The sequence below is a fragment of the Cydia strobilella genome, chromosome 8 (genome assembly GCF_947568885.1).
Source record: "Cydia strobilella chromosome 8, ilCydStro3.1, whole genome shotgun sequence".
NCBI lineage: Eukaryota > Metazoa > Arthropoda > Insecta > Lepidoptera > Tortricidae > Cydia > Cydia strobilella.
Genome location: NC_086048.1, coordinates 6,890,203 through 7,034,381, shown reverse-complemented (window position 1 = coordinate 7,034,381; position 144,179 = coordinate 6,890,203). Strand labels below are relative to the sequence as shown.

The 144,179-nt window shown below is 38.6% G+C and overlaps 5 protein-coding genes across 6 annotated transcripts; 2 read left to right on the top strand and 3 right to left on the bottom strand.

The window, feature by feature from the left end:
- The first annotated feature begins 55,142 nt into the window (after positions 1-55,142).
- On the top strand, positions 55,143-60,852 carry LOC134743387 (uncharacterized). Its single transcript, XM_063676778.1, has 2 exons — positions 55,143-57,683; positions 57,772-60,852. Exons 1-2 carry the CDS (start codon positions 55,143-55,145, stop codon positions 60,850-60,852), a joined length of 5,622 nt encoding a protein of 1,873 aa, XP_063532848.1.
- Positions 60,853-75,909: 15,057 nt separating this feature from the next.
- On the bottom strand, positions 75,910-96,570 carry LOC134743543 (PHD finger protein 14). The gene is made up of 22 exons (XM_063677039.1): positions 96,431-96,570; positions 96,175-96,333; positions 95,439-95,566; positions 94,553-94,664; positions 93,665-93,793; positions 93,217-93,299; positions 92,503-92,657; positions 89,144-89,296; positions 87,820-87,935; positions 87,333-87,451; positions 86,728-86,913; positions 86,230-86,420; positions 84,100-84,206; positions 82,795-82,930; positions 81,537-82,323; positions 80,798-80,905; positions 79,950-80,000; positions 79,400-79,489; positions 78,350-78,471; positions 77,719-77,827; positions 77,175-77,326; positions 75,910-76,005 (listed from the first exon to the last, which is right to left on the bottom strand). The coding sequence occupies exons 1-21, from the start codon at positions 96,438-96,440 to the stop codon at positions 77,306-77,308; spliced, it is 3,072 nt and encodes a 1,023-aa protein (XP_063533109.1). The 5' UTR covers positions 96,441-96,570; the 3' UTR covers positions 75,910-76,005; positions 77,175-77,305.
- Positions 96,571-98,500: 1,930 nt separating this feature from the next.
- Positions 98,501-120,687, top strand: LOC134743564 (tubulin-specific chaperone D). The gene is made up of 19 exons (XM_063677080.1): positions 98,501-99,073; positions 100,323-100,482; positions 101,382-101,505; positions 102,402-102,652; positions 104,138-104,289; positions 104,818-105,025; positions 105,477-105,712; positions 106,000-106,146; positions 108,022-108,144; positions 110,122-110,260; positions 111,181-111,363; positions 111,924-112,160; positions 112,259-112,534; positions 115,180-115,339; positions 115,847-116,093; positions 116,463-116,631; positions 117,525-117,664; positions 118,666-118,821; positions 119,684-120,687. The coding sequence occupies exons 1-19, from the start codon at positions 98,714-98,716 to the stop codon at positions 119,804-119,806; spliced, it is 3,591 nt and encodes a 1,196-aa protein (XP_063533150.1). The 5' UTR covers positions 98,501-98,713; the 3' UTR covers positions 119,807-120,687.
- A 1,906-nt stretch (positions 120,688-122,593) lies between these two features.
- LOC134743542 (putative defense protein 3) lies at positions 122,594-128,093 on the bottom strand. Its single transcript, XM_063677038.1, has 3 exons — positions 127,876-128,093; positions 125,130-125,340; positions 122,594-122,735 (listed from the first exon to the last, which is right to left on the bottom strand). Exons 1-3 carry the CDS (start codon positions 128,072-128,074, stop codon positions 122,645-122,647), a joined length of 501 nt encoding a protein of 166 aa, XP_063533108.1. The 5' UTR covers positions 128,075-128,093; the 3' UTR covers positions 122,594-122,644.
- LOC134743541 (uncharacterized) lies at positions 128,060-137,065 on the bottom strand. Of its 2 annotated transcripts, none has more exons than XM_063677036.1 (10): positions 136,934-137,065; positions 135,558-135,677; positions 134,719-134,922; positions 133,096-133,279; positions 132,289-132,447; positions 131,450-131,709; positions 130,651-130,855; positions 129,858-130,065; positions 129,595-129,775; positions 128,060-129,074 (listed from the first exon to the last, which is right to left on the bottom strand). In XM_063677036.1, exons 1-10 carry the CDS (start codon positions 136,991-136,993, stop codon positions 128,382-128,384), a joined length of 2,274 nt encoding a protein of 757 aa, XP_063533106.1. In that variant the 5' UTR covers positions 136,994-137,065; the 3' UTR covers positions 128,060-128,381. The 2 variants fall into 2 exon arrangements, with proteins under 2 accessions (XP_063533106.1, XP_063533107.1); XM_063677037.1 differs by having other exon boundaries at positions 132,289-132,438.
- Between the last annotated feature and the right edge of the window lie 7,114 nt (positions 137,066-144,179).

Below are 144,179 nucleotides of genomic sequence, written 5' to 3'. Positions count from 1 at the left end.
CTCTCGCATTTTACAGCGCATTTTTATATATACTCGTAATTGGATCCACCAGGCCGGATTGGTCCACTTGGTAAGAAAATTTTAGTATGCCTTATTTACTTGACTTGCTTTTTACCCAGGTTCCGTACCCAAAGGGTAAAAACGGGACCCTATTACTAAGACTCCACTGTCCGTCTGCCTGTCCGTCTGTCTGTCACCAGGCTATATCTCATGAACCATGATAGCTAGACAGTTAAAATTTTCACAGATGATATATTCCTGTTGCCGCTATGACAACAAATACTAAAAAGTACGGAACCCTCGGTGGGCGAGTCCGACTCGCACTTGTCCGGTTTTTTTATTACATGGAAACCGACGCAGTTTCATAAACAAATTATGAATGCTTCAAGAGCTTCAATACTTTATTTATTTAATCTCATGGCAGTCATGGCAAACAAGATGCTGAAAATATTAGTAATCATCAATATGCAGGGTGCCTAAAAAATAAGCTCCCGTTGCCAGGGACAGGGACTATGGGACCAACCACGAAATCGCGAAAAAAAAATACCCTCCGATAGAAAATGGACGAGCCAAAATGTATGAAACAGCCAAAAAATTTTTTGCGATTTCGGTGTTGGTCCCATAGTAAAAGTTGCTCAATATAATCCCAAAACCTCCCAAAACCAACGGGAATGCAATTATTCTTTAGCCACCACGTATATTGTAAAATAATGTGTACAATATGCGTGCCGCTAAAACTCAGAAATGAGTCCCGGTACGATCAAGGGAGTTATATGGTGTAGTAACCCGCTATCTCCCGTCCATGAAGAAGGTTCCCGTTTTTACCTGAAGGGTGTGCTTTTGAAGATATAAGAGCTCTTTCCCACTGACGTCCAGTTTTTTGCGGGATACGGTTTTCTGCAGGATCCCGTTTTAGTGGTGTACGTGCTAATATAGTAACGTTCACACGAGCATTCTGTTTGCGGGATACTGCACGTAGACTTACTACAGAAAACTGGATTCTGCAGAAAACCGTACCCGCAAAAAACTGGACCTCGGTGGGAAACAGATCTAAGGGCTGAAAGTTTCACCATCTAGCCTCCTGAGACCCAGAAGCAGTTGTTTTGTTTTAGAACATGGAAACCCCTCTACTTTACATGGTCCGAGACGCACTTGGCATTATTTTTTTCATCGTGCCAATTAATAATATATTTTCATCATTATCAAGCAATCGACCAGACACAGTAATCTTTACTGATAATAGTACAATGAAAAACCGTCCATCGTAATGAAACCCATTATTATCCGTCTACGTCTTCTACAGTAGAAGTACAGTTCTAATTATTGAATAAAAAGGGAAAGTGATGCATGTCTAATCCCGGCCATTTGCTATGATCCTGGCTGAAGCGCCGTCAGACTGATTAATTGCGAGCCGGGGTACAACCGAGGCTCATAGATTCTCCAAAAAGCCTTATAATCATTGGCAAAAAGGCTAACGTTGCTCGGTTGAACTGCTTCATGTTCCTGGCCTTTCTGCGCGTCGGGAACCCCGCCATTAATATCTATTGCCCGTATCTAGTTTGACGGAACACTCATTGAATTGGAAAAAGTCAGGAGTTTCTCGTGGGCTACAATTTAATAAAATCCGTACTAATCCGTGTCTGTGAATATGCAAGTGACAAAGATGTTAGATACCGAAATTTCGATTTTCTTGTTTCGCGTTAGATTGTGATAGCGCAACCCTACGCAGTTTCGCGTAATATTCCCTATCTATTATGTAGGTTGTATATACCATTCATCTTTTCATTATTATTTTTTACAATTTTTCCATATAAAAAAATATATAATAATATGTTGATGAACAAGTTTGGGAACAAATCAAATTATTTTATTAAATATTTTGATTTGTGTTTTTTTTTAAGTAGTCACACTACTATATATAAATTAAAAACTGTAATAGATGTCATATATTAAAGAAAAAGTGACGAAGCCCTCCAGTGGTTTTTAATATGTTGATGGTTTATCATTTTTTGAACAACAAAAGTTCAAAATTTTAGCTACTTTTTTCAAGCTTTTATTTAACTTGCCTGTTAGTATGAAGTGGTTACACTTATGATAGTGTGGGTCAAATCTTGGAAGCTAAATTTAACCCACTTCCCGATTTCCGATTGAGCTAAAATTTTGCATACACATGTAAATTAGATGATAATGCAATATTATGACAACATGGAGCTGATCTGATGATGGAGATAGGAGGTGGCCATGGGAACTATGTGATAAAACAACGCAAACTAGTTGTGTTTGGAGTTGTTAGAATTTTTTGAGTATTCGTTGCCTGTGGAAAGAAAAGTACAGTCAGCGAAAAAAAATTGTACTAAAAATGTTTTTTTTTTGCTAAAAACTTATTCATTTAAATCTCAAGTTGTCACGACTCGTACTCGTATTATTCTTGCACTTTAGACTTACATAGTTGCGTACCTTATGCTGGTTTGCGTATTAAGCCCAGACATGCCAAGTTGCTAACGTATCGGTCGGGTCGGCCTGCGAAATTAATGACCTTAAAACCAAAGGGTTAATGGAAGCCCCAGATAAAATTACCCTTCTACACTCAAAGGCATAAAAATAAATTCATCCTAAAATAGAATCAAAATTTACGTTGCAATTACGAGTACAGTTGTTACAGTTGCATGCATCTTCAATTCAAAGGAGAATTGGACAGGGAAATATTTTATTTCTTGATGAAAGCAATCCATTTGGAATGCACGGTGCACGCACGCTATGTTGCGAACTAAATGCAAGTGCAACCTCACTTTATGAGCTTCCGCTAGTAGCAAGTAGCTACCGGGTAGCTACTTGGTAAAGGGTAGTAAGTACCCTTTCACTGATCCCTCTTACATTTTCAATTTTTACCGAATCACTGACTAAATTAAAACATCCTTACCTACGGAGCACAGACTTGGTCATTTATTTAATCTTTATTGCACAAAATAAAATACAATCGTACAAAAGGCGGACTTAATGCTATGAGGCATTCTCTACCAGTCAACCTTCGGGCAAAGCAGAGAATTTGTAGGCGGTGCAACATAGTGATTACATATATACAAGTATAGTTAAATAATGCATAGGCATAGACATACATACATATATCTGTATATATAATATTCATATAAATACATACAATATACATACATACAAATACATAAGATATCAGATGAAACTTTCAAAACAGAAACACTAAGAATTCATCGTTCTGCCAGCAAAGTACTCACGTAAGGATTTTTTAAATGCAAATCTATTCGGACACTGTCTAATTTTAACAGGGAGACTATTCCAAAGGCGAGCTGCCTGAATAGAGAAAGAATAGGACATGACACCTGTTCGGTGAGATGGTATGGACAAAGAAAGGTTACCAGTAGAGCGAAGTTGACGGACACGAGAAACACCATAGTAGTTGAAGAAAGATTTGAGATATTCGGGAGATTGGGGATCATTAATAACAGAAAAGAGGGTGCAAAGCATGCGAATATTTCGACGAACACGTATAGGAAACCAGCCGAGTTTAGAACGGAAAGAGGAGACATGGTCGTATTTACGAAGACAGAAAATGAAACGAATGCAGTTATTTAGTAAACGATCTAACTTGTTCAAGAGCTCTTCATTTAAGTCATTGACACAAGTTCAAAAATCCAAACTCAAGGTTTGTCAGCGAGCCATAGAGCATAGTATTTTGAACGTGAAATCAACCGATCGCTTTAAAAATACAATAGGTACAAAATACAATACTGCGCGCCAAAACGCGAATAGCTGACTTTGCTGAAACTGCCGCCAAGCTTAAATGGAACTGAGCAGGACACGTATGCCTTATGACGGATGCTCTGTGGACCAAAACAGCCTATTGGATCCCACAAATTGTAAGGCGTCACGGTAGACCTCGTCGGAGATGGCGGGACGAGCTTGCCGCCTTTAATAGAGACTGGTGGGAGACTTCAGGGGATAGGTATACGTGGAGGAATAGGAGGGAGGCCTTTGCCCAGCAGGGGGACAATATGGGCTCGTAATAATAATAATAATTGTTCCAGCGAACGGTCTCATAGCGAAGAGTCTCGACCGACACCTTGAGAGACTCTCGCTAGGTGGTTGGATCAAGGGTCAGATGCAGAAAGCGGTGATCTTGGACACGGCGCGGATAGTCCGCCGGTTCCTCTCTCTGCGGCCCTGACCACCGGCAGCTTGGGCCTTGCCCCGCTGCTGGCGGCACCCTAGGTTAGGTTTTTTATAATATATTTATATGTATTTTGTATTGTTTTTGTACGTGTTTTTGTATTATATTTTTATATCCATATTATAAAATAACCTAACCTAAGACCCAAAATAAATAAAGACAATAATAATTGCAACGAGATAAGGTCTACGTACCTAAGAAGTACACAAGCTGCCAACTTTTTTCCTTAAACCTTTAAACGGGCTTATTTACCATCAAAACGCAAAGACGTGTAAATTAAAACATAATTGATGGCATTTTTTGCCAAACTTGAGGCGTCTGTGACAAAAAAAATTATGAGCAATCTTCCCTATTGACATTACCTTTTTTCTGAATACTAGTTGTGCGAGATGGTATTTTTAGATTAAATCAGTGCCTGCGAAAGCGCGGATTAGACGATGCTACATACAGTCTCTGGGCCCCACGTAAATTTTCACATGCAACTAATCCCAAGATTGTCGTACGTACTAGTTTTTATTGATTGTAACTGACTGTCCCTATGTATCTTAAGAGGATAGTGGACGAACGCTTCTCCATACAAAAGTAGTCCCCATTTTCCTCTCTGGATATCGACTTGGAAAATGTTTTTACATAATTTAATGTAACTTTATTTGAATATTTCTTATTTTTTGATTATTGTTAGTTATTATATATTATTGTAGGAGCTAAAAACAAATTGTTAAAAATAAAAATAAAATCAAACGACAGGTCATAGCTGTGGTTAATAAAAAATAAAAATGGAAATAAGCCCTTTTGAAAAGACATTCCTCAAATAGTGAAAAATTATTTTATTTTATAATATACCCAGAGATGAAAATGGGGACTACGTTTAATATGGAAAGGCGGTTTCTCGCGGTCATTCATCTTTCGTCTTAATTCATTTTATAACTATTAGAGCAAAAATTATATAAATGTAATTTGTAGGTAAACTGACGTGGGCGCCTATTTATTACTAGGTAAGTATACAATTTACGGCAAACCTATTAGCGCCAGATGTTTACAATTTAATGAAGTATTCTGACTCAGCTGAGTGTAAAAGCAGATATGATTTGTTTATTTTCCTCTCTCGCCGAGCAGTAGGTACTTGGGAAGAAAATTCCCGTTCTAATTGAACAAAACAGCTTCAAGTATAATTCACACCTGAAGGAGCGCTTTTCTCAATTCAAAGCACTTTCTTAGGTGCGTGCAGACAGCAGACGGTAAAGAAAACGATTAAAAGTAAGTACCTTTATATTTTTGCAATGCAAAAGTAGGGTAATGAAATTTATTTTAACGAAATTACTTATGCAGGAATAGGCATAAGTCTTTTTAAGGGTTCCGTACCCAAAGGGTAAAAACGGGTCCCTATTACTCAGACTCATATGTCCATCTGTATGTCTGTCTGTAAGTCTGTCCGTCTGTCCGTCTGTCTGTCTGTCACCAGCCTGTATCTCATGTACCGTGATCGCTAGTTGAAATTTTCACAGATGATGTATTTCTGTTGCCGCTATATAACAACAAATACTAAAAACAGAATAAAATAAAATAAATAATAAAGTAGGGCTCCCACACAACAAACGTGATTTCGTTGCCGTTTTTTTGCGTAATGGTACAGAACCCTTCGTGCGCGAGTCCGACTCGCACTTTGCCGGTTTTTTTATTATATTATGCTTAGTTACGTTAGTTTTTAGGGTTCCGTACCTCAAAAGGAAAAAACGGAACCCTTATAAGATCACTCGTGCGTCTGTCTGTCTGTCTGTCTGTCTGTATGTCTGTCTGTCTGTCTGTCTGTCACCGCCTATTTTCTCCGAAACTACTGGACCAATTAAGTTGAAATTTGGTACACATATGTAAGTTTGTGACCCAAAGATGGACATGTAACGTAAACATATTAATTTTAAACACAGGGGCCAGTTTTGGGGGGTAAATGAGAAAATTAAAAAATAAAGTTTGTCAAACTATATCGCGTTACATATCAAATGAAAGAGCTCATTATAAGAATCTCAAATATATTTTTTTTATAATTTTGAAATAAATAGTTTATACGTTATTCAAGAAAATAGGCAAAAAATGACCATTCCCCCCTTTATCTCCAAAACTACTTGGTCAAAAATTTTGAAAAAATACACAAAATAGATCTTTACCTATAGATCACCGGAAAACCTATTAGAAATGTGCAGTCAAGCGTGAGTCGGACTTAATTACTTAGTTTTTGATCCGACCCCTACGGGTTTTTTAAAGACATTTCACATAAAATATACATTGTTTAAATTGTGTAATGTACGGAACCCTTGGAACGCGAGTCCGACTCGCACTTGGCCGGTTTTTTTTTTAATCCGCCGTCTAAACTATTGTGTCAGTCTTTTTCGCGCATAATTCAATCTAGCCGTAAAGTAACAGCGCCACTATTTGGAATCAAAAACTTACTTTGTAACTGTAAGTTCTACCTAATTCGTGCATGTGCTTAAGTTAATCAAATATTTGGATAATCTAATCGTTAGATATAAATCAACACCTAGGTAGCCGTTGTTGGTTGACAAGATAAGTGATAACGTTAACGTCGCACAATATCTATTGATTGCCTTTATACTGTAGATTAGTTATCTTGCTTTTATTTTTACAGACTCACATACAAAAATGTCGAGTGTATACTTTAAGATGAGCATTTTATATAAAAAGGCAAAAATAGTTGTTATTACCCCGCCGAGGGGCAATAACAACTATTGATAATAAGTTTCGAGTGAACTTGGACAGCTAAACCTGAGCTCCTGTGGTTAGTAAACCTGTTTATTTATTTTGTAAAAAAAGACTTCATAGATTTAAGCGGGGTATTTCAACTAGTCTCCATAGTAAGTAGTGATGGGACTAGGTCTATTAGAATCAATCGATAAAGTGTCTACAGTTTCACACATCTTTTTTTATGTTTTTTAGGGTTCCGTACCCAAAGGGTAAAAACGGGACCCTATTACTAAGACTTCGCTGTCCGTCTGTCCGTCCGTCTGTCCATCTGTCCGTCTATCTGTCTGTCACCAGGCTGTATCTCATGAACCGTGATAGCTAGACAGTTGAAATTTTCACATATGATGTATTTCTGTTGCCGCTATAACAACATAATTTGTTCTATTCTATATATTCTGTTTTAAGTATTTAATACTAAAAACAGAATAATATAAATATTTAAATGGGGCTCCCATGCAACAAACGTGATTTTTTTGCTGTTTTTTCCGTAATGGTACGGAACCCTTCGAGCGCGAGTCCGACTCGCACTTGGCCGGATTATTTTTTTTGTTTGAATCCATAATATAAATAAAACGTAGACTGTATGTCACAAAAATTTAATATTTAAAAATTAATACATTTGTTAGGTACTTTCTTCCTAAAAAACTAAAATATCAATATTTATTAGTATTTTAATTCCATACATTTAGCCGATATCATTGAAAACCGTGATAATCATTTAAAAAAGATTAGAAATAACAAATGATCTTTCATTTTGCCGAATATATTAAATTGAACCAATTCCACACTCTTTTTAATTCCCTATCATTATTTACGTAACCATGGCGATCGGCCTTTAAAAGACATTTTATTTAAAAACTAAATAATTAACCTTTAATAATATAGGCGCATACCTACCCTTCTAAATGTAAAAATAAAATAGTTACAGGCGGTTAAACAAAGTGTTTCAATCGTCCCCAATCTACCCTACGACTATCATGCTACTTTTATTAAACAAAACGCATCCATATTTTTTTCAATTTGTCAAATATTTGAAAGGAACGCTAACCTTAAATAAAAAAAGCAATTTTGCAGAACAGTATGAAAAACACTTGTGTATACATAAACATTTTTTCCTGTCAAGTTCAAGTTTTTATTGCAGGATTTCTCAAAATTTCCGTTATATTTAATGATTCTGTTTTCACCATCATAATCTAACAATAACAACGATTAATTTCATATGTATATTGCAGTATATATACATTCAATTGACGAGGGGGGCCAAACTCGACAATCTCCTTTGATGCATACTAAAATTAATAAAATAAAAATATAGTCCTTTACAGGGTCGGTATTTTAAATGAGGTATTTGCATCGATAAAAATCTTGAACCGTGTACATCACTAGTGTTTGTTCGATTTCATATAAAATATGGAGGGGTAGTTTCAACTACCAAATAGTTGAAATTAGCCGCTATCTCAATTTTAACGGGGTTATTTAAACTATCGCCAAATTATAATTAAAACATAAACTACATTAGTTTCAGTGACATACAAACATAGAATATATAGGCTATTAATATGGGACTCCTTTGAGAAACCTGTCAAGACCCATTAAAAAACTATTTTTATAGAATATTTCAAGAGCCATCTCGCACTAGCCACGTAATTCAGAAAGCATTCGGTCTATTAACACAGTCTGTGGTGGAATTATGAACAATCTTTTTCGCTATCTGGACACATATATTATATGGCACTCTAGTTAATAATGTAAAACATGGAAGATATTTCGATTACTTGAAATTTCCCACAGTCGAAATTGCCCCCTGCACCTTAAACTTGACTTGATGTGCTGTCGAAATTTATACATATAGTAGACAAAGATAAGATAAAGATAAAGAAGATAAAGATATTAATAGTACATCTTCGAGATTGACAAGATATTACCTATACACTTGAACCCAATGAAACTTGGTCACTTTGTATAGACATATCCATACCTAGTGACCTGATAACATTGCTCTTGAGTGTTGTTTACATCTACAACATATTGCTAGTAGATTAGATACTACTATTTTAAAAAGTATTATAACTTAGACGTTATCTTAATACGATTATTTAATCCATTGCTATAACCGCGAAAATCGAAGTTCGCAAATTGCGGGCATCTCTCTCTGTCACTCTAATTACGCCTTCAGTGGAGTAAAGAAGAAAAATCCCCGCAATTTGCGAATTTCGGTTTTCGAGGTAGGCCCTCAGAATCTTATCTTGGTCCTTTTGCCACAGTTATAGTTTTATAATATACTGGTATGTAGGCGAAAAATACAGTGAGCCGATAAATACTATCTCTAATGGCTCTTTTATTTACAATAGGGCAATAAAACAATTAACTTCCGGTATTGCTTACCTACCTACTTGGACTAAACAATTTTGATCCCACTTACTTTTCTAAATGTTAATATCTATATTTTACAAGTATTCCAACATGTCAATTCGAAGTCTGTAGGTAAAAAAAAACTTTTATGTAAAGAGACATTAATTTCCAAGTAAATACTATTTGTGTCGAAAAAAAGTTTAATCGTGTCGATATTATCCCAGAAACTCAAAGTATCATAACTTGTTATTCCCGCTATATGGACGAGACGTGCGACGTGCGGCAAAGCACTTCACACTTCTTTTGTCCTTTCGTATTCGTAAAGATAAAGTTTTATGACCAATCGGCCCAATTTATATTTCGTCTGCCGTAAGTAGGTAAGAGGCTCGAATGTATACAATGACTGCTACTTGTAACCAAAAGAAATGACAAAAAGAATAATTTTTATGTGTCGTCCTCTTAACATCTACCTCGCGGGAAACTGCCAGTTCCCGAGCCACTTCAAAATAAAATTACAAAAGAATCTAATTTATTCTCTTCGTTAACTCAGGCTAGACAAAGTAAGCTCCCTAATTAATATCAGGCGTTCAAAAGGTGCACCTGAACAATATCTCGGGACAATAGAAAACCCAGCATACGTCGGCCCGTGAAACTTACCCGGCTATCACGGGCGCGTTTTGTCTCCGGCTTAAACGTAAACTTCTTTAGTTTAACATTTTGTGTAAGGAGTTTGGCGCTTACTGAGTCTGCGAACATCGAAAATAGAAAATTTGTTTTCTTCATATCTAATGCTCTTGCGTTAGAGCAAAGATGTTACATACTTCTGCAATTGTTTTTGAAAAAGTGCGTGAAGTGTTGTTTGTTGATTTCGATTTAAGAGAGGTACAATATGTATAACCATGGGATTTATACAAACTTACACTATTGCCTTTTATATGAAGACGAGTTAAATTTTTTAACTATTTGCCATTTCATTTTACCTAAATTTGACTTTCTCATTAAGTATGTACATATCTATAAATAAGTCCATGTCATCATATTAATAATATATTTTTTATTTACTTAATTAGGTACTTATACGAAACTACCAAATTCGCACAATAAAACACGTTTATAGATATTAAAATTACCTTTTATAATACAAACTTATTTTAGTTAACGTGGCTTCTTACATGCCGGGCAGTTAGGATCCATATCGCATCGGCATATTATCAACGGTAGCGCCCCATCAAAAGCCTTGCTATGTTCCCATAGGACGGACACACCAGCATCTGCGTATGGGCGGGAATAACTGTACAAAACCACAGGCTCGCAAAACACTTCATCAGCAATAAGCGTCGCGTTTATGATCGTTTCTTTCCCATTCTGAGAAATCTTGCACTTCCAAGGGGTAAATGCCATGTACATATAAATTTGCGTTATTCTCACAACTATCCTTTCTTCCTTCCCACTTTGAACGATCACTTTGTTTTCTGGCGACACAACTCTAGGGCAGAACTGTGAGCCCGCCATGAGGGCTCTGATGTGGGATGGATATATAATATTATCGTTCCCACATGAATCCGTAGTACATATGGCCTTGTTAACACACCATACACACGATCCTTTTGATAGACATGAATTACAAGATTTAAAATCTTGACAATCGGGTTCATCTGTTAAAATTTCGGCGAAGCTAGACAGTATTACAGCCAGGAGTATCGCAAATGTCCTTATGATCCTAGTGTCCATCTGTAAGTAATAAAATTTATCAAAGTAATGATTCACTATAGAGTCGTAAGAACCCGCCGCCAAAAACCAGCCCCCGTACAATCGAAATTAATATCTCATAAAACGACACGTCGGGTAGGCCATGTTATTTCAGCACGTTGTTTTAAAATTACAGCATAGCTTCCATAGAATGGCGGCGGCTATGTTCTTGTGACTTAAGGGGGGGGGGATGTTAAAAGTTATCAATGTTACAAAATATGTGTCATAATATATTAATCATTTACCTTTGGTGAACTCCCTCTTCTAGTTTAATCTGGAATGAGTCTGAATTGAAACAGTTGCGTATTATATAGGCAGGAAATGGCCGGCTATCTAACAGTAAGAGTATCTTGCATTGATAACAGGTCACAAGTCGCATAAACATCAATTAGTCGTGCATTTGCACTTGATAATTATTTATTTAACTATTATGATTATTATTGTACATATATACACAGTGTAAACCGTAATCGCTAATAAATTGGGCTACAATATACTCTGACGTAAATTAATCACTATAAGTTTCTAAATTTCCGGCTCATTTTCAAATATTTCACAGCAAAAATACAACTATTATGTTTAGTCAGCAAAACTATTAGCTTTGCTGACAGCTAAGTTATATTATATTAGTAACTTAAGTAAATAAGATACAACAATTCTAATACTGAATTGCAATTTAATAGTTCAGTTAGTCTACAGTCTTTATCGTAATACATGTTAGAAAAGTTAAAAAGGTTTGGATAAAATGTAATAAAAATGTTGGAAAAACACAATCAGTCTGTAGCATCTTTCCTTTGAAGTACTAAGAAACGTGACTCGATTGTAGTAGATACATAAACCACGTGTTTACAATCACAAAAACTTGGTTATCGGAGTTAAATACATAGTTACTTGAAGTATACATGACCTGTAGATAACTGCTGCTATAATACCCTCTATTATAATGCATGAAGTGATTTCGTATACCTAACCTATCACAAATAATACTATAGTTGGTCAAGAAAATCTTGTCAGTAGAAAAAGGCGGCAAATTTAAAAAAAATGGTAGGCGTGAAGGAGTATCGTCCCATAGAAAATTTGAATTTCGCTCTTTTTTCTACTGACAAGATTTGCTTGACCAACTATAGTATGATTTGTGATAGGTTAGGTATACGAAATCACTTAATGCATTATGATAGAGGGTATTAAAGCGTTGAAGCTATCTCTCCTTCTATGCAAAACAAGTCTACTGCGGCACAGTTTTTCACTTTTAACAGAAATAAAGAAAAGGGGTAGCGTAATTTTTGAAACCTATATATTCGGTACAAAAGGTGGCTTGATGTTTTTTTTTATTTAATTAAAGCGTGAAGTTTAATCCTATAGGATTATCTTGCATGTTTGAGAGAAACAAAATTATGATAGGAAAAATTACTAACTACACACATTACACAAATAATAACAACTGGCGGATTCACCAATTAAAACTACATTTATCTGCTGAATGATATGTAGTTTAATGTTATTTTTACAAAACGTTCTAAATGTTCTCATTTATATTATATATCCCTTTTTTTGACACTTGCGTTTCGTTCTTCCTCATATAAATGGCGTTTTGTTTTAATCAACAGTTTTAGGTATGCTAATATATAATACTAGACATTTACTGGTATTATTCAACTATTAAATATTAACAATATTTATATCAATGTTGATAATGTTTTATAAAAGATTCAATTACAATAATACCATAAACTCTTTAGATACACTCAACGTCAGAGAGCTATATATGTCTATCTCACTTTACTACTTTAGGCTCAGTGTAGGCTGTCAAGCCTACAACTGAACCAGTCTATATTACTAATAGGAACAGTCTTAGAAAATATCTAACAGTCGGCCTTCCTGATAAACATTTGTTTGTCCCTAAACAAAATACTAACAATGAACTAAAAAAAAAACTTAATAATTTTAGTTACACAAATGTGAAACAATTTTCATATTCATTAACATGTGAAATATGCCAACCCATTGCAGTCAGTCATATTTCCCATACTATGAATTCATTAAGATGTGAAATATGCCAACCCACTGCAGTCAGTCATATTTCCCATCCCATGCGTAAAGTTAATAATACTAATTCATTAAGATGTGAAATATGCCAACCCATTGCAGTCAGTCATATTTCCCATACTATGAATTCATTAAGATGTGAAATACGCCAACCCATTGCAGTCAGTCATATTTCCCATACTATGAATTCATTAAGATGTGAAATATGCCAACCCATTGCAGTCAGTCATATTTCCCATCCTATGCGTAAATTTAACAATACTAATTCATTAAGATGTGAAATATGCCAACCCATTGCAGTCAGTCATATTTCCCATACTATGAATTCATTAAGATGTGAAATATGCCAACCCATTGCAGTCAGTCATATTTCCCATCCTATGCGTAAATTTAATAATACTAATTCATTAAGATGCGAAATATGCCAACCCATTGCAGTCAGTCATATTTCCCATACTATGAATTCATTAAGATGTGAAATATGCCAACCCATTGCAATCAGTCATATTTCCCATCCTATGCGTAAATTTAATAATACTAATTCATTAAGATGTGAAATATGCCAACCCATTGCAGTCAGTCATATTTCCCATACTATGAATTCATTAAGATGTGAAATATGCCAACCCATTGCAGTCAGTCATATTTCCTATCCTATGCGTAAATTTAATAATACTAATTCATTAAGATGTGAAATATGCCAACCCATTGCAGTCAGTCATATTTCCCATACCATGAATTCATTAAGATGTGAAATATGCCAACCCATTGCAGTCAGTCATATTTCCCATCCTATGCGTAAAGTTAATAATACTAATACCGCACTATGAGCTTCTCAACTGGTTCTAGCCACCCACGACTTCCAGCCCCAGCTGCACCGTGGACTTCACCAGTTCACAATTGATCCGGTCACCCAACGCTTACAGCCTTAACTGCTCCGTGGACTTCACCAGAAACCATTAGCCATCTATTAACTTTAAGCATTAACAGAACTTTGCAATTACATCTGATCACCCAACGACTTCCAGCTCCAGCTGCACCGTGGACTTCACCAGTTCACAATTGATCTGGCCACCCAACGCTTACAGCCTTAACTGCACCGTGGTCTTCACCAGAATGTTATAAGTAGCACACAGTTGTCACAGTCATAACACTTTTTATACTAATAATATTACCTTTTACAATTAAAAGATATATCTAAGTATAACATTTGATAATAAATGCTAATAATTTGCAATGTTTCAATTGAATTAACTCTAGCAACTAAAGCCGATCTCAGACAATATGTTAATTAATTTAATCACAATTACTTCTTATCATTCTCACTGTCTGTTTCCGAACTAGCATTTTGTAACATTTTACTTAACAAACATTAGTCTCTAGTGTATCATCAAGAATTTTGTTTCATTAACCTCATTTACATTATGTGACATTTCAACCTTCGCTACATTAGCCTCTACTGTTGCAAATATTCACCTAATGTGACATTTCACTCCGTACCACACCAGTCACCAGTACAGCCATGCGAACCTCATCACTCAGAACCAAGTCAAACATATTTATCAACAAATAACAGCAAAATTGGCATTACTTTCTTTTAACAAATAAACATGACACTTTGATAAACAACAATCATTTTCATTGACCTCCATTTTTTTTTGTACTAATTACATGAATTACTTCGGTGGAATAATATCTCGTTCAAACAAATAGTTATATTTTACTTACTATATTATGCACCATAAAGTTGAAAAGAAGTGAAATATAAGGCGAAGACTAGATAACAACAGGCTGCCACTGTTCTCGCTATCTGTTACTTTGTTTGAGATAATTCAACATATAATAAGAAGAAGAAATCTAGAAATCAAAAATATTTAAATTAATCTGTTGAACCTGAATCATTTACATATCATTTATCATAACCTTATACTTTAGGTATGCATGACTGTATACAATCAATAACCTAGACACTTTTGCATTTCCCTTGTTTTATCACCACATAGGTGACATCGAACATCGGGCTTCATAATCGGTTATCAGTTTTGCCAGTACATTCTGTAAACATAAGTCAGGGCAATAATTGTGTTCGTCATAACATAGCATTTTTCGATTCGACATTTCAAATTACGGTTGAACTATCCTTGCTTACTATTTTTTTTTTTTTTTATAATTTATTAAAATGTTTGATCACAATGAATTGAACATGATCTAACGGGGGTGGCTTGTGCCGAGCAGTGGGACGTCATCTGATAAAACTGATGATGATGATCAAATACACCGACAACATCAACATATATCAAAATACAATACACACTTATATAACAAGTCACATATGTATATATCTATCGAGATTCTCATATTCAAAATTGGTTTTATGAGAATTAAATAATGTCAATACTGCTGTATGAGCTATTATTTTCAAAGACATATGGGATAGAATAAATGACAATTAATTATTGTGTGTAGCCTTAATTATCGATATGTCCAAGGCTTTCAACTGTCTCATTCACAAAGTTTTACTCAGGCAATTACAAAACACAGGCGTAAGAGGTCATGCTTTAAATCTGATTGAAAACTATCTTTCTAATAGACAACAATGTACAGTTGTTTAAAAATATTGTAATAATTCCAAAACAATTGAAAAATATCAATCGGAACATGAGACAGCAACTACAGGCGTGCCCCAGGGTAGCGTTCTAAGACTTCTTTTGTTCTCGGTTTACGTGAATGAACTCCCGAAGGTTGTCTACAAACTCTGTGTACTATTCGCCGATGACGTAACGATTTTTCTTTTCAATGCAAAGTCAAATGTCTCAATTTGGAGAACAACATAAATTGTACATTAATAAAAATAAATAAATCGAATGGCTAGGAAAACTAACCCTAAATTTAACCAAAACATATGTTATACATTTCAGAAGTTTCAATTCAATCCCGATGACATTAAATATTAGTGAAGCAAGGGTTGCTATTGAACTACAGACAGCATAAAATTTTTGGGAGCAAAATTTATCCCACATGTAACTGGAAATCCCATATAGATAAAATTAATAAAAGCATATCTAGTCAATGTTACACTTTATCTATACTATCTGAATCATGCTCAGAAGAAATCACTAGAAATGCATGGGAACATCTATCGGTTGCTTACCTATGGAATTATCTACTGGGGAAATTCTACGGCTGTCCTGTGTCATCTTCTGTACACAGTTTGTCAGTGTTTTTATTCTATTCTGTTCCATTTATAGTAAGCCACCTTTCTATGTTAATTCTTCCCATAAGCACAAGTTTATTACCTTCATGTCAATACATCAATAATCTATTATATTTTATCTTTCATAACACATATGTAGTGCCATTATAAATTACCACCATCATTCCATGATATGCCAAAAATGGAATGTAACAGTATAAGATTTGCTTGCATAAAAAAAACCAAATACTTCAATTTGTTAAAACAAAGATCTTGTGTTGAGAATACTTAACTTCTCTCCTAGTGGTACATACAGCATTCAACTCAGTAACACTTGACATACTACCTGCAGTCATCTCTCACCGCAGATTTCCTTCACTGCAAGGAACTTCCTGCACCATCCAGCTCGGTGAGGACTCCCATCCCAGCTGCAGTAGCCATTTGTGAAGACATTTGAGCATTTCTAACAACACACAACATGCAACATTTAACAAACAGCAACATGTGATCTTCTCACTTTTTTTTTTTTTTTTTCAATATGCCTCATAAAATTATTGCACTGTAAGAATTAACTTTTGTAATATGAAGCTTAACTTAGGAACAAACTCATTCAGAAATATTATTATCCTTTAACAAGGCATTCAGTTATTATTCTAATCATTCTTGTATTATAAAAGTAATATTGACTAAGTTTTCCATGTCCATGACTAACCAAGACTTCATTGATAGTCCTATTTAGATGGACACAATTTTTATTCGACAACAAAATATGATCATGAATAGTAAATAATTAAAATTAGCACATATACAAGTACCATAATTTAAAACCATATCTATTGTCCTTATTTTATTAATTCACTTCTGAACAAACTGTCTGTTATCATATGGTTAACGTCAAGAGTATGTCCTTGTTCATGGCACATATCACTTCAACCATCACATGCCTTTAGTGTTCATGCTGGCTATTTTATTTGCAACATGTTAACAAATATAACAAATTTTAATCATATCATGTGTACAATTTCAATCCCTCGGGAACATACGTCACAAATGGCTAAGCATTTGTATAATTCAATTTTATCTGATCAATACCTAATACTCACTTGTCAATTGTCCAATTTTTACCATGCTATATTATTACTTACAAATTATGTGAACGTCGCTCACATAACAGTAAAAACTTGTGTAATTTGGTCTTACCTTGTTCAATATTGTATTTGTCAATCAATCAAAACCTTTCACACAGGACAGTATTACTTACTCATTTGTATATAATCATTATGCATGGCCTGTGTGGGTATGCAGACATAAAGCATGATCTGTTAAACAATATGGTACCTCCAGCAGAAAACACATTTATTCTGTGAAAATATAAATGAAGCAACAACTTTATCTGAAATGACAATTATTACCATGACATCAATTGCATAAACATACATAATTAGCACAGGTGCTCTATCACATTCACGACAATAATATTCAAAGTGTAATCATAATCACACACCACATACTCTCAAACTATATTACTTTTCATCTTAGAATGCTTAAAATATTATTAACAAGAAAAAAATCTCTCACTTTTAAAAGTTATTAATAACCAAACTTTTATATTGATAACATGTAAAATACTTAATCAAATTATTTTTATTGTTAATACTAGAACTTACCAATAACAACCATAGCCTTTAGTGTTTAACATAAACTCAACAATAAATCAGAAGACAAACTACCATATAATAAACATATAACATCTAACATATAGATATACCATATAACATCTCGACACAGTATTTCTATACTTGTCACCGATGTGTGATTTTTATAAAATTAGATTCCAGGATAAATATTATATCTAGTTTAGATGGCAGTCATAATCATTATGTTTTTTTATTTATTTATTAGTTATTTGCAATTGCCTTTCTTTGCATGTTTTAAGATTAATACATATATGTCCATTGTTATCGACATGAATATTCTTGTATATGCCATTAAAACTAAGATTTTAGGCTGTAAAGTGTTTGCATATGTGAAATATTAACCTACAACACAACCTTAACAGGTTTTCCTTGATTGTGCAATAATATTCAAGATTTGACACTATGGCACTTGGTTCTTGAACTGCTTACAGAAAATATTAAATTATAACTTACATGGCTTGAACATCATTTCATCATACCTAGCTTACCATACGTCGTATACCAAATAATTTTTCGTATTTAGCAAGAGTGACGCCATTAACCAAGGTTATGTACACCTTCATAACCCTTCGTGTGCCAAACTCCATTTTGCACATATCTGGACATATGCCATTCTCCGGCTGCTGCTAGGAAGGAATATCGGCTCGTCTGCCACTGTCCCGCTGCGGAACAGTTCTTAGGTTCTCTCTCTTGACGAAAAGTTGAGTGCCAAGAATAGATTCCTTACTGCTGGCGTCCATTTGGATGAGCGGGTAAACTACGGCTTTTTCGCGAATCAGAATATCTTGTGGACGTAAATTTTTTATGCCGCTTCTGATAATAACAACTGGCGGATTCACCAATTAAAACTACATTTATCTGCTGAATGATATGTAGTTTAATGTTATTTTTACAAAACGTTCTAAATGTTCTCATTTATATTATATATCCCTTTTTTTGACACTTGCGTTTCGTTCTTCCTCATATAAATGGCGTTTTGTTTTAATCAACAGTTTTAGGTATGCTAATATATAATACTAGACATTTACTGGTATTATTCAACTATTAAATATTAACAATATTTATATCAATGTTGATAATGTTTTATAAAAGATTCAATTACAATAATACCATAAACTCTTTAGATACACTCAACGTCAGAGAGCTATATATGTCTATCTCACTTTACTACTTTAGGCTCAGTGTAGGCTGTCAAGCCTACAACTGAACCAGTCTATATTACTAATAGGAACAGTCTTAGAAAATATCTAACACAAACTTGCATAGATTCTATCCGTTATAATATTAGTTCAGTAAACAGTAAAAATTTGTATTTACTTGGTCAAATATTTGTAAATTAGGCAGGCATAATATTGAATAATATTAAATGCCTATAAATAACGTTATTTTTAAATATCTAGTTATACAAATTTTGCTCCCTTTTTTCAGTGCACTTGATTGTATGTAGATTTATAATCTAAATAAACAAGAAGTGAATTTTATTGTTCTCAATAGTAATTGTTCCGATATATATATATATATATATATATACCTACCATAGTTTTATAGTTAGCCTTATAAAACTGGCAGTATTTCTTAGCTACTCAAGTACCTCGTAATTACCTCACAAATTGCCTTTACAATGGCTAGTGAGAACGTATCCTCCACAGTAAATCTGCACAATTACCGGTGTTATTTTAAAGAACGCAAACATAGGAGAATTGGCTGCTATCATGGGCTGGTTGCCAAGACGAGTCAACTTAAATTAGGCGAGTAGATATCGTGCTCGATAAGGTGGCAGTAAATTACCACATCCATTTGTTTGAGTAACATTTAAGTAACTAACAAATCTTCCTTTTCATAGGCCTTTTCCATAAATTGTATGATGATTTAAACAGCGTTAGTAAAAGTGCGGCACTTACAAAGGTGACTTGTAACTAAGTAAGTAATATGTGCTAAATATTTGAAGCACTCCATCGGTAGTGGTATATCTAACACAAGTAACACAACAAGGTGCACAAAAACACATGACGCAACCATGACGCATGATGATTATAAAAAACCGGCCAAGTGCGAGTCGGACTCGCGCACCGAGGGTTCCGTACTTTTTAATATTTGTTGTTATAGCGGCAACAGAAACACATCATCTGTGAAAATTTCAACTGTCTAGCTATCACGGTTCATGAGATAAAGCCTGGTGACAGACAGACAGACGGACAGCGGAGTCTTAGTAATAGGCTCCCGGGTTTACCCTTTAGGTACGGAACACTAAAATTAAGACTGCCAGATATTTTTGCGCGTTTCATCGTGCCCGATACAATTGAAGGACTGCAGACTACTATACCTCTGTGTTTCAGACGATATTACCGATACCATTGATCATCATGCAGAGAATCCGGTGTGATGGCATAAAAGAAAAATTCCTTTTGCTTGCAAATTGTTCATAGATATTTAAAAAAAAGTCATTCATTGTCGCAAACAGCACTCAATTCTTCGTATACCTTTTTGCAAAGAGTAGTTTTAGTTTAGTTACTATAGTTAGAACCTACATAGGTATGTACCAGATTATAACATGAAGATTTAGTTTCGGTTGCACCAAACCGTCTGTCACCGTTAAAGCGTTAGCTAAATTTTACATTATAAAAACCTATCATGTTGCTTTAACATATTATACGATCCAAACTACATTTATGTATGAAAGGTTTCCCGCTTATCCGCTATTTTGTAACAAAAGCTTACGATAAAAGCAATCTTTTTTTGTGACGAGTATTCAACTCGCCACGTTTCAGTGCGTTAACGCCTTTCACTGCGTGAAAATGTTTTCCACATTTTTAAAAGGCTAATATGCATACCACCTCATATAAGTATGTCACACAGTATTACCTAAAATACCTATAATATGGATTAAACTTACAATAGGTACGGTATTTGATTGTATTTAAAATAAATTATATCACACCATGCATGAAATAAAGCACCAGATTATTAGCAAAACATAGATAGCAGTTATTTTTAAACACAAGTTCTATTTAATAAATCGAATAGAAATATGAAAATTAGGTGAGTTGACCGTGACGTCATTGTATAATGTTTCATATAAACTCCATAGGTATTAGCAAATCGACTTGACAGTTCTAAAAAAGAAACTGATTTGACTAGTAGGAGAATACCCTATTTTTGGCGTATTTAATGAACGGTAAAAATGTGAATACCTAGCAATCACTAAAACGCTTGTGCAGTGCTTACTTCGGGCAACAACGCTTTAATGAATAAGAATAAGAGTAATGAAAATTCGCGATTAAAATATTTGTGCGTCGTACATGTTTCAAAACAAAATGAGTCTTCTCTATAAAGGATTCGAATTACCACTGAAGAGACAAGTCCTTAACAAGTTTAACAGAATATACTTAAGTAATAACATGTAAAATCCTAAATATGACGACTTCAAATAGCATTTAAAACTTTCGCGTTTTGAACACATATTAAATCACATTAAAATCGGGTCTATCGCGAATTTACGACGTCGGTAAATAAAGGTAACAAAATGAATTCGCGATAGACCCGATTGTAAATGTGATTTAATATGACTTCAAATAGTTCAAAAACTCGATAGCTTAACAACCCTTTCTTTGCCTTTGACTCGCCTCTACTCGGTAATCATTCTGACTCCTCTGACTTTGGATTCCGAACTAACTTTATTTGGAGTAAGGCGAGGCGACAAATTCATCGTTTTGCTTCGTCCCTGATTGGTACGAGCATTGCTCTAACGCATTGCCTAAATTGTTTTTCGTTTTAATTTAAAAAAAAACCTTATGATACCTATGAGGCCGTTTTGAAATTACAAGGTTGCATCAAACTTGCTTTTATCTTACGTTTTTATGTGTAATCAGTAAATTAAAATAAATAGGCAATTCCTAAATTAAATAGGAGTAAGATTGAATCACAAAGTTTACACGGACTTTAAAAGACTGTTCTCTATTCGTAGGATTTTTTTTCTTTTTTTTATGTATCAAAGTTATATTCTTCTTTTTAATGAACCAGATTCCGAAAGACCAGTAATCTGTAATAACGTCTAAGCACTATCTATACCTCGTTTTTTTTGCGTTAGAAAAATGGTAAACAATCTTGACGAGTCTTTTTTATTGAAGAACGCGTAAAAGAATGTAAATGATCATATATGCCATATAATTGTTACATATTGATGTGATTTATTTTTCAAAAGCGTTTTTTCAATAAAAAGACACGTCAAGATCGCTTACCTTCTTTCTAAAGCTAAAGAAACGAAGTATAGTCCACGCTCTATTTATTTGCATATTAGATTTGGGCAGGGTGGAGATTGCTCCACTATCCATTAGCTAGGCTCTTGCATACCCGACTTAATAGCACATAGCACTGATGGAGAGCATTAAGCACATACCTACTCGTAGTAATAGGCGCGGTTAAGATTTATTTACCCATATCAAATACATATTGGGCCGAACAATACACAGATAAAACTGCTTCTGGATAGTATTTTATTACTTATTGTTCCATAACACTGGTCAGGACTGTTACCCGTACATATACTGTCTGCGCGCGAATTCCGTGCACGGCTGAGGAATGTTAGGAATGTTGGGCGTCATGACAGAGTGGTGTCATCCTGTCATTTTGTACGTACGGGCGCGGCGCACCCCCCCATTTCCTCGACCTCCGAATGCACGGAATTGGCCCGCGGACAGTACTTACATATATGTAACACAATTTTGCGTAATTTCCTGTCTTGTAGGTATCTATTCTATCTAATGCATACAGAGTGGTTTTAAGGTTCCTTGGCCATAAATGAAAAAACGGAACCCTGCGTTCCATAACTTTATGAATATACATATAACTCGTTTTACCGAGCGATCTCAATAGCAGCCCCGAGAGTAAAGATACCTATTAAAGATCAGTTGCACTTAACCGCGTGTAACCGATAGAATTTTTGCTAAATTTTATGGCATAAGAAGTAAGTGCCCTGTGGTATGAAGGTTTACCCTTATGCGGTCGAAGTACGTTCAGTGTTCTGGGCCAAAATGCGAGAAAAAGCAACTAAAAACCTAACAGTTCAATCAAGTTTAAATAACTAGTCCGTTACAGCCGTTCTAAAATCTATTGCCAAAGTTTTGATTTGCGGCGCGGCGTTCGCCGATGTTATCAGGTTATTTATTATCAAGAACGTGAGAACACAACGTGTTTACAGAAAAATATATTCTACTCCAGGTACACATCGTTTGTATACAGTAAGTAGCTGTATATTCCCACATAAAATGCAAAGAAAATGCAAGCACGTGAGTGTACCATCAGGCAGCACTAAATAAAATAAAATAAAATAAAATTCATTTATTTCAAGCTATTTAGCTCATACAATTACAATTACAATTTAAAAATACAATTAACATTACAATTTAAAATAATAATAATAATAATACAATTTACATTAAAATAATAAATACCACATTAAGATAATAACAATACAATCAGATGAAATAAATAAATTACTTACTAACTAGCCCACGCCTGTCCTTACATGCCTGTTGCAACAATGCGTGATGTAAGGACAGTCAAAACGATCTGCGATCATCACCAGGACAGTGTTGGCGCTGGCCCGCACGCGCCGCACCAGCGCGGCGGCGCGCACGCGCATGGTGGCGTAGAAACAGGCCGTGTGGGCCCCCGCGAACATGCCGGACGCGCTGCAGTAGCGAGGCAGCCCCAACACCGCCCTGAATGCGTTATTGTACTGGACGCGGAGCGCGTTGTACGCTCTCTGCGTGTAGTCCGCCCACAGGCTGCACGTGTACAGCGACGTGCAGTACGCTTTGAAAAGGGTTATCTTCACGTCGCTACTACAACGAGCAAACCTGCGAGCCAACATGTTCGCCCTTACGCACAACGCCCTCCGCTCCCGCTCCATGTCCACATCATCCTTGAGGTCTGCAGTAACAATATGCCCTAAATACTTAAAACTCTGCACTCTATCTAAGAGAGCTCCGTTCAGCATGACAGGTGGCACATTCGATAATTTGTTATTGCGGGCCTCAAAGACCATGTATTGGCTCTTCGTAACATTGTACGTTAAACCGTGACTCACGGCGTACCCCTCACATATTTTTAGCAAACGCCTGAGACCACAGACTGACGCGCTCAGCAACACCATGTCGTCTGCGTAACTAAGATTATTCACGCAAACTCCGCCAACCTGACATCCGACATGCTGCTTGCTGAGCGCCTCGATCAGGTCGTTCATGTAAAGGTTGAACAGTGCGGGGGAAGTCAGGCCCCCCTGCCTCACCCCGCACCCCAACCCATACACATCAGACATTGCCCCCGCCCACCTGACCGTGTTGATCTGATGTCCATACCAGTACTTAAGGATATTAATTAGTTCTAGCGGCAAGTTACTAACCTTTGTCGTAAAACGCATCTCTTTTAACTTAACTAGCTACACTTCTGGGAATCTGACACAATATTCTCCATTGTGACATCTAAGATGGGAATGAGTAAAACGAAGTTTCTTGAATTATTATTTTTTGCTTTACTAGTTTTTATCACAGTCTGAACTGTTTTTAGACATTGTATTACTGCCGCATCAGAGCGATTGAGCCCAAACCCAATGTCGTCATTGTTTAATCACAGAATTTCTAGAGGTTCCCAATCTATGGCCTCCTGCAATGGTAATGGTACTACATAATATAACATTGCATTGCAGCAGAAGTTACGCGGACAAAGTATACGAAATTTCAATTTAATTTTATATCGAGAATAGGTTGGTACTGCATACTGGTGATAAATTAAGGGTGAACCCTTACGCGGCTTAAGATAAAATAAAAATATCGCCTTTTTCTACTCCACCCGCACTGTACTCTTTTTATGTCATCGCGTCTGAACCGAGGAATAAACCCCTTAGTGCTCCCCACAGCAAGCACGTAAACCTAGCTAAATAAGATTACTCCGCAAGGCTTGAAATTTCTCATCGCTCCCTGACACTCGCCTTAACTCAAACCAGTATTCGACTAAGGATCGCGTGTAACAAGATGACGGTTGTTTATCAACCGATGGTGATGATAATGTTGTTGTTGTTCGTTGGTCTTTTTAGTTACCTAAAAGAAAAAAAAAACAGAATGGCAGAAGTATTTTTATTTCTAGGTAATGTCTTACGGTTCATGAGATACAGCCTGGTGACAGATAGACGGACAGTGGAGTCTTAGTAATAGGGTCCCGTTTTTACCCTTTGGTAACGGAACCCTAAAAAGGAAGATGTTAGATAGGCCGATGTATTCTGTGAAGTAGCCAATGACTTAGACAGTGACATATCTAAATGTGAAAGTACTAATTTATTTATTTTATTTATTTAGAACACATGTAGTCATATATGATACGTATATATGTCAAAAGTGCATAGTACGCACATAGATTTTACTACTAAAAGAACATGGAGGTACATACAATATATATGTAACAGAAAATTGGTATAAATACAACAAGCATAAGCCTAAGGTATTATTAGGATACATACAATATGATATGAAGCAATAGTACTTCATTAGCTTAACACTATACAATAAAAGTTTGTAATAAAAATAATAATTACAGCGACGGTCAAGAAGGAAATATAGAATTCTTAAATGAAATTTATGATTTTAATACGCCTGCAATGTGCGTCCGCGGTACTATCAAGAAAGAAGCATAACAATGAGAGTTAAAGTGTAATTATGAAAAAAAAAAAGATTTTTTTGTGGAAATTTCAATGATTTCAAAATAGGAGATAGGTAACTTCTTTAGCCTAATCAGAGATCACCAACATACTAGTTACCTAGAGGCGAGTGTTTTGCTGTGATGGAAATGGCTCAGGCTCGCGCTATAAAACAGCACATGATTTAACGTCTTAAAGAGAAGACCAATGGATCTTTCTATTTTAATGGATGCCTTTAATATCCGTGACAAGTCTGCTGAAACAATGGTTTATTTGTTGGCGTTTATTGTTATATCATCGTCTCATCCTGAACATATTATTTCCGTCCATTATTAAACATTGTAGGGAAAGTAGGGGAGCATTGGGCTCTTTTTGACTTAAGTCGTGATAAAAACGTAACATTTTAACATCATCCACTTTTTATTGCATATATTAGTAGCACATCTATCTGGCTTCTATAAGTACTAAGAACACTCCGTACCGTATCTATAAGCAGTCCTAAAATTGCAAGAGATTTTTTAAACCGTGCCAAAAGTGTACAAACCGCCCTGTGGTCGGATGGTTTGGGCACCCCAATGGGAGGTTTTGGGACTTTTGGGCACTGTGTTAAATGCGTCTTTTTATATTCTCTCTCTGCTGTCGCTCCCTCATGACTAAGGACCGTGGTCATCAGTGGATGTGGATGGTCCACACCTGGTTTTTGTGATCTGGCTCCATCGGTGCCTGTCCATCGCATCTCTGACGACCGAGCAACGGTTGAGAATGGGGCCTCTTTTACTTGATCGCTCCATCTAGTTGGAGACCGTCCCCGGCCTCGTTTGCCCTCCGTGTTTCCAACAATGATCAGCTTTTGTCTATATTGCCACCTATATTGTCTATATTACATTACATTTGAAGACAAACGCTGTTAATAATAATGTTCTCAAAATGTTAAAACTCCAGGAAACTATTATCACTTTTCTGTTCGCCCTAATTGAGTAAAGCACCACACTGCATTCATAATGAGTCGTTACGGCTGCAACTTAAATTCAACTTTCAACTAGCTGTTTAAAACTTTCAGGACTGTGCCTGACAGACGGACAACTAAATTATGCTAAGTAGGTAATAGCTACGTGATGTCTGAACTTGTACCGAGGAGTTTCGTACGTGGTATTGTTATTGTATGTAGTTTAGTTTCTGAACGTGTCATACAGGCACGACCACGGATTTTGATGTTGCTCTTGCGGTAAAAAATCATGAAAAAGGTATATTTACGTACTTGTACTTGTCATACGACATCGTCGACATCCCTAGGCTGAAGTGGTCGTGCTCCCGGCCGATATATCCCTACTTATAAATAAATGCGAAAGAATATGAATCATAAGCAGAAGCTATTATTAAATAGGTAGGTTATAGGTACCTATATTAAATTGAGCAAAACGTGTCGAGCAATTTTCAAATTAAAAAACGTGAGTGAACCGATTAGCTAAAATTAATCATAGTGTTAAATTATCGTGTTTTAAAAACGTATTAAATATGTCTTTATTATTTCTTAATTGTAAACGAAGCTTTAAGTGCAACTAACTTTAGTTTTTAAGAACTGCTCATTTTTTTATGAATAAATAACATTTTTATATATTATACTTAAATAAAAATATTTCGGTCGCAATTGTAAGCTTATATTTTTATTACAATATTTTACATTATGGACATGAGAAATAATTGGCAACGTAACGTCACTAACAAACCGACCAAGCGCGCGAACACGCTACGTGATCGTGCACTGGCACTAGTGGCACTGCTGTGAGGCCACGTGAGGCACACATACGCGGGATATTGGAACAATATTCCTGAAGCATTTTCACTCTATTTAAACCACCATAACGCTCTACAGGGCACACATAGATATTATATTATACGACAAAAATAACCAATGTAAAATAATATTTTTGTATTTTTTCTTAGTAGCAGATCTGCTCCATATATATTCAACTTAAACATGAATAATTTTTTTCACGATTGCTATTTATATGGCAATTTTTTGACAGCGCATACGAAAGGTTAAAGAAGCGATGAGGCTTGAATCGTCTATGTTTTTAAATCTGGTCCGTTAAAGGGTTCACATAGAGAAGAAAATAAATAATTAAGACTTTAAATTACCATACCATGTCACGTTTTTCGTTATTGTTGTAGATTTCACTAAGTGTAAGGCCTGAGTGGACGCTCGAACCGGAGCGTTCGGCGGGGCGTGCAGCGTGGCGTCGGGCTCACAAGGCTAAGGCCGCTCCTATACTTTTGCATTTGTTTAACATGCACGCCGCACGCCCCGCCCCGCTGCACGCCCAACTCGAGCGTCCACTCAGGCCTTACACTATAAGTTCGCCTACTTATTAATAACGCCATCTAGTAAGATGTCAAAACGAGAAAGACAGCGAGAAAAAAGATGCCTACGATTCAGTTTTCAAGCAGACCTCAAAGGGCCTTGGAATATAAATATGGAACTGGAATCTCACTACTTTGTCGCTTTTTACAATAACGCACAACATTGTATGGAGACTACGAGTCTTTGAACTAATCTCTGCTCAAACCAGCATGAAATACGTTTAAAATTATTATATATCATCGTGACTGTTCCGAACTTAAACAAACAGCTGGGGTAAACAAGAGATTCCCGGAAACGGCGCCATCTTAGCTCCGCCATTGCATCCGCTGTCCTAAACTACTTCCGCTGACAACTTCCTTCCCGCAGCTTCGCGCTCATTTCATTACAATAACTTAAACAGACAAGATTATACGTATAAACGCCCCATTGGGGTAAATAGTTTCATTCCTGAGAAAACTCATTTCAATAAAGTTTTCGTTTAATTTTCCTTTCGCTAAAAAATAAACAGAAATGTTTCGCTGAAATTAGCATTTGTTTAAATATACTTTAAGATGAAATAAACCATTAGTAGATTGGTTGTTTCATCCATTTTGATCCTGAGGATTTGACAGCTGTTTATTCAATTGTTATAAATGTTCTGAATAAATTCTAACCATAAAATGAAATTCATAATGACGATGAGATGTCAATAAATAAATATAACCGCGTAAGTACCTTGACCAATACCATTCAATCAAACTAAAATACAACATGTGTTACATAATTAATTATTTTATTAAGTGTTATCAAAGACCTAACTCCGTATAAGATACATATAGTCTGAGGAAAAAACGTGCCTCGGAATTCAATAAAAAAATATTCTCGGACAGATGGCGCCTACACCTTTAGCCTATTCTCGGCTAGATGGCGTTGACGGTTTCGTTTGTTATTTAACAATTTTAACACATATCAGTATAACAACATGCGTCAAAATCATATAAAAATAATAAATACAAATAAAATAAAAAATTATTCACATGTATATATTTTTTTTGGTATATTTATGCATTTTTATTTTTAGTTTTAATCGTATGTCAATAGATGGCAGTAAATTTACTGTGGCTATAAAATTTACTATGACAGTAACCCTCTATCCTATATATTATCTTTGGTGTTATTGATATAATGTGCAATACAATCATACCAATAATATAATATCACATCATTAATAAATCGAGATGGAAATTGTTTAATTGATATTGGCTTCCCGATATTTTATCTAGACGCCAACTCAGTTCGAAAGGTTAGTTTTAACTAGGATAAACGCATTATAAGAAACACGGGTTTAAAATCTCATAAATAAAAAAACGGTTTAGTTAGTTACATAAATACTGACAGACAAGGCTCTGCCTAAAGTCCTAAACTGAAGTTACAACCATAATATTCCAGAGATCCACTAAGAAAGGATTTTATGAAATTCAACCCTTAAGGCACAAAAATGTGGTTGATTGATAGTTACGAGTATCATCGCCTTTTACGCGGAAACATCGCAGGCAGAGGCTAGTCGAATATAAAATGAAAGTAGGACCCTAGAGCTGTTTGCGGGGTCAAGAAGGGCATCGACAGGAGCGAGGTCCCTGGGAGGTCGTTAATTAGAAGACACGGTACCTACACCCGATAACAGGGACCGGGCGTCCCGAGAATCCCGAGATCGACCAGAGAAAACATACGCGTGGTAACTTAAATTATACATACTTACATAGAAAAATTATAATAAAAAACAGACAAAATTACTTTCACGTTTATAATGTCCGATGTATGGTGATTTTTAGACATACATAAAGCTAGTAAAGTAATAAACAAATAACTCGTAAACGGTGTGGCCTATAGCAGAAAACTCCAGACATATGTATGTAATGTACATATTTTACCTAAGGTGTAGAGTTTGTGAAGTTAGGGCCTGTAGAGTTAGAAGCTTGGCTCTACAAAAGATCTGATAACTTTTCGACAGTGCGAGCGAGCCCTATGGTTTCGTCTTGGCAACATTTTACATGAAATGTTTTTGGTGGGATTTCACTTCTTTTTGTAAGTTGCTTATGACAATCTTCCATCCCCTAATATAAATTTACTATTTAAGAAATTTCGTATCTGGGGGTATCTTTTATACAATCTGCGTTTTACTGATTCCCTTACAAACTTCAACCCCCTTTTCCCCCCTAACGCCCTTTTCCACCCCCTTTTCACCCTTACAGGGTGATTTTGGGGTTGAAAACTATTCTATATCATTCCCCATAACAAAAACTATCTACAAACTAAATATTAACTAAATCGGTACAGCGGTTATTGATTCCCCATACAAAATTTCACCCCCCTTTTCACCCTCTTAGGGGATAAAATTTCAAGTTTTTGAATATTTTTGTTGTTTGTGTACTAAGACTATCTTATGTACCAAATGTCAGCTTCCTAGGACTTCAGGAAGTACCCTAAAGGTTTTGATGATCATCAGTGAGTGAGTGAGTGAGTGACGAAATCTGGGTTTTTTAGATATGAATAAAGTCTAAAGTATAAGAGCTATGCAATTGAAAATTTTTATGCTTAACAAGTCCACTATTGGCATCATATCCCGAGAATTTTGTTTATCTGGTGTAATCCAAACCCAAGTTAAAAAAAACGACGAAGCGCTTCGAGAAAAGGTAGGTAGTGCCCTTGCTCATCGCTTTGCTCGTCTTGGCGGGGGCACTACCGTGCCCCCAGATACAAATAATATGGGTGCTTATTAACTTATTTACTACATATTACCTACGCTACGTAGATATAGCGAGTGCAGATAGATCTCTGAACATGAGGAGTAAATAAACTTCATAAACAAAAAACAAAACGTCGCTTTTTACAGAAATATTGTGTTTTTGGATAAAAATGAGGAACCTTGCAATTTATATTATTATGATATGATTTGAGACAGCTTTGTATTATCCCTGAATGCCATTTCTAGCTCGGGATTCCCAGGAGGACGCGAACGGGAACGGTTCTGAACGAATATTTCGTGATTTTCTGTAGCTGGGAGTCTCAGGGGCAATAAACCTTTAAATTAAAACTACATCTTTTATATACTTATGTTTAGGTTAGACGCCCGAACGACTACTGACTGATGCATTAAAAAAAATGTAAAGTAAACAGGATAATGTAACGAATTGCACAAAGAATGCCAGAGTAAAAAGGTAGTACTCTAGTAAATTAAATTCAGCATTATTTTTTCATAATATTAAATGAAGCCGTAATGGGGAGCACGAATCTCATTTTAATTTGGGTAAAAAATTTGTAGATTTCCATTCGCTTTGCAGTTTCATTCATTACTTTTTCATTAACATTATAGAAAAACCGAATGATGCAATGCTTTCAATTTATTTATATGATTATAATATAAATTATAATATACATTACTGGCTGTAATGTATATTTTATAATTTTGTTGCAAAACATGACATGATTGTTATTTATAACGCTTATTTTTTTGGAGTTGTCATCATTGTCTTAAATTTTTAAGCTGATAAGCTACTTAAAGCTAACGAAAACGAAGCTAGTGTTACCAAAGATCACGGTTAGGGTAATCAGGGTACTCACAAGAGTCAGGAAGAATACAAAGGATTTCATACATCCTGCAAAACAAACTTCTTTTTTTAAATTTTCTTCATGATTTGATACATTTTAAATGTATTTTTTTTAAATGTAAAACTATATTTCACTTAAAATAAATAGATTTTATTATTAAATTACCAGACCACATCATAGCAACAGTTGCTAGTTTATCATAGCAAGCTACTTCTTAATCTGAAAGGTGTTTTGCTTTGAATAAAAGTCACGACGAAAAAGTGCTTTAAAAAGAAATTTCTTCTAATTTTAATAACAAAACTTCCGTGAGACACAGACATATTAAATATATTAATAACGGGTCACTCACGTGTTTTAAGTCGAAAACGCTCGACATGTTTCACTCCGTACCGAGGAGCATCATCAGGAGCTTGCGTCGACGGTGACGAACCGGCGCAGACTGCGGGCCGCAGCCCTCCGCGCCCGATGACTCGGCGCGGGCGCCGGTGGCGGCAGGGGGGGCGAGAAATTACCCTCGTTTACGGCATTAATGTCAAATGATGGGTTTCGTTTTCGACTTAAAACACGTGAGTGACCCGTTATTAATATATTTAAATTTCTTCTATAGTTTGAATCCAGTTAACCATATAACATTTTAGTTTCTTAATATGAACAACATTACACCATCAAAATTCTTCGAGTTCCTCCCCGAAAACTAGTACTAACAGAAATACACTAAACTAACCATTGATGGACCTTAATATCTGTGTAATAAGGTTTACAAACTGTGACTTGACAATGTGGACGATGGTATGCTGGTTCATTTCAGGTGAACGTTCGCCTTTGACTGGCTAGTGATTGAATAGACCCCAGAAGTAAGTATTCGCCAGCCAGTTAGCCCGCAAGTTAGATAACGGCTAATGCTGATCGGGGGCTCGCGGTTCGCGGGGCTCCTGGGGGTTTACCGACAAAATCGACATTTCGTTACGTGCGTCTCTGATCACTATCACTCTTGCATATTCGTACGATAGAGAGGCAGATAACGAAATTTCGATTTCTTATTTTCGTGGTAGACCCTCTAAATCCAATCCATCAGACAGACTTCGACACTATCTAAATGTTCGACCAACTATAAAGTTTTTTCTAACATTAGAAGCGATCCAATGTCAAGTGAGGCTTGTTAATTGAACTAATATTCGAATTTCAGAAGTGTTCATGCTAATTTAAATAGAAAATTGTCTGTATGAGTTGAGGATTTCAATAGATATTGATCAGTATGAGCAGGAAATGCACGTAAGAAATACATGCGTGACCAAATGGGTATGTTAGTTTAGTTAGATATGAAGTCATTTGAGCCCCCATTTGAAGATCTCGTTTCGACCCATTTTTGAGAGTCTCGGTGTGTTTCATAAAATAAAGATGTTTCATTTCATTTCACTTACACTCATGTTGAATTCAATTCGAGTTGAAAACAGATGAGAATCTTTATGCACTTTGTCACTACTAGCACTTTAATAGTAATTAGTGTACCTTCGCAAGAGCACTGTATTTATCAGTACGAGGACGCCGTAGGTATGGCATTAAATAAACCGACCTGTGTACGAGTTCAAATGCATCTCAAATAGTTGAAAATTTAAATTCTTAATGTATTTAGTCTGCACTATACTAGGTCCTATTTATATAATATACATTTTCCCCGATATCGAAGAGCATTTACCATTTTTATAGAACCCTCGTCGATTCCTTTGCTAACATTAGAAATTAGAAGTTAAGTAAGACTAAACAAAGTTAGGTTAGTTAAGATCAAATGAAGTTTAGTTTACCTTCCTTCCTTCCTCCTCTATGGGCAATCTATGGGTGAATCGAATCGACCTTTTAGTGTCACTCGCTACTACCCATGCCATGCAATGCCTTGCCATGGTTACGGACGGTTCGTTGCTCAGGGGAAAAACAACCCTTAAAATCCCTTTTTTTGTAAGTACTTTAACTGACCAAACATGCATATAATTTCCATAAGGGTCTATCTACTAATCATGTTAGAACTGTTAGAACATGATACAACATCTTTTCTAACAAACTGTCACCTTAGACAGCGACACAGATTACACAGAATAAATAAAAAGGTTGATCCACTCCTAAGATACGAAAGACTGCATAAAACAAAACAATGTCTGTGTAAGTGCAAATTGACACCTTCCCGGGCCACATTCATTATTCAAATCGTATTACCTCGTCCGATGCGACTCGGGTCAAACATTTCGCTTAAATCGTGTCACCAATCATGAAAGGCCATAATTTATGCGGATGTCCATTTCGTAGCTTTATTGTCTCTCATATTCTGCCTGGAAATAATTGAAAGACCGTTTATAGTTTTTTTATGACTATTTCTGTTACGATGTATATTCAATTTAGTCTGAACTATTTCTGCTTACAAAGTGATTTCCGACAATTTCAACTCAACTAGTTGTATGTCGTATCTTTAAAAATGAAATAAACAAGAAATAAAATATTAAACAGCTACATCTATTACAAATAAAATATACACTTTCTTCAAACAAGTATATGTCGTCGATAACACGGGACATGCGGAAGATTGGTTAAAAAATGTTTAAAAAAAATGTTCGATTTCGAAAATTTAAACAAAAATTTTGCGTAGGTACTTGTGGTAGATGCAATCCGTGTTTTGAATTAAAACTCAGTTACATTTTCCATTTTGACTTGATGATATTTCGTTTTTCCAGATATCTATATGAAACGATATTTCCAATTAGTATATTATATTACTTATCACGGCGATATACTGTTAACTGTTAACCATCTCGCTATGTAACCCACCACCTCAATCACGACACACAAGGGTCGAAAATGAGGTCCGCAGATTGGCCACAGGATGCGGAAGTTATACATCCCACTCGCGCCACCGCATCCTGCCCTGCCGGCTTCCGGCAACCATCATGTATGGTAGGAACAGACTACCACCGAAAGACTCCAAATAACTCGGTTGCATGTTGCATCCTTCATCATTTTATAGGTACTAAAGCGCCCATGACGACGGCGGTCAACGACACTGTGCGAGCGGGACAGCAATATAATTACGCGCGTTCGATAGAGACAGGAACAGGCGGGTCTATGTACGAAATTATTCGCGCTTAGTGTCCTTAAGTACTTAAACTATAACTATCATTTTCGTCGATATTAGGGATCTACAGTAGCGGCAAATAATCTATCATATTTTTCAGATACATTTCCATACATTTTTTAATAATTTCTGAAACACGGCTCCAGCGATTAGGGGGGTATGAAAACGACAATTCGATTAAGCTAGGGTCCATCTTGAAAATAATTAGTTTCCCCGAGTTTTCGCGGTAGTCCGGTGGAAACTAAATTGTAAAGTTAGTGATGATGCGATTTCATTTTTAAACCAGAGGCTATTAACGAGGCAGAAAAATCGATCTAGGTTTTATTGTTGGTAAGATTCGATTTTGAGTGTTTTTAAATAAGAAATACAATATTTATAAGTTTTATAACATAATTGGTATGTGTAAAGTCCCCAATTATGCAGATTATGCTTAAGTGGTTGCCCACGTTGCCACGTGCAGTGGGACGTAGGTATATGGTCGTGATGATGATACAATCATTGTTTACATGATATAGTCAAATTTCATAAATTTTCGAGTGAATGCCTGCAAAAAATTTCAGTATGATTTTTTGCCGCTACTGTACAGTCAAGGGCATAAATATATATACATTCCCAAAGTTTCAAAAATATGTGTACCTACGCTCTTAGACAATAAAGTCGTGTTCACATATTTTTGAGCCATTAGTCTGGATCGATATTTTTGCCTTCGACTTCACATGAATACTTTTACCATTAGTTTACCGCGACCGTTTAGATACGCTAGTGACTGCGTTACTCACTCAGTGGCAACCTAATACGGCCACGGTTGTCGACGTTACAGAAATTCCGCATCGTATATGCTTAATCTAGCAAGAAATTGATCTGTGACTCGGAATTTCAAACGTTAACATTTTACTGTGAATCGAGCAACAGTTTCCCAATAACAGGTATGCGATTTGCGAAGTCTCTGCTCGTGTTATGACTCGATCCTGTGATCGTCTATCATGACCCCGGGACCCGAGACCTTTAGTCTGAGGTTATAGACACTCAATTAGGGCCCGATTTGACAGAAGACAATGAGAGAAGCTGACTTGTTTACCATATATGGCTATGTGTATGTGACAGAAAACGACAAAATACTTAAGTATATAACCAAAATAGCGTCATGATAATGAGCGAATAGAAATTATGAACAAAGGCTTAATAAATTATACATTTATTAAGCCAAAGGTAGGTACCAAAAACTTGAATTTCTCTGACAAATGAAAGCAATGGGTAATATTCTAGAAATAAAATGAAGGGATACCTAATCATATGTCAGAAAAGCAATTTGTAGGTATCAGTTACCTAAAACGTAAGTGCTGTGTAAGTGCTCGATCAAAAAGTTTTGTCGATTCCAGAAAATGTTAACGGGGTGTGTGATCTATTACGCTTCGCGACTGATAGCAACCAAATTGATCACTTTTATCATTATCAATTTAAACGAGTCATGACGACAATGGACGATATACCTAGTGTGTTTGAAACAAAAGTATGTTAATCTATATAAATGTTTCACACACGGTGTTTTCATATATTTGTGGATTGAGATCAATAACGGTTTGGGCCCGTTTTTGCTCTTTTAAATTCCAAATAAGTCGCATACAGTGTTTTAAAAATTTTTAGGATTGTCACTTTTGAAAAAAAAAAATTCAATCGGTTTACAGCCATAAATATGATTTTTGCCGTACTTTTTATATGTTAAAGGCCTTAAACATAAACAAAGTATTAGCATAATGTGAAATGAAACCTTCACGCCTACATTGTGCCGAAATACGACCCAGAAACCAATAATAAGTATAATAACATTAATAACCTCAAAGTTCAATGTACAGCGCAGCACGTGGTTCGAGGCTCAAGAAAATACGAGGATTTTATAATAATATAATAATATTGTAGGTGCGAAATTGCATTGCAGTCCCCTTAAATTACCACTACCGACACGTGATGCTTGCGAGTCTCATTGTAAAAAAATGTAAAACTAAAAATTCTAATGCGATTTTTGCAAGATAATACCTAGCATGTGCTTCGGTAACCAACATATTGTATTTAATTTCAGCCTAGTCATATAGGCAACGGCAAAGTTCTCTTATAAAATCAGTGAACAATTTAAATTTTCTCATTTAGGAATTCTCGGCGTCCGCATCCACTTTAACTAGCTTTTTACATACTTTAAAAGTTATATGGAGTTGGAGTACTAAAACATTAGTTGGTGGATGACAGGCGAATAATTTTACACAACAAATTTCCAGACATTTTAAATTCTAAATATTCCGTGAAGTGAGCGTTATAAGTATAACATTTTGCAACGCTGAAATGTTTAAACGGTATTCTATTGGCCAGAAACAACTTCGTTTGAATATACATACATTTTAAGGTACGAATGCAGTTTTATTTATAACGTAACATATGTCATACCAAAACTTCCAATTTTTTATCAATATTTTGCTAGAAAAGTTTTAATATTGTATGTTATGTCCGACTTTTGTTTTGGTTATAAAACCCAAATAACCATACTTTTTTACATCGTTTTCATTTCATTGTAAATAGCCTTTAAACTATAGTATAATTTGGATCACAGTATATTAACGAAATGTAGTTATATTTATATCACAGCCAAATAAAAGATAGCTTCTGTCGTGTCGTAAGTACGAGGGAGTTAAAAGGCCCACCAAAGAGAAGAGTGGCGATTACTCCACCGACAAGAGCATAGCTCTTAAATATTGATGATGATGAGTTATATTTAATCTGCTCTCATTTGATACCCCACACGCGTATGTGCATTGCGCAATGCATAGTTTGGGTGCAGTATGCAGTAGGTATTCGCAAGGAGGCAGGAGCCATTTTGATGACGACATCGTCATTACGAAGTTCATAAGATAAAACAATACGAAGTAGATGGCCTGCGCCACTGTCCCAATACCACGCCTAACAACATTCTGAAAATTGGTAGCGGTTACCGGCTCTGGGGGCCGATTTTTGAATTTCGACCCCTCGATTTCGTTTTATATTTTTCTAATAGAATTGAAAACGAGTGGTAATACAACTAGATTCATAATTTCTATCGCTAGTATTTCAAAAATTAGCATTTCGCTGTTTTTCACCGATTTTCGAGTAGCGAAAGTAAAAAAAAATATATATATATATATAGATATAAGTGGGTGGGATTAAGTAAAATATATATATACTTATATTAAGTAATTGTTATTCACTGGTATTTCCTTTTAAATTTAACACATTGTAAAAATGTTGTGCTCGGCAGTTATTGATTATTGAACTGTAAATTCAGTATAATTTTAATGAACTACGGTGACAAAAAATGTTAAAAATAACTTACATATATTCTACCTTGCCTGATATTAAATAAACACTCCAAAGAAAGTCGAGCGAGTACCTAGTAAATTATAATATCCGTAAGCCACGCGCATATCGTGTGCTTGACGTTAGATAGGTAAGATATTATTATCCGCCCGTCCAACACATCATGCATGATGCTCATATTACATAAATGAGGATTTATGAAGAAGAAACCATCTAGTTTACGTGAATAACTATATTTCTCGCGTAACGCACCACACAGATTAGATAGGTATGTAGGTATACAGTATATATTGTTTAATCGTATGGCATTATATTATACAGATACAGAGAAATCATAAATCTAACTCCAGAGAACCCGTCGCATGGACAGGACTGACTCAAAGAAACAAAATAACGTACACTAGTCACATTCAGTACTGATCAAACGGAAACCAATTATAAAGAACTACCATTATCATAATTCATAAGCTACCAATTTGATCCCCATGTACCATGTTTGTTCAGCGAAAATTAATGGTTTCGGAGAAATCATCGATTTTGTGTGGGTGAACCATGCTACTTAACTTTTGCAACTGTTTATTTAAAAAATAAATAAAATAATAAATGTACTAAGTCAAGTATGCCGTTACAAAATAATGGATAAGACATCAAACTATACTACATACCTATTTAATAAGAATTTACTGAAAACTGACTTGATGTTTATCAATGAATGGAGCGAAATGATATATCCAAAACTGTTCTTTTTTTTTAATGGAGGACACATCGATCGTATTTTATGGTCCTCTATAATTGGCCTTCGTTTGACCCGTATTAAACACGGCATTGTATATTCTAATGCCAAGGAAGGAGAATACATATAGAGATTACAGAATTAATGAATTAATATACAATTCTCTTCACACTGCAGAATCAATAATACATATTAACTACAAAGGTAAATTATACTTACCTACTTATATTATAAAATATTGTGTTAGGTTTGATCGCGGAAATAAACTTTCAAAGGAACTTAATAATACGGCCGTCTGAACCTGTCTAACATTGTAGTTCCTAGACGTAGACAAATTATAACACGAGAATGATTTATTAACTTGACACGTGTTTGGATTTATTTTTTATTTGTTTTATAGAAAGCGTGAATGGTTTATATATTTTTTTTCTTTTGACTCATTGAGATACTTTGTACCTGTTTTGTATTAACCCTTGACGCAAACAGAGGGGTGTTATTAGTTTGACCGCTATATGTTTGTCTGTCCATAGCATTGGGTAAACCGATTTTGATGCGTTTTTTATTTGAAAGCCGGTTTATGTAGCACTGACTCTTAGAATTGTTTTATCAAAATTGGTTCATCCGTTTCAATTGAATTGTTTTTTTTTGAACATCGGTTATACAATCTTAAAATTTCCCGATCGAAACATGCGTGGCCAAAACCAGAAACTGTAACTTAATCATCGACTTATGGCTCCTCTACACGATGGGCCATCATAGTAGCCCACTAAGATAGGCCAGCGTGTAGAGAGGGTAGTGGTGTCGGATGGCTTATGGCGCGTCGGGATGGCGATGGGATGACCGCGGTGTCGGTTTTCCGTCCGCACATAAAAGGTAGTGAGCCAGCGATGGCGCGTACGTGGCCCATTTCATAGTGCGTGCTCTCAACGATCGCATGACCATCTCCCTGATCCAGCACTGGACCATCGTGTAGAGGAGCTATAACCATCACATGGTCATCTCGCTGGTCCAGCGCTGGGCCATCGTGTAGACGAGCCATAACACTTATGAATCCCCAAGAAATGAGTCCGATAAGTTTCTTAGCGCCGGTAACTTCTCGGGGCTGTGATGTAGGTGAGGTTAATGAATCGGTGGTAGTTTTTGGGATTCATAAGTGCATTGTAACTATGCCTAAATCCATCCGGGAGTAAAGATATAGATATATATATATATATATATATATATATATATAATAGGAGTTTATTATAATAAGAGAGAGTTTAATAATGTTTTCTCCGTTTGAAAGAGTGCAACAATAATGAAGCATTCTGGGATTTCTAGGAATGTTAGCTAAATATCTAAATATATACGTAAGGAAGATTAGATTATTTCCAATAGATATGTTTAGAGGTAGATTTTTTATATATAAGTATATATTCACAAAATGAAAAAGATGACACTGAATTGCTTTAATGTTGTTTATTGTTGATTGTATAGGTATGTTGTTTATTCATTTTCTATGAGACGATAACCCTTCGAACCTATTTTTTTTAAATTTGCCGCTCTTTTCTACTGACGGAAATTGCTTGATAGACTATACCTTCATTATTAACAAAACCGAAAGAATTAAGTACACATAAACAAAAAAAAACATTTTACAAATGATGAACTGAATGACAAAGAGGACGAAGAGGTTTATTGATTATTTAAATTTATTTGGCTGTTAATCATTCTAAAGCTCCGACCGCTTCGTTTAAAGTCAATAATAATTTAAATACAAATTGACAAAATCAAAATCAATGAAATATTTCATTCCTCATAGTGTAAATTAAATGTAAATATGTGTAAACTGTGTAACAACGATTATCGTTTATCCAATTCTTGAATATATGGAATTATTTGCACGGTCTTTTTACGAGTATCATTCTGCAGCCACAAAAGGCTTTTAAATATCTGTGGTAAATGTAATATCTGTGTTAAATTACTTTATCTCACTAACTTTTAGGCTAAGCGGGATTTTGGAGTGGCCATTCAATTTTCCGTTAACATGCGCTTGATATTCCATACATGAAAAAGGTTTAACACAGAGATTCTCAAAGTGTGCTTAGAATTTTACTATGAAGCCAATTACAATGATGACAGTCGCGCGTACATTTCACATAATTAAGATATCATTTTGATGTAGCAATTTAAGTTTGAATTGCCCTCTATATCAAAGGATTAGCTAACTAAGACATCTATCAGCCAAACTGTCAGTCTGGTCACATTGGCATAATAATATTACATTGTGAAGTCTTAAAATAAGTAATTAGAAGCCCCATGATACATGTGTTACTTCAACTGAGTTTTTTTTTTTTTTTCAATTTTTAGTTTTTGTCTGAAATCGTTTTCCTGAAAGGTATTAGCTCAGCACACATGCATACCTATTTGTATGCAGAGATGCTAAGCTGATAACTTTGCTAACTGTACATAAGAGGCCGTAGTCGATTTTGGAGCAAAAATGTAAAATTGATAGTTTTAGTCGTTGAAATTATACACGTTTTGTTACGTAATATCTAAATAACAAGTATTGATTTCTATTAGCACGTCTTCTCATCTTGCCTTTTAATAATGAGGTCGCGAGCGTGCGTCACCGGTAATGCATGAAGAGAAGGGGCAGTTTTTAAAAAATCATGGTGGTAAATTATACAAATTGATGTATAAGAATAGGTTCAGCAAATGTTGTAGTTTGTTTAAGTATCGAAATTACGTTGAAATTAAGTCGATTTTCAGAGAAATTGTCACTTGTTTTGAAGTAATTTCTGGAGAAAATTGATTTCGTCTAACTTTCATTTACACTACTTCAAAGTCATAATAATAAAAATGTAGTCTGATAAACGTCAAGTACAGGATATGTGTAATACAAAATTACCATGTTTAGCAGTCCAAACTTTACGAAATTTACAAATAAGAGCGACAAAACCAGTGCTTTACGCGAATTTACCTAAACGTCCATCAGAAAAGCAAACATTACTAATTTAGTGAGTCTGTTTTCAAAAAATTGATCTGATAAAAGGTAAGATAAGAAGACGTTCTAATAGAAACCAGTACTTGTTATTTCAATTAGGTAATAAAAGATGTAAAATTTCACGGACTAAATCTATCAATTTTACATTTTTGCGACTAAAATCGACACCGGCCTCTTAAGAGCCCTTATTCCCTGGAGCGTTCATCGATTTCACGAAATAACTCTCAATAGATGGCGTTGACGCGCGGTACGCGAGCGCCGGCAACTATAACGCGTTTTGAACGCAGAGAAGAATAATCTTGATCTTTGTCGATTTCAATAGCAAGTAACATTATTTTTATTGTTATAGCCACTCTTTTATTTTATTTTATATGCATGGTAGTAGTAATTTCAATTTATTATGTTAAGAACATACCCAGAGATGACCAGGGTGCCTAGCCAAGATGCCAACCGTTTAGGTACTTATAGTTTACATTAAAACCAAATCTGCAGCTGGCCTCTGAAAAGGGTAATAGAAACGCGATCCGTATTTCTTTCATTTTCCAAATGACCAGGGTGCCTAGCCAAGATGCCAACCGTTTATGGCGTAGCAAACGAAACGTAACTGTCTCTGTCGCACTAATATTGAAGAGTGATAGAGAGAGATTACGCTATTGTTCGCTTCGGAACGAACGACTGGAATCTTGGCTAGGCACTCGGGTTTAGTACCTACAGTTTACGTTAAAACCACTTAAAACCAAATCTGTAGGTGGCCACTGAAATGGGTAATAGAACTGCGTTCCGCATGTGTTTTGCTTTCCAGATAATCAGAGTACCTAGCCAAGATGCCAGTCGTTCGTTCCGTAGCGAACGATAGGGTAATTTCTCTCTATCACTCTTCCATATTAGTGCGACAGAGACGGTTGCGTTTCGTTCGCTATGGAGCGTAAACGGTTGGCATCTTGGCTAGGCACCCTGGTCATCTGCAAAGCGAAACACATACGGAACGCGTTTCGATTACCCATTACAGTGGCCAGCTATAGATTTGGTTTAAATGTAAACTATAGGTACCTAAACCTGGGTGCCTAGCCAAAATGCCAGTCGTTCGTTCCGCAGCGAACGATAGGGTAATCTCTCTCTATCACTCTTCCATATTAGTGCGACAGAGACGGTTGCGTTTCGTTCGCTACGGAGCGTAAACAGTTGGCATCTTGGTTAGGCACCCTGGTCATCTGCAAAGCGTAACACATACGGAACGCGTTTCTATTACCCATTACAGTGGCCAGCTATAGATTTGGTTTTAATGTAAACTATAGGTACCTAAACCTGGGTGCCTAGCCAAGATGCCAGTCGTTCGTTCCGCAGCGAACGATAGGGTAATCGCTCTCTATCACTCTTCCATATTAGTGCGACAGAGACGGTTGCGTTTCGTTCGCTACGGAGCGTAAACAGTTGGCATCTTGGCTAGGCACCTTGGTCATCTGGAAAGGGAAAGACATACGGAACCCGTTTCTACTACCCATTCAGAGGCCAGCTACAGATTTGGTTTTAATGTAAACTATAGGTACCTAAACGGTTGGCATCTTGGCTAGGCACCCTGGTCATCTAGAAAGGGAAAGACATACGGAACCCGTTTCTACTACCCATCCAGAGGCCAGCTACAGATTTGGTTTTAATGTAAACTATAGGTACCTAAACGGTTGGCATCTTGGCTAGGCACCTTAGTCATCTGGAAAGGGAAAGACATACGGAACCCGTTTCTACTACCCATCCAGAGGCCAGCTACAGATTTGGTTTTAATGTAAACTATATTCTAGGTACCTAAACGGTTGGCATATTGGCTAGGCACCTTGGTCATCTGGAAAGGGAAAGACATACGGAACCCGTTTCTACTACCCATCCAGAGGCCAGCTACAGATTTGGTTTTAATGTAAACTATAGGTACCTAAACGGTTGGCATATTGGCTAGGCACCTTAGTCATCTGGAAAGGGAAAGACATACGGAACCCGTTTCTACTACCCATCCAGAGGCCAGCTACAGATTTGGTTTTAATGTAAACTATAGGTACCTAAACGGTTGGCATCTTGGCTAGGCACCCTGGTCATCTAGAAAGCGAAAGATACAAGGAACGCGTTTCTACTACCCATTTTAGAGACCAGCTACAGATTTGGTTTTAATGTAAATTATATTCTAGGTACCTAAACGGTTGGCATCTTGGCTAGGCACCTTGGTCATCTGGAAAGGGAAAGACATACGGAACCCGTTTCTACTACCCATTCAGAGGCCAGCTACAGATTTGGTTTTAATGTAAACTATAGGTACCTAAACGGTTGGCATCTTGGCTAGGCACCCTGAACAGATCGCACCTAGGCGAAAAAATGTAATATTTGTGCTATAAAATGTACCTATGATTACATTGATCACCTAAGGATCAAGATTTTCTAATCGCAGTATACACCACTTCTCGGAACTAGTTCGTTGATTACGAACGAAACAAACGCCTGACGATCGAGCGCAGGTCCGTCCCCTAAGCGCGCCCGGCGGAGACTGAGCGCGCAGTGTCGGTGCAGCGTGATTTATACGTCTTTTAAAAATATTTAAATTTACGGTAAAATAGGTCCTATAGTTATGATTATTTTTTTATGGGTTCACATAAAGTTAGTTTGCTATAATATTATTTTGAGGGCAAAATATAAGTACAATTTGCGATAAAAAAATATAATGCGACCCTGTTTTCACCGAAAAAATTAAGAAAACGCGGAAGGTTATTTATCAATTTTTTTACATGAATCTTTGATTTTCAATAATTTTAGCCCCTCGTACAAGATATGGTGAATTGAATTGTAATCATTCATATACCAAATGATTCTTGTTTACTGCAAAATTGGCAACCGAAATGACACCTTTCACTGCAAATTTTGAAAAATACTCCCAGGAAAACTCATTTATTTTAGGTTTAAAAAGAGAAAATGCAAACTTTAATTATTTCAGCCGCTAGTTTAGGAAATGATTATTTAAGAACGTTAACAGTTTTTGAATAAATACTAATAGTTACGTCGTAATGTTGAATGAAAAAGGAAGCATTTTGCAAAATACGCTCGTTTGTAGGAATAAGGCCTCTTAATAATCCTAACAAGCGTGAATAAAATAACAATTTTAGAAAAAATGCAACGTGGTAAGTGAAATAATTCCTATGTTATTCTTCCATGTAATTTACCACCTAGGAGAAGAAGATATGCCAACCGCTATTAACCAAATGAAAATTCAAAGGTGTTCGACATCAAAAAGTTTTATGAGCCAGCTAACACAATATTAAAGATTTTGATACCATAAAGGGGCCCATTGACTATCAGTCCGTCGGACGATATCGGCCTGTCAGTTAGAACAAAAATTTGACAGTTCCGAACAACTGACAGGCCGATATCGTCCGGCGGACTGATAGTCAGTGGGCCCCTTTATACCTATTTAAGAACGAAACGTTTAGATAGTATATATATAAATAACCACCATTAAGTTTAATCATGCCGCCCCCGCTTTTTACAGTTTGAGAAACTCAGGTCTAGCATAATACGCTCTCGACCCTACAATTGCGTGTCCCAAACTTGTCAAAAGTTTGCGGTGCCCCAAACACCAGCTCTGTCGTGACATACGTGACTACGAACAAACATCTGTTAGTTCGCGGCGTCAATTTAGACTAACCCTTTTAACTGAAGATTCTGCTTTCCTAATCTATGAACTCTTTATTTTATTTTGGGAGAATCAATTGTTTCTTGATGTTATTTTGTACCGTCAGGCAGGGGCCAAAGTAGCACAGTTTTATTAGAAGAAATGATGAACCATGTTTCTATGTAGGTACCCAAATTCCAAATCCTTACTTACTAACAAGCAGATTATGCGCATTCTGCCGCAGTTGTGAATGTTGTGATATTTAAAAGCCCCTATGAAAAAAAGAGGTAAAACTAATTAAAACCGCCCTTGGATGGAACCCTTGAGGCAGCCCGCTTCAAGTCCAAATATTTGATATAATATGTATATCGTAATTAGTGGGTCAAATTTAATAATCCAATATTAAGAGAGCATAAGCATATTAACTGCGCGCAAATTTGAAGTACCCCGGGTATTTTGGTAATAGAACTCTAAGCAAAAGACTCGTATTTCCTAATATAAAGAGTCTACCCGAGAATATTCGGCATGACCCATGTAAGAAAAAGTTTAAAAGCGCCTTAAAACTGTACCTACTGCAAACACTTAAGTTAAGTGACAATTGCACACGAGCCAGTGTCGCTAAGTGTTTAGATTAAATATAATATACGTACTTAAAATCGATTTGTGTATGTAGTCTTACCTGCTGGCAACCGTTTTGCAGGCATCTGTTTAGACTTAAGTTCTGTCCTGTGTGCTATTAACCAATAAAAGCCAAATGCAAATTTATATCGGTTCTTAAAGCTTATGGTTTCGATAGTTCCGGTTTCCTTTCAAGTAACTCCGCGAGACGTAAACTAAAACACCTAACACATTGCAACAAGATCGAGTTAAGACGTTAAAAAACAATAGAATATCCGTTAAGATTGAGCTTGTTGGAGTGAAGTAGAGGTACACTTGGAACTGCAAACTCTTAACTCAATCGAAACTAGTCAAATGTTTGAAACAACTCGACGCGCCGTGGCAGGCGTTTTAAGTTTGTGTTTATGGGTTACGGGACTTACGGGTGAGCGGGCGAGTCGAGTTGTTGTTGGGCCAGTGTGAAGGCACCTCAACCTAAGGGTGTAATAATGCGGTTATTGTTGTCATAGCAAGATGTTAGAGCAAAAGTTTCGACAGTGTCGAAAGAAGAAGCTGTCAATTTATCCTTTATCCTGCCATTCACACGTCGTGCTATCGACGTCCTATGAAAACACGCCTTTATATACTCGTATTCGAAAATAAACTAGAAGAACAAATGAACATATATCTACAGTGACTTTCCTTTTATTTGTTTTTATGCTGTTTCTTTGTATCTCAAATTCCCGATGTTTGATTAAGTTGTAATTGTGTGCTCTGCCATAATTTCGGTGATAATGCAATAATAAATTTGCGAACATTGAACAAACCGGAAGGTAACCAAATGAATTCCTTAACAAAAAACGCGTCTAGTTTGGGCTCGTTACAAAAGTCTCGAAAGTAATCAAAACAAATGTATGACAGCAACTTGTTTGTTTTTCTAATTGTTAATATCTATTCATTCATGCATTGCATATATTATGCTTGAATAATGTGTACCTACTTATTATAGATATCGAAAAAAAAAAGGTGTAAGTATGCAAGTAGGTATGTATTAGTATGTACCTATATTTGAATTGACACAATCCACATAAATTGCACCACCAGTTTAGCAGCCAGCAAGCAGTTGCAAGTCTACAACATCAGCGTCGCCTAGACCTTAATAGTTATTTGTTATACAAGGGTGCAAAGTTGTATTTTACCCGCGAGTGTGGAATTGAAACACGAGCAAGCGAAAGGATTCTATAGTTAAACCACGAGCGAAGCGAGTGGTTCTAAAATAGAATCCTGAGAGTAGCGAGTGTTTCAACACACGAGAAGTAAAATACATTTGCACCCGTGTGTAACACAAAACTTTTCCCCTCACTATAGCGAGGAAAGTGCAACATCCACAGGCGTTAGATCATCTTCATCACTGAATTCACTCATTTTTTTACGATAATAAGATATTATAACAGAAAACTGGAAGTTGTGTATTTTTACGTGTCGGAGTCAGTGAGAAATTTTTTGTTGACAATGTTGACATTTCTGACGATGCGTTTTGAAATTGCATCGACTCAACTTGTGCGTTCAGAATTACATTCAACATCATTTATAAAAACAAATGTTTCTTATAGAATTTAAGGTTTATGACTTAAAATCATTAAATAAAGCTTAATTTGGTATTTTTTATTAAATTCTCAAACCATTTATTTACTTAATGATAATTAATATCGTACGAACCATTATTATGAGCGTTTTACGTTTTGTTATTTGTCAAAAGCTACTTAAACACGCTCCATCCAAGGTCAAATTACTTTCCCCAGTTTCCCCACACAAAATGCGTTTTTCCCCGCTTGTTTTAAAGGATAAAAGACTGCTGTCCGAGCTAGTGAGGGGAAAAGTATTTAAATTGATGTAATTTCGTAGGCTGCTGGTTCCCCGGGGCGTTCAACTCGCCCACGTACAGAAACAGCCTGGAATAGCATCCAAATTCGCCCAACGTTGTCGGACAATACGGAATGTACATTACATTTGCGTCGAGCTAATCCTCTTATTGCGTTTTAATAGATCCAGCGGCACCGTTAAAAACAACACGGCCAACAACAAACTTTTTTACGTGGTTCCCACAATTTTGTTATAGCGACCGGAAAAATGAGCATTAACTACTTTTTTGACGCTTAAGCAAGGTGTTTTTAACACGAATAAAATAAGTCTAAGGTAAGTCGAATTTGTAAAAATTTTGATTACCATCGGATTTTTGGCAAAGGAAAATAAATACTTTTCCCCTCACTAGCTCGGAAAGTTGTCTTTTATCCTTTAAAACAAGCGGGGAAAAACGCATTTTATCCACTAGTGGGGAAAGTAATTTGACCTTCGATGGAGCGTGTTTAAGTAGCTTGACAGATAACAAAACGTAAAACGCTCATAACAATGATTCGTTTGATATTAATTATCATTAAACAAATGGTTTGAGAATCTAATAAAAAATACCAAATTTAGTTTTATTTAATGATTTTATGTCATAAACCTTAAAGTTCCATAAGAAACGTTTGTTTTTTAATAATGATGTTAAATATAAGTTGAGTCGATGCAATTTCAAAACGCATCATTGACATTTCATACGTCAGAAATGTCAACATTGTCAACAAAATTTTTACTTAAAAACTTCTCACGTAAAAATACAGAATTTCCAGTTTTTTGTTATAATATCGTACAAAAATGAGTGATTCCAGTTGATGAAGATGATCTAACGCCTGTGGATGTTGCACTTTCCTCGCTATAGTGAGGTGAAAAGTTTTGTGTTACACACGGGTGCAAATGTATTTTACTTCTCGTGTGTTGAAACACTTGCTACGCTCAGGATTCTATTTTAGAACCACTCGCTTTGCTCGTGGTTCAACTATAGAATCCTTTCGCTTGCTCGTGTTTCAATTCCACACTCGCGGGTAAAATACAACTTTGCACCCTTGTATAACAAATAACTATTTAAACATCGAAGTTAATCAACTGCAATGCACCTATTTTAAAAGTGAAAGAAAGGGTTAAATACAATGCACTTTCCCTATTTGAACTGTGAGAGTGAGCTTGAACCAGCGCCTCTGCTGGTCGAATTTACCTTATTATCTTATTAATATAAAACTAGTATTTCTATCCGTTATCCGTCAATTCAGTTGAACAATTGAATTTCGTACTTTTGTATTTCTCTAATGCAGTTGGTCCCATATAGTCAATTAAATTGTAATTTTGAATTTATTTGATAATGTAATGTATATTATGTAATTAAATACAGAATATATTATATGTAATACAAAATTACCATTTTTGAAATCAAGTAATAATCAATTAAATTGTATAAATAAAGATACATTTTATCCTCATAAAAATACAGGATATATTGACACGAAAAGAAGATAGCAAACATGCGTATTAGAGAAATGGAGAGATTTATTTTGTTTCTGGTGAATCTAGAACTCGCCTGTAGACAACATGTTATAGGTATAGGTATCGCGATTAATGCGAAGCTATGAGAAACCGCTTCGGAATAAATTCATAGAGAATTTAGACGGTTTCAGAAAGCCTTCATAGAGAATTGCAATGACTACGCTTCTAAGGTAAAGATCCTATCAGCCGATAAAATGGATATTGAATTTTTTAAAGGCCGTTATTGATCACCCTTTTGTGAAAACGCGTTCATACGTAAAATTGCTCTTTCAACTATAACGACGATTTTCAAGGTAATAACATTGTTAAAAGGTATTTTCAATACGTTCATGTTTGGGAAGAATCATCATACATGTTTAACATCGAGCTGTGAGAGATCCAAGAAACGAGGAAGCGGAATATTAAAGATTAGAAACTTGAGCGTTAAGATTTTTTTAAGAAACGAGAGGGGTAAACAAACTTCTCCGAAAAAAAACACCTCACCACCACGAGGTGCGTACCTAGTTGCGTACTAACCAATGATATTATATAACTATAGATAGGTTAGTTATTACTCGTACATAAGGAGCACAACTTGTACATTTTGTCACGAGGTAATTTTGGAACGCCTACAACATATCTTGAGTTATAATAAATAATTGGTACTAACTGTAAAACGTTACAAATTTAATGTTATTAAGAGTTTATTGTTCAAAATCATCGCTTTTTTAATTAAATTCCATAATTATACATGTATTCCATCAACTAACATGAAGTAACAATACGTTTCATCCAATTACGTTGCACACTGATATATGAGTCACACCTTATATAAGAGTCCACTTATGCGGTGTAGTGTACTTATGTAGTCAGTTGTCATGTTATTGTAAGTTAAAATTATGTTACCCGGGAACTAGTCATAAAACCTTCCAAACTGTGGAATTTGAGGCCGCCAGAAACAAGTTTAGTCATTGACAAAAAGACGCATCTGGGACCGCGCTCGGTTCCGAAACTTTACAACATTCGTTAATGAAATATTTGCTTCCCTGCGTACAAATACACTTTGATTGCAACTTTACCCGGAATAAACTTATTTACAGAGGTCCAATATCTATATGGGAACTAAATATAATAATGACCTTAATGATGACCTAGACAGAGAACGGGAGCTCAGGGCATTGGCTGTAAGGTCTAACATGCTCGCCCGCAGGTTTACTCGATGCTCAAGAGAGGTTAAAATTGTGGTTTTCAAAGCTTTCAATCAATCATTTTACACAAGCAGTCTGTGGGTAAAGTATACGAAAAAAGCCTTTAATGCCCTGCGCGTGCAATATAATAATGCACTCAGAATGTTGTTGGGGCTGCCCACATGGTGCAGTGCAACGCTCATGTTCGCCGAGGCCCAATACAGACGATTTTCACGCGGTTATGCGAAAGAAAATCGTCTCGATGATGGGCAGGCTTAGGGGCAGTACCAACAGCATTCTGGAGGTCATTATAGAGAGGGTTGAGAATCCTATACTGGCGAATTGGATTCGCCAAGTTAACATTAGTTCTTAAGTTATACTAACAAAATATGGATGTAAATCTGAAATAAATGTATTCAATTCAAATATACCTATATGTCTGTATATGGCTTAGAAATGTTGTGACATGTCAAATAATTGGACTCGATTTGTAGATACGCCATACTCAAAGTAAACAAATTTAATACCTTTCAATGCATTATTGTATTATTGTATAAAATTATAATGTATATTCATCCGAACGGATCAAGAATATTTGTTTTAAAACAATTTTATGTTTCGTTTGACCATACGATGCTATTATGAAATAAAGAAATCTAAACCATGCTGACCCGAATAAACGTATTTTTAAATAATAAACGCAATAATAGAAGAAAGTAATAACACATTTTAGTGTCTACTTGCTGTACGGTGTACGATAATCTCCAGAGAAATCAAAGAAGTGTTACACGTAGGTTAGTACCTGCTTACTTAAATACCTATACATATATATATTTTAGATTGATGCCAGTACGAAGAATATATTGCTCTTTGAATATAGACAATGTCGGGACATTGAGAAAGCTTTTAAGTCAATACAAATTTTCTCATTATGTACTAAGTTAGTAGGGTGATTAACTATGAATGTAGTGCGTAAATCGTCACATATTCCAGACTACGATACATATTTTCAGTAGTATTTAGTTATAAATTAGTTTTTTCGGTAGTTAATTAGATAGTTACGATTCCTATAAGCTCGCGCACGGACTGAAAATATGTACAGCGGGTACAAGACGGTGACGGTTCATCCTCTAAAAGGGTTAAAAAATTGTATCTATTACAAATACCTACTTTTAAACTTCTTAGAAAGGCATGATATAAGATTACAAAAAAAAAGTTAATTGAACGTTATTAAAAATTCAACCCCTAAGAGGGTTAAAAAGAGGATAAAAGTTTGTCTTGGGATTCAAATTTTATTTTAAGCTAGGAACTTGAAACTTTGTCAAAAGGTATTCTATTAAACAACAAGAAAACTAATTTCAGCGTTTTTGATAATTCATCTCCCAAGGTGGTGAAAAAGGGGTTAAAAGTTTGTATGGAGATCACACATTTTTTTAAGTGCGGGACTTGAATTTTTGTATAAAGGCATATTACGAGAATACAAGAAACTGTTCCATTTTTTTTTATTCATCCTTTAAAAAGGTTAAAACGGGGTTGAAAGTTTGTATGGGGTTCAAATTTTTTTTTAAGCTAGGAACTTGAAACTTCGTAAAAAGGTATTTTATTAAAAGGGAAGAAAACTGATTACAGCGTTTTTGAAAATTAATACCCCAAGGTGGTGAAAAAGGGGTTGATAGTTTGTATGGAGATCAAACATTTTTTCCCTTCACTAGCTCGGAAAGCCGTCTTTTATCCTTTAAAACAAGCGGGGAAAAACGCATTTTATCCACTAGTGGGGAAAGTAAATTGACCTTGGATGGAACGTGTTTAAGTAGCTTGACAGATAACAAAACGTAATACGCTCATAATAATGGTTCGTTCGATATTAATTATCATTAAATAAATGGTTTGAGAATCTAATAAAAAATACCAGATTTAACTTTATTTAATGATTTTAAGTCATAAACCTTAAAATTCCATAATAAACGTTTGTTTTTTAATAATTATGTTAAATATAATTCTGAACGCACAAGTTAAGTCGATGCAATTTCAAAACGTATCATTGACATTTCATACGTCAGAAATGTCAACATTGTCAACAAAAATTTTACTTAAAAACTTCTCACGTAAAAGTACAGAATTTCCAGAGTTTTTTGTTATAATATCGTACAAAAATGAGTGATTACAGTTGATGAAGATGATCTAACGCCTGTGGATGTTGCACTTTCCTCGCTATAGTGAGGGGAAAAGTTTTGTGTTGCACACGGGTGCAAATGTATTTTACTTCTCGTGTGTTAAAACACTCGCTACGCTCAGGATTCTATTTTATTAACTATAGATCCTTTCGCTTGCTTGTGTTTCAATTCCACACTCGCGGGTAAAATACAACTTTGCACCCTTGTATAACAAATGCGGGACTTGAATATTTGTATAAAGGCAAATTATTAGAATACAAGAAAGTCATTTCAGCTCTTTTAATCATTCATTCCCTAAAAGGGTTAAAAAGTGTTGATAGTTTGTATGAGGTTCAAATTTTATTTTAAGCTAGGAACTTGAGACTTGATAAAAAGCATTATATTAAAAAAATATCAGAAAACTGATATCACCGTTTTTGAAAATTCATTCCCTAAGTTGTTGAAAAAAAATTGAAAGCATCGGGAACGAAGTTTTGTAAATAGTAAACTTGAAATGTTGTAAAAAGACACAATAATAGAAAACAAGAGAAGTGGTTTCAGCGTTTTTAGAATTTTATTCCCAAAGGGAGTTGAAATGTGAAAAAAGGGTTAAATTGAAAGTTTGCATCGGGAGCGAACATTTTTTTAAATAGTGGACTTGAAAATCGTCTTAGGGGGTTGAGAGGGATTATATCGAGAACAATTTTTTTTCAGTTAAGGGCTTGAAACTTCGTAAGTTGTGACAGACTAAATCTCATGCGTTGTATAATTATTAACAAATGATTAACCATCCCTACTGCTATATTTTACTGCATAATGTTCTATGTCATTTAAGAAAAAAATCGACTAAACCTTTTCTCCTTTGATCATGACTATACTCATTTAACGTAACCATTGCTCATACGTACCGGTGTAAAATTTGCAACAGTAAATGGCATACCCACCCAAATTCGTATTCGCTAAAAATGTTTGCTTTTCCAACGTTCGTTGATGACGCGTTTTTTGCGACTTGCGCGTATCTCTGTGAATTATGTCGACTGTAAATATTTTGAATACATCCTGTATTCCTGTGGCTGTGTTGACAGGCAACAATTGATCACTGCGCTGTGTACAAATTTTCAGTTTTTAAATGAAATTCAATTTGCTCTGAGCTGAATTTAAATTTCAACTGTGTCGTTTTTAGGAACTGCTCAGACTGATGTTTATTATTTTAATACGAGTTAGTTTTTAACAACTACATACATATATCTGAGCTGATTATTAACGCTTGTTTGTAATGTAGGTATCGTTCGAAGAGATCTTGCTACACTGCGACAGCGACAATTACACAATTTATTCAGAAAATTGATAGTGACATCATAAAATTCCCACTACTCATACGCTGCAGCGGTAACCCTGTAGCAATCACAGTCCGGTACAGTGCAGAACGGAGGCCGAGGAGGAAGGCGCGTCGAACCATCTGGCGCGCATAGCGTGAAGGGCCTTCGGGCGTTCGCGGAGGAGCCGCTCGTGGGCGGCTGCCGCCGACGGGGTCGCGGATGAGTACGCAAGCGTTCCTGTAACGCCACCAATAGGGCGGCGAGCGGATCCCTTTATTTTACCGAATTTTTTTTGACCAAATTTCATTTCCCAATAACACTTTACCAACTGCACGTTTGTCAACTCAATCTTTCGCATATAATTACTTCGCAATCATTTCATTTCCCAACCCCATAGTTGGGAAATGAAAATGACGAACTAGGTTGGGTTAGGTTAGGTTGGATTAGGGGTGCAGGGCTGGTAGACCTCCTTGTGGTGCACCCTGGGAGGGGGAGGATAGCCGCTCAGTTGCGCGTAAGCTATTCTCTCTCTGCGAACTACCAGTCACAGTCGTGGCAATGGCAGTCGAGTTTTCTCCTGCGTTGGCTTTAATGCCGTGTTTGTGTGCTCCAATGATCCTCAGGGCTATGCCGGACAGGGCCTCCCAAACCGGACAGGCCTGAGGAGAGGGGTCCCGATGTGCGGCTCCGCGTGTCCCTCTGAAACCAGCAGAGGGCACAGTGCGAGACGCCAGGTCCCCCTGGGACGGAGTCGGAGCTCAGCTTCACGAGCTACCCTAGGGTGGTAGGGTGGCTTAGACCACCTGGCGCGATGTTGTGGCTACAGCCACCGACGGGCAACCCGTAACCCGCATTGAGCGGACCGGGGACCTCCCTCACTGAGAGGAGGGTCACGTGGAGTTAACCACTATAAAAAATCCTCAATCCCAAGGTGTGACTGGCGTGCCGATGGGATGCGTGGCTGGGGGGAGCCCAGTCACGAACGTCAGGGGGGGGGGCATACCTCCTTTAAAAAAAAAATAGCAAAATCATGAGTGGCCAAAATAGTAAATCACTACCCCAGGAGGTCCCAATCCTCTGTGATACCACAGAACGGGCAAGTGCCCGCGCTGTGGTGTCATGCTGCCCACCGTATTCTGGGGGGGCACACCGCTCAAGGACGAAAACCGACGACCATGGCAAACGTTTACTGGACAATGATGCATGCGGATTAGTTTTAAGGTTGCGCGGAGGAGGGGACGAGGAAGGTGCGAAAGCGGCTGCTACGACACCCTCTCCAAACCCCCCAACCATGGAGTTCCGACCAGTCCGGGACAATCAGGGGCGTTACATACATCATGCCGTCCCCGGTAGCGAGGACGGAGAGGAGGAGGCGCCCGTGGCACCGCAGGAGTTCGTGCGGTCGCCCACACCAATCCCTACGAGGGTGTTTTGTGGGAGGAGGGCTCGAGGCGCGCTGGAGAGGCTTTCGCCAGGAAGGGAGGAGTTCTTTTCCCCCGCAAAGGTCGACACGCGTGATCTTCCCAGTGAAAAGTTTTTCAGGTCGCCGTTGCAGACGGACGCCGACACTGAGACAGCCGATTCGGATGGTTCGCTGCCTATTCCCCCCTCAAACCAATCCGGGGAAGGACGGAAGCGGCTGTTAAGCGAGGATAATGGATCGGAAGTATCCAGTGATGATGCTTCCGACCCCGGAGCAAGGCGTAGCTTCGGGTCTAATAAGAGAGGACGTGGCCACCCTACAACAGCACATGGCGTGGGGCTGGCCCGGGCCAAAGCCCAATTCTTAAAGCGGAATCAAGAGGAACTTAAGCTGCAAGCTGCGAAGGAGGTGGCGGAGGCAACCCGTAAGGCGATGAGCAAGCGCCTTACCCGCCTGCCACAGTCCCCCCGGACACCAAGCGGGGACGAAGGCGAGGACGCCCGTTCAGCCCTGGCCCTAACCCAGCAGGTGCTGGACGGCTTGGGCGTCATCAACCACGTCGCCACTAAATCAAAAAACTTAAAAGGGACGTTTGTGCGTGATCTAAAGCAAGCCATGGTAACGATCCGCGAGGCGGTCACGGAGTTAGGGGGGCGCTCGGTCTCGGACGAGACCGAGAAATTGGCTGCGGAAAATACGCGCCTAAAGGCAGATATTGCCGAACTCCGCAAGGAGATGGGTGAGCTTCGCGCCAGTCTCGCGGAACTGAGGGCAGGCACAGATGGCCAGGGGCAGAGCTCCCTTCGGGGCAGCCCAACACCCCTACCTTCGGCACCGAGCGATCCTTCGGTCTGGGATATAGAAAGCATTGCTCGCTCCGTCACGATTCAAGTGAGCCAGATAATCAACGCTCGATTTGACGGATTGGAAAAGGAGGGCCGGCTCTTGCCAGCGCAACGTCTTGGCCCACCACTGGCTGGTGACAAGACGAAGGACACGGATCCTAACATGACACAGAAGCCGTCAACATCAGGGGCACCTGATGCTCCAAAGAAGGGACCTCCTAACTACACACAGGAGCCCCAAAAGAGTAGCGGTAAGGGTAAGGCGAAGGGCAAGAAGAGTGTTGCTGTTGCCCCCCAAACACAAAAAACCCTTGCTCGCGAACTGAACTTAGCGGCCCCCCTGCCCCAGCCAACGCCTCCAGATCCTGTGCAGGTGAAAAATAAATGGCAGGTAGCAGGTCGCAATAAAAAAAAGGGAAAAAAAGATAAACCGGTTAACACCCAGCCACAGCAGAGCCGGCAAAAGGCTCAGCGGCCCAAAAAGGCGAAGAAGTTAACACCTCCACGCTCTTCAGCTGTGGTTCTGACATTGTTGCCAGAGGCGAAAGAGTTAGGAGTGACGTATGCGAACGTGCTCTCCGAGGCAAAAAAGGTGGACCTGACCAGTATCGGCATCACAAAGATGAGAATAAAGCGTGCTGTCACTGGTGGTCAAGTACTGGAGGTACCAGGGACAGCCAGCGACGAAAAAGCTGATCAGCTGGCCAAGGCCCTGGCGGAGAAATTAGGCGAGCAGAATGTCCGTATCTCAAGGCCAATTAAATGCGCGGAACTTCGCTTATCGGAGTTGGATGACTCAGTGTCACCGGAGTCAGTGGCAGCCGCGATCGCTATTAACGGTGGTTGTCCCACTGAGAAAGTGAAAACTGGCGAGATCCGTCGAGGCATCCGCACCCTCGGCACACTATGGGTGCGCTGCCCTGTTACGGCTGCCAAGAAGGTGGTTCAGGATGGGCGCCTTGACCTTGGCTGGGGGCTCTCGGCCAGAGTTAGCCTACTAAAAGAGAGGCCAATGAGATGCTTCAGATGTCTCCAAATGGGGCACACCAGTGCCCAGTGCACAGCGACGGAGGACCACAGTGCCCTTTGTTTTAGATGTGGCCAGCCAGGGCATAAGAGGGCAGCTTGCTCAGGGCCACCTTCTTGTGTCCTGTGTTCCGCTGCGGGTAAGCCCGCGGACCATAAAATGGGGTCCAAGGCCTGCAAGAATCCCCGCTCTAAGAAAGATATGCGCGCTGGCGATGGCTCCCCCTCCCACGCTGCTCTCCCCGCCACTGGCTTGGTGGCAGAGGACGAAATAGAGGTAGTGGAATCTGAAAATTTAAATGGCCCTTAAAGTTCTGCAGACTAACCTTAACCACTGTGCCAGGGCCCAGGAGCTTTTATTCCAGTCTCTGGCCCAATGGGGGATACATGTGGCGGTCTTGGCTGAGCCATACTCGGTTTCGCTCCGTGACGACTGGGCCGCAGACCTCGACGGGACTGTTGCTATTGTGTCGAGAGTGGGCGCAGGTTCTTCTGCGTTTGAAGGTGTGCTGAAGGGGAAAGGCTTCGTCTCAGCGAGATGCGGGTGTGCCACATTCGTCGGCATATACTTCTCCCCGAACCGATGTCGGGCGGAGTTCGAGCGCTACCTAACAGAGGTGGGCGCTCACGTCGCACAACTTTCTGGCCCGCTAATTGTCGCAGGGGACTTTAACGCAAAATCCACTGCATGGGGTTCACCGGTGACCGATGTGCGCGGCGAGGTGCTGGAAGAGTGGGCGGTTGCGACAGGGCTCACTCTTGCTAACACGGGAGCAATTCACACGTGCGTGCGGCAACAGGGCGGCTCCATTGTGGACCTGACTTTCACGAATGCTTCTCTGGCGGGCCGTGTAAATGGTTGGAAGGTAATGGCGGACGTGGAGACGCTGTCGGATCATCGCTATATCCGATATGACGTCTTCACGTCTCCATCAGGCTCCGTCCCAAGTCGAGATCCTCCTGCCGGCAGCGGTGGGCGCCCGAGATGGGCTCTAAGCAAGCTTGACCGAGACCGGCTTACAGAAGCAGCAACAGTTCAGGCGTGGCTGCCAGCGCCAGAAGGTGAGGTTGTGGTGGAGGCGGAAGCATCCTGGTTCCGGGAAGCCATGACGCAAATATGCGACGCGGCGATGCCCCGGGCAAAGTCTCCATCACAAAAGACTCAAGTGTACTGGTGGACAGCTGAGCTTGCACTCCTGCGGAAGGGCTGCTCAGATGCGCGGCGCCGGTACCAAAGACAGAGGAGACGTCGGCGGCCAGATGAAGAGGCGGAAAGGACCCTGTATGCTCTATACAAGGCAGCGAAGGAGTCTCTCAAGACTGCCATGGGCCGAGCCATGGATGCTGCGAGAGAGGAATTTCTCGAAACACTAAATGCGGATCCCTGGGGCAGGCCCTATAAACTTGTGAGAAACAAGCTGCGCCCATGGGCCCCACCCCTCACGCAAACCCTTGAAATTGAGTTCCTCGAGGAAGTGGTCACGGTACTGTTTCCTGCCAGAGGCAATGTCAATCCTCCAGCAATGGCGCCACCGCGTGCTGAAGAGACCGAAGAAGTGCCGGCGGTTTCTGCCGAGGAATTGAGAGCAGCAGTCCGGCGAATGCGTATCAAAAACACGGCCCCGGGCCCAGACGGTCTTCCTGGCCGCGCATGGGCCCTCGCAATAGCGGAGCTGGAGCCGCGTCTTACTCGCTTATTTTCGGCGTGCCTGGATCAGGGACGCTTTCCTGTAGCGTGGAAAACAGGGAAACTAGTCCTGCTGAAAAAAGAGGGTCGCCCGGCAGAATCGCCCTCGGCTTATCGGCCAATCGTGCTGCTTGATGAGGTAGGGAAGCTATTCGAGCGCATCATAGCGTCCCGCCTCATCAAGCATATGCAGACAGCGGGGCCAGACTTAGCCGACAACCAATTTGGGTTCAGGAGCGGCCATTCCACAGTGGATGCCATCCTGTGTGTCAAAACCCTGGCCCAAGAATCTGTTTCCCGAGGTGAGGTCGTTCTGGCAGTGTCATTAGACATTCGCAACGCCTTTAACACCATGCCTTGGGAAACAATAAACGAGGCAATGCGCTACCACTGCGTTCCTCCTCATTTGGCCCGTATAATCCGGGCGTATCTGAGTGATCGGTTTGTGGAGTGGCCTGGGCAGCGCACTTGGGGTCGGAAACAGATGGAGTGCGGCGTTCCTCAGGGGTCAGTGCTAGGGCCACTTCTTTGGAATGTCGGTTATGACTGGGTCTTGCGGGGAGAAAACCAACGTGGAATAAGTGTATTTTGTTACGCTGATGACACGTTGGTGATGGCCAAGGGACCAAGCTATCGTGACGCGGCCATTCTGGCTACGGCGGGTGTTGCCCAAGTCGTAAGCCGCATAAGACGGTTAGGGCTGGAGGTCGCTCTCCAAAAATCAGAAGCCATCTGCTTCTACGGGCCTCGGAAAGCACCTCCAATGGATGCCCAAATTACTGTCGGCGGGGTCCCAATCGCTGTCAAGCCAACTCTGCGTTATCTGGGAGTTGTGCTCGACAGCAAATGGAACTTCAAGGCTCATTTCGAGCGTCTGGCCCCAAAATTGATAAGCGCTGCGGCGGCCCTCGGGCGTCTACTTAAAAACTTGGGAGGGCCCAAGGCCTCGTGCCGCCGTTTATACACGGGAGTTGTGCGCTCCATAGCCCTTTATGGCGCACCCGTGTGGGCTGATGCCATTGGCAGACAGTGCACAGCTCATCTGCGGAGATCGCAGAGGGCGATGGCGCTGCGAACGGTGCGTGGGTACCGCACTGTATCCACTGATGCTGCGTGCGTTTTGGCCGGATCCCTACCCTGGGACTTGGAAGCCAAAGTTCTGGCGGAACTTTACTTCTGGCGAGTGGCGGCTTGGGAGCGAGATCATTGGCCTACTCCCTCTGAGATTGAGGCTCGACGCGCTGATTTTCTCAATGACGCGATGGGAGCCTGGGAGTGCCGTCTAGAGCGGCCAATAGCTGGCTCCCGTACGATAGAAGCCATCCGCCCGGTCCTAAAAGATTGGGTGGAAAGGCGGCATGGGGTCCTGACCTTCCGTCTGACCCAGATCCTGTCGGGGCACGGCTGCTTTGGTCGGTTCCTGTGGAAAATTGTGGGTCGGGAACCAACCCCTGAATGCCACGAATGCGGAGCGGAACAAGATACGGCCCAGCACACGCTGGAAGTGTGTCCAGCATGGGGCTCGCAGCGATCCGTACTCATTCCTGTAGTAGGGTCGGACTTGTCCTTGCCGGCAGTGATTGCTGCCATGGTGAGGCAAGACACGGCGTGGCAGGCGATGCTCTCCTTCTGCGAGGAAGTGGTGGCGCAGAAAGAGAAAAATGAGCGCGAAAGGGAGATTGCGGCGGAAGCAGACTCCACTCGCCGTCGAAGAGTAGGGAGGAGGCGCGCTGCGCACGACCGAAATCTCCCACCCTAAATAAGGGTAGCGGGCGGCGGAGATGGAGGGTTTCCGTCGCTCCAAGCTGATCCCCTCGAGCGGGAAGCGCGTGGAAGCTCGGCAAAGCGCGTTTCTGCTAGGTCAGCCCGGGGGGAAGTGTGATTTCTCCCCCCTTTATTGTTCTAGTCATTACTAGTCAGCTGCTGGTGGGTCCGCGGAGAATACGCAAGTGGACCCGTGTTCCCACCTAAACCCAGCGAAGCGGCCAACGTCAGTTTTTAGCAGGTATTACGGGCAACATACACCCGTCGAGTCCTGCATAACCCGGGCTCCCTCTACAAGCCCGGGTATGCGTAAAAGCATTTTCTGACGAAAAAAAAAAAAAAAAAAAAAAGGTTAGGTTGGATTATGTATAGTTGGGAAATGATTAGTTGGGTTTTAAATTTTTGGGAAAGATAGTTTGGGATATGAAAATTTGGCAAAAAAATTCGGTAATGCATCAGTAACCCACTATTAATATTTCAATTTAGGGTTTTATTAGTGTCATTTAATTTTGTTGAATACAAGTTCAATTTCAATGGCTAAGCCCGATGAAAGCTTTATAAATTTGAAACCCGCTCAAAGCTAATTGTAGAGGTCGAATCAAGCGCACCGAAAATAGACAGATTTTACGTTGGGAATTCGACAATGCCAAGGCAAAGTTATTCACTCCCACACAAGTCACTGACAGTTGCTTTCCTTATCCTGAAATTGTTACGAGTATTTGTGGAACAAGGAAGTAAAGGTGTTTTTTTGCTGTTCGTACTAATTGAGTCCCAAGTAAGCGGAAGATATTTTAATATCTCGCAATGATGCAAAACAAGAATCTTTAGAGATTGAAAAGCCACGAGATGCAAATATATTTCATCGAGATTGACACATCCAACTTTTCACCTCAACTTGCGTTCACTTTTTTGTCACTAAAATATGCTTGTATGAGCTACTCAGATGAAAAACCAATTTTGTTCCTGTTACAAATATGTATAAAGTACAATCTTCTGGGTGGAATATGAAGTCCGTTTTCCTTGGCAAGTTAAATAATAGAACTGAACCCGAAGCGTAAACGTGAAACGTCGAAACTAGTTTAATTTCCCCGACTCGTTAGGTTTGCTTTTATAAAATAACCATTTGCCATTGCAAATGCTTCATTACATGCTTCGGTGCACACCTGAAAGTTTGAATTTATTCTCGTACTGCATCTTATATTCTTCAACGGTATACGAAAGAAAACATACATATCTGGGTAATATGATAGATAATAACTGGAGAAGTATAAAAACTGATGGTAGCTGACGTCGTATGGACGCTGGCAACTTAAAATTTTACAACGTTGCACTTAATAGGGTGTACAAAATTTCTCATAGATTTAAAAGTAACAGTTAAAAGCAGTAGAAGAAATATAAAGTACGCACTTAAACAAATCGTGGTTCGAAATCGACAGCCGATGTTGACGTTTGAGAATTTAGTCACCATAAAAGTTCAGTGTCGGTCATCTACTTAATTAGTTCGGCCACAGTTCGGCTGCCAAACTCGAAGGCAGGATTTTTTCTTAGAATTTTCACCTCTTCGTCCTCTTCTACCTGTTTGGTGTCTCTGCCACTCGGATATAATTTTGTTGATATCGCTTTCTGACCATAAAAGAAGTGTTCAGCGGCAATGTTATAAGTAATTATTGTGAATGAGCAACAGAGAGTGTACATAAATTTCTCCTTTCTTCATAACCGCTTTTTAAAACTGCTTAAATTGATATTATACAATGTTCAAATTATTCGTTGACAGTATATGTTTGTTCTCTGTATTTCAGTCTCCATCAAGTTTATGAATGCGAAATTTTCAGAAGAAAAATATCGTTTCTGTCCGTAATGTTCAGGGCCCGCCCGCTCTTTACCATCAGTCGTTTTGATTTACAAATATGAACCTTAATTGACAAGAAGTAACGTTGTTTTTTCTAATTCATTGTTACGAACGAAGATACGAGCTTGGGTAATAACAATCGCTACCTTGGACCCACTTTATGCAACTCGAGTTACTCGAGTCAAGAACGCGAACGAGAACTTTTGCTTGAGAGCATCATATTGGAGCAAATGCACCGTGATTTCTTATAACTAAAAATGCACTCTACTGTATGCTTAGAGAAAGCTTAGGGAATATTGAAGTATCATTTCTGATAAAGCAGATTTGCAGACAAGAATGTTTTAAACTTTACCCGGAAAGGTTGTTTCATCGTAAAATACAAAATTACCCTATAACTTGAAAGATGGAGAAATACAACTTTGTTGTTTGCTTTGAGTTTACGTTCAGGTAAACCAATTTTATAGCCTTCATATCTAAATGCATTGTTTACCTATGTTAGCATTTTATATTCTGTACTATTTTTATATTATAAGCTTAACAACGTAACGGCTTAATAAAACAATATGGCTAATACTGTACCAACATAAGGTGATTGTAATATTATTTCTAATGACAGTTATTGAGCGTGTAGGGCTGATATATGTTATCTGTGACAACTTAGCCTTGCCTGTCAACTTGTAAAGAATTACGGCTTAAATGAGGAAACCAGATTTGTAAAACTAATATTAATTAAAAACCTGTCAAGAAGAACATCGTCTTTATATTTGTAGGCAGCATACGAATCCCCAGAACGAGGCTCACAAGGTGGGCTATCACCTATTTATTGACAGCAATACCAGTTGAAACTGTATTAGGTGTAGGTAACAAAAGAGCCCAAATCTAAGTTAAGACATACATTGTTTCTTTCCTAGGAGCATGGAATCAGCTCATGATTCTGGGCACAAATAACATTAAATTTAAACCAAAAAAAAAACAAAAAATGTCCGGAAGCTTTACAGTCGACTTGAATTGGAGTGAATCAAGTCGGGCAGTGAGATTGCCGAGGCGTGCCAACTCGTTCCCGGCGACTGGTCTGACCCACTGTCACCTGCTGTGTCTACCTTAAGGGGATCCCATGCCCCAGTGACCTTCGATATGAATCCCTTAGTTTTCTAATGTTTTTTTAGCTTATCATATTAACAACAACGGCCTTAAGCAGTATCCCATATTTACTTCAAAGTTCATTGTCTTCGAGATAATTGGCATCAAAGTTGAACTGACCTGATCCACTGTCACCTGCTGTGTCTACCTTAATATACATTACACCTTACATGTATCGTGGATTCTAGGTTCATCAAGAATAAGACAGGGAATTAAGCTCAGAAATAAATTAAAAGTGGAAAAATTCGGGTGAATTGATAGTGAATTAACCAACGTATCACTTACGGATTCGCCAGGATAGGTAATCAAATTTCCTACTAGGTTTTGTCTCATTTTATACACCAGTCTATTTTTCCCCCGTTTGACGGTAGCTGATTGGACTCCTTAGGAGCCCAACATATCGTTACAATGTCTAACGACACAATTAGCTCCTATAATGAATATATTCGTGTCAAACCCGGACCCTGTCCATCCCTGCCCGCTCCGTGAGGCAGATTCCGTTTTATCAATTTAATATGATTTTCATATTTTGTTTTGATACGACCTCGGGTTGTCTCACCATCCGCGCACCATCCCAATAGGTTTGGGCGAGATGTCTGATGGTCGTATTAAAATTAGATGAATACCTTATTCTTCTAGTTTCTAGTTTTTAAGGCAATCATTGTAATATGATGTTTATAAATAAATAAAATTATTATTATTCGATTGTTAAAGTTGTTAAAACACAATTGGCCTCCGTATGATAAATCATGCCATTTCCCTGAAGCCAAACTGATTCTGGTTGCGGTTAGGGCGGGAAATGTAGCTGTGATTTCGGGATGAGTAATTTGATAACTTGTTGATTGTAACGGATGCTGTTTTAGACTGGGCATGGGCATCGCGCGTGTGGCCGAAATGTTACAGAGCACTGAGTTGGGGAAGGCTATAAAGGTCGAAATACAGTTGCAATCAAAAATATCTGTACTATAAATTTTAAGGCTGGTTTACATGCAATATCGGTTCATAAGGCTAGTTATAATCCGTTTTCATCGTTTTATTTTACGAGTATCACGGTAACCAAAGACAATATTATAGACTTAGATTTATTAGATAAAGTTTACCTTATAAGCTGTATTTTCGAACTATACTTTAAACTACAGTAGCCAGTAAATAGCTTTAAATTTATCGTACAGTATAAAATAATTGCCACTAAATCCGACTCGACTGACTGACATCCCCGAAAACCAGCTGACTGAAATCATACGAAACCAAAATCCTAATATCGCCGCCCATATGAAACAAGACCGTGACTTTAAGTTTCAGTTCAAAAGGGGGAACAGGAACGAACGGCTTTACAATGCCGTTTTCCTGACAGCACCCCAGACCTTTTTTTTTATACCACGACGGTGGCAAACAAGCATACGGCCCGCCTGATGGTAAGCAGTTACCGTAGCCTATGGACGCCTGCAACACCAGAAATATTACACGCGCGTTGAAGAACCCCATACTATAGCCCCTCGGGAAAACCTCGGCAGGGAGCTCATCCTTCAGAGCTGTCCTGAACGAAACTAAGGTCAATCTTGACCATCAGCAGGTTCACGCTTGCGAGTATTTGCCCCTGCTGCAGTGCTATAAATGCTTGCAGTATGGGCACACGCGCAAGCACTGCAGCTCCACTGATACCACCTGCTCACACTGTGCCGCCGCTGGGCACGAATATAGAGATTGCCCAGACAAAAAGATTAGGCAAAAAACTAAATGCCATAATTGCTGTACATACCTCACTAAATTCTTTCTGTCGAGGTAGTTTGGTCCGAGTTTAATCCGAGACTGAAATGGTGCCTTTCACCCTAGTTAAACATACTACTTTTCATTTCGAATACGAGGAAAGTAAAATACTTACATAATTATGTATTTAGAAAAACATGACTAAGTATAAACTTATACAGTATTTCTTGAGGGTAATTTCAATTAACAATTTAGGTAAAAGTATCGTGTTTTATGGAATAGGGAGTTAAATATCAGAATGGAAATTGTACAACAAATCCATTTAATATCAAATTTTAATTGCTTATCGTAACATAAAAGAAAAAAACGTACTGGGAAAGTAAAATGCTCTAGTGCAGAAACGTATAATTTTCTGCACACTTCTTAGAACAACAACGACCCACTTTCAGAGCATGAGAAATGAAAAGAATTTTTATTAAACTTTCCGTGAGAAACGAATGGGGTGGCATTCCAACAATCTGATGGTAAACTGTCATTAAACTCATTTGGAACTAATTATAAGTCCGTGGCGCGATTAGGCGAGGCCATTTGATCGCTATTAACGATGCTCCGTTGGCTTCTAACTTTTGGTAATTACACCTAAGATCTTAAAATACCATCTAATTCCTGATAATAATATTAAGGTTACGCCTTCGTCAATTTCCGCTTGAAACTGAATAAAGTTATGGTTATAAGCGTAGGTTTATTCGATTTTATTATTGTTACCTAATACGCATAAAGCGATACTGCCCGATTCGAACTTTAAGATACGTCAAATACGTCTAGATACGATATGGATTAGATATGTCAGTGTCAAAAGTGACGTTTTTGTTTAAAGAAATTTCACTTTTGACACTTAAGTTTGTTAAGTATACCTAAGTATGTATTTCGCTTAAGCCAATAAGTCAGTTGTTTAAGTATGTATTTCGCTCGTACTCTCAGGTCTCGATTTCAACTCAATCAAATCAGTGATACATAATATATTAATATTTTATATCCCTCTTAAAACAGCCAGTTTTCAGCGTACCCACCACAATTGACCTGTAAGATAACAGTCTAACTACCCTACCTATATACAGTCACCATACGGGATAGTTATGCCATTTAGGGTTCTTGCTAAATTGGAAATTCTATAGCGTAAGTATTGAACAACCAATTTAGCCCGGACCCTAAATGGCGCAACAATCGCGGAGCGTGATGGTACGTCCTACACTATGGACACGGATACTTTCATGTGCAAACGAGATGACCAAGTATAGCAAGACCCCTCACAAATAGCTTTTGGGCCTTTAGGCTCTTCCAGCTCCATAAACCCTTGATCGAGCCTGCTCATAACTTAATGAATAAAATATAATGCCCTCGACTACACATTTACCTAATTTCATTTAAATTAGAACAAATTTACTTAATATTGTCTTCGGTTACCGCGATAGTTACTCATGAAATAAAACTGAAAACGGATTATATCGCGTATATTGAATTTATAATACATCCCGACGTTTCAACGACGACGACGTGTCAACGGGTGACGGGGGTTTGATTATGTGTCACCCGTTGACCACGAACGCTGTAAAGAGTTCGAAACGTCGGGATGTATTATAAATTCAATATACGCGATATAATCCGTTTTCATAGTTTTATTTCAAATTTACTGAAGTTATTGCGTAACAAACTATCCTCTGAAGTTCAGTTTAAAAACATCGAAATGCCGGGACGTGGCCCTGGCCAGCCGGGTATTCCAAGTTGAATGTATAAGAACTTCGCTTCCCTTTTGCTCGTTCGTTCGAATATGTTTCAACCACTGACGATATTGAAGTGCAGGTAAAAAATACGAATTCAACGATCAAGGAGAATAAGTAAAACTTAATAAAATAACACTCTACTGCATAAGTACCTACTGGTTAAAATTACAGTGCTTTAAAGCCGCAAGCCCCCTAATACAAAGCTTACACGCTGCACTTGTTACACTAATACCGATAAGAATAAAGCATTCTCCTTCGTCATGATGCGATTACTCGCTGTTAGCGTTGCAGTTTGTAATCGGGAAATTCCGGAATAGCAGTGTGCTGCCATAAATTTAATATCGGAAATCGCAGTCGGTGTAACGAGGCGCGTAGCCAAGTCAAGTGTCGGCGACTGGTGTTCGCTGCCAACACACATTATAAGTATTAAAATATGTCCGAAAATCTGGGCACCGTCCCTGGTTATAGGTAATCGCGCTTACGGCACTGCATAATTGTACAAAATGGCGAACTGTAACGTCCGTGGTACAATCCTACATCTATCTTGGAGCTTTAATATCAAACACGAGCGACTGTGAAGATTAGCTGAAAACCGCAATGGATAAGTTGATGAGAATATAAAAGAATCCAAAAGTCAAAAACACCAACCAACTGCTTAACATCAGGCGGGCCGTATGCTTGTTTGCCATCGACGTAGTATATAAAAAACCGGCCAAATGCGAGTCGGACTCGCGCACCGAGGGTTCCGTACTTTTTAGTATTTGTTGTTATAGCGGCAACAGAAATACATCATCTGTGAAAATTTCAGCTATCTAGCTATCACGGCTCATGAGATACAGCCTAGTGAGAGACGACGGACAGCGGAGTCTTAGTAATAGGGTCCCGTTTTTACCCTTTGGGTACGGAACCCTAAAAACACCACGAAGGTACGGCTTGTACGGGCTTTCCTTTTTCCCATACTCTTATATGCTGCGGAGACGTGGAATATCCGAAAGACTGGGGAGAAAAAGATAGACGATCCTAGAGATGTGGTGCTGGAGGAAAATGCTGGGGATATCCTGGACCGACTTCCGGACTAATGTTTCCATCCTTAAAGAATTCCGTATCAAGCGGTCGACTCTCGTAAAGACCTGACCTGCATGCTCGGTTTCTTCGGTCACGTCTCGAGGCAAAACAATGACTCCATAGAGCGTCTAGTGGTGCAGGGTAGAGCAAACGGAACAAGACCGCGTAAGAGGTCACCTATGCGATGGACTGACCAAATCAAATCTGCCATGGAAGGACCCCTGAACGCATTTGCCAGAATGACCTCCAACCGCAGAAAATGGCGAGAATTCGTACGGCAAACAACATATGTGCCTGATGTCACTATCAGCAGTTGACCACGACACTGCAAAGAGTATAACGACAAAGAAAAAGAAATGTGCCTAAATTGAAAAATAATACCTTCACTTTCAAAGTAATTTTGACTATTCTCGTGTCTTATTACGTAACTACAAATATAGCCACGGAATCGTAATAAATGTATGTACATTTACCTACCTATTTGAAATAGCAACTGAACGTCGCTAAGCTATTATTTAATTCACGGGCACGAAAATGCACATTAAAGGAGGAAATACTCTAAGAGAAAATTTTAATTTGCTTAAATCCTTTTCATCCTCTAAATATTAAATATATTAATGACGGGTCACTCACGTGTACTTAAAACACGTGAGTGACCCGTCATTAATATATTTAATATGTCTATGTCTCACGGAAGTTTTGTTATTAAAATCCTCTAAATAATCTTAAATTTCCTAAATGATTCCCGAAATGCAGCTGAAAATGCCGGCGACAGTTGAACGTTTAAAATAGTGGATTAATTTGACGGTTCGCTCCCCGTATCGCGTGTGGAAAGGAGGCTCTTTTATTCCCGGGACGGAATCGATTATTAATTTAACGGGCAGGAAGAGAACTCTTACTGCACGTAGTCCGAGAGACAGGCGCAACTTTATGAACGTAACAAATGAAAATACTTACCACTACCATATTAAATTGCCCTTGCCTTTACTTTAGGTAGTGTTGTGGTAAGGTTGTTAGGTTGTTAGAGCTGCCGAGGATGAACTATGTGTTAGCTGTACAGAGATCCTTTGAAGTCTCAAATATCCCATTATCACTAGTTTTAGACAAATTTGCGCTGAATAACATTACTTACGCCATGCCAATTTATCTGGATTATCAGCGAATAAGTAACTATAGTCGATAAATCTGCGTTTGCATCACAGCCTAACCGGCTTTAGCTCGTTACGTTACCTAATCACCTACGAACATCCCCCGTCCATTAAACGAGCAAAAAATTGACCATTATTGAAAATGCATGAGCATCGAATGAATTAAATTGAGATCGCTCGGTTAAGCAGACCAGCTCATAAAGTTTTGTTCAGTTAACAGCCTTATTCTGTATTATAAAAATGATGCAAGAGTATTTAACGTGAAAACTATTGAACACTAATGTGGATATTTTTGTGACTGATTGTTGTACTTATAGGTAGATTTATAAAAGCTGGCGCAAGATTTGTACTGAACTGTCGAAATTTAGGTACATACAAACATATTAGTAATAAATTTTGCGCTAGCTTTCGTGAATCATCCTTTAGGTAATATCTACTTACTTAGATAATTAGTAATTACCTATAGACCGCGAACCAGGCGCAAATTTCGTCAGTCATCGCCTCCCGGGCGAAAACTCGTATAGAGGTTAACGGCTATGTACGATGAACCCTCGTGAACGTCAGCTGCCGCTCCGTTAGTGGGTTGAGGAATGGCAGCCACCGAAACGCGTAACACGGTCTTTCCACAGCGATACAATCGGTTGACGATTTGTTTATTCACAATAGCATCTAAACTATCATCTGACAAAGTATCAAGCGGGAGGCGATGACTAAACTTTTTTTATAGACTTTATTTGCTGCCATTCCTCAACCCACCCTACGGAGCGGCAGCTGACGTTCAGGAGGGTTCATCATACATCATACATAGCCGTTAACCACTATACGAGTTTTCGCCCGGGAGGCGATTGGTCATGGAAATCTGTTCCCGGCCCGCGGTCTACTATATAACTGTAAATTCCTTGTTTATGGAAGCTTAGTTATGTACCTAATGAACGTTGGGGTAGGTATATTTGTCCTGCTCCGGAAAAGTCTATGCTCGTACCACATTTTATACACACAACGCTGCCACAACGTAGCACAACTCACGCACACGACACACATCAAGTTACATCACATGCGTCGGTCACACACGGATTTTTATAATAAACTCGTGCTAATAATTTTAATATATAACTATATACTGATTAAAATATTCAATAATAATTTTAGCGCTGCAATTGACAGCGCTTACCGCGTTACACTGACACATTTAACATGACATTTTTTTTCTTTTTAAGAGACGGTAGTAAGCCTCCAGTAATACTCCAATAAAAAGGGTAAACATTTATACCTATACATTGGGCTTAAAATGCCTAGATACATTGGGCCAACGATGGCAATAAGTAAAGAGGGAGAAACTCGAGAAAGTCGCTGTCGTCAAAGCATTAATGGGGTTGGCAACTGTCCAAGGTTTGCAGAGATGGCGCCATCATAGCTAGGGATTGACAGGAAAAGCTATGCTGGCGCCATCTGCTAATTATTTCGACCGGCAAACCCCATTACAATTGTGTTTAATCATTACAAACAGAATTTGAGTCGCTTAACTTCAAACTCGGGTAAAACTGTCAGATTATGCGATTTTGGCATTAAGAAAAGGTAATAGGGTAGATATTTGCTGAGAGGGTCGAATGGATTTACCACAGAGTTTGAAGTTAAGCGACACATTTCATTTAGCCTCTATACTAAATGAAATGTGTCGCTTAACTTCAAACTCGTATTCTCCATGCTCGTATTGTTAAAGTAATTTTTTTGTAGTCACAGTAAATTTACTGCCATCTTTCGACACAGGATTAGAACTTTTAGAAAGCCATTAAATTTGATCCTTGTTCTTTCACTGATAGCAAAGAGGATATAATAGGATAAAGCGGTACTGTCATAGTTGTAGCCACAGTAAATTCACTGCTATCTATCGACACACGATCAAAACTAAAAATAAAAATATCAAAAAATGTATTTATATATGGATAAATGATTTTTTTATTTGCAATATTTGCATTAATTATTTTTATATTATTTTGACCCATGTTCTTTTACTGATATGCGTTAAAATTGTTAAATAACAAAGGAAACCGTCAACACCATCTGTACGAGAGTAGGCCAAAGGTAGTAGCGCCATCTGATCGAGAATAAAATTTTCTTGATTTTGGAGGCACGTTTTTTCCTTAGACTGTATCCATCTATTACTGAGTTATAATATATATCTTTGCTGATAGGTATGTGTTAAATTTGTTAAATATCAAAGGTGTCGCCATCTACACGAGTATAGGCCAAAGGTATTATGGCGCCATCGCTCGAAAAGATTCTCTTTGATCATTATAATATTATTTTGTTAATATGTAAGTGCTATGTCGTTTCCACAATTATATAGGAGGTATACATTCAAAGTCTATTAATGAAATGAAATACTTTATGTTCAGGCAACTATTGGCCCAAAATAAAATAAACTAAAACTAAAAAGACACAATTATGGCTGCGATGAAGTCCGCAACCCCGCAGTGTCAGGGAGCCGCCCGCGGAACCGCCGGTACTTCACACTCTTCGGCCAGAACTCCTCCTTGGTGAAGGTCGCTTCTAGATGTTCTGTCGGAACGCTCACCACCAAAGAATGAAAATTCACACTGTGACGAGATTCCAACTTCACGACCCTCAGGATGAATCCAGACTTGATTCGTACATACTTTACGATCTCCTCGACCTTCGTAAGGTAGTGTAATCGGGACACATACAGCAGCGTCGTTGGTGTTGTAGGACGCAGCAAATGGTTGGGTCCAGTCGGTGCGGTACCGCACTGATTCTGACGAGCTGGCTTCTTTCTCTTCTCCACCTTTTTGAAACCATTTCTGTCGCATCCTGACTCTTTTAGACTCGGCTGTGATCGATCCTTGTGAACAGGTTCACGAAGGCTCTGCACCCCTGCATTAAAACTATAATGAACTGCAGATGTGCCAAAGAAATAGTTATACCGACGTACACTACACACTCGAAAAAGGGGCGGCAAAACGTTGTTCTTGCGAGTTAAAACTTTGTCGTACATTTAGGAGAATTAGCCATAATCACAGACAACAGCAGGGAACTATGAGAAAACACAAGTTTTCCATATGAAGAAATTATGCAGTTTGGCCGAACTTCGTACGGAGATGAACAAACTTTGGCCGAGAATGTGGCGTCGCAGCGATAAGTTGTCCTGGCCAAGTATTCTGATCGTTACACGGGAGCGGGCAAAGTCGACTTTCCAAACGAACCTGTCTAGCTACGACCTTGTGATTCGTTACAACTATTTATGCGAAAAAGCAAAGAACGCACTTTTGCACTGGTTCACTTGCCAATGCGACTCGACTGCAATTGGAATGAAAACCTTTGCCTAGCCTAATAATGCTTAGAATTGTAAAGCAGGACTATTCCTGTAGTGATGACCGTTTTGTTTACTATCATTTCAGTATGTTTGCAGTAATAACCTCATAACTTACTTTGCTTTTAATGTTTTACTGCCCCTTGGCTAAATTGTTTGTGATGTTCCTAGAGGCACCTGCACAGTTTATATAGTAGGTATATATAGGTAGTATATATTTAACCCTTAAATGCATGATTTTTTGTATAACTTTTTAATAAATTGAAATAGATGTGTCATGCTGTATAAAAGTAATAAATGTGATTTTGGATAGCTGCATATTGAGCCACGGACCATCAAATATACGATGCATATATACATCATTATGCATTTAAGGGTTAAAGGCATAAGGAACAATTGTGGATTCTACAGTTACCTTGTACACTTAACGGCCAACAAGTTTTGAACTGTGAAATTCCTATAAATATGGACTAACCAAATTAAAAGCAATAGATGTCACATACTAAAATAGGTAATTAAAACCTGATTTATGGTAGCATTATGGTGTTACTGTCAGACGTAAATACCGGAGAGGAGACCATGGGATGAGACCAAAACCACCAGTTCTACACCTACCAGCCTACGAGATTCAGAAGTCACTGTAAAAAAATATATATATTCTAGCGAAATAAACCCTATTTTACATTTAATTATTCTGCCAAACTGCAAGACAGTTAAGGTACAGCACAGTGATTTATTGAGTATAGCTATGCACACCGCAGTAAATAGTGTAATAACTTCTCTTCCTTCCTCAAGTGGTAGATTAGATCTACAGGTATTGTTGAACCGGTTTTTTTTCTTCAAAAAGTATAAAGACAAAAACCTGTTAATTATAATACTAGAAACTTCATAAGTCCCTAGGGAAAACGCTTTTTCTATAGTTCCCGCTAAGCCTGCGTGCAATTCCACATTTACTGAGCGAGTGTGATGAAAAGTATTTTATGCCCTTTACGTATAAATATATCTCAATCATATATTTAGGTAACAACTTGGTATTATTAGATTGTCCCATTAAAAATGAAATAATAAACCAAAGAACGAAAAAGAACGTAATAATACCGGTATTTTTTGTATGAAGAAAAAACCGGTTCCGAGCCTTGGTTGACAGTTCAATAAAATTCTAAATGCCATTGCCATCGTCGCAGTTCAAAATTGTATAGTTCCAGTAAAAGCCCCACCCCAAGTGGCGTACGTCTTTGTTCGAAATTCGAAGTTTGCCGGAGAACAATAACTTCGGAGTGACGTAGTACGTAGGTACCTATTGTCGTGGAGGTGCCATCTGGAAAACTGTGTTGTTGTTACAATCACTTGCCGAACGCGGGTAAGTTTGAAGGTGAACCAGTATAAAAGCATTCTAATTTGAATGTATAAATGTTCAAATATTACTTATACTTACCTAGGTGTACTATGGAACCAACCAAATGAAAAAACGTAGTGATCATATATTATTCTCTTTGGAACCAACAGCAATAAGTAGTAGTAGATATAGTGGCATAGATCGATTATTTACTTTCATCAATAGCTGGTCACTTGCCATTCTTGCCAATAGGAAGTAAAGTAGGCAATCGTTATATTATTTAAAAATCACAGTACCTACTAGATAAGTCCAGAAGGGGTAATACCACAGATTAATAAATAGTTACTGTAATACATAGGTATATTATTTTGAAATTCAATAGGTAATCTAGATAAGTCCAGAAGGGGTAATACCTACATAGGTATATTAATTTGAAATTCAATAGGTATTGGCGATCGTGAAAATGAGTGCATCGTAGCGGCTAATCGATTTTAACGTTTCCGTGTAACCGATTGAGAACAATGATATCCATTTGAATTCAAAGTGTTTTTTAAGTTTTCGCTAAACCAAAAAACCCTAGGCCTAGCCAAGATGACGATCGTTGTCAGAAAACGCCAATCGAATCTTAAATAATGTACGTATGAAAAATCACGCGACTTTTCGTAGCATGTGTCATCGCGATACAGTTTTTATTTTCGTTTGGCGTTTGTCGATGTACGATTGCTGCTTGGGATCACGTTACGGTGGTCCGCGATCTAAATTCGTCGTCTCCCAAGCAATGGCAACGAGGACGCGACTTGCGCCACGCGAGGCGACTGGCTGAGGATTAATTGTTATGAATGCTGATATTAGACGAACTTATGCTCCTTATGTATAGCTCGGTATGAACGATGTCCAATTAAACGGGTTAGTGCTAGAGGGAAATGCAACGGAGATCTTATTTTATGATGAGTTACCGTGTATGGCCAGTATCTATGCACCTGGGTCCCATATAAGAAGTTTCGTTATACGAGTAACAAAAGGAGTTAAGCAAAAGCTGGTGCTTACAAGCTTTAACAGAACATTTCATGTCTAGCAGGTACGTTACATTAGGAAGTCGTATTAAATAAGTGTAGCATCATTGGCATTAAATCATTGCAACTAACAATAGTCAGTAAATTGTGGTTAGTGGGTAATAAAAGCGAGTTATCAATATGTATTTATGCAGCGCTCATTTAAAATTGTACAAACAAGTTGTAATACAACAAGGTCATAAAGCGATCCGTTTTTATCCGAGGCAATTTATTGATCTGAGCGCAGCGAGGACCAATATATAGTCGAGGATAAAAATGGACATTTAAGCCTGAGTTATACACTGCTTTTCACTTCGATTGCGAGTAAAATATACATACAAAAATATCCAATATTTTAGGTCATTTTACCGTATTTATTCGAGGCTAAAGAAAATTGTACTCGGGCCGGTCGGGGGCGCGGGGCGCGGGGCACGCCGGGCGGGAGCGCGCCGGTCGGGGGCGCGCCGGCTGGGCTGGCAGTTTGTATGGCAGATTTTGGATTTTATTGCTAAGTCAATAAGGGTTTACTTTATGTTCTAGAACATAATAAGCAACTTTATGTCGTCAACGCACGACTTAAAGTCGAACTTTACGAGCATGAGAAGTGAAAAGGTTATTTTTCAACAAAATGAAAGACAACTATCCTTAGTAGTTAAGTTTTTATTATAAAGTTTGACGTTAACCTTAATCCTAATGCATTACACGTCGATACTTAAAATACGATCTTAATAAATATATTTTTCTCAAACATGCTATGTAATATTGATATTACGTTCTTTATATTAGGCTGGGAAGTATCACGACTCCGGCGCGGCTAGACGAGGGGCCTGTAATGAAATTTCATACAAAGTTGCAGGCCTAGGCCGGGAAGTGGCTCTTTTTTAATTTCCATTTCACATATATTTGTGACACAGCATCATGGCATTCAGCCAAAAAAAAAACTATAACCAATATTTGCTTATGGTTCGGAATGACATTCTGCCAATACCCCTTAAAAAAAAACAATAAACGATAATTAATATATTTTGCAGTTTTATTTGTATCGAATTTACAAAAAATATATAAATAAAATATTATTAACAAATTCCAATAATATTGAATTGCAAATTTACCTACAAATACAGATTTAAAATATAGTTGGTCAAACCAGTTTGTCAGTAAATAAGAACAAAAAAAACTATACTCATCCTTTTCTTTTGGGTGCTAGTACCAGTGTAAGACAAAGATAGTATGATTATCTCTGTCTATGTTTGAAATGAGACAGTCCTTTGACAAACTATATTTCATTTAAATATTAGCGGTAAAAATGTCTACTCAAACACGCGTTGGTGTTTTTTTAATCGTTTTGGAGGTAAAGTTGAACATTTTTCATTGTGTATCTGTAATTCTATTTTATTGGATTTATTGTGCGTTGTTTATTGTGTTATTTAATATGAGTTCCGACGAAAATATTAAATGAATACCTGTTAATTATACTCCATGTTTAAGGCAACGATGTATGTGAAGCATAATATCAACATAAAAAACGATGTAATCTTAGTTATGTGGCTAAAACTACAGTCAGAAGGATGCAAGGCGAAAAATCAAAGATACATAAATATACCTTTGAACATTTGTGTAATAAATTGATTAACTACATGTGTAAAATATACGACACGTGTGATAAAGATAGGTACAGGTGGTAGTTATATTTTGTGCCTAGTTTACTTTTAGTTTCTTTAGAATTAAAACTTTGATTTCGTGGAGATTTCTTTTTTTTTTTCATTGCATGTTTGAGAAAAGCACTATACATACATCGGCGTGAAAAGGGGTTGTCGGCCTCATAACTATCCGGCCTCACTACGTTCGGCCGTATATATGCATTCGGCCGGCAACCCCTTACTTCCCGGCCTCTGTAGTAATGTACTATACTTATATCACATAAAATGTCAAAACCATAGATAAAGTTACAAAAAACTTTCAGGAAAACACTGAACTGATTTATTTTCTTCCATTACTACTCGTTCATGATGCACAATTGCACACACAAAATTTGACAACCATTAGTTGTTTTCTTCTACATCCTGTAATGTAACAAATAAAACAATTCTTTAGCATGTGGTCGGGAGGAAGGTTGGTGAAAAGTTAATAAAGTTTAAATGAAGAAATAAAAAAGCTCTGATTCAAAGTACTTACATCCATTGTTTGACATGTGAATGCATTTTAAAAGGAATCTGATACTTGTGGATAATTTTTGTTTAAACAGTTAAAGACATTTTAATATAATTAAACCTGATTTATAGAGTATATAAATATTACAGTCAACTAACGCACTCGATAAAAAGTACAGAAAAATAAAAATCAACAGCTTAGGACCTAAAATCTGGTCATTGGAGCATGAAATAGAAGAAAAAAGAGGTAAATATAAGTAAAATTTACTAAAAAGACAAAATTCAATGGTTTTTTTTTTACTTACAGTAGGATCGCAATCAGCACAGTGCCACGAGTAGCCTCGTTTTTTAGGGTTTTTGTTGAGCGGCGGCTCCAGGCATGTGAAATGGTATCTCTTGTTGCATTCGTCACATCTGGAAAAACCACAAACATTAGTCATTCATAGGAGCATCTTGTAGGTAGAGGTCGAGAGAGGCCATGTATTGTGGTCACTTTTTTAACCAAATACATCTTAAGGGGTAATTTCCGTAAAGTGGTTAAGAGAAATGTATAATAAAACCTCGGGTTAAATTTATTTCAAAATACTTATTTCTGCGTATCTGGATGTTTACCGTACCAACAGAGCAACCGCGGACGTTCAGGAAGCTTCACAACACAATACATGCCATGGGAGTTTTTACCCAGAGTATGGCAAAAAGTAAAACAGAGGGACTAACGTGACAGTAATCTCTTAATATAGAATATTTGGCGATTATATTATATATGGCGACTGAAGCAACTCTTAGTTTAAGTCAGATAATAATATTATAGCATAATTTTTTATATGGACTATTGTCTCAAATAAAGTGATTTTATTTATTTATTTAAAAAAATCCCAATGATTTTCTTGCAGCAATAAGGCACAGTAGGTATATCGTTGTACCACTCGGACTCACCGGACGAGGTTGGCAGGCCCGCCGGGCTGCTGGCACACGTCGCAGTGCGTCATGGGCGACAGCGGCGCGGGCGCCGGCGCCGCGCCGCCCGCCTCCAAGCGAGCCCGTCCCAAGCGCGCCACCTAACACACCAAGGCTAATTTTGAATGCGTCTTTGAATGTGCATTGCGTCTCACTCTCTCATTAAGCAAAATGTGAGACGCAAATACACATTGGACAACGAAATTGGACAGCAGAATACCACCCTACAGATTAAGGTCTGGCAAACCATTAGCGTTGTCTAGAAAAAAAAGCGGCAATTTCGAAAACTGTAGCATCTTATCTTATTACATATTTCCTATTTAGATACGCTGTTAGTAGAGCAGAAGCGTTCGATCTCCCATACAAGTACATCAAGTGCGGGTAGTTCGCAAAACCCGCGCAGCAAGATGCTGAAACAATTCTTCGCCAGTCTGCCAGTGACCACGAATGTAACGTCACGTTCGAAACGTCAGGCCATAAATAAACGTAAGTTTTTACGCGAAGTCCCGTGTTATTTTAAAATTATGACTGAAAATCGTGTTAGTTTAAATCAAAATATAAATATCACGTTTTCGTTTCGTAGTAATTTTATTACCATTTTTTCACCGCATTTCTTCTGACACGACTCGCTGATCCGAGTCTAAGTCGTTAAAACTTTGAACCCAATTTTCTGTGTCTGGTCGATCCTGTAACGGTATTGTAGCACGCATAACGCCCGACACTGACGGGTTAAGTTCGGAACACGAGCCTATAACTACACTACACGCCTTTCTTATACTGTGCTTTGTGCTATAACCATGTCTCGCCTTTTATTTTATGAAAAGGCAAATGGACATAAGAAATAAATAGAATCACACACACAGAGATAAGAAAGTCAGGGATCCTTGCAAATTTATTTTGAGGTGGTGCAATAAAGAGGATTTGTATTGTATTGTAGGGAGATATGCGTCCTATAGAAATGGCACTGACTATACACCACTATTTGTGTAAGTAAAGTATGACATACATACACACAACATAGAAACTTACCTTCTGCGCAGGTTTAACTTGCTCAAGCACTACTTGAGGCATTGACTTTTCGGGCTCAATCTGATTTTGATTGAGTTCCTTTTTCGGAGGCTTGCGTAAGAGATGTCAGTATGAGATATAATTTGGAAAAGGTAGGCATATTTTACACAAATGTTGGAATAAAAAGGCTTATGATTTATGATACTTAGTCTATTGACAATTTTAGTCAAAGTTTATGGCCAAGAACGTTACTTTTGTGACGATTATGTATTTCAAACTATTTTCCAAGTAACACTTCGTAACTTAACCCTTCATTTAATATAACCTACGTGCTTCCAATTAAGGTCAAATTTTTTAACGTTAAGTGACCAATCCGGAACGTTATTACAACGGGACAAAGACTACCAATAGTCAATTAGTCAGTTTAGTGTGCAGGGGCCCATTTCTCGAACGATATTAGGCTAATATTATTAGTGCGTTGCTATGGAAACTCATACGATTTGACAGTTCGTGGACTAATAATATTAGTATAATACCTTTCGAGAAATGGGCCCCTGGTGTTAGTACTTACGGCTATGGCTTCGGGTGTCTCCGCGGTGGGAACTGCTTCATGCTCGGCATGCTGTACAAACATAATTTGAATAAGATTTTTATGAACAAGTTTAGGAACAAATCAAATTATTTTAATAAATATTTTGATTTGTGTTTTTTAAGTAGTCACACTACTATATATAAATTAAAACCTGTAATAGATATCATATATTAAAGAAAAAGTGACGAAGCCCTCCAGTGGTGAAGGCCGGATTCGAACCGGCGTCTTTAGCTATCGCGGCTAACGCCATGAACCCCTAGGCCACCCCGCCACGGCAGTGCCCGTCCGAATTTCTCGACTATATGCCATCTTAGTAAGACTAGGCGTCTTTGACCAGCTCTAAGGGCAAGCAGTGCGCGCTTGCACCTCCTAAACGAACTAAAAGGAGTTCGTTCTATTACAGTTTTTAAGATTTTTATGTTTTCTGATGAATCTCGGTATTATACATTAGTACAGGTCGATTCACAAGAGCTGGCACGAATGAGAGAATGAAAATATCTGTGTATATTACAAAATGATGGCTCTGACTGTATACCGATACAGGTGTCACTAATACAATGAAAGTCTCGTTCATACCGTTCGTACCGTACTAGCTTTCGTGAATCAACCTGTAACAAATCCAAAATTAAAAACAGTCATTCACACAGTATTCAAGAGTTTCCGAAGTATTAAGCAGTTACCGTAGCCTATGGATGCCTGTGACGTCAGTAACAGTGATGTCGACAATTGTCGCACCTGTCACCGTGGTGAAATCGGGGCCAGGTGGGTCAATGTTATTCGCACTTAGCGTCTTTATTTTAATTTGAACTTGAAGTAGAGTTATTTACCTTAGAGAATTTTCTCATGACGGCAGGCGGGGGGCCATCGTTGCTGTCTGTGGGCACGTAGAACATCTGCGTATCCAGGGAGCCATCTGGCTTTGGGATCGGCTTTATCTACAATACAATTTATATAGCATATCAGAACTCTCAAGAATAAAGATTAATCCTTGGAAAGCCCTATGGTTTTCCAAGGATTAATCTTCATTCTTATCCTTATTCTTAATCACGCTTGAAGGAATTATCACTGATTCCTATTGAGAATAATTTTAAACGTGATAACGATATTCTATATCAACCCCTAAGATTTTATTTCAAATCTACAGTCAGCATCAAATTGATAGCCACATTGATTGCAACAGACCTTTTTTATAACAGACATAAGGATGTGTTCCGATATGTATAGGGGCACTTTGACTGTCACTATATACTTCATGATGAACATACTAACCGACACACTTTTGGTGACAAGGCACATCATTTCAGGTCAATGTCTGATACTTTAATGTTGAAAGCAACCAGGGGTTAACAGATTATTAGGCCTTAGGCTGCAGAAATAATGACATATGTTAGAACATAATGTATAATACGTATAGATAGATAGATAGATAAATCATTTATTTGACAGGTGCAATGACACACAATATAAATTTACGAACACCATAACAGAAAAAAAATTACACTAGCAAAGAAAATTAAATTACAAAGAAAATACCATAATACAAATGAGATGACGTATATATCTTACCTTAATAGTAATTCTTGGATGAGGCATATCTGGATTCTCCATATCCTGCGTTTTCTTCTTCCTCTTGTGCTTATGAGACTTGGACGGCGACCGCAGGAAATCGGGCGAATACCGCGACCGATGCTTTTCTTTCCTGCGTTTCCTATTCGCTTTATACGTAGCTATATCCGAAGATAAGTTAGCTAGAGTATTCTCAATAGAGCTTTCGATAGTTTTGCTGTCCCGTTCTTTCGGTTCTGTGAGAAGAGAGGAAAATGACGAATTATGGGACAGGAAGCTAGAATCCTCTCGTTTAGTTGGAGTCGCGGTTGCGGAGGCGTTTGAATTTTCGTTATGAGAATCGTTAGGGCTGTCCGCGACTATGGGGGTTATCGACATGAGAGGGGTGTTTGTCAAAGTAGGGGAGGTGAATGCACGTTTGTGCATCTTCTTTGAGAGAGACTCTTCTCCGCCGGAAGCGCCATGTTCCTTCTTTTTCTTGATTCTTTTATCTTTCTTCTTCGATTCAGTTTCGACGTCATCGCTGATGAAATCGAAGGGTTTTATAGTTACTTTGATAGGTGATACATTTTCTGAGGTGGTTACTTTGACAAGTTTCCCCTTTTCAGCCTTGGGAGTTCTTTCCTGCTTATGTTTAGCGGGTGGCGAGTTGGGTACGGAACCAGGGCTCAGTGGGTCGGTGATGATGGCGCCATCCTTGCTGTATCTGATTCGAGAGCGGCGCGGTACTTTCTTTTCGAGTACTTCTGGTTCTGAATCTGACGTTTTGTCGCACTCCGAGCATTGCCTGTAGAAGCAAATAAGGCATGTCATAAGTCTTGTAAATTCTATTATACGTAAAAAGGGAAAGATAATCAAAAATCCTACAATAATACTAAAGTTATAGTTTAACTAAGTTGGTTGATAAAAAGTTACTATGATCGGCTTCGGAATGGTTGGTGGTTGTGGCCTTGGCTCTGTGTAAAAATGTAATATACAAACTAATTTTAGTCCCAAAACTCAGCTACCTTCTTCTAGAAATTCACCGAGCAACTTCTTTTCCAACTGCTTTTTAGGTAGTGCAAGTTATCGTTGGAGGCAGGGTCGCCATGATAGCTCGCTGTCCTGTAGTCTACAACACTAGTACGTTACCAGCCGTAGAGCTTGATCTTCTTGGACGGGTGCAGCGGCGAATTGAGGCAGTGATAGGTGTTGTAGGCAGGGTCGCCATGATAGTTGATAGTTCGCTGTTATGTGATCTACAATACTAGTACGTTACCAGCCGTAGAGCTTGGTCTTCTTGGGCGGGCGCTGCAGCGGCGGGTTGAGGCAGTGCAGGTGGTAGTGTTGGCGGCACGTGTCGCACGCCGCCATGAGGTGCCGCTCGCTGTGTCGGCCGCATACCGCGCATGCGCCTGTTTCCACATCATTATATTAGGTAGACACTAGTAATGGGGTTTGCCGGTCGAAGTATTTTACAGATGGCGCCAGCATAGGCTTTCCTGACAATCCCTAGAACTGTGTCAAATTCTTGTTTTTTTTTTTGAAATTTTATGGCCTGGATACAAAAATAGAGACAGGAAAAACTTATTTATTTATTTAAAAATTTAAATCAGGCAACAAGGCCCATATTACAAATACCTTACAGACTAACATATATATGCATTTTATAAACTTAAAAACTAAACACTATTTAGGCGACAAAACGTCGTGGCTCCGTTGAATCGTCTGGTCTTGTGTCGGATTCGGCAGTTTGCCCCGGAACCTCCGAAACACGACACCCTTCGGCCAGAAGTCGGCGCATTCGATGGTCCCCTGCAGCGGTCGCCGCGGCTATGCCGGCACAATCTATGCAAACCTTTGACAGTTGCCAACCCCATTGAGAAAGACTTATATTTCCAAGAGTGTTAGGATCCTTCCGTTTACTTGAAGCTTATCAAGATATAATAGGTATAGGCCTTCTTTATATTACGATACCATGTAGTGAAATATTCGGTAGATACTCTCAGTGAATTCAATAGTTTACGTAAGATGTACTATTCATTATTTTCAGAATTGCTTCGGAAAACAAAAAAGAAAGGCGTGCAATTAAATTTAATTAAGTTAAAACACATTAAATGCTCTATTTTTCACAATTGTAAGCAAGGTAGTAGCTGTTTGTAAGGCTATATTAAGTTATCACATAAAACTAGACTTTTTATTACATAGAGAAATAAATAAGCTTATAGTGCTCATTCGATATATTGATAAAAACTCGTTTTAAATGAGCTTTGAGAAAACTTACTTGTAATAAAATTCAAGTATGTCTATTATTACGGCATGACTCCGTTGTCTTTGATATTTCAAAGAAACGTTTGATGTTTAGAGTTAGACCAAGCTAAGTTGGCAGGGATTATGATAGCCCAGACCGTGAAAGTGTTATTTAAACGTCATAATTTGCGACAATAAATGACTTTTTTTATATATACTTTGATAGAAGTTTGACGTTTAAAATAACCCTTGCACAGTCTGGGCTAACAAAATCGCTGCCAACTTAGCTTGGTCTAACTCTATTTAGGTATTTGATAGTCATGAATACACTAACCTTCAAGAGACGTAGACAAGACTTTTCCTTGGCGAGCGTCCGGGTTGTCGCTAAGAGGAAAACCAACGCCCATCTTAAGAGCAGCCGCGGTGGGCACTGACATAGACCTGGCGGCCAACCTACTATGCAGTATTCGGCATGTGGTAACGTACATAACTTATCATAATGGGTGAATATTCGAGCGTTCTATCGGCATTGTTCTCGCCACGATCTTACTACAATACAATCAAAGAGAATTAAGAAGATATAGTGCTCACTCCATACATCGATTTTGTTACTAAAAAGACTATTATTTTCGTAGTCTACATCTAGCGTCAAGTAGCAGAACTATCAGTACTGCTAATCGACAATAGATGTCACATGTGTCGCGACTGACGAAAAGTCAACAATTTATAACTAATTTTATAAGCAGAAGGAGATGAAAATAGGGTTCCGGTTATTCTGGTTATAATATTAGCTGAAAACCGTTGAGCATTAGACTTTTTGTTTGCCGCGACATCTAATGTCGAGTAGCAGTACTGCGAGTTCCGCTACTTGACGCTAGATGTAGACTACAGAAATAATTGTCTTTTTGGTATCAAAACCGATGTATGGCATGAGCCCTCTCTCAATTCTCTTCGCTACAATACAAGGATATCGAAGGACAATGCGCAACAATCATTAAATGTAAAATAAAGACGCTAAATACGACGAATTTGGTACATTGACCCGCCTGTTCCTATCTCTATCGCACGCGCGTAAATCGTAATTATATTGTTTTCTCGCTCATGCCGCCGGCGGTCAATGCCACTGTGCGGGCGGGTCAGCAATATACTGATGCGCGTGCGATAAAGATAGGACACTAAGTATCGGTATTATATTTCGTTAACATAAAAAAGTATACAGGGAGGATTTTCTTAGTGGGTCAGCGAGGGCAGCTACCAGATCCCGTGTTGCTACGCGAAAATGGTCTTAGAAGACCTTCCCTCAATTTCAAATTAAAGAAGACCATTTTCACGTAGCAGCACGGGATCTGGTAGCTGCCCTCACTGACATATTATATATTAGTATATATTTTGTGTTCAGGGTAATGACGAAATCAACGCTATAAAAAGCTGAATATTCACCTGATACCATACAACTTTAAGAGGAAAGGCAAGTCGAAAGCGATTGCGATTTAATATTAAAAAAATACGAGCGGGAATATCTTTTACAGTACATATAGTGCTACTTTACCGCACTAGTGCGATAATTAGCACATTACGTAACTATGTCGAAAATTTAAAGGGCCATATGTACTGTAAAACGTTGTACGATACATGTGCAAATAGGTTTTTCGCACTTGTATCGTAATGTACTAATATAGTAAGAGAATGACAAAAATAAAGTTGTATGGTTAATAAGACCAATCAAACTGCGATTTTTAATTCAAGTCCAATAAATCTACCAATATCACAGTGGCTTATGTCATTGATCGATGTAACGATCGGTGGTTAAGAGTGTTAAGACCTGAACTAGCTGTAAAATATTTCTTCCAAGTAACGATCCTTACTTTAGTTTAGTGTATTATCAAAGAATGTGTACCTACTTTCATTTGCCCGTGGAAGAATCTGTCAAATATACTTCATTTGTTTTCATGACTGGCCAGTTTGAGACACACAGTTATATGTGTTAGTATTGTTATAGCAACTGGTTTGGCGGATTGTGGCTTTTAAATCAGCAATCAATACTTTTTTTACGAAATGAAACAATTATCAAGGAGTTTAGATGAATAAATTGAAATTCATACACAATAATTTGTAGAGAACAGCCAATTGCAAGTTGTAAAATGTACAAAATTTCATTTTAAGACCAAGTTAGTCAACGCATTTTTTAAATTTAACTATATGGAATTAAAGCAGTTTAAAAAAAACAGTAATTTGTTTTTAAAGATGAAAGTAAAAGATCTACGCCGGCTCTAACCCTAGCCTCTGCCCCGAGAAGATTTAAATCCCTCCTAAATTGTAGGAGGGTATCCCAATATGGGACCAGCAAGAAACTCGGCTATTCTCAAATTAACACTAACTTTAACAATAAAAAGTTGATTATGCGGAGTCTATCTTGGTCTGCAGTCTATTAATGAATCAATTTGTCAATAAAACCAATACATACCGTTTCTGCGACTGATATGGCGTGAGTTTCGGAGTTGATCGCGCTAGGACCGGCGGTAACAGAGGCTTCTCTTCCATTATGGGGGGCAGCGTTTTGGCAGGGCAGATGGCCGTGATCGCTTCGTATATCTTCTGGAGGGCTTGCTTGGTTGACGCCAGCTCAGCTAATGCGTCGGTGTTTTCTTTCGAAGCCTGGTAAGAAAGTATTATTTGAATATGTTTTTAGATCTTGGTGAAATGTGTAGATCTCTATATTGACAAAAAGCTAGGCCAGTTAAGATGAAAATATATTTATTTAGGAGCAGATAGGCAAGTATATATGTATAAGTTGTATGATGTGTTTTTTTTTCTTATCAGTGCTCAGCGAGCTAAGTTTGGAGAAGGACCTGAACTAACGGCGCCTAAATAATGTTATACTATAGTTTTTCTCCACATAGTAGCCGACGAACAAATCTGGTGTTAACGTATATACACTTGTTATGCGTATTGGGATACTTACGTCATCATAATCGGTCCTCAGTTTCTCATCACCACCCAGCAAAGTCTCATTTTCCTTTGTGAGTCTCTCCAGCGACCGCCTCAATGACGTCACACGACTGTTTCTCTCTAGATAGTATCCAACGAACTCTACTGAGAAAGCGGGGGGCACGTGCCAGCGGCGGGACACGTCTTTTAGGGCGGCCATCTGTGAAATTATGAGTTTACTTAGGGGCAGTTGCACCAACCATAGTTAACGAAGTACGAACCAACGAACGTAACGAAGAACGAGTTTCATAGTTAATCTATGAAAATTCCCATACAATAAAATTTTGCGAACGTTTTAACGGCGACAAGACGGTTGTGTGGAATCAACCCTTATAAGAGTTATAAGTTTTACAATGCGCAACCAATGCCATTGAACCAACCTAACACTGAGAAAACCAGAAAGAATGGACCGTGTGTTTTTCAGATAAATATTGATTGACTATTTAATATAGTTATTGAAATTTTTTAAAATATTCACAATATATAATATTCATAATATTAGTCTAACATCGTTCTAGAAATGGGCCCCTGTAGTAGTCGTAACTTTGTGGTACAACAGACGAGCCGCTAAGCATTTACCTGTGCGTCTTGAAATTCCAATGCATGCGTGTCAACACCCATACATTCCGCTTTCCTCTGGAATTTCCTCATTGCCGAAGCGCTGCTAAACAACATTCTCGCCATTTTTTGTGTCGGCACTGCAAACAAGAATCAACCGTAAAGCTGGCGCTAAGAGTTCAATTTTGGTAGGTATGCATTCTTCATATGTAATGAGACCGTATCCTTAAAAGAAATGTGGTGTTTACAAATTAAAAACACATCACTACACCTTATAAAACAAAGTCCCCCGTCGCGTCTTTCTGTATGTTATGTATGTTCGCGATAAACTCAAAAACTACTGTACGGATTATCATGTGGTTTTCACCTATCAATAGAGTGAAGGTTTAGGTGTAGGTATAATTTGTTAAGGTTTTTTGTAACCCTTGCGAAGCCGGGGCGGGCCGTTTGTATCTGGTTATGTAAAGTACTGCTTTATGTAAATTTTTAAGAATCATGCATAGCATACCCCATGGAGGATTTCGATTCTCCTTGTGCTGCAAATACTTCTTCCTGTATTTGATAAGTTTCCGTTTTATCCTGGCCTTCTCTTCTGGAGTTGGGTTGTTTTGTAACTCGAATCTCCTAAACAACAACAAAAAAGTAATTTGATTGAATAACAAATTTTTTTTTTAAATATGACAATCCTCGGAAAAAACTTGCGGCTTTGGGTCAGCGACCCACTAGCAACAGAGCTAACGAGCTAACTTAATAGTGTCGAATACTTCAATCATATCCTGGAATTCTAACATATATCCTTCATTGTTTACATGCCTGAATGGGGCCCAACCACATCTACCGTAAGAGTAAAAGACTATGGTAATTTTATTACAATTTACTTATTACCTATTACTGAACCATAAATGCGTTAGCATGTGGTTTTGCTGAGTACAAAAATTAATAAGAAATCCTTCTTCTTTCTTCTTCTTCTTCTTCTTTCGTGTCGAGGTTCCTTCAAACAGTGGATGCCCAGAAAGCAGCGGTGCTGACAGCCCTGACCGTCGCGTCCCTCAGGTCAGATTCTGAGCAGAAGTACGGGCACGCGGGGCATACCAACAGGTGCGCCATGGTTTGCGGTGCTGTATTGCAAGCGCATTGAGTACAGTGGCCGCGAAGAAGTCCCCAAACGGCCATGTTGTGTTTGCAACGGCCGACCTGGGACCTAAGCCTGTTCGGCGCCTTCCAGATGGGCCATGGTTCCTTGTGGCCGGGTGGTAATTGTTCCGATAAGAAATCCTGATTGATCGGTTAGATTCATAGAATATGGGTCATGATGTATGTATGTATAAACTCTTTATTGTACAAAACACAGAACACAAATATGGCACAGAATAGGCAGTACAAAGGCGAACTTATCCCTTTAAGGGATTTCTTCCAGTTAACCTTTGAGTAGATAAGAATTTATGAAGAACGGTCATTGTTTTTAAACCAGCCTAATATCCTATCGGTTGACAAGTTTTATAGACACACAAATAAGGTCTGGCCAATACGCCGCTCGAACGCCCATTCGCAAACCTCTCGCTCACTATAGGTGCGCTACAGAACGTACCTACTATGAAATACACGCGGAAAGTTATAGTATGAATCTGAGCGCGTGCCATTGTGTCTGAGCGCGTGGCATGCGCTCAGACTCAATGGCCGACTGCTCGTAGAAAAGAAACAATGGCTTTTATTTAACAGGTTAGGGTCTTATGCGTAAAAATCATTTGAGAAGATTCATGCTACTTATAAGCGCGCAAATGACGCATTAGTGAGATTTGGATGGACCTAAATGAACTTTTTAAAAAAGTTACCTTTTTTCGGTCCTCAGTTGCAGAGCGAGCCAGTTCCTCTTTCGCTTCTTGACGAGCGTTTTATCAGAGTGCAGTTTGCAGTGAGCGTAGAACGGGTCAGCTTGCTCCGCCTCTTCGGAATGCGCCTCGGCCAACAGCCCTGCTCTTTGACCGCTAAAACAAAGATTTTTTTTATTTAAAATTTAGATTCAGGCAACAATGCCGATATTACAAATACCTTATTACTATTAAGACGACAGAACGCCAAAAAATAATATGGTTCACTTCAAATACTAAACTTTGTTTTTATTTCCCAGATATTAAAATGACAGTATGATTGCACTAATTTGTCCAACCGATCACTCATTTAAGGTCATTAGGAGATACTAACAATAGGTTATATACATCAAGTCATCATACTCATTTATTAATAATATAATTACATATAACACGTTAAAATTTAGATTGAATAGGAAAATTAAGTTACAATTATTATTTCCTTTATTTATTTTTCTTCTTTCTTTAATTATTATTATTAAGTTACAATTATTATTTCCTTTATTTATTGTTCTGCTTTCTTTAATTATTATTATCAAGTTACCAATTACATTACTCAGGTTGATATACCTTAATATGTCAAATATTTCTTTACAATTGTGAGGATAATGTTAATTAGATTTTTTCGTAAAATTATTATTTAAAATGTTAATTGAATTGCAAATTATACAAGTCATATAGGATTAATTATAACAAAAGGAACTTCGCAAGACCTTTTTTTGGTATGGTGGTTTTCTTTTTTTCTCATTTTACTGTTAAAAAACAATCAACAAAACAATAGACATCATAAAACTAAACGAAGTGAGGTCAGCCGAGTCAATGAACAATGAACAATTGTTTTACAACCCCTCTTAAAGACTTGGTGGTCAGAATGGTTAACTCAAATTGTTATAAGTTAATAGGGGCAATAAAGTGTACCTATGATAAAAGGATAAGGCACGAGCCACTAAAGGCAATGCCGTCCATATTTGTAAACGTGTCGAAAGTTTTGTTCGTAAGTTAATAGGGGCCATAAACAGTATCTTTGAAAAGATAAAAGGCACAAGCCACTGTTCAGGCAATTTCGTGTTTTTTAATTCACTTCATATTCAATAACCTGTCAAAGGGCTAATGCTAATACCAATGTCAAGTCAGTGAAAACTAAGCAGAATCTACCATGTCGCAGGCGTCGCAGCGGATAAATAAGGTTTAATCCTCTTACAGGACAACTAAGTGTGGTTGTCTGGAAGAGATCGCTTTTTAGCGATAAGATCGCCTGTTGATACCTAGTATAAAACTTGTATTTCGCTCCGCTTCGCCAAGGCAATTTATTGGTCCGAGCGCAGCGAGGACCAATATAGTCGAGGATAAAAATGGACATTTATGCCTGAGTTATACACTGCTTTTCACTTCGATTGTGAGTAAAATATACAAAAATATCCAATATTTTAGGTTATTTTACCACATTTATTCAAGGCTAAAGAAATTTGTACTCAGACCGGTCGGAAGCACGGGGCATGCCGGTCGGGGGCGCGCCGGCACGGGGCAGGGCTGGCAGCTTGTATGGCAGATCTTGGAGTTTATTGCTAAGACAATGAGGGTCGTAACAGATGATTTTACTTCATGCTCTAGAACATAATTAGCAACTTTATGTCGTCTACGCACGATTTAAATTCGAACTTTACGAGCATGAGAAGTCAAAAGAATATTTACTTACTTACTTACTAAACAACGTAAATGGTCTTGCAGAGTTTCCACTGTCTGACTTTACCATGTGACGTGGAAGAAGGTCTTGCAGAGTCCGGCGTCGCAGCCGGCGCACAGCGCGCACGAACGCGCTTAAGCGGGAGTATGTCTCGAACGTGTCACGCTCTTTTATGTTACCATGTGACGTGGAAGAAGGTCTTGCAGAGCCCGGCGTCGCAGCCGACGCACACGCCGGTGCGCGCGAGCGCGGCGTCGGCGCACAGCGCGCAAGAACGCGCTTAAGCGGGAGTATGTCTCGAACGTGTCACGCTCTTTTATGTTACCATGTGACGTGGAAGAAGGTCTTGCAGAGCCCGGCGTCGCAGCCGACGCACACGCCGGTGCGCGCGAGCGCGGCGTCGGCGCACAGCGCGCAAGAACGCGCTTAAGCGGGAGTATGTCTCGAACGTGTCACGCTCTTTTATGTTACCATGTGACGTGGAAGAAGGTCTTGCAGAGCCCGGCGTCGCAGCCGACGCACACGCCGGTGCGCGCGAGCGCGGCGTCGGCGCACAGCGCGCAAGAACGCGCTTAAGCGGGAGTATGTCTCGAACGTGTCACGCTCTTTTATGTTACCATGTGACGTGGAAGAAGGTCTTGCAGAGCCCGGCGTCGCAGCCGACGCACACGCCGGTGCGCGCGAGCGCGGCGTCGGCGCACAGCGCGCAAGAACGCGCTTAAGCGGGAGTATGTCTCGAACGTGTCACGCTCTTTTATGTTACCATGTGACGTGGAAGAAGGTCTTGCAGAGCCCGGCGTCGCAGCCGACGCACACGCCGGTGCGCGCGAGCGCGGCGTCGGCGCACAGCGCGCAAGAACGCGCTTAAGCGGGAGTATGTCTCGAACGTGTCACGCTCTTTTATGTTACCATGTGACGTGGAAGAAGGTCTTGCAGAGCCCGGCGTCGCAGCCGACGCACACGCCGGTGCGCGCGAGCGCGGCGTCGGCGCACAGCGCGCAAGAACGCGCTTAAGCGGGAGTATGTCTCGAACGTGTCACGCTCTTTTATGTTACCATGTGACGTGGAAGAAGGTCTTGCAGAGCCCGGCGTCGCAGCCGACGCACACGCCGGTGCGCGCGAGCGCGGCGTCGGCGCACAGCGCGCAAGAACGCGCTTAAGCGGGAGTATGTCTCGAACGTGTCACGCTCTTTTATGTTACCATGTGACGTGGAAGAAGGTCTTGCAGAGTCCGGCGTCGCAGCCGACGCACACGCCGGTGCGCGCGAGCGCGGCGTCGGCGCACAGCGCGCAAGAACGCGCTTAAGCGGGAGTATGTCTCGAACGTGTCACGCTCTTTTATGTTACCATGTGACGTGGAAGAAGGTCTTGCAGAGCCCGGCGTCGCAGCCGACGCACACGCCGGTGCGCGCGAGCGCGGCGTCGGCGCACAGCGCGCAAGAACGCGCTTAAGCGGGAGTATGTCTCGAACGTGTCACGCTCTTTTATGTTACCATGTGACGTGGAAGAAGGTCTTGCAGAGTCCGGCGTCGCAGCCGACGCACACGCCGGTGCGCGCGAGCGCGGCGTCGGCGCACAGCGCGCAAGAACGCGCTTAAGCGGGAGTATGTCTCGAACGTGTCACGCTCTTTTATGTTACCATGTGACGTGGAAGAAGGTCTTGCAGAGTCCGGCGTCGCAGCCGACGCACACGCCGGTGCGCGCGAGCGCGGCGTCGGCGCACAGCGCGCACGACCGCGCGCCCCAGCGGGAGTACGCCATCTCAAAGAGTGTCACGCCGGATAGTCGCTCCACCTGTCATGTTTCAACCTTTCAGACCATGGTCTAAAAATATCTGACAAGGTCCTATTTGTAGTGCAATAAAAGCGTGTCACATATTTCTGCAGCCTTCTTTGTGTGATAAATGTTGTAGGTGAATAATTACATTGTACAGCGTCACATTTTAACCTCCTAAGGCCATACAACTAATAAATCCAATGAAATTTGAACCTATTATAAAATAGGAAATAGAGTTGATTTCTGCTTGGGTGAAAATTGAACGGAACAAAGGAACTATTGCGATTTTAAAATTATTAAAATTTCATCGAACTTAAAAAACATAATAGGTAGGGCTATAGGAAGTTGCTCCTTTCCTCATATAGGTACCTACAATATGAAGCTGTGCGCAGATTAAAGCATCAATTGGAAAACAAAACGTTAATCATATTTTTTTTGTAGATCACCAGTGTGTAGCAGTAACAGTCTTTTTCCACATCACATCTCAATTTCGCTAGTGTGACTAATACACTACGCTCTTTTTAAAAAGTTAATTCGACGAAAAAAAGTCTTGTATGGAAAACGGTATCCTCCTTACCTCTGAAAACGCCACTCCAGGCACGTAAAGCGCACAGACAAGGTGAACCCATGCTCCAACTTCCGTTTCCTTAAATATGCCACCTAAAATAATAAAAACCGATTAGCCTTTAGCCGAACCATTTATATCATATCCAAGAACCAGACTTTCATGACCAATAGCGTCCCGGGTAATAATCAGCTGACAGTCATTCCACCGTGATACAACCGGCTGCCAATTTGTTTTACTCATAAGCCGTATTAACTATCATTTGACAATTTTTGAATCAAGACGCGACTAAATTTCGGCTGCCGTTCCTCAACCCACCAGCGGGCGGTAGCTGACGTTCACGAGGGTTCATTATATACATCGCCCTTAACCAAGTTACGAGTTATCTCCCGGGACGCGACGACCGACGAAATTAGCGCCTGGTTCGCGGTCTATAACGTCAATGTTTAACAAAGTCTACCTTTATTAGGGCAAAGCTCGCAGCTAGGGTCAGTGACCCCCGCTTTGCATGCCTCACAGAACCACGGCTCGGTAGACGCAGAACTCACTGTGCTGGACTCACTAGTGACGTCCGAGACGCCGTAACAGCCTATAACAAGTAGAAATGTTTAAGAGTCACACGAACCTAGGTGCCGCCTAGGCTAGCCGCCGCCATAACATCAAAGTTACGAACTGAAATAAATGTCATATACTAAGAAAAAGTGACCAAGGCCTCCAGTGCCCCAGGCTGGAATCGAACCAGCGTCCTGTGCTATCGCGGCAAGTGCCTGTGCGATTCGGCCACCGGGCCACAGTGGCATAGGTCGAAATTTTCCGGTGGCCGAATGGCACAGGCACCTGCCGATGCCGCGATAGCAGAGGACGCTGTTTCGATTCCAGCCTGGGCAATTTAATTCTTCTGCAAAACTGCAACAGTTTGTTGGCAGGAGTCCCCTTAAAACTTAGCTAATTAATTGCCTAATTAATTATTAAGTACACAGCCTACATAGGTACATCTTATTCAGTCTATGGTGGTAACTTCAATTTAATTTTGTTTAATAGAAACATTTTCATTTTGAAGGCATATATGATGATATATAAACATGTATCTTGCCTAATTAGAATCAGAACAAATCATTCATCGAAATGTTGTTTCACTAATGTCCGTACATGGCGACCCTGTCTTTTAAGGCAGTAGTATCGTTTCCGCGAGTGCAAGGCCTTACATAATATGTGAGGAATATATCCAGTAAGGTGCGTTGGGGTAAGATTGAAAGGGTTTTTCTTGCGGGTTAAGATGAAAAGTTGCCCGTAATGCTTCGGCATAATCTTACCCCAATGCACCTTAAGCCAAATTAATTAAGCTTACCTTCATGGACTGTAACACCACAACCGTCACACTCAACAATCTCATTGAAGTCATCACTCCTCGAGCCAAGGCAGCCAGCACAGATCAGCCAATTGGCTATGTCACCAGGTATCTGAAACAAATATATTGTGATTCATTCAAACAAAAATTCAGCTAAGTATGATGAATTACTTCCATTGCGCTATACTATAGCCGACTGTATCTTTACCGGAAAGTTAATTAAAAAAGAGCTAGGGATGAATAATAACATTTAATTTATTGAAGTTTGTTTTTATAAATTAACTCCTTACTTTATTAATTTTTAACAAGCAGAAACGTCTGCGATCGATGCTATTAAGCTTAGAATAAATTTAAAAGTGGAAAAATTACTGCCTTGGGTGAGACTTGAACTCACGGCCTCTGGATCCACCCAAGGCAGTAATTTTTCCACTTTTAAATTTATTCCTTACTTTATGTTTAAATACAGATGATCCTTCAAATGCAAAAAGTCCACTTTCTTCCTCATCCATCCCCTGTAGGCTTAGCATGAGTGTGAACGGTATAAAAAAACTACCAGCCCCTTTCTAATTATTACAGTTAGAAAAAGATGGGTAGTCTATCTCTTGTGCAAGATATTGTCCCTCTGCACTCATGCTAAGCCTGCTTCTCATATTTCTGACCTAAAAATTGAGAGGCTTGAGTAAATGGTTTCAGTTATTACACACACTGTATACACTAATGTTTTCATAAGGATTAAACTGACAACCTCAGAAAATAATGAAGATCCGCTGATAATTCTGCTACTTGATGCTAGATGTCGAATTGTCGACTACAAAAGTATGGAAAAACTGATGTATGGAGTGAGCACTCTATGCTTACAATATTCTATGGTATAACCTATAGTTACCTTGAATTCAGCTTTCTTGGCTCTTTCCAGTAAGTCAGTGACGGATGGGTCTCCCATTTTACTACTGTCCTTAAACTCATCCTCTGCATCTGATGCAGACTCCTCAGAGCTGCCACTGTCATTTTTTCCTGTTTAAAAAATTAACACTTTTTTAATAGGAATAAGTTTTGCAATAATTTTCTTTTATTTAGTTATTGATTACAAGTACAAACTTGTTCAGTAAAAGATAATTGTTTGTATTAAAAATAAAAGTAGATGGGTCTAGCCAAAACAAACAACCAATTTCTGCCTAGCAAAAAAAGTGGAAGGCTAAAGAAACAGAAAAAGCTATAGAGATATTCTTTCACAAATGTAGACAGGAACTAATCAGAACTAATAAAAACAAGACCGAAGTGATCCCATAAGTGTTCGGTTTGTCAAAACAAAGTTTTGCACGGAACACTAAAAAAACCGGCCAAGTGCGAGTCGGACTCGCGCACCGAGGGTTCCGTACTTTTTAGTATTTGTTGTTATACCGGCAACAGAAATACATCATCTGTGAAAATTTCAACTGTCTAGCTATCACGGTTTACGAGATACAGCCTGGTGACAGACAGACGGACAGACGGACAGCGGAGTCTTAGTAATAGGGTCCCGCTTTTACGCTGCGCCGCTGGTTTGAATAAACAGCACAAAACTGTGAATTTAATAAGGAGTTAAATATAAATTTTAAAAAAATGTGTTTTATTAATACTACCATCATCGTCACTGTTGATCGAGTGATCATCGCTGTCTTCAGGGTGGTCCTCAATTCGAAAATCCGAGTCGTCGGAGCTTTCACCTTCCCCAAGATCGAAATCCAGCAGAGACTGAGCTTCCACTGGCTTAACCTTCCTCTTCGCAGGATCGCGGCCGACTAAAAATTAAAAACAAAGAATAAGTATCAGACTGATAATCTGCTTTGTTACTCCGATGATGAATTCTTGTAAAAATTATGCATATATATTACTTACGGTTGTTCATTGTGGACGAAATAGCTAAATGTTATTATTTCGACTGCACTTTCATTACGTTTGAGTTAAAAAATCTTTAAAAATTGCGAAATACTGCCGGCGCAGCTTCACGCATCATTTTGCAATTTGACAGCTCAGTGTTACAAGTGAAAAAAAAAAACGAAATATGTACTGCTGGGTTGTGAATCATATTGTGAATCTCGCTTCGGAGAAACTCGGCTCCGTTCGGCTCAGCATTGCTCCAAGCAATTATTAGGGTTGGCACAACTTGACGTCCCTTTGCGTGCACGACCTTTATATTTATTGCACCATTTGCACCACGGCGTTATATTACAGTGCCCTACCTGTTTCATAGCTGAACCAATAAAATGTAACAACTTACAAGTTATATAGGTGTATAGGATACATCCTATGAAAGCAATAAACACACTGATTACTGACCACAGATAAGGTAATGACTTGCATTTTGACAACCCTAAATAGCCGAAAGGGATAGTGCCATATATTAGAAAGGGATAGCATGATTCGACCCTGAAACGCTGTCAAACTACGGTTTTGTAGGAAGTTTCCTTTCTGTATTTTGAGATTTGGCATAGAGAGTTCCGGGGAAGGACATAGGATAGTTTTTATGTCGGAAATCATCCCTAAATAGGGCTTGCATTCCGGAATTCCTGAATTTAGAAATTCCGGAATCTCGGACAAATTCTCCGATATTACAATTCCGGAATTGACACCACTTAATATATAATGGATTTAAGTACTATTATTAGATTTTAATACGGTTGCTTACTACTGAAAATTTTCAGGAAATTACACTATGCTGGTGTTATTAGCCGTCACTGATAAAAGTCTGAAGTCTAGTAGCATGCATTAATATGCCTCGTTAACATAACCATCGATTTTTTCACTTTTAATCGATTTTTTAACTAAAGCAAAGCCATACAGTCCTTTACCTACTTGCCCAGAATGCTACCTAGGCGAAACTTTTCATTTAAAATTCATAAATACCTATGTGGATATTTTATTCTCAATTCAGAAACAGGTTTTCTTGATGAAAGATTTCGGATCCTGTAGCAGCTTATTCTGAATTACTAGTAAGGGAAAAACCAATCTTGACAAGCGTTAGGTACGTTTAAGAATGTAAAGTACTGTTTTGTATTAAGTCAATGAGAGATTCCAGTTATTTGTTATTTTACACTTCACTAGAAAAAACAATCAGGGAATTTACTTGATGCTTCTTTTTCTCATCTGTAATGAAGAGCTAATAAAATAATTTTAATAATTTAGCCCATTTTGTTTAATCTCAATAAGGCTTGCATTTTTGGCACTAGTCGGCAATGCATAAAGGTAATAGGTATTATGGCTGAATACTTTAATGCATAGAAAACAACCTTAACTGAGGAATCGTCATAAACACAAAAAATACCCTTACCGAGATCGGAACCCCAGGACCTTCATATTAGTAAACAGAGCGACTACCTGTTAGGCTACGAAACCGTTACATTATATAAAATTAGGCATTTAACCGTTTACTAGCATCTGTTGTTTCCCCAAATAAATACGCCGTATCATTGTAATGAATAAAAGTGACTATAGTAATAAGTTGCTAAAATAAGAGGTGCAAAGACGGCACTACTAAATTTATTGATTTATTTATTTATTTTATTTATTTAAGTAATTACAACAACAATATCTAACTAATTTAGAAAGTATCGTTAAACCTACAAATACTACTAAATACTTAAAATTAAATTCCTCTAAAACAATACTTTCTTAAACGTAAAGTATCAGAATTTTTATTTTTTGTTGTTTTTTATTAAAAAATCTAATAAAAATGTGATGAACCCTAATTTCGGAACCAGTTCCGGAATTCCGGAATTGGGATCCAATGTCGAAAATTAGTTCCGGAATTGGAAACCGTCCGATATTGCAAGCCCTATCCCTATCGCCCCGCGGCTGCGTGATTCCTGATCAGAAAACCGAACGTCTATGGCCAGCCTTAAACTGACTGTGCTTTTAAAAACTTGAAAAAATGACGTCAGGATTGTCAGGTTAGTGAAACAGTGACAGTTGTGACAGCAAACCCAACCAAACCAATCAAGCAAGACAAAAAGGAAGTTTTCAAAATCGGAAATACTAATTATTTATGTTGTTCCAACAAAAGGAATAAGAAATATATTGTGTTTGTGTAAGGTTTTCTACGGAGTTTCGGGTCCTATCTAACGGAACTCGATTAAGTTGTAGGGAACAAAGTAAAACCTAGTTATTTATCCTTTATAAGACATGGTTGGGATAGAAGCCGACATGAACCACGATGACGACTGCGACAACATTGGACTCGGCTGTGCATTGGAGCACTTTTCTGAGTTTGAAGAGGTGTTAAACATGATCGATAATTTAAAAAATATTTACAACACTCCTTCCTTGGAGGTCGAATACGATAAATTAAATGGTATACTAAAACAGTACTATGAGCAGCCACATCTGCTCGATCCGCACTTAGATAAGATTTTAGGGAAGGTTATTGCCATTATCAAGGATAAGGAATCTCCTCTTGAATTAAAACATGCTACATTCAATTATATGTACCAGATTATAAGAGTAAGAGGATACAAAGTGGTTGTGAGACATCTCCCCCATGAGGTAAATAAAATATGTTTTTTCTTGTAGTCATGATCGTAAATTTGACATAAACAATATATGTATACATGAATATGTATGTACAGTCAGCTGCAGAAAAAAGGTACTACCCCTGCATACAAATTTCCATGCAGGGGTAGTACCTCTTCTCTGCAGCTGACCATACATGTTTATGGTCACTGTTTATTTACAAATTGCTTGCTGAGAGCATTGTAAAACAGTGTCATATACCTGCAGAAAGGAAATTCTTGATTTAATACACTGTAAAGATACTATGGAATTGTTTACTTTCCACATTTGATTAGATTTAATTTTCTTCTGATTATTTAACCTTTTGTCTGTGTTTGTTTTGGATCTTGAACACATTTCTTCCTGAAACACCATTTCTTCCAACAACAGCCAATACTGAAGCACTGGTTAGTATTGGCTGTTGTATTTATAAATGTTGCTATGTATTGTTGAATGTTGCGATGTCACTGTAAATGTTGTATTGACTTGAGCCAGGGTTCAAAAGGGTAACTATCAATGATAGTTATCTTGATAATTATGGTGATTTTTATGGCTGATAATTATTGATTTGATAATCTAAAATTTTCGAAATATAATTAGATCTTTACATGATGATTATCTAATATTTCAATGGTTACTAAAAAAACTAATCAATATTAGGTAAGTTTTTATTTGTACATAGCAAAAAACGCCCCAATCATTATTTTTTTTTTTTTTTTTTTTACTTTATTTAGAACACAAACAGTCACATATACAAATGGGTTTGAAGTACAAATGTACTTAACATACTTAAGAAAACAGACCTGGAGGTTCATTAGTAAGTACATAATGTTAACATACACACTAAACAGCAAAGATAAAAAGGAGATAAAAGAAAAAGAAAAACATGAGCCTACGGTTGTCCTACCGGAAAGCCGGAAAGTTACATTTATACATTTACTTATTTATATTTATACTTGACATATTAAAACAACTTATGTCTAAGTTTCATTCTAAGACTAGACAGGGAAGTGTGAAAAGGATCAATGTCATGTAGGTGCTTATTATAATAATTTGGGACTCGTCTGAAAAATGTGAAATTATTTTTTACTATCAAAGCATTCATAGAAAATTAGTATAGCACCATCCATACCTGGGTTAATTATCAAAGACTATAATTATTTGAATAATTTCGAACCCTGCTACTTGTAGAATAATTTTTTGTTTTTTGAATTTAGTAGGTACATATAAATATTCTTGACAGGTTTCCGACTTGCTGTATGTTCTCACCTTCCTGGAAGCTGAAGACCCTAACAATAAGGAGACATGGCGCAGCAGATTTGTGCTGCTCTTGTGGCTGTCTATTGTTGTCATTATCCCATTCCACATGAGTCGACTCGATGGGTTTGCACCTGGCCAACCTGGTAATAACTCATTTTTTTACCCTACCCAAAGGGTAAAAATGGGACTTACTAAGACTGTGTCTGTCCGTCTGTCTGTCTGTCACCAGGCTGTATCTCATGAACTTTGATAGCTACAGTTGAAACTTTCACAGATGATGTATTTCTGTGTTGCTATTACAACAAATACTAAAAAGTATGGAGCCCTCGGTGGGCGAGTCCAACTCGCACTTATCCGGTTTTATTGAGGCTATATTGAGGCAATATGTATAGCAATCACATAAGGCACTTTAAAAATATATTATCAATGAGTAACTGACATTCTACTGTAATTTATTACTTTGCAGAATTCCATAATAATTACTTGTCTAATATTGCCCGCTACTCCAATTTTTTTTTATATATATTAAGATTATTTTTATCACTAGTTATAAGTGTTATGTGAAAAACATATGTTAATTGTGTATAAATTTTGTTATTGTTTTCACCTGGCAATCCTGGCATAGAACTAACAACCATTTTCCAGAATGTTAAATGGTATTAAGTCTGCTATTTGTTTTTTTTTTAAGTACAGTCAGCTGCAGAGATAACTGACCCCCCCTGCATATAAAATTGTCAACTATCTCTGTAGCTGACTGTACTTAAAAAAAATACAAATAGCAGTCAGGCTAGCACATGATTGGCGCGAGAGTATCTCGCCGCGACATAGACTACCCGTCCCTCTTTAATTCATACAGTTAATAAAAGACTAACTGTATGAAATAAAGAGGGAATACCATGAGAATACCATGTAACATTCTGGAAAATTCTCTTCTTCTTTGACTTAGCGTTCTCCCGGCCTAGCGCCAGGGTCCGCTTTCCTACTCAATCTTCTGGAAAATTCTGGAATATGCTGAATGCTTCAAATTGACATGAAATTCCAGATGCTGGCACATCAAAGAAGCTGACAGTAATGGAGAGAATCCTTAATATTTGCAAGACTTATTCTATGACCAAAGATTGCTCGGCAGAAGCTTGTGCTTACCTGTCATCCAAATTCCTTGTCAGGTAAAAGTAGTTTATTTTTTTTTTTCTTAAAATGAATGTATCGTTTCTTTTATTGTGGTGTGCGATAATGAGTATTGTATAAATGAAGTATTTCGAAAGAATTGTGAACAAATTTGAAATTTGTGAAACCCTCGTGAACGTCAGCTGCCGCTCCGTTGGTGGGTTGAGGAATGGCAGCAAATAGTCTATAAAAAAAATTAGTAATCGCCTCCCGCTTGATACTTTGTCAGATAATAGTTTAGATGCTATTGTGAATAAACATATTTTGCTCAATTTAACCTTTTGGATGCCAATGACGGATATATCCGCACCGTAGGTCCACCGCCAAAGACGGATTAATCCGTCACAGACCACAGAGCAACATAGACCTACACGTGCATATGCATAAAGTTCAATTTCCGTTTTGACACTTCGGTGACGCGTGATAACCACATCTATCATATGCATGCACAATACGAATATAATATGATATAAATCCTCTTTATTGCACAACCTTCTGAGGTTGAGGGTAAATGTACATGGAAACACAAATAATACATGAAGACAGAGGTAAACAACAGGCGGCCGACAGGCACGCGGCATGTATCATGTGTAGTACGGATATGATGGTCTTTCTTATCTACGTGACGGCGTGATAAAACGGTGTCCGTCACTTTGAATCCCGCGGTGTTAAAAAGTGACGGTTATTTTACCACGTGGATAAAGCCTTCCATAAATTGCGGGGAGTAAAAGCCAGATAGGATAAAAAAAAAAAAAAGCCTTCCATAATACGCCTGCAGGTGTACATTAGGGCGGTCAGGGCTGTCAGCACCGCTGCTTTCTGGGCATCCACTGTTTGAAGGAACCTCAACACGAGAGAGGAAGAAGAAGGTGTATATTCTTTAATTAAATTTCAGGTCAGATGTAAAAGAGCTATACATGGGGGAATTCTTCGACTGGGCCTGCAAACTACATTCCAACATCCAAGATGAGGATAACATCCACTACGGAGTATTAGCGGCAGTGGCAGCAGTACTGAAGCATGGAAAGAGAGATGACCTCTTGCCTTATGCGTCTAAACTACTTGATTGGGTGACAAGGCAGAATTATCAGCAGCACAAGTTCATGCTTGTCCGGAAATATGGTGTCAAGATTGTGCAAAGAGTTGGTAAGTCACAATTTTTTTTTTTTAGTTATAAGAGGATATATAGGTGTTAAGAGGATATATTAGGATAGAGCGGTACTGTCATAATAAATTTTGTAACCACAGTAAATTCACTGACATGTATCGACACACTTTAAAACTAAAAATGAAGATTTATAAAAATACGATAAAATGTATTTAAATATGGACAAAGATAGATATAACTCCGTAATAGATGGATACAGTCTAAGGAAATAACGTGCCTCGAAAATCAAGAAAATTTGATTCTCGTTCAGAGGGCGCTACTAGCTTTGGTCAACTGTCGTATAGATGGCGTTGGCGGTTTCGTTTGTTATTTAACAATTTTAACGCATATCAGTGAAAGAACATGGGTCAAAATCATAAAAATAATTAATGCAAATAAAAAAATCATTTATCCATATCTAAATACATTTTATCGTATTTTTAAAAATATTTATTTTTAGTTTTAAAGTGTGTCGACAGATAGCAGTGAATTTACTGGGGTTACAAAATTTACTATGACAGTACCGCTCTAGTATAAGTTACTCTATGATATGGATAAATGATTTTTTTTATTTGCATTAATTATTTTTATGATTTTGACCCATGTTCTTTCACTGATCCTTTTCCTTAGACTGTATCCATCTATAACGGAGTTATATCTATCTTTGGTCTATACCAAAGCTTTATTATATATATATTCGAACGTTTTTTACATTGACCATATCGGGAGCATTGACGGTGTGCCACCAAGACGAAAATCGTTTAATAGTACATGTGCGAAAGATAGGAAATTCTAAACGAGTGGCGGATTACCTATTTGCACACGTATCGTACAACGTTTTACAGTACATATGGCCCTTTAAATTTTCAACATAGTTACGTAATGTGCTTATTATCGCACTAGTGCGGTAATGTAGCACCATATGTACTGTAAACGTACGTTACTATTTTCGTCTTCTTAGTGGCTAATCGTTTTGGCAGTTCGAAAAAAGAAACTGAGAGCTCTATCCCACTATGTCGGATGTCGGAACGATTTTTAATCGGGTGTCGTAGCGGCAGAACATTTTATATGAAGCTATTCACACACGAACGACAACGATTTTGTGTCGGATCCGACATAAAATATCGTGTGTTTTGTCACCCCTCCGTCCGGAAAAAAATCGTGTCGGTGGCGCTGTTCACATGATGTCGGATATCGGACCGACCCCGCCCGCGCCGTACCCCCTGTGCCTCCCGCGCGTCAAATGAGAACCTCAAATGGCACCAGCTGCGGTCATGGCCGACAGCCGACAAGTGTGAACAGAGGCGCCGACACCCGATTAAAAATCGTCCCGACAGCCGACTAGTGTGAACAGAGGCGCCGACACCCGATTAAAAAAAGTCCCGACAGCCGACTAGTGTGAACAGAGGCGCCGACACCCGATTAAAAGTCGTCCCGACATCCGACATTAACCTGCTATATTATACCGTATTGCATTGCACCAGGGTTGACATTCCTACGGCCACGCGTAGCGTCGTGGCGTTACACCCGCGGCTCGCGGTCACTCGTCGTGACCTTGGGTGCTGCGGCGGCGGCGGCGGGCGACACCGAACCACTGCCTATTCCTGAGGATGACGATGAGGACATACCACAGGAGGTACAGTAGAATTAATTATAAATAATAATTAATAAATAAACATTATAGGACATTCTTACACAGTTTGACTAAGTCCCACAGTAAGCTCAAGAAGGCTTCTGTTGCGGGTACTCAGACTATGATATATATGATATACAAATACATAGAAAACACCCAAGACTGAGGAACAAATATCTGTGTCTGTGTCTCATCACACAAATAAATGCCCTTACCGGGATTCGAATCCACAACCATCGGCTTCACAGGTAGGGTCACTACCCACTAGGCCAGACCAGTCGTCAGAATGACTGTATTGTATTACAAATAGTGTCGATATTCCTTCACTCGCCGTGGCCTTGTACAGCCTCGTGTGTTTGTCGTCTGTTATCTGTTACACACAACTGAACAGGCGATTGAACGCAAAAAAAAAAAATATTTCTAATATTCTGCCGTTGTACGCCAACGCTAATATTTTTTGTTATCGGCGCAGTACATACTCTACATCTGCATGATACATTTTATTTTAAGATTTTATAATTCATTCTACAGGTAGAAGACATGGTGGAACTCCTCCTCAACTCGCTTCGCGACGATGACACGGTGGTCCGCTGGTCAGCCGCCAAAGGCATCGGCCGCATCGGCGCGCGGCTGCCCGCACCCGCCGCCGCCGACGTGTGCGAGTGCGTTCTATCGCTGTTCACGCATAACGAGCGCGAGACCGCGTGGCATGGCGGTTGTATGGCGCTAGCTGAACTAGGTACGTGGCTGAACAATCTAGTGATCCCATCTATGATAATTTTACGTAGGTAAAAATATTCGCGAGAACGTGTCGTGGAAAACAGAAAAACAGTGGCATTTCGGACTTTTCAGTATTTTATTTAAAAAAAAAACCGCTTGCAATTCTGTACATTAGGTACTTACTTCATAAAAATCCAAAGCCCTCCTGTGTTCAAAACTGATTCATATTTTTCATTTCTCATGCTCTGAAAGTGGATCGTTGTTGTTCTAAAAAGTGTGCAGAAAATAATACATTTCTGCTCTAGAGCACTTTCTAAGTGCGTTTTTTTTTTCTTTTTTTTTACGATAAGAGAATTAAGAGATTTAACTCGGGTGAAACGCACCATTTCGGTCTCACTGCATTCGAGCGAAAAACTACCTCTACGAAATGGGTGCCTTTGATCCCTCGGTTAACAGTGTACTGTTCCCAGCACGTCGCGGTCTCCTCTCACCCGTCCAGCTAGGCGCGGCTATAGCCGCTATCGTGTCCGCACTCCGCCGCGACGAGCCGCGCGCGGCGGGCGGCGGCGGCGGCGGGCGCGCGGCGCGCGACGCGGCCTGCCACGCCGCCTGGGCCGTGGCGCGCGCGTACGACAAGACACAACTCGCTCCACACGCCACACTGCTGGCCAATGCGCTTATAGCCACGGCGTGCTTCGATCGAGAGGTCAGTGCAAGTGCAATAGGGTTGTTTCCACATGTTCAATTTTATAACCGCCGTCCCCTATTTGTGAAGCAGAAAATTTGACAATGAGATCGCTTTACATATACTTATTAGTCTGTATTTATGTTTATAAAAATAAGATCCGATTTGCATGTAAAAACAAAAATAGACACCCTAGATTAAGACATAAATTTGACATACACGTATGAACACAAGTTAATAACGATAGTAACAAAAGAACGTGTGTAGAGAAGAAAGTCATTATTTGAATTTTTGACATATTTCCGTAGATAAACTGCCGCCGCGCGGCTTCGGCGGCCTACCAAGAGAACGTCGGCCGTCACGGCATGTTCCCGCACGGCATCGCCGTCCTCACTACAGCTGACTTCCTATCTGTCGGTGTCCGGAACAACACGTACTTAGTGGTGGCGCCACAGGTATTAAATAATGATATTTTCTCAAACATGCTATGTAATATTGATATTACGTTCTTTATATTAGGTTGGGAAGTATCACGTTTCAGGCGCGGCTAGACGAGAGATCTGTAATGAAATTTCATACAAAGTTGCAGGCCTAGGCCGGGAAGTGGCTTTTTTTTTAATTTCTAAAATATAATTGTGGCACAGCATCATGGCATTCAGCCATATAAAAAAAACTATAAGCAATATTTGCTTTTTGGTTCGTTCATGACATTCTGCCAATACGCCTATTAAAAAAAACAATAAATGATATTTAATTGATATATATAGTTGGTCAAGCAAATCTTGTCAGTAAATAAGAACAAAAAAAACTATATTCATCCTTTTCTTTTGGGTGTTAGTACTAGTGTAAGACAAAGGTAGTATGATTCTCTCTGTCTATGTTTGAAATAAGACAGTCCTTTGACAAACTATATATCTATATTAAACGTTTGAGAAAAGCACTATACATACATCGGCGTGAAAACGGGTTGTCGGCCTCATAACTATCCGGCCTCACTACGTTCGGCCGTATATTCTATTCGGCCGGCAACCCCTTCCTTCCCGGCCTCTGTAGTAATGTACTATTGTTCTTGTCTTATCTATATGTAAGGCCTAAGGCCTGAGTGGATGCTCGAGTTGGGCGTGCAGCGGGGCGGGGCGTACGGCCGGGGGTGCGAATCTCCTCGCCTCGGGCAAACTCGGCTCCGTTCGGCTCAGCATTGCTCCGAGCAATTATTAGTTGGCACAACTTGACGTCCCTTTGCGTGCACAGCTACAGATAAGATAATGACTTAAATTTTGACAACCCTAAATAGCCGAAAGGGATACTACCATTTATTAGAAAGGGATAGCACGATTCGACCCGTTTCAGCACATGTTGTAGATTGTTTAAGTATCAAAATTACGTTGAAATTAAGTCGATTCTTAGAAAAATTGTCACTTATTTTGATGTAATTTCTGGAGAAAATGGATTTCGTCTAACTTTCATTTACACTACTTCAAAGTCATAATAATGAAAATATAGTCTGTAAAAGGTCGAGTACAGGATATGTATAATACAAAAATTACTATTTTTAGCCGTCCACACTTTACGAAATTTACAAATAAGAGCGACAAAATCAGTGCTTTACGCGCGTTTACCTAAACGTCCATCAGAAAAAAATCATTACTAATTTAGTAAGTCTGTTTTCAAGAAAAAAATCTGTAAAACGGCAAGATGAGAAGACGTGCTAATAGAAACCAGTACTTGTTCTTTCTATAACGTATCAAAAGGTGTACAATTTCAGCGACTAAATCTATCAATTTTACATTTTTGCGACTAAAATCGATAACGGGCTCTTAATTTAACGAGAAATATAATAATGCTTAAGTTACATTTTACAGACTAGAAAAAACGAATACCTTTAACTAATTACATAATCAGCGATCATATTTAGCAACGATAACATCTTGCATGCATCTTGCACCTTTAGTATCAAAATTATATTAAAAACAATAATTATGTTTCAGGTCAGTTTTTTATGAGCTGATGGTAGTTTTTAGGGTTCCATACCCAAAGGTTAAAAACGGGACCCTATTACCAAGACTCTGCTGTCCGTCTGTCACCAGACAGTTGAAATTTTCGCAGATGATGTATTTCTGTTGCCGCTATAACAACAGATACTAAAAACAGAATAAAATAAATTAAGTGAGGCTCCCATACAACAAACGTGTTTTTTTTTTTGCGGTTTTTGCGTAATGCTACGGAACCCTTCGTGCGCGAGTCCGACTCGCACTTGGCCGGTTTTTTTTACACGCATAAGTTGAAACATGGCTAAAACAAAGGATCTTTAATTCTTTTTGACTTGACAGGTCGCCCGCTTTGAAGAATACACGCGCCCGTTGGTCGATCACCTCGTCGAGCTGAAGGTGGAGCATTGGGACTGCGCGGTCAGAGAACTGGCCGCTAAAGCGCTCAATCGGCTCACTGAAAAGGTACGATAAGAAAGGCACCTAGTAAACTTACCCCCTTATTCATAAACGTCTACTAAAGTGGACAAGCCGTTAATAATCGTTTATCCCTTTCCATCATACCAATAAGTCGGAAAGGGACAAACGATTATTAGCGGCTTGTCAACTTTAGAAATCGTTTATGAATAAGATGGTTAGTGTTTAAACGTGGTTTTAATTATAGTAGCGATTATTTACGCAATATGCATTATGGATTTAAAAAGAAGCTCTTCTACAAACTTCAATGCAATTAAGAGGATAGAAAAATTGCAGAATTATCGTACGAGTTTTGAATTAGATACTGTATTCAAACATTTCTAACTACTAACTATCCTGCTAGCGCAAATATTGAGATCTGTAATAAGTAAGCGAAGCGCGAAGGCATTTTAGCGGTATTTCTTGTACAGTCGCCATCAAATATATCGGAGCGGCCGAGGAGCTCACAAATATCTGAACACGCCTCTATTGTCAAGGCGTTAGAGTGCGTGTTCAGATATTGTGAACACCTTGGCCGCTCCGATATATCTGATGGCGACTGTATCTGCAAAAATATACCTTGCATTTAAACAAAGAGTAAAGTAAGTATAATAGGATTCAATGGGAAAATATGCGAATGGTTAGAAATGCTTTCGGGAGAGGAAGTTATTGAGAATAAAATTAAATGGAAAAATTTACAAATGACAAAAATTGCGTTCTGGAAAAACGACTTCCGGAAGAAAGAGTATATTATTTTGAAAATTACGTACCTATTACAAATAAATTCTAAATTTGTTTTCTTTATTTCGTATCATAGGTATGTATTTTAGGGTGGTATACCACCTATCAAAATTCTTTGTCCAATGTGCATTGCGTCTCACTCTCTCATTAAACAAAATGTGAGACGCAAATACACATACCATGGAGACTATATAAAGGAGCCAAATCTCTATGTATGGAAAGCGTCCATCAAAAAACAGTAATTAGGCGGCGCCACCATACACCGAAATCCAAAAACAACCTACGTAATTTGGTCGGGTTATTTGTTGCCTTATTATGGTTCATGTTATACTCATGTCCCAGAGCCTAACTAGCGCCACCGGAGAGATTAGGAACTATTATTTTAAGCTGAAAGCGGTCACTTTTGCAACAATTCTGCGATAAGAGATTGGCATCCTTTCTATACCATCCATACTATATACCAACCTTAGGGTGGTATTCCATCTATCCAATATCTTGGTCCAATGTGTATTTTGTCTTACATTTTGCATAATGAGAGGGTGAGACGCACTGACATTGGACAAAGAAATTGGACAGAGGTGGAATACCACCCTTAGTCAAATTCACTTACCTGGACAGTATGCTGATTCTGGCACCTTCTATGAAACGAATTCACTGTGGAGGTTTGTAGGCATTCGGATGTTGGCCGGTTGTAAATGTGACAAACAAAAATTCATAAGTTACTCTATGAAAAATTCGTCTTTAGAATTCAATGACAGGCGGAATGCTGTCTACGTGATATTTCGTTTAGTTTTATGATTTCGCTAGGTTAAGTAGGGTTAAGTTTTGTATCCGTTTTCTGTCTATAATTCTGTATGATTTTGCTGTTTAATTAAATTCTTCTGGAATAAAAATGTCCGAAGTAAGTTTATTCTTATGTGATAAAGTGCGCTGGCACTACGCTTTTCATTATTATGTGACCTAAAAAATTTAACTTTACATACGTGTTCAAGGAAATATGATTTTACATCAATATTATAGATTGTGGTACGGAACATAATAAAATTAATAAACTACGATTTCGAGGGCTACCTGGCAAACTATTTTCTGCTTCGAAATCGAAGTTCTTATATGAACGAAGAGCTAATTTTTTTTCTTAAATCGTGTTTTTAAACTGAAACTTCTGGGTTGCACAGCGCTGTATATTTTTCCCTTTGTTTATTTTATTTTTATGATTTCATATAAAAAAATAATTTTCTATCTTAGATTCCGGAGTATGTCGCGACGGTCGTGTTACCCCAACTGGTGAAGAAAACTGACTCCATCGACTTGAACGTTCGCCATGGAGCTATTCTTGCTATTGGTGAAGCCTATCATGCTCTGTCGCAAGCACAGCTAGCTAATGGTAAGTTACGCGCTGGCCACGACATTGCGCGACTGGTTTCGCCTAAAGCGACAACCTTAGGTGGGAACGAAAGTTCCGATCGCTGTGTCTCGCTCCAACCTATGGTTGTCGCCTTAGCCGATGCCAGTCGCGCAATGTCGTGGCCAGCGCGTTATACCTTCCTTGCGGCTTAACATATTGCGAGTGGAATCTTGTTGTTAGCAAAATTGTCTCAGGATCAATCGTCCCTTACAGTGAAAAAATAATATACCAGTTTTATTAAATCTTTTTTTGACTGATTCCGTTGTAGTTGGCCGCTTAGTAGTTAATTTTGAGACCTGGCTTTTGTCTGTCTGACACAGAAGGTATTGAAAATAATAATATTTCAATATTAGCTTTAAACAAACACGCGTTAATCGTATAAAATGTGAAAAGTCTAAAATAAATGTGTATTAAATTTGTACTTAGAATTTGGGACCATAATTCTGGATGTCAAAAGTTGACGTTTGACAATCCAATGACCATAATACCTAGGTCCTATGATACAAGTCGACAATATTGTTACGTTGTAGATAATGTGTTACATGCACAATTATTGCATACACATATCAGATCTGCATGTTTACAATGTACAAAAAAATCGCACTTGTTAAGTGCGCGTAACACAAAACATGGTGCTTATGTCAAATGTAGATTCATTCCTACAATTTACATATTTGTTAAAAATAAATAATACAAATTTGTCGTTTATTAATGTTCTCTGGTACATAAACTTGTTAAATCAACAAACTTGTCACTTGTAAATTGTATTTGTAAGTCTTTTGATATAGGGCCCTGGCGATGGCGTATATCGCCATTTAGTTCGGGGTACGATTCTTCTTTGCTTTAATGGAGCGGCCAGCAATAGGAGCTACGTAATGACACGTTTCTTACCTTTTTAGGTAACTTCGCTTCCACCCTGATTTCATCCCAAGTGGAGGAGGACATACGAGACTTGGTAGCCAGGTTGCGTTTGAAACAACAGTTCCGAGGGTTGGGAGGCGAGCTGATGCGGCAGGCGTGCTGCCACTGCATCGGGCAGTTGGCGTTAGCTGGCGCTCCTTACCATGCCCATGAGACTATTGGTAAGTTTGGAATGGTTAACCCAACGAACTAGAATATCTACATTTATTTATTATAAGTCTACATTTAAAAAAAATATATTTGTGCAGCGCGCAGCATGCCAACGCCAGATATTGTAATGCCGCGAAAGAGGTTTGACATAATTATATAGTTGGTCGAACTAAATTGTCAGTAAATAAGAACAAAAAAAAACTATACTCATCCTTTTCTTTTGGGTGCTAGTACTAGTGTAAGACAAAGATAGTATGATTCTCTCTGTCTATGTTTGAAATCAGACAGTCCTTTGACAAACTATAGAACATTGTTATAGCCAATAAAAACTTTTATTGACTAAAGGCGGGATTCCACCACTGTGCGGCACAAGCATATTCAGTACAAAAATGCTTGTGCCGCACAGTGCCGCACACTGATGGAATCCCGCCTTTATCACCGCTTGTTTTAATAGCAGGAATGTGTTTAGTAAATTATTTCAAAGCATAGATGAGAAGATGACTGAGGATGACGACTTTGCAAAGTAAAGTCGACAATAAAACGGTGTATTAAGTACATTAACTTGTTTCAGACGAATGGCTGAATCTAATCGAAGAGTGCCTCGCCCACGAAGTCCAAAACATCCGAGAGAAGGCCATTGCTGCGTTCCCGCTCGTATTCGACCAGTACCTGCGCGACGACAACATGGTGTATGGTGACATGACTGCGAAGCAGAAGCGAGTGATGTTGATGCAGCGGTATTGTGAGCAGTTGGCCAATACTGGTGTTAGTGGACTCGTGCTGCGGATGGGTTATGCGAGGGCTCTTGGTAAGTCAGTTAAAAGGAAAGGGGACGACCGGTTCTCCATACAAACGTAAACACCAAATTAAATTGGATGCTAAATGTTAACTTGGATTTTTTTACAGGAACTCTTCCTAAATTCGTCCTCTCAGAATACCTGCCCTACATCATTCAATCTTTAATAGACTGCACCAAAGTGACCGATACCACACAGAAATGGGCCGAGGCGCGTCGAGACGCAGTCGTCGGACTCACTTCAGTGTGCCAGACCATGGGAATTGTGGGTGGTGTAGAGAAATATGTGGCGATTATTGTAGAGGGTCTGTTGCACTGTCTGTCGGAGTATACTATCGATATGAGGGGTGATATTGGAGCGTGGGTCCGGGAAGCTAGCATGACCGGTAAGTTTTTTCTGGTTTCTTATAGTTATGTAGTGAGACTTACCGAAGTGTGCCAGACCATGGGCATTGTGGATGGTGTAGAGAAATATGTGCCGATCATAATAGAGGGTCTATTACCCTGTCTGTCAGAGTATACTATCGATATGAGGGGTGATATTGGAGCGTGGGTCCGGGAAGCTAGCATGACAGGTACCTAAGCTTGTAATTATTGTTGCTAATAGATACCCCATATTCATTTTACCCTCAAGTTAGAGGTTACTTCAGTATGTACATTTTGGTACCTAGGATATAATAAACATATTATTACTCGTTTCTCGATGTTTCAGGGTCGTGAAAAGGTAGATATAGGATTAGAATGTTTGATTTACGTAACTTAACGAGGATTAAGAAAATTTGTTACGTGTAAAATGAGTTTCGTTTTGTTTTTCTATCCACCCCACATAAATACTTTTATCATATATTTTGTATCTGTCATCGTCCGACCAAACAGGGGCAGAGTTCAATCTCACTTAGTGACTTAATTATCTGAATAAGTTTTTGGCAAACATTTTAGTTTTGGTACAAGCTTTTATCGCTGGCTGTATTTTTTTCCACAGGCAACTAATACTCATCGAGACAATTCTAAAAACCCCAAACACAATTAGGTTGCGTTGTTTTATCACAGAGTTGCTATGACCACCTCCTGTCTTCATCATCAGATCAGCTCGATGGTACCATAATATTGCATTGTCACCCGACTTACATGCGTATGCAAATTTTCAGCTTCATCGGAAACTGGGAAGATGGTTAAATTAGTTACCATAGATTCCATTACATAGTTAATTACATACAGGTCGACCTAATAAAAGCGTGTTAAAAACACCTGTTCACTTTCCTGGGATAATGTCAAGGTTAAGTGAGATAGGTACAGTCGAAGGCAAAAATATCGATCCAGACAAATTTCTCATAAATATGTAAAATATGTGAACACGACTTTATTTATTGTCTAAGAGCGTACACATGTTTTTGAAACTTTGGGAATGTATATATATTTTTGCTCTTGACTGTACCATTGTAAACAATGTGATTATTCTTATCTCACCTTATTTGATAGGTGGTATCTCACCTTATTGAACATTGTTTATATTTAATTACTGATAGAACTGTGTCAACTGAAATTTATAATAGTTGTTGAGTCAGATTATTTATTTAACCTTCTTGTCTAAATGTTCGCATAACAACAACATTATGAGTTCAACCAATTTGAATAACAAGATATAAACGATATGCATGTTTTAAGCTACTGTTGTTTTCATGGTTTTTAATCAATATCGCAAAACTCGCCACTTCTTATTACGTCAAAACATGTTGTCATCTGCCTTTGCCGCCGCCGATAAATGATCGGCGTGAAATCGGCGTGACCTTGAGTGTTGTTAATCAGCTATTCTAACTTAGCTTGGTATTTGGATTACAATTTGTTTTTTTTGTATAATATATACATTTATCACTATCAGTTTCGACGTCAGATTTTTTTGTATATGTTAAGGGGCCCACTGACTATCAGTCCGCCGGACGATATCGGCCTGTCAGTATGAACAAAAATTTGACAGTTCCGAACAACTGACAGGCTGATATCGTCCGGCGGACTGATAGTCAGTGGGCCCCTTTACAGTTGTCAAATATATATTAAATGATATCAATTATTTATTAAATGATACAGAATAGCTAGTTGCAGCAACTATTTGACACTCCGATTAAAGTAACTGAGTAATCCTCAGTGTTCAGCGTCAATAAAGATGAGGGAGCAATATATGAACTAGAGATTTTCCCTGTTAATTGTGTATTCACATTCAACTATTAATTAGAATTTGTATGCCATATAACAAATGTGGCATGTTTGGAAATAAATGAACAAAAATAACGAACTATCAATTTGTTAATAATACTTTACCTATACGTACTCCATACTTTTTTTTAAATTCATGACACACATTATACCGAGATTGTCTTTCAAATGGCCATCGCACAACGCACAATAAAACCATCACAAACACCCCAGGCCAAAAGTATGGAAACAAGCTTGTATTTCAATAGATAAGTGTGATCTTCTAAGCGATGGATTGTATACTACTCAAGTCTTAGTTTACAAATATACATACATATACAACTAAGATAGAAACATGAGATATTAAAGAAAACAACGTTGTTTCCATACTTTTGGCCTGGGGTGTAGGTTTTTTTTACATGATTCTCGAAGTAAAGTATCAATTTTTTTCCATATTTTCGGGTGTCAAACTTCTCCACATAAAATCCACTTTAATTGACTAAAAGATTTTTTTACTTCTACTGATGTAACGGGTGCATAGCGGAAATATGGAAAATTGTGCCATTTTCAACTAAAAGGGTACTTATTGTCGCTTGTCAGTAAGGCGCTATTTCCATATAGCTTCAATTAGAAATCAATCTTATCAACAAGCGACAATGTGGTACTCTTTGGTTGAAAACGTCAAAATTATTAACGTTGCAGGGGTACTTATCGGTAACAGGATTGTCGATATTTTAATTTTGTCAAGCACTAACAACATGACGTTCGTGCTAGACAAATCTAGCTATGTCTACTAATTACTTAACCAATCTTAACATTCTTAACCATTACAACTCACCAGGTTTGCTGTCGATCTGTCGCCAATGCGCTGTGGAGGCTCCCCAGCTAAACTCGCCGGACGTAGTGAGCGCAGTTGCGTGCGGAGTGGCACAACAATCCGTCGAGAAGATCGATCGTACACGCGCGCATGCTGGACGGATATTCACGTCGCTCATATACAAGTTAGTTTAATTATTTTAATTTGGATTATGATGATTTGAGAGATGAGATTTTCAATTATACATTACTGACATGCCTACTAATATTATATTAAACGCGAAAGTAACTCTGTCTGTCTATCACTTCTTCACGCTTAAACTGCTAAACCAATGGGGTTGGCCGGTCGAAGTGTTTAACAGATGGCGCCAGCATAGCTGTCAATCCCTAGAAATGTTGTCCCTAGTTGTAAAAATTTTGTTTTTTTAATGACCTGGATACCAGCCCTTTAAGCCAAATCTCATAGAAAAAGGGGCAAGGGGCGCCATCTCTGCAAACCTTTGACAGTTGCCAACCCCATTAACATCAATTATGGTATAAGGGTAGCTTGAAGCCCGGGAAAGGACATAGGAAATAGTTTTTATCGATCATCATCATCATTCCACGCAGACGAAGTTGGCGGCAGAAGCTAGTTACTTTATATAATCTTTTACGTATAAATTTCATGTAGCTAACAAACCAAATTGTTCCAGTGACCCGCCTATCACAAACATTCCACACCACGATGCTCTAAAACGCATCTTCCCACCCGAAGAGATCGAACTAAAACCTCAGACCCAGAACGAAGAAGTACCAACCAGTGAAAACACAAATGTTGTTCTATGGTTGTTCCCTGGGCATACTATGCCGAAGTTCGTTCAGCTGTTGAACTACCCGGCATATAGGTATAGCGTGATAAAGGGATTGGTTGTTAGCGCTGGAGAGCTGACTGAGAGCTTGGTAAGTTTTGAAAACTATTACCTTTACAAAAAAAACATTGCACTGAACAATGATTTAGCTGTGTTGTGTAAGTTGATTAAATGATTAATAAACTCAAGTAATTAAAAACTATAACGTTAAAAGTTGCAATTATGATAAAGATGATCAATCAAGCAAAACTTCAATCCATTGAAGGTAGCTTCAATGGATTAATAACCAAGTTTTGCTTATTTTTAAAATCGCAGTGTTATTTTTTCTGTGAGCAACATGTACTTATACATAGTATATAGCAGACATACTACACCGTTAACTGTTACCCAGTAACAATTTTTTACATTTAATAAAGTAACGATAAACATGGTTGTAATGCATATAACTGTTTTGTTCCAGGTGAAACACACGACACAGTCTCTCTTCGCATATTTAAACACGTTACACACTGATATAGAAATGCTGAAATCGATCTGTGACACAATAATCAAAGTTTTCGCTGATAATATCAACGTGAAACGAATCACCACGGCGATATTCAACTTTTTGGACAGACTATTGAGTTCGGGTAAGTGCAAATTGAACCTTGTCTGTCATATAATTAAAGCAAAATTTTCTTTGACCTTTCATAGAAAAAAATATTTGAATGGTCGTTCTTCACATTGGATGCGGATTCGCACGTTGCTCCATGTGTATAGAGAAATATAAGTGAGGAAAGAGTGCTAACTCTATACATCAGTGTACAGTAGTTGACAATATATGTCGCGACGAACGAAAAGTCTAATGCTAATATTATATTATAACCGGATTAACCGGAACTCTATTTTCAATTCCTTCTGCTTGTAATAGTTGTAAATTGTTTTAGCAATACATTTTTCGTCAGTCGCGACACTCGTGACATGGTGTCAAGTAGCGGTACTGATAAATCCACTACTTGGCGCTAGATGTCGACTACGAAATAACTCTCGTATTGGTAAGAAAACTGATGTATGGCGCTAGCACTCTTTACTTATATTTCTCTATGTCCATGTGCGAGCGGGACTTCGCTATATACGTGCATAGCGCTGTTTCGCTCCCACGCCGGAACGGAGTCGGAACTCGCATCAGTGTGATAACCGCGTATACAAGAGGAATCATTTCCTAGAATTTCCTGAATTTCTATACAATGGACGTCAAAAATATGTAGCAATCCACGAAATTGTCTACCATTGTCCCGTACAAGCGCGAATTTTCTGAAGAGTTGCAGGTTTAGGAGTTTTTTTTTATCACAATGGATATAAAATAATCACCGACTTAAAACGTTAATTTTATTTTTACCTAATATACGAAGTTAAATGCTTTTGTACGGGACAGCTCATGGTTTCGCTTTTTTAACTTACTCCTTTGTAGTAAGACTAATAAGGCGATACATTTAAAAATGTTTGATTTGACGTCGATACTATTATGAAATTCATCTCGTAGGTGCTGTTTCGCCAATACTAGACGACCCCGAATCTACGTTTGCTTCTGATATCCTCAAGTACCTGTTAATAGAGCTACGAGGCGCGAAAAATATCTACAAGCTGCTAGATTCAATCAATGTCCTTTGTCAGTTGATACAGGTAAATACATTATGTTACGACCAGAGGCCGAAATTTTCGTGGCATGGCGATCTACGACATATTTTTGAAGTAAAACTTCTTTAGGCGCGACTAGAGGGTAACTCAGATTTTTTTTCTGACGGAAGTAACGCTCAGTAGTGATCGACACACGCACAAAAGGACACACGTCAAAGTGCCAACATAGCCTTAAACGTCATCGTCAAAGAAGTTTTACTAATCGCACACTCTTTTTTTTGTAGTCCTTATTAACATTTAATTATACATAATTTTTATTATACATTATGGATCCTCTTCACTATCGGCGATGACTGGCGAAGACGATAGTGTAGAGGGCACATTCGCCAGTCTTCGCCAGTCATCGTCTATCATCGCCTGCAACCCGTGAGTTGTTGATTTTTTGGGCACGCATCAAAGGGAATCGCCGATGGTTGCGTTGACGTGCCCACACGATCGCCGATCATTCATTCGCCGTCGGACAGTGAAGCGGTGCACACGTGCGTGCGAAACTAATTAAAATTTGGACAGTGCGTAATTATGATTAATATGGCTATTGCATGGGTGGTCTAACAAAGAAACGTTTAAGCTTATAGGAGCCTGTCAAACGTTTCCAGAAACCACATTGACGTAGTGGTGGTAAACTGCAAATTGCAATTAAATAAATGGTTGTAGCAGCAACACACCACCTCCATCTTGATGCGTGGAGTTCGACGAACTTTGCAGGCGATCGTGTGGATGCTTGCACGATGATCTTGCCGATGATAGACGATGACAGGGTCAACAATCTTCGCCGATAGTGTAGAGGAGCCATTAGATACCTAAAGGGGCCCACTGACTATCAGTCCGCCGGACGATATCGGCCTGTCAGTAAGATCAAAAATTTGACAGCTCCGAACAACTGACAAGCCGATATCGTCCGGCAGACTGATAGTCTGTGGGCCCCTTAAAACTATTTCTAGCAAAAACGAGCGATTGTCTCCAAGCTCACAACAAAATTATTTCAGGTTGGAGGCATAGTATGCAGGAAGTCTCTAGGCCAGCTCGTGATCTACTTGTGTTACGCCGACCGCTACGTGCGACGCTGCGCCTCGGCGCGTCTCTATGAAGCGCTCACCCTGTATGGGGACGAGAGCTCCGTGCCTGACGACAATATTGAAAAGGTAGGTCAATACAGTTCACATGAATCTTAGAGACTTTACCCTTGGCAAGCTAGTGATCTACTTATGCTACGCCGACCGCTACGTGCGGCGCTGCTCCTCGGCGCGGCTGTATGAAGCGCTCACCCTGTATGGGGACGAGAGCTCCGTGCCTGATACAATATTGAAAAGGTGCGTCAATACAGTCCACATGAATCTTAAGCCCCATTTAGACAATCAAGGACATACTCGTACATGCGGTTTTCTTTACATTACGGTATTTGGTCCGGTACGGTACAGAACGATTTGGTTTGGTACGGTAGTGGTTGTACTCGAGAGTTAGCAATGTATCGAATGTTGCATGCAAATTCTCGCGCCGTGTAAATGAGGTTTTAGAAACTTTACACACCTTTATCTACTTTGAAACCAGAAGATTATAATCACTTGGCGGCATGAGTCGAGGTACATGCGACGATTCAAAACTATAAAACAGTCGTCGAATAGTATGTTACAATTTGCGTACATAATGGAATCTGTAGTTGATAAAGAGCACCGCTCCTTTTTTTTTGCGTTTTCGTCCCGCGTTACTATTCAAAATGTTACACAAATTCTTGTCATTGCTTGAAATCCATGTCAACATAGTTAAAGTTAAACATGTAACTTTTACAACTTGTTACTTAAATGTGTTGCTGTTAGGACTTGTAACTTTGCATGCAAATATGATGTGAGTCTACTTTTGTGAATATACTGTTTATATTTTTTTGTCTAAACATATATTTGAGCTTTGTTTGTCTTTGCACTAAGTAAACATTCAAATCTTTCAATACGTGCCGTCTTTCCCAAAGGTATTTCTTTATTTCATCATTTATGAATTATATTTTCCTAGGTAATGACGATTCTTGAACAAACTGACTGGGAAAAAGACGTCACAGAACTGAGACCAATAAGAAACGAGCTCTGCGATCTCATGGGCATCAAGCGACCAGTTATGAAGCAAAAAGCACCTTAAACTTACTCAGTAAGGACTTACTTCGTGTAACACTTTCGCTAAGCAATAACAGGCGTTTTGGTTAATCCAAAGTGGTGCTTTAGTTGCAGCCTAGTGCCTTTACGTGATGCATTTTTTTTCTCGCATATTAATTGTGGTAACAATTGCTTTAGCTGAACTGTCTTAAAAGCTTGTCAGGCCTGAATAAGGAAGATTGAACCACTGTTTGTTTTTTTAACTGGTAAAACCTTACCTAATGCCATAATAAATTATACTTATTCACCCGATCAATATAATGGATCAACTTTTTTTAGCCTAACTGTTTACTGATATACATTTTGATCATCATAAAGCTTGAACACGCCAAAACGTGGGCACAGATTTTTGAACATTTGAACTGACCGCGCAACAGAGCGCCCCTAGCGGTGAATTCTCGCGATATTCTCTAATTCAAACTTTTTTGAAAATATCGATATGAACAGCACTGGCCAAACTGTGGTATTATTTGTGCACATTCGGTCAGGTCAGGTCAAAGTAGCATTTCGGTACCGTTTTTTATGGAAAGCACCACATGATCACCGATCAGCCGTCATGGAAAATGACATGTCGGACGCCTCGGCCGTGCCCGGTTTAGCGTGAGTCATCCTTCAACTATAATATTTTCAACTATATTCAATATATATTTCGCTCCAGGAGACCTTTATTTTCTATTTATTTTTAATTTTATGTGCCCACGTTTTGGCGTGTTCAAGCTTTAGATACCATGTAGTTTTGTATATGATGACTTTCTCAAATTAAATGTTCTTCATTTTTTTATATACTTACGTGCGACTCATCTGGAGATTATTTTAATAAACTATGTAACACAAACCAAGCATAAAATAAAATATTTATTTAACTTATTACAGTTGTTTCACTCTTATTCCTTATATTTAGTTATTGCACTCTCTCACATAAAAAATACGCGCTCTATGATATCTTATTGTTGCTGAAAATGTTCATAAATTTGATCGTTCCCGATATATAGGTACACATTTTAGTCCAGAAGTGAAAATATTTTTTCACCACACCAGCTCGTAATAGTAGTGTGTGTTACAAGGGAGCAAAATGACATATTTAGGGCGAGGGCGTACATTATATTTAATTTTGAACGAAGCGAAGGTGATAATTGAATTGTGAGCGTGCCGAGGGATCCTAAAATAGAATCCTGAGCGTAGTGAGGGATTCAAGTGTTAACGCCCAGTGGAAATAATTTTGCTACCATGTGACACATCCGCTTTTCACATCACCTATCAGGAAATTATTATTATGTTCCATATTATCTCTTGACATTGGCGTTTAAGTGAAACACCTACCTACGCTATAGTTCTAAAATATTATTTTACCTAAAAACATAGTACGAAAAAAACAAAGAAAAACTTGTCCTAGAACAGAAAAGCGCCACTTTGATTCCTCCTAGCAGGGAAGAAAAGTGCCACTTTGATCCCTCCTAACGGGGAAGAATCAATACTTCAAAATCATATGAGAAAGTAGCATTATGTCCACAAGAGTGACAAAGTAATCCGATGCAAATTTTGAGTTGTTTGCGCATGTTGATTGGTCGAATTGCCGTTCTGCCCAATATAACTGCTTTAATGCCGTTCATTTGAATTTGATCTGTATTTCTGTAATGTGTTACAGTTAATATTTTTCTCGCGTTGGTGTGGTGAAACATTTTGTGTTGCACTCGAGAGCAAAGTTTACTTAAACCTCGTGCCTTGAAACAGTTGAAACCCTCGCAACGCTCAAAATTCTACAATGCAAACCACTCGCTACGCTCGCGGGTATCTTTATTAGCACGAAGGGTCAAACAACAACTTCGCCCCCTTGTAAAACAAAATAACTATTGTGCAATTTCAAATTACTTATTTCTATTAGCATTTTTATTCCGTACCTACTAAATTGAACCCATTTTCAAAATTACCCAGATTAAGTACTCGAAATAGTAGATTGTGTCACAAGGGAGCAAAATTACATATTTACGGCGAGGGCGTACATTGAATCTTGAACGAAGCGAAGGATTCTATAATTGAATCCTGAGCGTAGCGAGGGATTCTAAAATATAATCCTGAGCGTAGTGAGGGATTCAAGTGTTAACGCCCAAGGTGGAAATAATTTTGCTACCATGTGACACATACTGTTTTTCACATCACCTGTGAGGAAATTGTTATGTTCCAAAATATTATTTAACCCAAAAAAATTGTATGCAAAAAAGGAAAAAAATCATGTCCTAGATCAGAAAAGTGCCACTTTGATCCCTCCTAGCAGGGAAGAAAAGTGCCACTTTGATCCCTCCTAGCGGGGAAGAAAAAGCCCTTATTCGAATAGGTGACGTGAAAATAGTTATTTACGATACAAGTGCGAAAAAGAGGAAATTCGAAACGAGTGGCGATAAATTGCGAATTACCTATTCGCACGTGTATCGTACAACGTTTTACAATACATATGGCCCTTTAAACTTTCGACATATGCACGATAAGTGCTCATTTACGCACTAGTGCGAGAAAGTAGTACCATATGTACTGTAAAGTTACTTTAGTGACCTTGTTGGTTAGGGATAATGTGGATCATGTAGTAGTAATCCTTGAATATACTTATTATATAATCTAGCTTATTGCGAATCCGAAAAATCGAAAAGCGGGCAAAGAGCTCTAATAAATGGTTGAAATTATTTAAGACAACTAAAACAATCTTCTAATTAGAATTTGAATCTTCTGTCTTGCATATTTTGTATTGATCAATATTTGTACGGATCCTTTCATAACAAATCTGTCTTCAATAATTTCAACACTGTTTTTGTTTTACAACACTGAAATTGGTTCAGCCAAGAATTTGCAATTGTGCTGGATCCTGGGGCGCCTCCGCTATTAAATTCGCCCAGAATGTTGAGTAATTCTTCAATACAGTGCCTCTGTAAAGTAAAATTATACACATTGAACTCTGAAACATATTAAATTTGTACATACCATACCGCTTAGTATAACTTGCGATGTTGCGCGCGACTTTATATCTATTACCTACTTGAAGTCGCGCTCGACAAAGCAAGTCATGCTAAACGGTTAGGCAGGACACACAACGTATCGCGTTCGGCATAAAGTTTGACCCCCTTTTGTATGTTCAGCAAAAATTAATAGTTTCGGCGAAATCACACAACAGCTTTGAATATACAAAAAAATTTGTCAAAAAATTTAATTTTTGATACAAGCTTTAATCGCACTTTTCTTTCAACAGGCAACTAATACCTACTCATCAAGAAAATTCTAATCATAAATAAATTAAAAGTTTTTTTTACATCTGATTGACGACTAAGCTAACGGAAATTAAATAAGATCCCAGATTAGTTTAATGAAAACTAGTTCTCATATTAACTGATTTGTATTTTTTGACCAGAGACCGTCACGCTGTTTACATGTTAACTAAATTAACATACCGCGTTTTAACATATAGTATAATGATCTTCTCAATAGGCAATCAAATAGTACTGTAAGTGCTTACTATAGGTATATTACATAAATTACAACTTAAGCCTCAGAAACCACTAATCATGATATTTCAAAATGTGTCAATAAAAATAAACATATGTATCGCAAAGGTCAAAATGTACGAACGGAAGTTTCTTAACGATGGATTATTTTAGTTGGAACGGATTTTATCTTAAGGTCACTTGTTAAACCGAAGTTACACAACGCGTATATGCGATCGAGTGAAAGGAACTTTACTGTCATGTAGGGTGAGTGGGGGAATTGGAAACACATAACTTCAAACACTACCTAAAATATAAAAATGTCCGAATTGTTATCTGTCTATCTAATTTTAACAAAAAAATAATTTTATGTTAATGTTATCCCACAAAATTTGGACGAAAACAAAAAACACTGAAGATTTTCAATTTAGTATCACTTTTCAATGATAAGTGCCCCGGGCGCCATCCAAGGGGGAGCAGCAGGGAAACTTTTGTCAGTCTTCAGGGGGCGCAAATTTGGTGACTGCCCCGGGCGCTATATCCTCTAGCAACGCCCCTGTTGAGAATGTAAGGGGTTTAATTGGGAACGCTCTCGTTTCCTTAGTTCCTAATTACCCCAATTGAATAATGTCAATCAAAATGAGTATCACTCATGATTGTAATTTTAGTGCATTTGAAACCACCTGGGGTTTGAGTTGGAGTCTGCAACTCCAAAAACTCCATGCTTACATCTATCATATGTGATAAAAATTATAACAAAAGTTGAAAATATTTTGTTCGGTTAATCGTGACCACATGTGCGTAGCTTCCGAATCTTACAATCACTTAGGCACATAAAGGCCTCTTTATGATTGTATTCACATACTCAAGATTTTTTTTGTGCACTTAGAAGTATTTTATACATCTCACTGTTTCTAATTACCCGCCGTTCCCAAACCTCCCACTCTCCCCTATATATTCATTTATTATATGAGAGGACAAGGGATTATGATCTATAGATTCGTACCTAAATTCGCATTGTCAATTAATAGTAGCCGTAATAGGTATTTGCTAAAATATCTACGCTAATACTGCACTAAAAAGTAAAAGAAACAAATAATTGGGGTCAATGACAAATCCTCTGTAACTTGCGAATTAATGTATGTGCCGTATGTAGGTAGAGGTACATGCATGAAAGTACGAGTAAATTTGAATCGCATGATATAAAAGCGTAATAAATAATTCAAACCTAGAATTTGGTAATAAATTCAAATGACGCTTGTTTTCTTACTACCCGCTTACTACTATATCAATGTTAACTGATGATAACTACACAGTACACACCACATATCTGCCACCCATTAATACTTACAAAGGGATAGAGTTAGACCAAGTTTAGTTGGCAGCGATTTTGATAGCACAGACTGTGCAAGTGTTATTATTCACGTCAAAACTCCCTAGAAGTTTGACGTTTAAAATAACACTTGCGCAGTCTGTGCTATTAAAATCGCTGCCAATTTAGCTTGGTATAACTCTATATCTCTACAATCCGCGTTCAAAAGTATCTGTCACAATAATATAAAATAAAAACTTACGTGAAGTTAACCCTCCCCTGTGAATCGACGGATCGTAGTAGGTTTTGGGTACCTGGGGCCCATTTCTCAAACGGTATTAGAATATTATTAGTGTGTTGCCATAGCAACCCATACAATTTGACGGTTCATGGGCTAATAATATTAGTCTAATACCGTTCGAGAAATGGGCCCCTGTGCTCAGTGCTCCCATAAGTTGAGATCCAATTGTCGTCTTTATGCGAACGAGTTTCATGAGATAAAATATATCATAACAATAGACAATACATACGTGAAGTAAACCCTGCCCTGTGCGTCGGGCGGGGCGCGCCACACCAGCGTCGCTCGAGTCTTTTCTCTGGGATCAGCGTGAGTGACAGCGGCGCACTCGGGATGGATCGTAGTATTCGGAGCCTGCTCCCATGAGCCTAGCCACCGGTCGTCCTCCACGGAACGGGCTTGGATAAAGAAACCTTTAAACGTCTCGCCACCTTCAATGGTCACTGAAAAGAATGTTGCTTGGTGAGGGTGCGATCTCCTTTGTATTTTTCCTGTGTAAGTCTACATCTGAACCTATTGTCTGCGTCTGGAATGTGGAATTATTTAACCCTCGTAGTTTATTCATGGTGTTTAGAACCGGAATGAGTAACTAATTTTACTCCTTACCAGCTTTAGCTTTATTCAGACAATGAAAAACTGCATTGTAAGTCAAACCAAGATAAAATGAACTGCAAAGGAAATGAAATAATAAGCCGGCCAAGTGCGAGTCGGTCTCGCGCTCGAACGGTTCCGTAGCATTACGCAAAAAATGGCAAAAAATCACGTTTGTTGTGTGGGAGCCCCTTAAGTATTTATTTTATTCTGTTTTTAGTATTTGTTGTTATAGCGGCAACAGAAATACTTCAGCAGTGAAAATTTCAACTGTCTAGCTATCACGGTTCATGAGATACAGCCTGGTGACAGACGGACGGAGAGGAGTCGTAGTAATAGGATCCCGTTTTTACCCGTTGGTTACGCAACCCTAAAAATGTACCTAAACACCTACCTAGGCACTGCCTAGGTAACAATATTAATTGTTAATGAATAAATAAATAGTTATTTGTTTTACAAGGGGGCAAGGTTGTCGTTTAACCTCTCCTGCTAATATTGATATCCGAGCAAGCGAAAGATTCCAAAATTGAACCACGAGCGTAAGCGTTGAAAAAGTAAACTACGCGTTCGATGGCGTTTGTGTAAATTAGTTGAACTACCCGTAGTACCCGTGCGAAGCCGGGGCGGGTCGCTAGTATATTATAATGTAGGTAATGAAATTGAATACTTCTTGTACCTACAGTATAATTTAATGATTATTTTGACAGCGTGTTCGCTCCAGTTTGTCTGGAAGTGCCGGCCGCAAACCGGTCTGCCGGCTCGCCATAGTTGTCTGACCTACAATGCAAAGCATGGCATTGTGCAATCGCGTACGATACTATATACTATACGAGTACAAGATTTTATCAATGAACATTAGCTGTTTTTAACCCGCGTCAAAAACAGTAAGTACCGACCCAATTATATTATTTTATACTTATTATTAACTAGTTAACATGAGACTAAAAATAACTATCGCGTTTAAATAAGCTTGAACATTACCTTCGATGTTTCGAAAGCAAGATTGCCTTCGTGATCCCAGAAAAAGTCTGGCTAAACTTCTCCAATAAATACAGGATGTCGCGTTCAGTAGATACGGTTCAAACGTACATCCTGTTCCTGTACACACCCCGCGTGGTGGAACTACTTAATACAATTTATTTTTGAAAAATTTAATACCTACTCTTCCTCAGAGGTTATACGGTAATTACGGAACCATCGAAACATGTAAAGGTAAAATTTTGCAAATTTACCTTTTGAAAATTGAATGGTCATACCTTTCAACGGCTGCTGGGACATAGGTAAGTACATATTGGCACTCAAAATGTTATCCGTTAGTGCTTTTTATTCATTGGGTAAGCACTAGACATTTATTTCAATGTGCACTCCGAGAACTAGATATTTTGCAACCTAATTTTGTAATGCAACATTTTTGCAATGGTATTCGCGATCGTGACTCGTATGCTACCGTTTAATATTGTTGACATCGAGATGAGTAGGTACTCGATAGGTACTCAAAATTCAAGTATGTTTCAATTTTGATAGGCCTTAGTACGTACCTAAACATAATATTTTTACTTTCCAGTTTCTTACTCTTTCTTAAATTCAGTGTATTATTAGTGTACTTATGAGGCGGATTTTTGTAATTAAGTAGCTTAATTCATCAGTAACCATGGGTGTGTTTACTTGATCGAATGGACCCCGTAGTCAGAGAAAGAGATTATAATAATTCAAACTATAGGTATTATCTGCAACTAGTAAATTTGAGAAATTCAACATGCTTAGTAGGGACCGGTCCGGTATCCCCTTCTAGAGTTTTGGAAGGGGTAGGTATTTCGTAAGGCTTTGCTTACCAAAGCCGTTGCTAACTAAAACCCTTTCATTTGGCTTTTTAAGCGCTTCAAAATAAGGGTAAGCTGAATACCCGTTCCTAAGCGCTTACCTCTTGGAGGGGTATCGATTATAAATTATAACACTTATGCCATTTTAAACTTTCTCTTCGTAAAAATAGAATCGAATATTGCTCGTTTATGTTTAAAGTGTAGGACTGGGTGTCTACTTGTCTAGCGCGTTAATTGACATCGCAGGTGTCATATTTTTTCGAATTTAGGAAGGGGCTACCCTTTCAGTTTAGCGGTATCTTTGAAAGGGAGACTTCCTAGAGCTAAGTCAAATGAACGGGTAAGCAATTGAAAGGGAAAGCCAATCGTTGGGGCTATTCGATAAACGACTAAGCCATTTAAAGGCTTTTTTTCTTAAAGGCCTCAATACTTAAAGGACCGAGTTATCTTCCGAAAATAAGTACGATAATGAAATGTTGGTATTAGTAGGTATCCCACATCTTGACACATCATTGTATTGTAAGTGCCGAAGTGAAAGTATTTGTATGCTGAAAAAAAAAAACTAACCTGTAATTGCAGCATTGGGTCCATACTTGGTCGCTGAAGCGTACACTCTGTACGGCAGTGTGTTCAGCGGCTGCGTCCGATGCTGTCCATGATTGGGCTGATTAGGCCGGTCCTTGACACAGGCGTCTATAGGCGCCCCATCTGGGAACCCCTCAACCACCCAACACAATAAAATAGCCACAAATAATTTCGACCACATTTTTTATTAATATCTACAAGGTGTCAGTTTAAGGTCCAAGTTGAAAATGCGCGCGCGCGCCTCGACCGCTCACTTTTGTAACCGCGGGTTCGAAAGGATCTAGATTTTTGAACAAGTTGACAGATGGATTTATTTCGGTAGGGGATATGGGTGCGCCTAACGTATTAGGGCCGTTGCGCAAACGTGTTCACTACACTATAAAAGCATAAAAGCTGTTAATCATGTCGATTCAGGTTTATTATTGAATTATTGAAAATAAATAGACTAAACTAAGTTGTCCCTTAACCAAATATTCTAAAATAGTTTTTTATTCTTCTATAAATACAATCTGATCTTCTTTCTGTCTGTTTGGAGATAAAAGTTCAGGATCTAAAAGATCATTATTTAAATCGATGTATTGAAATATTTCTTCGAACATACTGTCATGGTCTGTCCCATCTAGCGAATCATCAAAAGCGCCATTTTCTAATTGTTTTGAATCATCATATTCGTTATTAGTATCTGTTTTTGGATTATTTATATCTTCGATATTATTTTTAGGCCTGTTTACTTCTTCAAGTTTAATTTCTTCCGGTTTTTCATGTAGTTCGTAATAGTTAGGAGCGTCGCTTTCGTGTGACGTCACAGACCTAATCCAATCTTCATTTTCATAAGAGGTGCTTGAAGCGGTTGTGTAGTTATTATACATTTTTTTATCTCGAGTTAGGTCTTGAGTGGAATCGTAGCCTTTATTGGTTTCTCCCATATCAATAGTTTCGTAGACGGGGTCTAAGATCTCTGCTAATTTTTCGGTAGCATTTATTGATATAATTTCAGCAACGTGTAGCTTGGGTAAGACTACGTCGTTTTCCGGGTCCTCAAAGTGCGAAGGGAGGTTGGTGCTGTAGGTCATTCTCCTGGAGTTCGGGTTAAGGCTGGGTCGGGCGTAGGAATCCCCACGAACACGTGATACTACTGCATTTTCTGTTCTCTGGTACGTTGCTTTTATCAACATGCGCACCTGAAAAAATAATAAGGTCTAAACGAAAGGGTTCCCACAAAAAGTATGACACTTATGTGGCTTTATAAATAAAAAGTTGTCAAATTGCACGTTTTGTCACGTGTTATTGCAGGTAATTAGATACAAGTAGGTACCTAGGTATTCTTTTTCTGTAAATTTATGTTTTCAAAGTACAATAAAGCCTCTTTTCCTGGCCTATGCTACCTCTACCAGCTGTCTTGTTTTTAATCTTGTAGGAATATTTATTGCCGGTCAGTGACAAACAAGGCCCGGCTGATGGTAAGCGGTTAGGATAGTCCTACATCTCCAAGGTGTCACATGTGCGTTGTCGGTCCTTTAACACGTTAACTGTCCTACTCCGAATTGTTATTAATAAGAGGCTTGCCGTGGCCCATAAGTATATTGGGCACAGGCAGTGAACGAGTTAAAAATCTGTAAAACCCTTTTTTGAAGATTTCTCCTTAGTGTAAACCTCGGCAAGGAGTTCAACATTTTATCGAATCAATTTCAAAAATGTTACCTCTTTATTGACATAGCAGTACAGCATAGCTACGAGGAACCCCTGCAGACCCTCCACAGCGTAGGTGATGTAATAGTAGATCTGCTCGCCGGTGCAGTTGGTAGTGTTCGGCCGAATTGCAGTCAGGAGGAACTGTGAGCCGAATATTGGCATCAGGAAGAGCGTGGCTTTTGTTGTGCTTCTGCGGATTTACAATTAAGTTAAGTTGAACTTTCGTAAACGTTCAGACACTACACTACATCCTCAGAAAGCATTTTACTCACAGCTGATTAGCGTTCTCGCTGTTCCTAATCTTAGTAAGCAGCACTCTCAAGACGTCAATAAACAGGGCTGTGTTTATTAGCAGCACGGCCAGACGCGGCGCGTCGAGGATCCACTGGATATTGTTCACTGTGTATACAACCCAGCAAGAATGGTCGTCCAATAGCCCCATGACGATGGACCAGGCGATTACTGGGACTATGGCGATCACTGGAAATAAGGTGATTTTGTTGTCTTTACAAAATATAATGCTCATACTAAACCAATTGTACTAAGAACAGTAGGGCTAAGATGGTCGCCTTTTTACACGACTGCCCAAAAAAAGAAGTGTATTGTTTTTATCATTTGTCACCATGCCTGTCACGTTCTAACAAGTATGAAAGTGCGAAAGTGACGCGTGACATGACAGGTGATAAAATTGTGATCATGATACCGCTGCAGCTTATTTATTATTCTTATATCATACTTAATTGGCAGTGGACCATAGATAATTAAGTATATTATATGGGCGGGCAATGCGTTTGTAGGACCAATGGCCACTGAGGCAGCAAGGATCTTGAGTGGCAACCGCGAACTAATATAAAGGATTCAACCAGCAAAGGCCCTCAACAAAATGGACTGGTCAAAATTCAGTTATTAGTGACCGATCGTAGCGAAAAACATTGCTACGGTCTGCACTGGACACCTTGCGGCAGATATAATGTAGGTTATGTGAAAGAGCCCTAGATGCCTAACTCGCATATAAATTTTTTGAATTTCGCATTTGGATGTTTGATGATCATTTATTATACGTACCAGCTCCCGAAGCGTACAGCCACTTAACCTTCAGATTTCTCCTAAAGGTTGTTACAATCATCCTATGCAAATACACCCCCTCGACCAGCATGCACACAAACACTGCGTTGGCTGCGACCTTCTCTAGGATAGCCAGTATTCGACACCCCATGGCGTGAGTCGACATTACAGTTTCACCGGAGTTGGTTAATTCGTCGATGTAAATCTGGGTAGAGAAGTGATTGTTAAATTGTGTGCTGATGCTGGCAAACTATACGCATGAGAATGAGGGAATAGTAGTTGAAATAATTTAGGACAAATTTGCCGTTACAGCATCATAGGCTGAACGATTTGGTCCGGCTTTTACAAAGAGTTATTTAATATGGACGAGGTAGGTGTAGGCTAGGAAAAAATCGTGCTTCAAATTTATACATTATATGGCAGTTCTGGTTGTTAAACGCGGACGTTGGATGGACAATACAGTTACCACATGGTTTACTACACACACCACAAAAAAGATGGCGCCGTATAGCATAATTTAGTTTGGCTTTTAAACATGTAGCACTCAGCCCCCCCATTTAAGAATGTGTAAATTTGTATGTAAATATTTGTAGGTAAACTAACGTAGCTTTTAAGTACAGTAATAACTAACATCTATGGAGTCTCAGTGCTTCGAAATAAAGAATTTATTATTATTTATTATTATAAACTCGGGTGCACGAAAATAATTATGACTGTTTATTGATAGTGTTTGCTGTAATAAAAGCTTGCTAAAGTACTACCTACAAATTATTAAACGTAAAATTCTCAAACGGCTTACCACACTTCTACTAATGATGACCAAAATATTCCTTATCACAATAGCAATCAGCAGATTCCTATGTAGCGCCACTCTCGTCACTCTGAGCCTCTTGTAGAAGAAGAAGATGGCCACTGCCGGCACACACGATGCTATAGAGAAAGCTAACATGGCGATGTAGAAGCGATATCGCCGGAGGAGTCGGGAGGTGATGCTGCAAGTGCTGTAATCAGTTTGAAGCTCCCATGTTCCGTTTTGGTAGCACTCCTTACTGCTGAAATCTAGAGGATTAAGCAAAAAAGAAAAGTGGTTTGAAAAGTATATAGGATAACTAATTAACTATTATGAATTGGTGTAGTTTTGTGAATGTAGGGATGCACTGATCAGTGCATCCCTACATTCAACTTAAGCATGTCAACATTAAGTTCATCTTTAGGAAAACCAAAATTTTACAAAAGCTTACGAAAGGTTAACTACTCATTTTGTATGCGATTTGCTTGATCTTAACTGTCAAGCGTTTTTTACAGATGAATAAAATTAAACTACTTATATTTGAATTTGCGTCATTTCGTACTTCAGTAGTCGGTTCAGTAGACGATAAAGATATAATAACAAACAAAGTGTGGGTCATCAGTCGTCTCTGTAATCCTTGGGAGAGGCTTTTGTCCAGTTGGGCTAGTAATATGATTTAATGAATGAACGATGATTGAATGAACTATATGAAAAGGTTTGCAACTCGAGAGAAGATCGCGTTGGAAAATCCTGATTATTACGACCAAATGTAATCTATACTGAACCTGACTTATTACTGCTTGAAGTATGCCAGATAGATGCTAGTTTTTGAAGGTAATAGAACTTACGATGACACGACGGTCCTTGGATAGAGTACGCAAACTCTGAGCACACATCGACGGCGGTGGTGCCGCCGGGGGCCGAAACCCAGCAAGTCCAACCATCGAATGTAGGGCTGCATTCGTGTTCTTCATTCTCGGCATAGTCCTCCAGGATATCTGTAAATGCTAAAAATATAGGTGTGCAGGGTTTATGTTGGCAAACATCGCTTAGCAATATCTGGATGTTTTGCAAGGAAGAGTTAACGGGCCCACTGACTATCAGTCCGCCGGACGATATCGGTCTGTCACTTGTTTAGAACTGTCAAATTTTTGTTCTAACTGACAGGTCGATATCGTCCGGCGAACTGATAGTCAGTGGGCCCCTTAGTATAATATAGTAGTGACAGCAAACTGAACAGTCTTTACATTACTCTAACTATATCTACTTAACTTCTTTCATCTGAATTATTTTGCATAATGTCACTGAATAACCATACCATTCAATTTCAATTTGAATGATACATACATTTTTCAAAACTTTTTAGAGCACCGTTCCCAATAAGACTACGTTTAAAATTATTTACTATTATTGTACTGACCTATTAACAGTGGCAAACTGTAAGATAAGTAAAACTCTTTTAAGAACTCTCCAGAGCCATAAAGGTAATGACACACGAAGCATATCTCCAAGAATGCTGAATGACACTGGTGAGATAAATCTTCCTAAAGCTCTCCAGAGCATCTCTTCCAGCGCCCATTAACTAACACGTAGAATGAGCCGGACACCATCAAAAAGCATTTTTAAGTGTTTAAAAGACATACACGTTTACTAACCTAAAAGGTAGCTCTTTCTAGCGCTCTCCGGAGCCATATACTGATTGCAACAAGCGGCCGCCTCTTCGAAGCATCTTTCCCAGCGCCCATGGGCAGATGGAATGAGCGCGATCTTCACCGCCGCCACCACCTCTTCTAAACCAGGGTCGAATGGGTAGCAGGCATATGTACCGTCTTCTTTTAGCTAATTGAACAAAGATAGAACTGGGTTATTTACTTGGAGATTTCACTGACGACCTGACCTGTGGGGCCTCCAAGCTGGAGGACCTGACCGGACCTGGGGGTACTATAGCCTCGGCATTTTATATTAGCAAATTCCTAACACATGTTCATTGTCCCTGTTCTAATTTCCTGGCTTTACGCCCCCTCTTAAGATTGATTACATAACTGCGATACTGATTATTATTGTTCCCGCTCCACACCTAATGCGCAAATATCTCCTGCAGCTGCGTAACGAAAACGTCCCTTTGTTTCTTGATTTTTGTTTTGACGGTTAAATTTTCCGCCACATAGAGTACCCTGAAGAAAATATCTAAAATCGCGAATAAAAATCGGTACTTCTCGCTAACGATTCGCTAGCTAAGTGTGTAACTGTCATAGTATAATGTATATATTATGCGTTATCGTTTTTCCGATTTAGTGACGAAACTAACGAGATTTAATGAAGTTTATCAATTACACAATTTAGAGCGTGTATAGACCGCGTACTGTGACCCTGTATCACGATAAATCGTCAATAAACATCGTGATAATTAAACTAATTGCATATGGGCAACGTATTTCATATGTTAAGCAAGTATATGGTTTCACATAATGTAACTTAAACTTCTGTGATTTAAGAAATTCCATTTAGATTAATCCTTTAACTTTAACTTTATTATCTCATCTTACTAACTGCGAATTATTGCACAGACATTATAGCCATTGCTCTTAGCCAGAATTATTCACCTTACCAGCAACTTGCTCTCCTAAACGGCCTTGACTTCGGATTACTATTACCATTAACGATTAACGATTTTTATTTTATTTTTTTATTTTTTATAAGGAGCCCCAGATATCAATTTTTATCATGCTTAAAGCAAAACTTAAGAAATTGAAGATAGCGCGGTCGTTTGTTAGAATTTTGACTACAGATTCATAATAATCATATCCTCAGATATCAATTTTGTCATGACAGGACCAATGAATTCAAAGAAGGACAAAATCAAAATGGCCAAACTTTGTCCAGTGCAAGGCCGGTTTCCCGAGTAGGTACCTAGCAACAGTCCACCTACTCTACCTATGGCCACGCATACTTTCTTGCAAACGAGTTGACCAGTATAGCAAGAACCCTCACAAATAGCTTTTGTCAAAGCAATTAACTTCTAGCTCCATAACCCCTTGATCGAGCCTGCTCATAATTTATTGAATAAAATATAATACCCTAAAGTACCCTAAACAACACGTTTACCTAATTTCATTTAAATGAGAACAAATTTACTAAAGTTATTGCGTAACAAACTGTCCTCTGTAAGAACTTCGCTTCGCTCTCTCGTTCGATTAATACGTCGGCAGGTGTTTTCAAAGCCACATTATAGTATGAGTGTCGTTCTTTTCTTACAGACACAAATAAGCAAAACTTACCATCTCCAAACACGGTGCCCTCAAATTTCCATAAATACACGCACTGTTCAAATTGAGAGAATTGGCGCCGTCGACGTAAAGGAAGTCCGGAGTGTAGAGCAGGCAACCGCGACCCGACACCCACTTGTAGATCTGCTCGTGGTAGTCCACATTGCGGTAGTTGCAGCTCCGGTTGGACTCTGGAGGCGCTGTGTCGGGCGGTTCCTGCAATTAAAGGCACTATTTTACTCAATTCCTAGAATCTTGGCGCTCACAGCTCAACTAAGCTGGAATGAGATCTGGACTGTCATTTCTAAAAATTAAATAGACTGTGTCCATCCCTGAGCTGAAGCTTACTATACCCATGTCAAATTGCATCAAAAAGTTTAGTGGCGTAGCTTCGAAAAGGTACCTAACGGACAGATGGAGCAAGAACTCTCGTGAATCGTGATGGAATGTGGGAAGGGAAAAGTCATTTTCGTTTCCCATTCTCTTTGTTGTTCAAAAAAGTGTGCAGAAAATGATACGTTTCTGCTCTAGAGCACTGTACGTTCTAAGTACGTTTATTTTTCTTAATTTTTTTACGATAAGCAATTAAAGTTCGTCTTAAATTCTTATTCGAAATGAAAAGAAGAGAAGAAAAGTAGAGTTGTGAAGAAATGGGCGCCTTTCATCCCTTGTTTAGCAAACTACTATATCACTTACAATGTAATTTTTTCCTATCGGCCTACCGATAATATATATAATCATTTATCAGATCAATTACATTCAAAGATATATTTTTTGCAGCTATATGAAATAAATACTAAGGAAAACGACTATATGTTACCTAGTTAATTATAAATATTAAAATACCTTACCTCACAAACGTAAACGTCGTCACTTGAAGGTCTAAATGCATCTCGTCCATTGCGTTGCTGGTTCCACACGCCAATATTATCCTCTTCAGGGTTCAATGAGTCGTTGTAATAGTTATCGCCCTGAAACAGTGCAGCAACCCCAAATATACTATATACATTTGTCGTTCGGCAGTTGTTAATGCTAGCAAGAAATTGCATAATGCCACGGTTAAGATTGTGAAACAACTGGTCCTGGTAGAAGAAAATGTGCAAATAAAAATCAATCAATACAAGTAAAAGTGCAATCCTTGAATTTATATTCTTATTATTGCCTTATTAGTCCAAGGGATTATCTTAACTTAAATATTAGTACCTGGGTGACGGGTGACCGAGCTTTGCTCGGAAAACATAAAAACTCAAAAATGCGCGTTTTCCCAGAGATAAGACCTAGATCCCCCCGAAAACCCTCATATAGGAAATTTCATCGAAGAATTGCTCGTTTAAAGGTATATAGTTACTAAGAAATGAGTACAGTCACCAGCAATAATATGTATGTTACACAACGAACGCCGCAAAAATATGATGCGCTCTTATCACATAGAGTAGTAGGTACCTACGTAGAGTAGAAACCAATACAGTATAAAAATAAAACCTTGGCATCTTGGTACATTGACGTCAGCCTTTTGATCGGCATGCTTGTTTTGTTTTCTGTGTAGGTTTGATTTAGGTAATTCTAGCATTAATATGGTGCCCCAATACAATTTTTTAGGTTATGGGCTCTGAAAAAGTTGTCGCAGACTAACATTTTCGATTTAAGTATTATCTAACTAAGTAAAAAGTTTAAGAAACTTAAATCCAACTGCAGATTTAATGTCAAAAGTAGGTAAGGCACACGTCACGCGGGTGATTATCGGGCATGGTTTTGTCAATTGAGTTAAAACTAAAAGCTTTATGCAGATGGCGCCACCCACCACTAAATAGGTAATAATTATTAGTTTTATTGGCACCCCAAGTTTTGATAGACGTATCGTAATTTTAGTGAGTATATTATGGATGAAGTTATATCCTGTAGGCTCGTGGAAAAGTGGACGGGTTACACACCCGTTGTACTATTTGAGATAAAATTTCCGAAGACGGATTTTTACCTTTCTTTTATCACTATTGTTAATTTGTAAATATTTTTACAGTAGGTACATATGGTGCTACTTAACCATCCTAGTGCGGTAATTAGCACTTCACGCGCCTTTATTTAGAAAAAAAGGGCCTTATGTAGTGTAAAACATTATACGATAGGTACACGTGCGAATAGGTAATTCGCAACTCGTGGCGATTTAAAACACTCCCTTCGGTATTTCCTACTTTTTTCACTTGATCGTAATAATACTAGTATTTCCTACCTTTGTCACAACCAAGACAGTAATAAAGCAGAACAATCCCACTTTATCAAGTCCACACATTTTTCACTTCAGCACTATTCGCACATATATCACACATAATGGATTATTATATATTAGAAATAGCCTGGAACACATACACGGGCAGTTTAATTACGAGTACACTGTCCACTTGTTTGCGGGCGCAGTGCATTTGAGATCACAATAGATGCACAATGCATTCCGGACAGGTCAAAATCATAACAGCTTTTGTTGGTGATTTACTGTTCATGTATCTTCTGACGTCTGAGACGTATTGTTATTCGGTGTGTTTACAAATTATCTATAGCTACAATCAATTGTTATCTAGAGATTAATTGGGCGTTTATCTGCAGAAATAAGGCAGACTATGATTGCAGCAACGAAATCGATTTTAGTTATGATTTAGCAGATTTTTATTTAATCATGTTAAAATTGTACGCTCTCTCTCTCTCTCTCTCTCTCTCCCTCTCTCTCCCTCATCTCAATGTTTATTCCGGTTGCTTCCACAGCTGCTGTTGAAATTTAAATTTTCTGGACTGGTTTTATTTTGTGATGAATTCACGTTACAATATGTTGTCTGATCTGCTTTTTCGATCAATCCAACTCCTTGTCTTCATTGCTGAACGTTTTTTGAAGACTGATATTACCAGTTCTAGCTTTCTCCCCATCCTTAGCGGCCATAACTGTCAGGCCTAAAGGTCACGGGAGTCTGCTAGCTGGATGCGGGTGGGGCAAGACTGGTCATTGTGGCACTCTTTGGGGGAGGCATATGTCCTCTGGCTGATTTGATGATGAAACTATAAAGATAAGAGCAGTTGTTCACGTTTCACGATGACTCTTCATTACTTATCATCAGGTGAGGTTACTGGGTTAACACATTAGCTCATTAGATTATTGAAAAGCAAAAGTTCACGTTGCAAAAGCATGAAAAACAAACATGATTGTGCGACATATTCATAATACAAATGGTACATCAGTATTTTATACATATACGGGGGTTTTATCAATATGAACATCTTGCTTAGTACGAGTATTCACATAAGTCACGGTCCTAACCCGTGACAGAAAGTAAGATAATTTAAATTCATATTTATGTCATCAATTATCATCTCATAAAATGTTCGTTATTTGTTGAGGAATATACCTAGTTCTACATTGCATTATTATTAAAGTTTCTTGAGTTAGTGTTAGGTGCCTACAAATAGATTTAACCTAGAGGCCAATTTGAACGTGCACTGACAGGAGAATGATATCTAAATTATATCATTTAGTTATCGTGCGTCTTTACATGGACAAGTACCTACGAGTGGTATGGGCACTGTGAATGACATCTCGCTTTGTGTGGTAGGGCACAGGACAGCGGATGTCATTCCAGATCTAGAGCAGAGCCCAACTGGAGAGGTACCTCCACCTTACAGAAAACCGCAGCCAAATAACACTAGACCCTACTAATAGTGTTGTGTTCCTGCCGGTGAGTAAGGTTGCCAGAGCTCGAGGGAGAGGAGTGTTAGAGTCGGCAACGCGCATGTAACTCCTCTGGAGTTGCAGGCGTACATAGGCTATGGAGACTGCTTAACATCAGGCGGGCCGTATGCTTGTTTGCCACCGACGTAGTATAAAAAAAAATGCACGATAATTAAATGACATCATTTAGATATCATTCCAAAGTCAGTGTTGTACGTTCGAATTGGCAAGGAGCACAATAGTTATTTGTGCAACAAGAGAGGAAACTCACTCAAAAACACGAGATGTAAAATAACTTTGCTCTCGTGTTGCACATATAATTTTTCACCTTAGTAGTGAGAACATATTTAAAGGTTAAAATGTATTTCGAATTTGTAATAGACCCCGAAGAATGAAGTGGCAGTTCATGGCCTTCACTAAATTAAAATGCTACTTTGTTTCACTCCCTGGAGTGACGAAAGTGAAAAAAGTCGCGCTTTCATTGGAGCGCATTAAGTATCGCATTCCATTCATCTTTGTCATACCCGTTGTTAAACATGTGCTTGTCTCTTTCTCTATCGGTGAGTGGGAGCTCGTTAGCACGTGCACATTTCTCGCTTGCCCAGGTGCGACTAAAGGCAACTTGTACAATTTGTCACAAGGTTTAGCTCTTCAATTTTGGAACGCCTATCCTATAACGTAGCTTGAGTTATAATAAATCATTGCTGAATGCATGACGCATGAAAGGTGGTTAATAGTTATTTATAACCGACTTCAAGATTTCAAAAGGAGGTATAGTGATTTTTGTATTCACCAACAAATTCAGCATTTCCATTTAAAAAAGTGACATTTGATGAAGTGGAACTGCTGATGATGATCAGAATGGAACTCTTCAACGACACATAGTTCACGTTTGGTGATTTATTCTCTTCGTTATGGACCCAGACCTTGGATCTGGACTTTTTTTTGAACTGCGATCCTCACAGAACCGAACTGCTATCAGAAAAGTGGGTTAGGTTAGGTTAGAACTGTGACCCTTACAGAAACGAAATGCTATCAGAACATTGGGTTAGGTTAGGTTAGAACTATGACCCTTACAGAAACGAAATGCTACTAGAAAAGTGGGTGGTTTTACCTCCTTTTAGTTAGGCAAAAGATGCTGTCTTTTTCATTTCATTGTCTGGAGTGCACCATCAACAATAAGTAACCTTTCAACGGCATCCCCCATTGAAGTCGGTTTTTTTTTTCTTAAAAATTGTTGAATATTGAATAGTACCCAAGTACCTAAACATAGTCATTCAGGTAAGTTTAAGGAAAACGTGGCTTTCTACTGCGTAGGCACATCCGCGGATATGTAAAAGATTTTATTATGTACCTACAGTCATATACAATAATATGTTACTCTTCGAAGGCCGAAAAAATATGTGACACGCTCGGCTCTACAAATAAGATCATCATCATCTTCCTCGCGTTGTCCCGGCATTTTGCCACGGCTCCATGGGAGCCTGGGGTCCGCTTGGCAACTAATCCCAAGAATTGGCGTAGGCACTAGTTTTTACAAAAGCGACTGCCATCTGACCGTCCAACCCAGAGGGGAAACTAGGCCTTGTCGGGATTAGTCCGGTTTCCTCACGATGTTTTCCTTCACCGAAAAGCGACTGGTAAATATCAAATGATATTTCGTACATAAGTTCCGAAAAACTCATTGGTACGAGCCGGGGTTTAAACCCGCGACCTCCGGATTGCAAGTCGCACGCTCTTACCGCTAGGCCACCAGCGCTCACCTGCTCTACAAATAAGATCGTGCCAGATATTTTTGCGGCTTTCGTTGCAGGTGAATGGATAGTCTGCGTCTTCTCAAATGATTTTTACGCCTAAAACCCTAATCTGTTAAACAAAAGCCATTGTTTCTACTGTGCGAGCGGTCGGCCATTGTGTGCCATTATTACTCAAGACAATGGCACACAATGGCTGATTGCTCGTTCAAAAGAAACAATGGCTTTTGTTTAACAGATTAGGGTCTTGAGAAGATTTATACTATACCAACTCACTTCAGGAACTCGTATAGTATATAGGCGAAAACTAAATTGAGCCGATTGGTCATAAAACTTTATCTTTACGAATACAAAAGGACCAAAGGGGTGTGAAGTGCTTCGACGCACGCACGCACTATAATTTTGTAATTAATTATTATTATGTAACTTAATGTAACGGACAGTGTATGATTAATACCAAATAATCTATCTATCTATCTGTAGTTATAATTACTAAGGCAGTTTTTTATAAGAGATTCATCTTAAAAAATGATATGATATGATTATCCTAGTATAAAACCCGAGAAATAATGAAAAGTCGACGTCGGTCGCCGGACATTTATGTGAATAAGGTGCGTAACCCATGCTGAACAAAATTCGTCATTACTTGGTTTTATATTATCATACACCATTAAAACTTGTTTTTGGAAAACTAAAAAAATGTCCCGTATATTTTGTAATAACATTAATTGCGATAAACTTATCCCACCAAAAACATTTTCATGTAAAATGTTGCCAAGACGAAACCATAAGGCTCGCACTGTCAAAAAGTTATCAGATCTCTTGTAATAGAGCCAAGCTTCTTACTCTACAAGCCCTAACTTCATAATGTACACCTTCGTCAAATTATGTGCCCCCTCTCCCCCCACATACTAATACCGGTCAATTTGTATTCTAGAGACCACGAGGAACACATCCATGCCAGTTTTAGGTATTTAGAAGAGATGTCGACGACTTTTCTCAAAACAGGCCGTTTTTAAGATACAAGAAACAATTGAACTTCAAGTTTGACCCCATTATATTGCCTATTATATAAAGACATAACTGATGTCAAGTATTTCTTATACGATAAAACGATTTACGCATTCAGCCGTTATTTATGGGGCTAAGTACCTTAGCGTTATCGGATTACGGAGCGAAAGTCTACTGTTATTGGTCTTAGAGGAAACACGGGCTGATCTATGGCGAGTCTAGATAATTACGCAGCTTATTGATCTGTTTCAATAACAAGAAGCAAATCAAATATTATTCTCATGTATCTATCACACAAACATGATTAATAACTTAAACTAAATTAAAAACTGCTTACAGGCGAAACAATGATCCCACCAAAAACATTTTCATGTAAAATGTTGCCAAGTAGAACCAAGCTTCTAACTCTACAGGCCCTAACTTCACAAACTCTACACCTTAGCAAAGACATATATGTACATATATAACTTCGTATAAGAAAGTCCAAGGAAAAATCGCGCCCCGGAATTCAAGAAAATTTGATTCTCGCACAAATGGCGCTACCACCAATAGCAACCTTTGGCCTATTCTCGTTTAGATTGCGTTAACGGTTTCGTTTCTTATTTAACAGTTTTAACACATATCAGTGAAAGAACATGGGTCAAAATAGTATAGAAATAATAAATACAAATAAAAAAAGTATCCAAAGGATCGGAATTGCCATTCAGCGGGGGAATGTAGCCAGCATTATGGGTACCCTTCCGCAGGGATCAGATCTGGGGGAGTTTTAATTTATATTATAAGGTCCTCGTCCAAAAATATTCCTGGCCATTCAGCGAGGTAATGCCGACAGTATTTTTGGCACATTTGATCCGGGGGATAATCAGAGTGGGGGGTAATATTTTATTTGTTGTCATTTAGTTTTACTTTTTCGTACGTTTATTTTAAGACACTTATTATACCCTTTTTCATTATTCATTAAATATATGTTACTTTAATAAGGTTATAGTTTTATGTTAATTTAAGATTAGTTATTTTATTTTAAATGTAATTTTTATTGTGGTAATTTGTTTCTTTTAAAAGTATATGAATAAAATAAAAAAATAATTTATCCATATATATACATTTTTTGATATTTTTAGTTTTAATCGTGTTAAGGTAAAAGTTCCAAGTTTTAAAACGACGAAGCGCTTCAAGAAAAGGTAGGTGCCCTTGCGCTTCGTTTGGTTCGTCTTGGCAGGGCCACTACCGTACCCCCAGATATGTAAACAGACAAAATCACAATTTTTCAACCCCATTTTGCCTCATTTAGTCACTGTTCTGGGTTTTTGATAAATAAGCTCTCACACTTTAAACATTCTCAAGTTTCAACCCTGTCAGGGGTCGAATTTTGAAAAATCACTTCTTATTGGTTAGTACAATAATATGAAGGAACTGCCAATTTGAGATTTGAGGAAATTTTTACTTTCTAGTTTCAAAAGGCATTGCGTTGATCAGTCGGTCGGTCAGTCGACAGACTGACTAGAAAACAACTAGGTAGGTACCTATACAATCTATACACGAGTCGCTTAACTTAACTCCAAATTCGGATAAAGGTGCGGATTGACCAGAAATGTGCAAGGATGCGTTGCGAGGAATGTATTTTTAAGATAATTAAATCATAGAGTAACTTATACGAGGGCCGCCTTTTATCCCACAATTATATTATAAACAGTAGATAAGAATAGTTTTTGCGAGCTTCAAAACTTATCGAGTGACCCAAGTACGTAGATGCCATGATATCTGGCAATTGACCTCTGGTAATGACTGATATTCATAACATTTAAGTTCAGAACGTGACAAACAAATGGTCATGAAGCATATAAATAGGATGATCAAAAGAATTACAATAAATAGGTACTTAATATGCTAGCGAAGCTATACAGGGTGGCTAAAAAATAAGTGCATTTCCATTGCCAGAGAGGTTTTGGGATTATACCGAGCAACTTTTACTATGGGACCAGAAAATGGACCAGCCAAAATGTATGAAACAGCCAATTTTTTCGCGATTTCGGGGTTGGTCCCATAGTAAAAGTTGCTCAGTATAAGCCCAAAACCTCCCTGGCAACGGGAATGCACTTATTTTTATGCCCCCGTGTATATTAACTTGATAACATTATTTATAAGTGATGCCATTTTGGATAAAAATAACTTGTACTGAAGAAACCCCGTTCTTGTCATTTTAAGAGGCGGTAAAGAGCGTGCGACTTTAATCCGGAGGTCGTGTTCAAACCTCGGCTCGTACGAATGAGTTTTTCGGAACTTATGTACCTACGAAATATCATTTGACATTTACCAGTCGCTTTTCGGTGAAGGAAAACATCGCGAGGAAACCGGACTAATCCCAATAAGGCCTAGTTTACCCACTGAGTTGGAAGGTCAGATGGCAGTGGTATAAAAACTAGTGTCTACCCCAAATCTTGGGATTCGTTGCCAAGCGGACCCCAGTCTCCCATGAGGAAAGCAAAGACCCGGGACAACGCGATGAAGAACCTTAAGAACGAGTGCTTTATTGTACCAAATTAGGAATACTTTTTAAATAATAGACTGAGTCACCGGGGAGCGAAACAATCAGTAATAACGTAGCTCCATTTTTTTTTTCAATATAAAGTATTTAGTTTCGATATATCGGATCACGCCTCACACAAACACACATATCTGAACACGCCTCTATTGTAAAATGTTAAGGCGTTAAAGTGCGTGTTCAGATATTTTTAAATACCTCGGCCGCTCCGATATGATATATCTGCTGACGACTGTTGCTTTCTAGATGCCAATTCGAACGTAGGTACTCTGACGTCAGAATGATATCTGAATGATGAAGGAATGATGTCATTTAGTTATCGTGCGTCTCGCTGGCGCCAATAACATGTACTCGTACGACTACGACACTAACATGTCTTCACGATGCCTTGTATTCGGGTCGGCTAGAACTTTCCCGTCTCTCCTAGGATCCTGACTGCACCCACTACTAGTGCCCA

Bases quoted from the DNA above. Each gene is read 5' to 3' on its own strand.
- LOC134743387 (XM_063676778.1), top strand. From the start codon at position 55,143: ATGAGTGGCCAAAATAGTAAATCACTACCCCAGGAGGTCCCAATCCTC. The intron at 57,684-57,771 runs GTAGTGGAATCT...CTTTTATTCCAG, and splicing joins TGGCAGAGGACGAAATAGAG to TCTCTGGCCCAATGGGGGAT.
- LOC134743543 (XM_063677039.1), bottom strand. The intron at 89,297-92,502 runs GTAACATAAAAG...TCTTTGTTTTAG, and splicing joins ACCTTCTTCCACGTCACATG to CGGTCAAAGAGCAGGGCTGT. The intron at 80,906-81,536 runs GTAAGATATATA...ATTGTATTGTAG, and splicing joins ATCCAAGAATTACTATTAAG to ATAAAGCCGATCCCAAAGCC.
- LOC134743564 (XM_063677080.1), top strand. From the start codon at position 98,714: ATGGTTGGGATAGAAGCCGACATGAACCACGATGACGACTGCGACAAC. The intron at 100,483-101,381 runs GTAATAACTCAT...ATGAAATTCCAG, and splicing joins GTTTGCACCTGGCCAACCTG to ATGCTGGCACATCAAAGAAG. The intron at 105,713-105,999 runs GTCAGTGCAAGT...ATATTTCCGTAG, and splicing joins CGGCGTGCTTCGATCGAGAG to ATAAACTGCCGCCGCGCGGC.
- LOC134743542 (XM_063677038.1), bottom strand. From the start codon at position 128,074: ATGTGGTCGAAATTATTTGTGGCTATTTTATTGTGTTGGGTGGTTGAG. The intron at 125,341-127,875 runs GTTAGTTTTTTT...CATTCTTTTCAG, and splicing joins ACCCAATGCTGCAATTACAG to TGACCATTGAAGGTGGCGAG. The intron at 122,736-125,129 runs GTATGTATTGTC...TTTACTTTACAG, and splicing joins CAGGGCAGGGTTTACTTCAC to AGGCACTGTATTGAAGAATT.
- LOC134743541 (XM_063677036.1), bottom strand. From the start codon at position 136,993: ATGTGTGGACTTGATAAAGTGGGATTGTTCTGCTTTATTACTGTCTTG. The intron at 134,923-135,557 runs GTAAGGTATTTT...CTTTAATTGCAG, and splicing joins ACGACGTTTACGTTTGTGAG to GAACCGCCCGACACAGCGCC. The intron at 129,776-129,857 runs GTGAGTAAAATG...GTAAATCCGCAG, and splicing joins AGCGAGAACGCTAATCAGCT to AAGCACAACAAAAGCCACGC.